The sequence below is a fragment of the Monodelphis domestica genome, chromosome 6 (assembly GCF_027887165.1).
Source record: "Monodelphis domestica isolate mMonDom1 chromosome 6, mMonDom1.pri, whole genome shotgun sequence".
NCBI classification, from domain to species: domain Eukaryota; kingdom Metazoa; phylum Chordata; class Mammalia; order Didelphimorphia; family Didelphidae; genus Monodelphis; species Monodelphis domestica.
The window spans coordinates 247,396,735-247,540,913 of record NC_077232.1 but is presented as its reverse complement, the minus strand read 5'-3'; the positions used below and the strand labels follow the sequence as shown (position 1 = coordinate 247,540,913).

Genomic DNA, 144,179 nt, shown 5'->3' with positions numbered 1-144,179 from the left:
TTGTGTGACCACCTACTTCCCTGTGTTTAGTTTCTTCATCTATAAAATGAAAAGAAACTTGATGACCTCTAAGGACCAAGACAGATAGGTGGCCTCAGTGAATAGAGCACTGGATCTAGAGTCAGGAAGACCCGAGTTCAAATCTAGTCTTAGATACTAATTAGCTTTGTGACCTTGGGCAAGTCAATTAACCCTGTGTACCTCACTTTCCTCTTCTATAAAATGAGCTGGAAAAGGCAATGGCAAACCACTCCAGTACCTTTGCCAAGAAAACCCCAAATGGTTCATACAAAGAACTGGATATGACTGAAAAACAACAAAGTCCCTTCTATCTCTAAAACCATGATCCTATGATCCTCTTACCCTCTATTTTAATAAGCTATTTCCACCAAATTAATCTTTCTAAAACACTATTGAGCACTCTCTCAAAAACCTCTAGTGCCTATAAGACAACAATTCAACTTCATTAGTCTGACATCAAGGGCTTCCATGGTCTGGCATCTGTTTGTGAATAGCATAATTTTTCATTCTACTATGTAGAATTATAATAATTTTTTCCTATAGCCAAAATAAGATATTCATTATCCCGAGCTAGTGGCTTGTGCTTTCCTGCCTCTAAACCTTTGCTCACATTATTCCCCTTGCCTGGAATGTCCTCTCTCTCCTTTTAATATCACTTCTAGCTATTGTTTTAAAATATTTTTGATGATAGTGAATTGGCTTTTGTGACCTTACAAGAATTATATGGGAAAGAATATCTACTTCATTATAGTGTTTGAAAAGAAAAGAAAGGTAGAAAAGAGAATAAAGAAGTCTACTCCACAGTGGTAGAGTCATCATTTACTTTGGAGAATACTCAGATCTATCCCCATGCTATGCCATAGCTCAATCTCCAGTCCCAGTGGGAAGAAGAATAGGGATCTTTCCTCTCCTCTTGTATTGCTCCACTTGGGCTCTATCACCACTGGAGACCTTGCACTTATGCCCTCTTGTCCCCTATATCTTCTCTGATTCATTCCCTATCCAGAGATGTTCCATGAATCTCTTCCTGTTGTTTTTTTTGGGGGGGGGTTTGGTTTTGTTTTGTTTTTTTACTACAATAAGGGACAGCATTTATTTACTAGAAGAGCTGACTATGTAAGTAAGAGAGGATGTTGTTCAATCGTATTAATCATGGTCAACTCTTCATGATCCTTTTTGAAGTTTCCTTGGCAAAGATACTGGACAGGTATGTTATTTCCTTCTCCAGTCCATCTTACAGATAAGGAAATTGAGGCAAGCAAGGTTAAGTGACTTTCCCAGGGTCACACAGCTAGTAAATGTCTGAGGCCAGATTTGAACTCATGAAGACTTGGTACTCTATCCACTGTACCACCTAGCTGCCCATGTAAGTAAGTTAAAGTGCTTACTATATGATAGGCATTATGCTAAGTCCTGGAGAAACAAACACCAACAAAAACAACATAGAAAATTCCTGTCCTCAAAGAGCTTACATTCTAATATTGGAAAATAACACAGAAAAAGAAACTAGAAGGGAGTAAGATGAAGAGAGAGGGGAAATGGTGGCAAAGTCCTTTTAAAGTAAGATTCTTAAAACTGTAATGTGGGACAAAGACTTTTGTTCACTTTACTTTCACTAGTTAAGAGTTCACTTGCATTGTTCCTCTAGGGGCTGGAGCATTTTTCTGTCCCCAGACTGGCTTTTCTGGCACCTGCTTTCACTCCACTTCCCTCTCCTGAGGACTCCCAGGGACTGGTTCCTGTCATTTTATGCTGCTGCCCAGAATTTCCAACCACAGTTTCTCCCTTCTCTCACCCACCTTGGACTAGAAAGCCCTACCTTAAAGGTCCTGAGGCAGCCTTGTCCATTATCTAAAGATTTTTACTAGCAGCAATAGTAGGAGAATAAATCAGAGAAGAGGAAAACAAAACCAAGGAGGAAATTGGAATGGCAAATTATTCCTTTCAAAGATTACTCAAAAAGTTTGCCCTCTGCAATTTGGAACTATGCCCAAAGGGCGATAAAAGACTGTCTGCCCTTTGATCCAGCCATAGCACTGCTGGGCTTGTACCCCAAAGAGATAATGGACAAAAAGACTTGTACAAAAATATTCATAGCTGCGCTCTTTGTGGTGGCCAAAAATTGGAAAATGAGGGGATGCCCCTCAATTGGGGAATGGCTAAACAAATTGTGGTATATGTTGGTGATGGAATATTATTGTGCTAAAAGGAATAATAAAGTGGAGGAATTCCATGTGAACTGGAACAACCTCCAGGAAGTGATGCAGAGCGAAAGGAGCAGAACCAGGAAAACATTATACACAGAGACTGATACATTGTGGTACAATCGAAGGTGATGGACTTCTCCATAAGTATCAATGCAATTTCCCTGAACAATCTGCAGGGATCTAAAAAAAAAATAATACTACCCACAAGCAGAGGATAAACTGTGGGAGTAAAAACACCGCTGAAAAGCAACTGCTCGACCACAGGGTTGGAGGAGATAAGACTGAGGAGAGACTCTAAATGAACACTATAATGCAAACTCCAACAACAGGGAAATGGGTTCGAGTCAAGAACACATGTGATAACCAGTGGAATCATGCGTCGGCTATGGGAGAGGGAAAGGCGGGGGGGGGGGGGGGGGGGGGGGGGGGGAGGGGAGGAAAAGAAAACGATCTTTGTTTCCAGTGAATAATGTATGAAAACGACCAAATAAAATAATATTAAAATTAAAAAAAAAAAAAAGAACACAAAAAAAAAAGTTTGCCCTCTGACCCCAAAAGAACTGCAAATTGAGCTATTTCCCTTCTTACCTAGAAAATGCCCCAGTTCTTTCTTCAAGTTTCCAGGCCTTAAACTCTCCATTCATTTACTTACGCAGTTCTTCCTTCTTTTTTTCCTCCCTATTTGAGAATGTAAAGCAAACCCATTTTCTTGTTTTCCTTCTAGGAAGGTAGCACTGCTCCCACTCTCCTAATGTGTTGGGGGGGAGGGAGGTGACCCAGAGATTTAAGATAATGTATATAAAGAGCTTTGAAAGTCTTAAAGGCCAATATTGATAAAGTGGAGTCATTCAGACAATTCCAAACAGGATTAGAATCCTTCACTTTCTAGCTCCATGACCCTGGGAAAAACACTAATGCCCTGAGCCTCAATATCCCCATTCTCTAACATGTAGCTAATAATATCCCCACAACTACCCAGGATTGTTATGACTTTAATCACGTGGATTGTATGAATCCACGAGGCGAGAAGAGAGTGCCTTCCTGGCATGAGAGATGGCCAGTGGAGAAGCAAGGAGATAGATGAAGGAGTGTAATGGAATGTAACTTGGAAATAAAGTTGGGACAAGTTGGGGAAGATGGGGGGAATTTAAATGTCAAACAGATTAATTTCTATTTTGTTGTAAAGCAAATAGGGAGCCACTGGAGGTAGTGAATAGGGGAGTGAAAGGTCAGATCTACAGTTAGAGAAAATCACTTTGAACAAGGTTTGGAAAGTGAATTGGAGTAAGGACATTCCAGCAGAGTCGGGAAAAGGTGAGGAGGTGATGGTTTTAGGTGGAGAGAAGAGGATATAAGATAAAAATTGTAAGACTTGGCTACTAACTAGATTACAGAGTGTCTGTGTACATGTTTATATATGCCTGTGGATTTGCATGTGTGTATATATGTATGTCTATACATATATACATTTTTTATATATGTATATACCCAATAAGGTTAAGTGACTTGCCCAGGGTCATACAGCTAGTAAGTATCTGAGGCTGGATTTGAATTCACGTCTTCCTGACTCCAAAATTATACCATATATATGTTTGTGTATATATGTTTATATGTGCACATATATTTATTGTATGTGTATATTGTTGCATCTACACATATACATATGTGTGACTATATATGTATACATATACTTCCATTTATATATAAATATATCTGATACATTTATATATTATATAAAATCTAAGGAATATGTATTATATATAATTAATTAGAGAGTCTCATTCACCCTCTACCTTGCCCTTCTGCTCCCTTGCCATTAAATGTAAGTTCTTTGAGTGCAGGCATTCTCATTGTTTGTATTTTTATATGCCCAGAGTTTGGGGCTGTTCTTGAATACAGAAGGCTCTTAATAAACACTTGATGATGGACAGACTTTCTTTTTATTTATCTGGTTGCACAATTTCTCTAATATGGCTACAAGAAATATGTTCTCTTTACTGATTCAAATAGTGTAAAAAAGATCTAATCGATGAATTGTGTTCTCTTACAAAGGGTATAAACTTGTAGACATCTTAGCGTAAAAAGACTTGTTATCACATGGGTATAAAAATGAGACTTCGGGAGTAGAAAGAAAACTGTAATAACATGATAAGTAAAGGAAAATTCCAGAATTGGCCATCTGCTGAATAGATCAAAGCCAGATAGTCACCAGGCAGCCCAGGATAAGGTTTTGTTTAGACTGAATACATTAGCTAGCATGTAGTTGAAGCATGGGGGTGGGGGGAGAGAGAAAAGGGGAAATGAGTTGTGGTTTGTTCCTTTTATATATATTACTATGAGCAGAGATGAAGATGTCTGGGAAATAAACTTCTCAGATATCTCAAATTAACAATTAAGAGGAAAGTCAATGGTTTCTCGGTTTTATACTCAACTGTAAGGAAATGGGAAGAAATACATGGTGGAAGAAAGTCACAGAATGCTTTCTCCTTTCATTTTCTCATCAACTCTAGAAGCCAGGCAGAAGTCAAGCTTTAGGGAATGAGGAACTGATTTTCCTAGACTTCTAATATAAAGGGAGCTTCCCAAATTTGGGCGATGTTGTGCCATCATGGGACTTCTAAAAGCAAAAGAGATTGTTACAGAAAACACATGGGAAAGGGGTGCATGAAAAAAACATAACTGAGTTGCAACACTGGCAGGGAGATTGGAGAATTGTGCTATTGACTTAGGACATCAGGCCACTGGAGAAATATAGGGTAATGCTGGAAATGATGGAGAAAATATCCAGTGGCTGTCGGGTTCCAGGTTTTACCTATCAATCTGCCAGAAAAAGAATATTTGCTTGATATGAGGCAAAGTGGGAGAACTATCATGAACTCAGAGTTGAAATAGTTCCTTTTCCCACTTAGAGGCTTTGGTATCAGGGTTGGACTGTATGTGTGTGAATACGTGTGCATAACATATGTATGTATGTATATGTAGGGAGGACTTGGTAATTGATAGCCCTTCTCAAAAAGTAGCCTTTAAGAATACCTAACTCTAGATCAATGACACATGTAAAACCTAGTGGAATTGCTCATTGGCTATGGGATGGGGGTGGGAAAGAATATGAATTATGTAATCATGGAAAATTATTATAAATTAATTAAATAAATACAATTTTTCAAATCACACACACACACACAAAACCCCTAACTATCTCTTCGGTGAAACAAACTCAGATTTTAGCATGAACAGCTCTACCTGTAGAAGCAAGGAAATAGACATTTCAGACCTTTAGACGAATTGTAGGTTGCCAACCACCTGGGAGTTTTAGTATTACATCGTTTATTTTTTCTATTCCATTTAGCAAATATAATCTATAAAAGGAGTGCATCTGCTTTGGGCCTTGTGAAATTAGGAAGGAGATACAAATCTTAATGGGAATAGAGGCTGTCATTTTGATAAATTGATGAATCGGTGATAATCTTCATATTGGCCAACCCAGACTAAAATGCAGAGAGAGGACTTGAGACAATTTCTAAGGCACTAATGAGAAGCTGGGAAGCATTTGTGTGATAAGAATGAACTAAAAGAGGTAGCTTCTCAAGCTCAGAGGTCTATCTGATATCTAGCAACAGATGTATCAAACTCAAATTGGACTGGCATCCACTAAGGATCCTTGGGAGCTATATACTGATTTAGTTTTAAATTTTAATATTATCTATGTTTGTTTTATCATATTTTTACTTATTTTGTTAAATATTTCCCAATTACATCTTAACATGATTGAGACTACACTGGGGCAGGTTGCATGTTTGACAATTATGCCTTAAACAAAACTTCCATTCTTTTTATCTATTCCAACATTGCTAATCTACTTGTTTTCTTACCTTTATTTCCTAAGTAGAATTCATGTTCCTGTAGAGAAGACAAAACCTGTATACCTTTCAAAAATAATTCTCTCTTCTTAAAATACACCAAGAGCCAAGAACATATTCTTTCTATTCAAATTCAACCCTATGTCACAAATTGAGCTAGACTGGATGAACTCTAAACTTCTTTCAAACTCTAAATCCTATAATCCGAAGTAAGCCTGGATATACCAAGCATTACCCCATTACCCCATTTCTCCATCTTTTCCTTCATGGCTTTAATCCCTTCCCAGAAGCCAAAAATCTATTGGATTTCATATCAAGACTTCTGAACAACCTTTTTGGTTCCTGTTGTTCTTTTCCCTTTTGGGGAGCATAGCTAGTTCCTAATGTCCACTAGGGCCAATCATTTCTTTTTTCCCTACATGCATAAGGAGGTAACCTGTAAAATGAATCCATGGATCCAGGTTCTAAACTCCTCATGCTAAGGCAAGCAAATATGAGAGATGGATGACAGAAATGAGTTTTGAGGTTTCTATGTAACATTGCCCTAAGCTACTCCCCCAGAGGATGGCCACTACTCCCTCAATTTCAAATGTACTCTCTAAGTGAGATCCTCTAACACTAATGTTAACAAGCCCTCCCTGATGAGCTTCTCCTTACATATGCCAATTGTACAGTCATTTTTCCATCATAGCTGACTTTTCATTACCCTATTTAGGGTTTTCTCCTTCTCCAATTTATTTTACAGATGATGAACTGAGGCAATATTGACTTGCCCAGGGTCATCTAGCTAGTGTCTGAGGCCAGAAATGAACTCATGAAGAAAAGTTTTCTTGACACCAGACATGATACTCTATCTACTCTGCCACTTTTCTGCCCCACATCAGCCAACAGACACAATTAATTCAAAGCAAGACCTTTATTGAGCAAAACCAGGAGAATATTACATATAGAGACTGATACACTGTGGCACAATCAAATGTAATGAACTTCTCTACTAGGAGCAATGCACTGATCCAGGACAATTCTGAGGAACCTATGAGAAAGAACACTATCCACATCCAGAGGAAGAATTGTAGGAGTGGAAACACAGAAGAAAGACAACTGCTTGATTACATGATTCGATGGGGATATGATTGGGGATGTAGACTCTAAATGATCACCCTAGTGCAAATATTAATAATAGAAATGGGCTTTGAACGATGAAACATGTATAACCCAGTGGAATTGCATGTTGGCTATGGGAGGGAGTTAGGAGGAGGGGAGAGAAACAACATGAACCATGGAACCATGGAAAAATATTCTTAATTAATTAATTAAAAATAAATAAGTAAGACCTTTATCAAAATAGTAGAGATAGTGATTATGAAACATTTCTCTTATAAACATGGGATCTACTCTCATAAAAATACACAACATTAATATAAAGAAGTAATGGTAGTCTCTCAGTGACTGAGAGACCCAAATTAAATACAGTTGTAATGAGGCATACACATAGCTTCTTGTCTCCTCATGCCAAGGAGAACTAACATGATAGTGAATTTTAAAAAGCATCAGTGCTATCTCTATATACCATGAACTCAGGATGGGTGGGCAGGGGTGGAAATGGTCTTCTCAGACATCAACCAGATATAATATTACAGAGATGAATATGAAGTCTTTCATTTAAGTACTAAAAATCAATTGAACAAATACTGAACAAGGAAGAAAAGCTTGATGGAGTTTGTGTGAAAAGGCCTTTGAATTATAGTTGCTAATACAGTTGCCTAATCCTAAAGTAATTTTAGCCAGAATTAATACATATCTATAACATCTAGATCACTAGAGGACTAGGGCTACTATCATTGGCACTAGCTAGACTTCCCCTTGGTGAAAATTCTTCATATCTAGCCCCACCTCCACCTACCATGAGACTCTCCAGTCTCCTTCATGTCACTTCCCACCTTCCACTTTCTCTCTCTAGCTCTGAAAATTGTTATCAAATCAATGCTACCATTCTTGGAAAGAATAAATCAATCATTGGCCCCAGGGCTCTACTAACCATCTATGGCAATTCCCAGCAAAAATATCCCTCTCTGGCCACCATTTTTCTTTATGTGTTTTCGCCCTCTATTAGAAGCTTTCTCCAGTGTGTGTGTGTGTGTGTGTGTGTGTGTGTGTGTGTGTGTGTGTGTGTGTATGGTAGGGTGTATTTATCATTTAGCATGGTGCCTTGCACATAATCGGTGATTAACGAATACTTCATTCATTCAAAGATGGAGTATTGTTCCCAATTTTGGAGACTACAATTTGAGAGTCATTGACATTTTAGAGAGCATCTAAAAGAAATTGATTAAATCTAAAGAGGAGTGGGAGAACCTTTCCATAGTTGATGAAAGTGAGATATTTTCCTAGAGATAATGACTTTCAAATACACAGTCTTCTGTTTGGCTTTTAAAGCATTTTATAACCTGGCCTCTTCAGGAAAAGGCTTCATGTGGAGTAGAAGTTGTGTGTTCAACTGGACCTTGAAGGAAAAAGCAGGATTTTCAAGAGGCAGAGGAGAGGAGAGTGTGAATTCCAGGCCTTGAAACACAGGCAAAGACCTAGAAGTAAGAGATAGAAAGTGGTATGTTCTAGACAATAATTCAGAAAATATGGCTAGACCATAGGGTTTAAGGTGGGGACTAATATGTAAGAAGACTAGAAAGATAGAATGAAAGAGAAATCAGAAGGAGAAAAGCTTTAAGGGCAAATAGACAAATTTCTATTTGATTCTAGAGGTAATTGGAAAGCCTCTAGAGTTTATGGCATAGGGATATGATGGTCAGACTAGATCTGATAGAATTAAGCTCCTTGGGGACAGGAATTGTTTCATTTTTGTCTTTGTATTCCAAGATCCTAGTACAATATCAGAAACTTAGTTGGTGCTTGTTAATTGATTAGTCAACTATATAAGATAAGGAGAGGGGCTAGCCTAATGCCTCATCAATAAAAAAAAAATCCATGATTCTACCTTAAAATAAAGCAATCAAAACATTTGCACTAATCAGTACCGGCTAGGTGGTAAAGCAGTTGGAGTACCAAGTCTAGAGTGAAGAAGACTCATGCTCCTGAGTTTAAATCTGGCCTCAGACACTTAGTAGCTATGTGGCCTTGGGCAAGTCACTTAATCCTCATTTACTTCATTTTTCTCATCTCTAAAATGAACTGGAAAAGCAATGGCAAAGCACTCCAGTATTTCTGACAAGAAAACCCCAAATAGGATCACAGAGAGTTGGACATGACTGGAATACCATGTAACAACACAAACCAGTTCCTATGGTAGTCTCCTCACTTAGACATTTTATTAGTCTTTTTAAAAAAAATCATTTCTACTATTTAGAGGAGACCATTCTCTGCAAAAGCCACCTGATTTAGCTGCCAATGATTTTCTCCAGCAACTCTGTGGAAGCAAACAACAGTGCAACCTAGGAAAGTTTCTCTTCTGATTAGCAAGAAATAAAGGGAATAGAAGAATAGAAGAATAGAAAATAGAAGAAGCCTTCAAAATGGTTCTCCTTTGATTACCTGTATATGTCAAAGGAAAGTGGATTGGGACCCTAAGTTATTCACATATGAAATGATTCCTGGAGTAGTCTCAATTTTCCTCTGCTACAAATCTGCTGTGAAGACAGAAAGACAGACAGAGCCATTAACCAAAAGGAATAGAAGGATATCTAGATATTGGAATCTAATAGTCAGTGTCCTCAAATTATCTATGTCTTCTTAAGAAAGTAAGTACATAAGTAATTAAAGGTATTTACTGTTATAAATTTTGAAAAATCAAAAGAAATGAATGGCAGAGGAGGTAAGATAAGTTGAATAAATCTATTTACTATTATTAGAAAATATAAAAGTCTACAAATCTGAATTTTCCAAAAACTTTTAGTATCAGTGACTAACCAGGTTTTCTAGGGATAAAAATTTTCTAGGTTTTTCTCATTTGATTTGGATTGAGTTTCATAGTATGCCTACCTAAGTTTGTTGTTGTTATTGTTGCTTTGTGTGTGTGTGTGTGTTTTCCTTTATAGTAATTTTCATTCATTTCTCTTCAAGTTAAACTGCACAAATTTCTGTGGAATTGAAAAATAACTTATCAGGAAGGATAAGGAAGGAAAAATAACAGATCAGGAAGACCCATCTTCATGAGTACAAATCTGGCCTTAGACATTTACTAGGTGGATGACCCTGGTAAGTCATTTAACCCCAATTGTCTCAATTCTTCATCTAAAAAATGAACTAGAGCATGAAATGGCAAACCACTCAGGTATTTTTTCCAAGTATACCCCAAATAGGTTCATAAAGAGTCAGATACAACGGGAAAATTACAAAACAACAACAAAATTAGACAGCAACTCACAGATTGTCAGGGCTGAGTTGTTCCTCAGTTCCCTTATTTTACAGATGAGCAGTTTGAGGTCCAAAAACATAAAGTGACCTGCTTAAAGTCCTTGGAGAAATTCTGATATTGGAATCCAAGATAATAAGCAGGAGACGAAGATTGGTGAATACTATCTTTCTTATCTTTATCTTGATAACTATATTCATATGGCTTCCTAGTATTATAGGTTAAAAAAAGGTGGTCAGGCAACTAAAAATCTTCTTTGAACATTAACTCCAAACCTAACCCTAATTCCTTGCCAGGAGAGAGGGAGACATTAATTCCTAATCCACTTGAAATATTTAGTTTCTATAGTATCCTAAAATCCTACCTGACAGCTTAGGATCTTGGTAGAGAAAACCCAAAGACTGAAATTCCATAAGTTCAACCTTTATACTTTAGAGAATTGACCAATTGAATTAGCAAAGTTCTGCTGCTATGTTGCTACTATAAACTTTAAAACATTACATATTTATATAATCTGTGATGTCATAGATTCAGGAATTCCCTCCAGGGAACAGGAAAGTCTACCTTCCCTTTCTGCCAATCCTGTGTGACTGATTCATTTGTCCTTTAGTTCTTTCTAGTCATGTCTGACTCTTCATAACCCCATTTGTGGTTTTCTTGGCAAAGATACTGGAGTGGTTTGCTATTTCCTTCCTCCTCTCATTTTATATATGAGGAAACTGAGGCAAATGGGATTAAATGACTTGCCCAGAGCAATACAGCTAATAAGTATCTGAAGCCAGATTTGATCTCAGAAAGATGTCTTTCCTGCCTCCATGCCTAGCTCTTTAACCACTGCTTCACTTAGCTGCTCTGAATCTCATTTATAGAACCCTAAAAGTCTACTCTGAAGGGTCCACCAACCTGCTAGAGGCCTTCCTCACTTTCTCTAAGCCTTATATAAATAAAGCACTCATCTATCTATCTGTCTGTCTGTCTCTGTCCATTCATCTAAATTTATAAATTTATATTTATATATAATTATTTGTTATAGAAATTTTATTTATAGAAAATATATACATTTATAAATTTATATATTAGACATATAAATATTCACATATTTATACATTTTAAAATATATTTATATAGATTCACCCATAGAAATTATTTGTCCAGCCTAGTTAAATTTTCCACATATATTAGAACCATAAAAAACAGGACATTGAGATTACTTCCTCAGTCTTCCATCAGGTACAAGATCTGGGTTACTGGTGTTTGTTTACTTTTTTTTTCATTAATTTTTTAAATCAAAAAGTATTTATTTTTTTATGTCCCCTTCCATTGGAAAACAAAAAGAAAACAGAATCCTTGTAATAAATATGCATAGTCAAGCAAAACAAATGCCCACATTGGCCCTCTTCCCAGATGAACTCCAGCTAACTGAAGGCATGACTTTGGCTAAATTGTTTAACCCTTCTGGTCCACAGTTTCTTGACTTAGATTTGGAAGACAGGCTGGGCTCTGGAGCTGAATAACCTGAGCTCAGATCCTCCCTCAGACATTGCCCGTACTACTTTGGATGAATTACTTAATTTCCTAGGTCTCAGTTTCTTCCTATATAAAATGGGATGACAAATGCCCTTTGAGATCCTTCCATCCAATTCTGCACTTATGACCTATTATCTCACATGAAATTCAGTTTCCGGAATGAAATTTACTTCATTTCTGGAAAGGACAACATATCCTACATTATCAAGCCTTCTAATTCTATGAATATTCAAGTATACCTTAAAAACACAGATGCCAAATTTTTGTGTCCAAAGTTAAAAGACAGGTCACCAAGAGAAGAATATTCTGTTTCTATTGATGCTTTCTGAGGCTATATTTCCCAGTTTTACTTTTTTTTAAGCTATAAAATTGTTCTATTTTTTTCCCTTCTCCCTTTAATGGGTGTCATTAAAAATCCCATGATCTCTTTTTTAATACAGCAGAGGATAATAGACCCTCATTATCCTGGTCAATGTGCTCTTTTGAAACAGCAGACTCTGATTTATTCATATATAGATTTCTATATCCATTTAGTGCCTTGCTCCTAAGGGCTTGCATGTTTATTACTCAGAGGGCAGGCAGTAAGTTTGGTATTATTAGCCTCTTTAAGATATCATCCCTCTGTTCTCCCTAAAAAGATATTTTTAAAAGTATAAAGTCCAGAGAAAAGGAAAAATAATAAAATTGGGAAGAGAAAAAAAGAAACATAGATCAATTCACCTGTTAAACTTACTTTATTTTATGAACCTTAGATATAGAAGTATTTAAAAATTTTTTAAACTATTACTAGAAACAAAGATGCCTCTTTTCTTTTAAGGATCTGAAAATAAAGTCTAAGTATCACAGTGGGCCTGGAATCAGGAAGACCTGAGTTTAAATTTGGCTTTAAATATTTACAAACTGTATAATCCTTGATGAGTCACTTAATCTCTCTGCCTCAGTTTGCCCATCAGTAAAATGACAATAACACCAACTCCCCAGAGCTGTGGTGAAAATCAAATGAGTAACTACTTGTAAAGTACTTTTAAAACCTTAAAACATTATGTAAATGTCATAAAATATAATGCTATGCTATATTTATTTTACTATATTCCATTATGTCATGTTACATTCCATTATATATCACCTTATATATGAATGCTAGCTATTATTATTGCTTAGAAGATATTGACTAGTAGCATAAATTATGCAGAAGTTCCTATGGATCAGAAAATACTGAAACCATGAGGGAACTTGAGATCATCTCATCCAGCTGTTCCCAACCTGGAATACCAAAATCATATCAAGAAGAGAGAGAATATTTGATAAATATTGATATTATCCTATAGCAACTGATCTCTTGATTTTATTTTAAATAGTAAACTCTTGAGAATACTCTCATTCCTTTTAAGTATGAATCAGGGAAATTTTTACTGAACCTGGAAGGGTATGGAACCACAAAAAGATTGAGAGACTCTTGAATTAGTCTAAGTTTTCCATTTTAAAAGGTGAAAGAATCAGAAATTCAGAGGAGTAAATTGATTTGCTCCAGGATGAAGAGATTGAGTTCTAATACACTGAAGGATTTGGGCAGTGACAGATTCAGGTGGAAGATCCAAATTAAAAGTAGGGTTATCCAAATAAAAACGGAATCTTCTTTTGTAATTAAAAATTGATTATGCTGGTTAAGTACTAGCTCAATTAACAACCCTAAAGGGGACCTAAATTTCTCAACTTCTATTTCAGGCAGCATTCATTTAGATTGTAAGCTCCTTGAGGGAAGTGGCTCTCTCCTTTTCTAATTTATATGCCCAGTTCGTAGCTCAGTGCCTGGCAATGTAGAAAGGACAACTGTGAATCAAGCTTTTGCGTTTCTGCCCACTGAGATGAGCAGAAAGCATTTGGAATGTGATAGGAGGGGGAGTGACAGTTGGAGTGAGAGAAGAGGATTGTGAGAGAAACTGCTAAACAGAAAGGGTCTTTGCCTTCTGAACTCATGAGTGTGAAGCAAAGCTCAGAAGCGCTAGATCCCAACCTGTGGAAAAACCTTACCTCCATTTCCCTTACCCAGAAGAAGATTCCCGTATGTTTGAGAACATCCATTAGAGGAAGAACCAAACAAATACAGCTGCTGAAAGGGGCTGATCCCTTAACTTCAGGGGGTCATCTTGGCTCAGCTGAAGAAGAAGCAAGGGTCTCCTATTCCCACATACCTATCCCCTTTCTAGATTTACTCTAATTATTAAACTACTTGAAAAATAGAAGATCACAGTCAGATTCAAATTGTAGGAAGAACAAAGAAAGAAAGGGTGGTGGGCTGGGCTAGTCATTAGCCTAGGCTAAACAACGAAAGTCAACAGTGACAGTCTGCCTGCCAGACAAGGGGAACTTCTGGGGTTTCAACTACCAGTCAAGCCTTGAAGAGTAAACCCCACTATTCCCCAGATGTCACTCAAAACACTGGTCCTGTCACCTTTAACCTAAATTTGCCCAGGGTATCCCTTTTGGGCTGAGTGTGATATAACTACAAAGATTTGCCTCTCAGCCCAGAGGGTACCTTCCTCCATTTACCTTACCAGCCCTCCATAGTCCCTTCACCTCCTCCATTCCCTGTTACCAACCCTACCCTATCCCCTGTACCTTCAATCCTTACAGCACATAGTAGTAGTAGGCTCTTAATAAATGCTAATTGAGATAAATCGAATTCTATTCTTCTACAAGACAAACCAGGTCTTTACAACAGAAAGTAAAACAAAAATTGAATTCCATGATCTAGTCCTATAACAAAGGTTATAGAGTTTCCTAAGATCCTCAGCTTAGCACATTTGAAACAAGTACCCCATTTGCCAAAGCTCAGAGGCACAGGAAAATACTTAAGACATATCTACTATCCCAAAGTATACAAATGAGAGAGGCAAGATATTACATCAAAAAGAAAAAGAAAAAGAAAAGCTAGCACTGAAAAAATATAACCAACTCTATCACAAAATTACATTTAAAGGGGAAAGACTATTTGGAGATTTACCTTATCCCCAGAACAACATATATTATTGCTTTGTCTTACCTGAATAAGGACAATTAAAACAGCTACCTTTCAACATTTTAGGCTGGGTTTAGTTTCATGGGCTTGTACTAAGTATTGGTTCCAAGGCAGAAAAGAGTTAAGGGTTCTGCAACTGGATTTAAGTGACTTGCCCAGGATCACACAGCTAGAAAGTGTCTGAGACCAGATTTAAACCAGAACACTGAGCAACCCAGCTGCCCTTAAAAGCCTTTGAATTTTAACTCTGTCATCAAATGTAATGAGCCCCAAACTTTTTTGATCATATTATACTAATCAATGAAAACAATCTGAATGTACATTCCCCCATACATAAATTTACTTATTTATGAATTATATGCATTTGCTAATATATTAATATGCATGTATAAACTCTAAAACTTATAGAAAAAAATTGAACTTTTAAAAGGATGATTTAATGATGTACCTCATTATGCACAGACTGTACACCATGTACTGACAAAATCAATATGAATTCAGAGGTTTGAGAAGGGTCCCTAATAAAAATAAAATAGCTTCCAGTGATTGATATTTCTTTAAGAAAGGATAAAAATTTTCATTCCTCAAAGGTATGGCTTAAAATAAGAAAAGAAATATTTATAATTTTAAGTCACATCAAGACATATACTAATTAAAGCATCCACGACTAAGAGCTATAGTTCTGGGTTTACATGGACTAGATTCAATCTTGAGGTTTCTCTTCTGAGTAGATTAAAATCAATCCTATATCATTTTCTTATTGATCCTATTTACAATTCCCTGATTTTGTCCTGTAACTGTGGAAATCACAATTCTCTGACTCTAAACTTAATTTGGAATTAAACTGACCTTTAATGGGTTAAGTTTGGAAATCTAGTTCTCTTGCTAATCACAATTCCAGTCTTGCCTCAGGGAATTCTGCTAACTTTGGAGAACAGGGCTTGCCTAATATCTTTATGCTGCCAAGCTATCCTTCAAGGATGTTTGATTTGCTATCAAAGAAGCCTGGGACACTCTCTTGTAGGTGGATTCCAAAAATAACACTTCTTAATCATAGGAGGGAAAAAGGGACTTGCATTGCTAGCTCCTATTCCCAACTTCCAACCAATCATGTTGTTCTTCATACCTCAGTTATGTTATTAATCATGTGACCCTCAATCCTTTGATGTCACCTACCCTGTTCTGTTCTTTGTTCTATACTCCCCCCAAATCTATAAAAGGGTAGCCCTCCTTTTGCTCAGGTCTTTGATTGGAAACTGAGGGAGCCACTCAGGTTTTGCACCATGTGGATGAAATGTTATCTTGCTTACAGAAAACATGCCTTGGTTTATCTTTTTGTTAAATTTCACTCAAGACTGTGAGAACATCAGAATTTATTTTTCGTGGTTCTAAGAACCTTCAACTCCCATAGAAATGCCAGGACAATAAAGGACCCAGTGGATCTCCACCTTCCCCAGAGACCTACACAGTCATTAGCCTAAAAGTACATCTCTGCAAAGAAAAAGAAAGATGTTGCTAAATTAACCTATCATCTAAATATTTAAATTATTCTTGAATGAGCCCATATGAAGGCTTAGGAGGCATATGCTATTTTTCCATCTTGCTTTTCCCTGTAATATTAAGCCTTTGTGGATTCTTTCCCCACTTCCTCCTCCCCCTTTTCATCCCTTATCAGGTAGCAGCTCCTTCTCTCCAGAAAGATAAGTTCTTTAAAGGGGCTAGTTCAGGACTGTGAGCTAGGTATGGACTTGAATCAGGACAAAAGCCTATTCCATAGAGCAACAGGAACTAAATCAAGAGAAATTTACACCTTGTCTAGGGAATTCACCTAGCTAGAGATGGCAATGTCCTTTACTTATATCCCTTACAGAATGGAGAATGGAAAATAGTTCCACAGAAAATGGAAGAAAAGGTAGCAAGGAATATAGAGTAAAAGAGCCAACGATAAATTTCACCCACTTTATAATTTTATTGAGGTCTAGTTCTAAAGCCAAGAATGGAAATTTAAGATATATGTCAGCAGTTCTCTGAGTACTAATGGTTCATATGTGACATGGACAGATAACTGATCTGGGATTTGTCCCATTCATCTGCAAAGGAGATGGTGATTTCTGTCTTTGTGAGAAGGGGCTAAGGAGAGAACCTGACTGGCCAATGGCTCCTTCCTTTGACTACCCAGTCCTATCCCAAGAGGGGTGTTGTGCTAGAATTATATCCATCTGCGATACTTCAAATATTTATAGTCTAGGGATTTGATACTTTGGGGCTTAGGATAAAGGCCACTTTTCTTTTGATCACCATGAAAGGGAGAGTTAAAACAACTATTTCTAATTTGGCTCCCTCCTATCAAAGGGACCCCATTATAAACAGTTGTAAGCCTCTTTATCAAGGTAAGCAATAAAACAGGTGGGGAGGTTATGTAAATTAGAATAGACCAAAGAATACAAAGGAGTAAATGAGCTCTTAGAGTAGGAGCAAGATAAGATCTCAGCTCTCCTGGACAGAGACTGATATCTTTGAGCTGAGGCAGTCCTTAGCAGTCTAGGAAGGCAAGCTCTGGAAACTAGGAACATGGTAGGATTTAGCTTTCCCTCATGCTTAAAGTTCAGGGGAAATCTTCAGTCAAGTCATTCAAAAGTGTGTGCTTCCTTTCATGACAACTTCCCTCAAAGTCTTCTAGTAATATAAAGTCTTCTGTCTGTCATATATATCAGATACATAGGTATTGAATGAAGCTATAGTCCTTGGAACTGTCCATTCTGCTTGAGCAAAGGTATTACAGGAAAATAACTCAAATGATTGGATGAGAGATCAAAGCTTGTTATACTGATTATAATATAAAATATGTACAAACTGTCACATTACCTGCCTTCTGGGAATGGGCAAGGAATAGGAGGGAGGGAAAGAAAATGAATTGCAAAATGTCAGAAAATGACATATAATCTAGAAAAAGTTTTTAAAAAATTAAATCTTGGTATAGTGGAAAGATCAACGGTTTATAAGCAGAGAGCCTGGTTTTGGATTTTGCTTGTCACTTTGTACCTGTGTGTGTGACATTAAAGAGATCACTTCAACTCTCTTAAATCACAATCTCCTCATACATAAAATAAGGATGTTAGACTAGATGACCCTTTGGGTCACTTCTATCTCTAAAGCTGTGATTTTTCCATTTTTCTGTTAAACTATGAAAAATGAGAAGAGGAAATCACTTGGAATGAAGATTGTGATTATATGGAAACCCAGAAAACGAATGCATAGCAGACCAGATACATTCACACAGTTGCCCAGTGAAGCAGCCATTAATGGCATCACTATAGCTTAAGATGTGCATAAATTTCCACCTGGTAATAAAATATAAATTCATACCATTTGAAGATCCTTTCTTCCCTTGCTGCTTCTCCAGGAAAGAAAAAAAAATAGAGAGAGTAAGAGAGGCAGGGCAAAGGCCCATCTGGTCAGTGAAATGAAATAAATGGGGTCTCCCGTTAGCAAGATCAGTCTCTCTCCTTGGTACTGAGATCTTATCTTCCCTGTAGCTAAAGAGCTCATTTTCTTGAGTGTGTTCTTTGGTCAATTCTAATTAGTATAACCTGCCTCCTTCTAATACCGTTTACTTTGAAAAATAGCATAGCAATGTAAAATTCTGGGAGAATTACACTGAGATAAAAATCATATTAAGAGGTGAGACATGGAAAGCCTAAAAGCAAATGAATTTTCCCACTTCTCTATTACTCTTTGTTTGGGTTTTCATAAATAGTGTTTGTGTGTTTGGGGGTATTCCTGAATGTATACATAAGGTCACAGGAAGATGGAATCTAGGGTGGTAAGAGATCTCAGAGTCGAGCTAGTCTAGCCTTATTTTATATACGAGATGAAACAATTCACAGGAACCCAAATAATTGCAACAATTATAATTAGCATTTGTGTAACACTGTAGTCCTTTGAAAAGATTTTTCCAAATATTACTTTATCCTCAAAACAACCCTGAGAAATGTGCTATTATCCTCTTTTTGTAAGTTAGGATATTGAGACACAGAGCAATCCAAGGGATTTATTTACCCAGGGTCACATGGCCTGAAGCCACATTTGAACTCAGGTCTTCCTGATTCCAAACCTAACACTCTATGCACTTTGCCACCTAGCTGCCTAATGTGTGCTGGACCACACATAATCCCTCTTTGACTTCTCTGTTTTCCCTCTCACACTTAGTGCTCCAATTCTCTGGAGTGTCCTGGCTCCGAATAACTGAGAAAGTTTCAGTTGAACAGTCATAGTAAATTCTTGCACACATTTTTTAAGTCCCCAAGTCCTCCACTAAGCATCTGGCCTGATGTCTTTGGACTTAGCTTAGAGTCAGGGCCTTCATGACTGACTAAATGCTTGGCATAGTTCTGCTAAGTGACCTCTTAATGTGTTTGGCTCTGGGAACAAGCTGTTTACTGGGTCAAAAGTTAAGGGTAAAATTAGAAAGGGGTTCAGTGATACTGCTAAACTTAGAGCAGAGATTTTTGTCACCCATTGTTTTTGGTTTTAAATCTTATTGGAATCAAATGGAATACATGAACAGAGCCTCCCACAGAAAGTAGTAGTAATATAAAGAAGCTTCATCTTTTTTAGTTGTATGAACCCTGTTCACTATGACACAAATTGAGAAGAGAAAAGAGAGTTAGGTGGAAAACTGCAAGGTTAAGTGATAGATAGCCAGTGTGTTTCAAGGCAGGTCTAGAACCCAATTCTTCCAGACTCTGATCCCAGCTCTTAATCTACTCCTATTCTGAATAGTCCATAGGCCTGACTCAGTTCTCTCTTTAATGGGTATAAATGCATTTTAAGAAGCTTGTGTGTGGAATCAATCAAAAAATCAACATTTACTGAGTGCCTACAAAGTGCCAAGCACTGGGAGTCAAAAGACAATCCATGTCCTCAAGAAGCTTCAGGCTAGTGGGGGAGACTACTTGCAAACAAATATATACAGAGTAAGCTATAAATTGGAAAAATGGGAAATAACTAACAGAGGAAAGAGAATAGAATTAAGAGGAGTTAGAGAAGGCTTCCTGTAGAAGGCAAGCTTTTAGTTTGAGCCTGTGGATACAAAAATTAAATGAAAATAGCCAGGACAAAGGCATGGAGATGGGGAATGAAGAATCTTGCATTCAAGAAATGAAATCAGTCAGTACAGCTAGAATTCTTAGAGTAAAGTCACATAGAAGACTAGATAAGTGAGAAAGAGCCAAATTATAAAGATCTCCAAGCACCTAACAGGGGAGTTTATATATGATTTCTTAAATATACTGCATTTCTAAAATTCTATAGTCCTATTTCCAAAATCAGGCTTTTCATCACAGATGCTTCTGTGTAAAAATGATAATGAAGTTGAGTTCCCTGCTATAAAGTGTCACCCTGGTACATTGCAGAGATTATCTAACTGGAAGTCAGGAGAGTATTGTCTCTGGCACTAACTGGAATGTAATTAAATCTCTCTGGTCCTTTGTTTTCTTATCTATAAAATAAGGTCACTATAATCAGTGACCTCTGTCTTTGCTGAAATGAAAATAAAAGAGAATTAATAAATCTATTGATTGCTCCTAGGAGGCAAAGTATTAAAGTAGATTAAGCTTTGGACGTACAGGCAAGAAAATCTGAGTTTAAATCTGACCTTGTATACTTACTAGATGTGTGTTACTACTGGACAAGTCACTTTAACCTCTGTCTGCCTCAGTTTCTTTATCTGCAAAATTAGGATCATCATAGCACTTGTCTCTCAGGATTATTTTGAGAAGCAAATGAGATAATTTGTAAAGGGCTTCTTAAATCTTAAAGTACTATATGGATATTAGCTATTATTTTTTCCTAATTTTATCATTAGCTAACCTTAGGTTTGTAAGGTTTACAAATGTGTTTTTACTATTTGAAAATATATAGGGGGCAGCAGGGTGGATCAGTGGAATGAGAGCCAGACTTAGAGACAGGAAGTCCTAGGTTCAAATCTGGCCTCAGACATTTCCTAGCTGGGTGACCTTGGGCAAGTCGCTTAACCTCCATTGCTTAGCCCTTGCTGCTCTTATGCCTTGAAACCAAAACACAGTATTGATTCTAAGACAGAAGGTAAGGGTTTAAAAATAGATAGATAGATAGGTAGGTAGGTAGATAGATAGATAGACAGACAGATAGATGAATACACATAAATATAAATAAATTAAAAATATATAGACATGTTTACATACATGTATAAATCTATGTATGCATTTCTATATATATATAATTTACATGTATTCCTAGTAGAGTACTGTACTCACTTTACAAGTGTTAGAGAATGGTAACAATATATCCATCTGATATATTTTCCTTCCCTTCATTACATCAGGCAGTTAGGATAATGACCTCTGTGGGACAATGAGCCCAGTCATTCTTTTTGGACAAAAGATTCTGGTATGTTTTCCAATTTCACTCCATTTGGAATACTAAACGTTTTTTCTGATAGCTAGCAAAAAATAATGTAAAATTCCTCTTATCCTATTCTTTGGAGCCTGATATAATGTGAATTTCAGAAAATATTTCTGTTTTCTGTCTTCCATCATAGTGAATTTTATATTTGAGGGCCTTTCAGAACGGAAGACGTATTGAGACTGTCTGGTGTAGCCCTCATTTTTCAGGAGATAAAAGTAGCATCACTGGAAGTTGCACAGTTTTCATATTCTAAAACATTGGGGAATATACCAAAAAATGGTCTTCAAAACTCCAAGGACATATCATTTCATAAGTGAGAATAATTTCACCAACGCTTATTGCAGCCCCTCTATAACTAGGAAGACAAATTTCAAGAGTTGTCTTCAATGAGAAATTGATTGCCATGAAACCTCCAAGGTTTGGTGTGGTCTTCAAGAACCTTCATCATTTTCCATGCCACAATGAGTAGGACTCTATGGAGAAAATGACATGTTCTAACTCAGTAAATCACAATTTCTCCTAAAATGACACCAGCATTTGTAGAAATCAGGAAACACTTTCGTTCTTTTCTTCGTTCTTGAAGGATTAAAAAAAAATAAACAAAAAACTTTAAATGCTGAATAAGCAATAAGATGTGAGTGAAATTACTCACAAAAAGAAATAATAATAATACACATTTTCCCAACTTTCTAAGTTGGACATTGAATAGGAAACCAGAACTACAGATGTGGCTTTTTTTTTTATTTAGAATATTTTCCATGGTTATATGATTCATGATTCTCCTCTTCTCCTCCCCAGTCCCCTCCCAGAGTTGACAAGCAATTCCACTGGGTTATACATGTATCATTGTTCAAAACCTATTTCCATGTCATTCATATTTGCAGTAGAGTGATCTTTTAAAACCAAAACCCCAATCATATCCCCATAGAACTACATGATCAATCATATGTTTTTCTTCTGCTTTTCTGCTCCCACAATTATTTCTCTGGATGTGGATAACATTCTTTCTCATAAGTCAGATATGGCTTTTTTTTTTTAATGCATCATCCTAGCTCTGTGACCCTGGGCAAGTCACTTAACCCCCATTGCCTAGCCCTTACCATTCTTCTGCCTTAGAACCAATACCCAGTATTGGTTCTAAGACAGAAGTTAAGGTTTGTTTTTTTTTTTTTAATGCATTTGGGGTCTTCAGGGAGAGTTAATTTTTAGTATGAGCTGAATAACTTTTGAAAGTATCAAAATTGGAAGGGACCTCTGAGGCCAATTAATCCAACCCCTCCCATTTTACAGATGAGGAAACTGAGGCCTGACTAACCATCATCATATAGCTATATTAAACACACACACTAAAGAAACAGGATTAGTCTTGGCTAACATTTACAAAGCATTTTACCTATGTTATTTCATTTGGTCCTCCTTAATAACCCTGTTAGGAAGATGCTATCATTACTCCCTTTTGGGAGAGGAAGAAATTAAGTCTGAAAGAGGTTAAGTGACTCCTCCATGGTCACACAGATAGTCAGTGTCTAAGAAGGACTTGAAAACAGGACTTTGGAGGAAGGATTTGAATTCACACCCTATGACTCTGAAGCCAGTATACTTCCCACCAAACCAGATACTTCTCAAAAGGGCAGTTTCCCTTTCTTGCCATGACTCAGATGACCTGTACCAACCATCTCAGTGGTGTACTTTAAGGATTTTTTCTTTTTAATCATTAACAACCAGCAAACTTAAGGCCTGCTGGGCATAGGAAAACAGAGGGAGGTTTCTTCAAAGCCACCCACACAATGGCTGTCTTCCTACTCCCTGCTCCGCTCGTGGAGTCCTGTTTCCTGATGAAGCATGAGGACCAGTCGGTGCATATGGAGAGACCATGGAGTCAGCCAGCTTCCCACCCACATCTACTCTGCTATCCACAAGCAGAGAACCCTCTCCAGTACCTCCCCTGGGACACTGAAAAACTGCTAATGTTATTAATAACAATAATAGTAACATTCATCTAGTGCTCTAAGATTTGCAAAGCACTTTAAAGGATGATCTGCTTTAATCTTCATAACAAACAGGGAAGAGAGGTGCCATTATTATCCTCACTTTTCAGATAAGAAATTGAGTTGGACGTTTCATGACTTAAACAAAGTCATGAAGGCAGTAACTATCAGAGGCTAGATTTGAATTCGGGTCTTCCTGGCTCCAGGTTTATGGTAGATTGAAATTTAAGTCATCTTCCCTACAGAAGTTACAGAGTTCCCATCTTTTAAATGGAGATTTTAAAGTTTTGCTGCAGAGAACCACTGCATAGAACATGTCATAGCAGAATCAAAGCACTAAGAAATTTAAAAGATGAAGTTGTATCACTAGAAACAACACAGAGGAATAAATAGAGAAAAGAGAAAAGGATGATAAGAAATTGACATACAAAGAAAAGGATCTTGAGAAAATCAATGAGTTTCAAAAGAAAAGTACTTAAAAAGGAAAGAAAATAAGCACTTTAAAGCTATTAAAGAATGAATAGAGAAAAAAACTTCATCATCACAACTCTGAGGGTACCAGGAAGCAGTATAGTACAGTGGGAAAGGACATTAACAATGAAGTCAGAACATCTGCATTCTAATCCTGCCTCTGATGTTTACCATCTGTGTGTCCTTGCACAGGTCACTTATGGGCCTGTTCTCTCATCTATAAAATGATGCAGTTGGCCTGGGTGTCCTGTAAGGTCCATATAACTCTAAATCCCAAGAACTGATCTGGACGATGAAATTTTCCAAGGCTTACCCTTTTTACCAGCCAAATAATTTTTTTTTTTACTTTAGCCATTTTGGATGGAAAGAAATCTTTCTAAAAGGTACTACACACTTCCCTGCCCTCCTAAACAAACCCATTAAATATAGTCTTTTATTGATGACCACAGGTTTTCCTCAGCCCCTATCCTGATACATTCGGGTCTACTGAAATAATCCATCATGAAAATGTTAGCAGCTCTCTTATGGGGAAAGTGAAGGGATCATCTCACACGTGGTACTCTCCTCCCAACTTAGCCCTATGTGTGTCCCTCTTACAAGATGATCCATGGACAAAACAACTCCATCAGAGAGCAAGAGTTGCTTGAATTTAAGATGCACTTAAGGAATACAGGGACCATCTTGAGAGATCCCTGCCCCACCAACACCAGCCAGACCGACCACAAGAATCAAGTACATCATTGTAACTGGCCAACAGCTGGATCCAGGGAAAATCTCTTGATCTTTGTTTTTCAGTAATAATAATAGCTAGTAATTACATAGTGTTTTAAGTGTTGCAAGGCATTTGAGAAATATTATCTCCTTTGTGGTTCAATTATTATCCTCATTTTGCAAAGTAAGAACCTGATCTTAAGTGACTTGCCCAATAAGTAGTCAACCCAATCAGTCATTCAATCAATAAACAAATATTTATTAAGTACCTACTAAGCACTAAGCACTGAACGAAGGGATACAGATGCAAAGGATGAAACAAGGAATTTAAATTCTAGCAGGAGTACACACTCTCCACTTTGTTCCTGGACATCAGAATCCATAGGCAGATGTAACCACATTCTAAGTTCAACCACTTAATGGATTAATCCCTTCTACTGAGTACCAACACTGACCTGAGATGTTAGAGGCTAATTAGATAGATATTAGATAGCTAAATGCCATTAATATATGAAGGATGATAATACCCAGACCTTCTTGTGCTGTCTCTGAGCAGACATGAATTCCACAGATAAAGGAGGGTTATTCTCCAAAGTGCTATTGTACCTCTTGCCAGGACATGTGGGGAAGCCCAATGGACAGTGCTCTACCTCTGCCAACCACAACTGCAATGTCATATGTCCAGTGATATAAAGTGTGCCTTTATTAGGCACCTGTAGTATACAGGGTATTCAAGAAAGACTAGTACCTCTAGTGTAAGAATTTGCTGAATTCTTTTCAAGGCTGCTTTAGTGGGGCAAGGGTGCTCTGCTGAATAAGCAATGGTTTCCACTCACAAAGTTTTCCTGAACTGCTCCAGTCCCCAAAGTCAGTATACAACTAGGGTTATGTTAGAGGCCCCCCACCCCATGACTGGCAACACACCAGAAGAAAGCTAAAACAGCTTACTGAGAATGCTTACCAGCAAGAGGCTCTTGAACAGAGGTAACCGTATTCAACTACCTGAAATCTTAATGTTATCAAATTCTCCTGGAAACAAATAGAAAGGCTACCTCTTCTCAATCACAATTCTGCTATCATGCCCACTAAAACTTCCCTCCTCTCAACATGTATGCACCAAATGGCATAGCATCCAAATTTCTAAAGGAGAAACTAGAGGAGCTCAAGGACAAAATAGAGAGAAAAACTATATTAATGGGAGACCTGAACCTTCCTCTATCCGAACTAGATAAATCAAACCAAAAAATAAATAAGAAAGAGGTAAGAGAAGTAAATGAAATCTTAGAAAAATTAGAGTTAGTAGACATGTGGAGAAAAATAAAAAGGGACAAAAAGGAATATACCTTCTTTTCTGCAGTACATGGTACATTCCCAAAAATTGACCATGTATTAGGGCATAAAAACATTGCAAACAAGTGCAAAAGAGCAGAAATAACAAATGCAACTTACTCAGATCACAATGCAATGAAAATAATAATTAATAAGGGAACATGGAGAGGTAAATCAAAAATTAATTGGAAATTAAACAATATGATTCTCCAAAACCAGTTAGTTAAAGAAGAAATCAAAGAAACAATAACTTCATTGAAGAAAATGACAATGATGAGACATCCTTTCAAAACCTATGGGATGCAGCCAAAGCAGTACTCAGGAGTGAAACAAGGATGCCCATTATCACCTCTATTATTTAACATTGTACTAGAAACACTAGCAGTAGCAATTAGAGAAGAAAAAGAAATTGAAGGTATTAAAATTGGCAATGAGGAGACCAAACTATCACTCTTTGCGGATGATATGATGGTTTACTTAAGGAATCCTAGTGAATCAGCCAAAAAGTTACTCAAAATAATCAACAACTTTAGCAAAGTTGCAGGATACAAAATAAACCCGAATAAGTCATCAGCATTTCTATATATCTCTAACCCATTTCAGCAGCAAGAATTAGAAAGAGAAATACCATTTAAAATCACCCTAGACAATATAAAATACTTAGGAATCTATCTGCTGAGACAAACACAGGAACTATATGAACACAACTACAAAACACTTTCCACACAGTTAAAACTAGATCTAAACAATTGGAAAAACATTGATTGCTCATGGGTGGGATGAGCTAACATAATAAAAATGACAATCCTACCCAAATTAATTTACTTATTTAGTGCCATACCCATTGAACTACCAAAAAACTTCTTTACTGAATTAGAAAAAACCATAACTAAGTTCATTTGGAAGAACAAAAGATCAAGGATATTCAGGGAAATCATGAAAAAAATGCAAAGGAAGGAGGACTTGCAGTCCCAGATCTCAAACTACACTATAAAGCAGTGGTTATCAAAACAATTTGATACTGGCTAAGAGACAGAAAGGAGGATCACTGGAATAGACTTGGCGTAAATGATCTCAGCAAGACAGTTTATGACAAACCCAAAGACCCCAGCTTTTGGGACAAAAATCCATTATTTGATAAAAACTGCTGGGAAAATTGGAAGACAGTGTGGGAGAGATTAGGTTTGGATCAACACCTCACACCCTACACCAAGATAAATTCAGAATGGGTGAATGACTTGAACATAAAGAAGGAAACTATAAGCAAATTAGGCGAACACAGAATAGTATACATGTCAGACCTTTGGGAGGGGAAAGATTTTAAAACCAAGCAAGACTTAGAAAGAGTCACAAAATGTAAAATAAATGATTTTGACTACATCAAATTAAAAAGGTTTTGTACAAACAAAACCAATGTAACTAAAATCAGAAGGGTAGCAACAAATTGGGAAACAATCTTCATAAAAACCTCTGACAAAGGTTTAATTACTAAAATTTACAAAGAGCTAAATCAATTGTACAAAAAATTAAGCCATTCTCCAATTGATAAATGGGCAAGGGACATGAACAGGAAGTTTCAGCCAAAGAAATCAAAACTATTAATAAGCACATGAAAAAGTGTTCTACATCTCTTATAGAGAGATGCAAATCAAAACAACTCACCTCCCACCTAGCAGATTAGCTAAAATGACAGCAGAGGAAAGTAATGAATGCTGGAGGGGATGTGGCAAAGTAGGGACATTAATTCATTGCTGGTGGAGCTGTGAATTGATCCAAGCATTCTGGAGGGCAATTTGGAACTATGCCCAAAGGGCGACAAAAGAATATCTACCCTTTGATCCAGCCATAGCACTGCTGGGTTTGTACCCCAAAGAGATAATAAAGAAAAAGACTTGTTCAAGAATATTCATAGCTGCGCTCTTTGTGGTGGCAAAAAATTGGAAAATGAGGGGATGCCCTTCAATTGGGGAATGGCTGAACAAATTGTGGTATATGTTGGTGATGGAATACTATTGTGCTCAAAGGAATAATAAAGTGAAGGAATTCCATGGTGTGGAACAACCTCCAGGAAGTGATGCAGAGAAAAAAGAGCAAAACCAGGAAAACATTGTACACAGAGACTGATACACTGTGGTACAATCAGACATAATGGACTTCTCCATTAGTGTCAATTCAATGTCCCTGAACAATCTGCAGGGATCTAGGAGAAAAAACACTATCCACAAGCAGAGGATAAACTATGGGAGTAAAAACACCAAGGAAAAGCAACTGCTTGACTACAGGGGTTGAGGGGATATGACTGAGGAGAGACTCTAAACGAACACTCTGATGCAAATACCAACAACATGGAAATAGGTTCAAATCAAGGACACATGTGATACCCAGTGGATTTGCGCGTCGGCTATGGGGGGGTTGGTGGAAGAAAATTATCTTTATTTCCAATGAATAATGTTTGGAAATGACCAAATAAAATGTTTTATTAAAAACTTTTTTTAAAAAAACTTCCCTCCTAACCCATCTAGTGTTGTACAGTATTTTGTATCCTCTGAACCCCCATCCTCCATCATTCATATAGAAGTATATGTTGTACAAGATATCCTTGACTCAGGGAGTCATCCATCAAGGCCACCATTTCTCCTACTTAGTAGACTAACAGAGCTATAGGCTTAGAGAGAAGACACTCTCTGTGATCCAAACAAACGGACTTTCTTTTTAAATACTCCATTGCTTAACTCTTTGACTTTATTCTGGCTGCCTCAAAAGCCCAGAATGATGTCCCACATGAAAGAGTACCTCTCTTCCTTTAAGATAGTTCAAGAACCAGCTCCTACATGAAGCCTCTCCTGGTTTTCCCTTATTTCCAACTGCTAGTGCCTTCTCTCTCAAACTATCTATGGACTAAAATAATGATAAATTGAAGAAAAAGGCAGAATCTTTTTTCTTTGGCTAGGACAAGCCTATAGTTTTGTCTTTCAGTTTATTTTGATAAACTTTCTCCAAAGTCCAAGTGAACAACATCAATAAAAAAATCCTAGTAGTTTTTGATCCTACTTTTTCTCAAGTCTACCTACAGATCAGATTAACTGAGGCAGTTAAACTCCAGCACCTCACCTCCGTCAGTCAACAAAAACCTGGAGTATACAAAGTGTTCAAGAAAGATTGGTACCTCTGGTGTGAAGACTTGCTGAATTCTTTTCAAGCTGCTTTCTTCCTTTGTATCTACCTGCCACTCAACTATCACCTGTGGCTACAAGAAGCTATAGCACCTGCAGCAACCACACTCTGGTAAAATGTTTTGGAGACTGAGTTCAACCAGGATGAGAGTAATTGGCAGGCCCTGAACCCATTAGTGAGTTGAGGGATATCTACCCCAGGCATATGAAGATCTCCTTCCTCTGATGTTAGGGGTGGATGAGAACAATTTGTTCTTAGTGTTACTGCCTTGAAGGCAGTGGAAGCAGGTGCTATGGAGAGCTTAGAACTTGGTTAGACCTTGAAGAAGTCAAGATCATCCACTACATCCTGAGTCATTGCCAGATGTCTTAATTTTTGTCTTGCCATGAGACTTGGATGACTCTGGAAGAGAGGGTCAGACTCATGACTTTGTACAACTGAGCTTCACTTAAATCTATTTCACCCTGAAGTCATCACCCTGTGACATCATTGATCCTCTTCAAAAAATGAAGGACAAGCAACAAACAATTAAGCACCCATTATGGGCTAAGCAAAGACTTATCTTTGTATAAACGAGTATCCTGGATGCAGGATAAAACAAGATAAAGCAGAAATAATTAATAGAAGGAAGTCATTACCATTGAGGGACAGAAAAAGACTCCTTATAAGAAGTGGCATTTTAAATGAGACAATCCTTTTTCTTTTCCATGCTATTCAATTTGCTCAAAATGTATTTAATAACTAGCTCTAGGCTGGTTCTAGCCTTTGGTGAGGTTTGAAGTCTTCTATTGTTCTGAGCTGGTCTCTGGGGTTTTTTTTCTAGTAGTCATTCAGTTATAATGGTGGGTGATGATGAAGCTCTCAATGTGGCTTCTTCCTCTTGACACAGAGAGAAGCAGATTCCCCTTCTTTTTCTCTTTCAAAGCCCATGTTCCCTTTTGGGCCGCCCACTAAGTTTCTGTTTCCTGTATGAAGAACACCTCCAGCTGTCTGCTCATTTGAAGATACCACTGACACACTCTGAACTTCAAGCATGCCAACACCCACTTCTCCAGGTCTCTTTGATGTCTCACCCTTCAGAGGCTCCTAGAGAAAGGCTGGAACTCTTCACAAAGTATCATAATTACCTTCTTATAGAAAGTACATGATGTTAAATATACATTCAAGTTGACAGGCATAATTTCCCCAAGGAAAGAGGAGGTAGGGGAATTTCCATCAAATAAAGATAGCTAAAACACATATGATAATACAATGTCTGTACAATCAACAGAGAAAGTCAAAATACTTTCCTTTCGGGGAAAAAGCCTTCTTCTAAAATTGGATCATGGACAATAAATGGTAAAAAAAAAAGTCCCCAATGTTTTTCTTTTATGTGATATGTTGTTTAGAATCATCCTTTTCTTATTTTTGTTGTTGCCCAGTGTGGAAAGGAAACTAAAACAAGTTATGGACTTTCTGCCATGGTGTTGGAACAAGCAAAATAGGAATATTAGAGAGAGAAGAAATAGCCTCTCGGCTCTTTTGCCTCACCGGCAGTCATATTCCCTCTCTCCCTTCAACTCCTCCATTCCCTGCTACAAACCTTCTGTATTCCCTGTTCTTCATATCCACACATTCTTTCCCTATAAATATTACACCAGTTATTTCAGTTCTACTCAACTCTTCATGACTCCATTTGGGATTTTCTTGACAAAGACAGAAGGGGAGAAAGGGTTAATTGACTTACCCAGGATCACACAACTAGTAAATCTGGATTTGAATCGCCAATTTGTCTATAAATAATTTAATATGTTAAAAACCACCCAAATGAAGTTAGACCCTCCATGAAAAATATAATATATTGGGACTCTTATGCATCCTGGTAAGACAATCCTAAAATGTATAGATGGAATAATCCATTGGGGAACCTAACATGCCTCCCAAAGAATCAGAGCGGGGATCGTGTGAACTTAATATAAATCTGTACCCATTTTTCCTTTTTAAAAAGAAAGTTTTAAAAATCCATTTGATCTCATCCCAACCCTTGGACTGGGTTAACAACAAGGCCTGAGGCTTGTCTGTATATAGAGGACTCCTTATTGCTCCCTGGCATACCAGAAAACACTTGTGTCTTGTCTCACATGATTCCTGGCATATGGAAGACTGGCCTCTGACCCAAACTGAGGTCAAGTCTGTCCAATCAGGAAGACCCAGAAAAAGTGGCATCACTGGAGTTATGTTAAGGATTGAGGAAACAGTTCAGTCTTTCCTGATGGGGCTGTGCTCAGTCCTTTTCCTAGAAAAATGGCATAATGAGGAAGTTAATGGTAAGCTCAGGTAGGCAACCAGTCAAGTGATTATGTGCCTTTTCTCTCTCCACATAGTTTCAATATCTAATAAGTAATTATAAATTAATATACAGTCTCTAGAGAATTTTAATTTTAACAATGATAATCCAACTATCTGTGTCTTCATCAGAGAAAAGTCAAAATATTTTCTTCTGAGGGAAAAAAGCCTTCTTGAAAATTGGATCATGGACAATAAATGTAAAAAAAGGTTCCCAGTTGTTTTTTTTCTTTCATGTGATATGTTGTTTAGAGTTATCTTTCTCCTATTTTTGTTGTTGTCCCGTCATTTCAGTTTCATCCAACTCTTCATGACTTCATTTGGGATTTTTCTTGACAAAGATAAAGAGAAACAGGGTTAACTGACTTGCCCAGAGTCACACAGCTAGGAAGTATCTGAGGCTGGATTTGAACTCAGGGAGATAAGTCTTTCCCACTCCAGACCCAGAATTCTATCCACTATATGACCTTGTTGTCCATCTTTCCTTAGAAGGGTTCTGTAGCATACCAGGTATATTAGTATCTTGAAAGTATGATTGGTGTATCGATATTGTATCTTATGTATTCATTTACCAGACTCATGGTCATGTTACTTATTATTGCATTTCCAAATCTTCAGTCCAAAGGACGAAAGAATTCCTGAGCAGGACATTATTTGCCACAGGGTCCTAGTTCCCACCTTGTTAGACCACATTCCTTTCCAAGTCACATGTTAGATTAACCTCCTCCTCTTTTGATTACATGATTGTCAATTGAGCCAATGTTAAAGCCTATGCCATGTCACTCCACATTCCTAAACTCTCCAACAAAAGTTTGAGGGCACATGTGGAGCTCTCTCTCAATTCCATCAGGGGAGCATGGCAACATGTAGCCCATCTTTTTTAACTCCTTGTCTCTGAGTCTTTATTCCTTTGTCTCTCTCTTTCTCTCCCCTATCCATTTTCCCTCAGTTTCCAATTTCCTTCTCAGGTGTCCACCCACGGGAAGTTTAAGATGTAACTACAGGAGGTTACATGTTCTTAATTTTTTTCTTTTGAATATTTTAAATAATAGTTTCCTCGTATAATATTTTGCATGTGATACAATGAATTACATTGTCCCAAGCTTATGGAGAGAGGAAGGATGAACTTTTGGGTAGAGGAACCATGGGGAAACTAAGAAAGGCAAATTAAAATACTCCTGAAAATCTCAGCAAAAAAATAAATAAATAGAAATCTTACATGTTAAACATTTTAATGTGGAGTATAAGACTGAAGTTAAGAGTCCTGGTCCCTACTCCAAACACTCAGTCACCAAGCATTTATTAAACACTAATTTTGTTCCATATTAGCTAAGTGGTATCATAGTATATAGAGCACCAACCCAAGAATCAAGAAAACTCATTTTTATGAGTTCAAATCTAGCATCAAACACATACTATCTCTGTGACCGTGGACAAGTCACTTGTTTGCCTTGGCCTCCTCATCTGTAAAAAAAGCTGAAGAAGGAAATGGCAAACCACTCCAGTGTCTTTTCCAAGAAAACACCAAATGGGGTCACAAAGGGTGAAATGCGACTAAAATGGCTGAATAGCAACAACAAAACTATACCAGATACTGTGGGAACTGCTGAGGCTACATAGACAAAACTGAAATAATCCCTGCCTTCTGTTTATATGCTTTGGGGATAGAAAACATGAACATATATATGACCACATATAAAATAGAGGTAAATGGGGGGTGGGGGGGGGGGAGAAAGGCATTAGCAACTGGAGAGAAGGCTTTATACAGAAGGATGGAATGATTTTTCATAGTATATTGAGGTCAAGGTTGATAGAAACGAGGGCCCAACTGGTTGAGGGAAGATGATCCAGCCCTCTAGTTTCTAAAAGATTAAGAATGAATAAATTTATTTGGTTTTAAGGTCACTCTCAAATGACTACAAACCAGTCGATTTAATTTCTCCTTTTGAATTTGATTTCCCCTTTCTCCTGAAAAAGTAACCAAGGATTGTCAATACATCATTAACATGAAATTTTCTTAAAGGTGTGAAAATAGAAAGACTCAGGGTCCTTGTCCTCACAGCAACTACACAAATGGAATGTTTAAAGCCTCTAGAAAAGTATTATTTCAGCTACTATTTAGACTATAGATGTGTTCTTGGCCACATTTCAATTCTTGGGTAATCCCAAAGCAAATGCCCTAATAAGAATCACTCCTGAACTTCATATAGTATGTCACCGTTACCAAGGTAACGAAAACAGTGCATTTCCCCATTCCATTAACCTACATGATGTATAGGTTGAAGTTTGGTTTTGCTGTATTTTTATGTTTTAAATATTCACATTGGACATGGAGATGAGACTCCCTTAACTCCACATGTCTATGTTATGTGTAGTATATAATCATGTTGGGGATACCTTCTCTAGAGATCATTATTAATGTTGGTAAGTAGCAAGAGGTAGTGTGCTGCCAGGAGGAGAGAGGAATACATATACAATGAGAATTAAGAGTCCTGAATTCTAATCCCGGATCTGACACTATCTAGTTCAAGATTTCTTCATGTGTTTTGTGTCATGGACCCCTCTGAGAGTCTGGTAAATTCTATGGATTTCTTTTCAGCATGTTTTTAAGCAACTGAAGGAAATACTAAATTTAGAGGTTAATGAAAATAAAGATATAGTTCCCCCCCCCAAGTTCATGGGCTCCTAAAATCAATCTATGTACACCTACCCAAGGATAAGAACCTTGTATGACCTTGAGAATCTTGTATGATAGGGGCAGCTAGGTAGTTCAGGGGATTCAAATGTGGTCTTAGACACTTCCTATCTGTGTGATCCTGGGCAAGTCACTTAACCTACCACTCTTCTGCTTCAATACGTGTGTCAATTCTCAGACAGAAAGTAAAGGTTTACAAAAAAAAATTATTTGTATACTTGGGGCAAATCAATTTACCTAGATTTCTCAGTCTTAGTTTCTTCCTTTACTATGGTTATTCCTAATGATCAACTAGAAATATTTCCCCAATTCTTCCAAAAAATTTGAAAAGAAAAAATTACTGGCTTTTTGGTCAAGAGAATAATAGCAGAGTATAAAGAGGAAGGTAGAAGAGACTTGGGAGGAGGAAAGAGGAGTATTCAAGTTCAGGAGAAGCTAGGGGACAGAACTAAGTCTTTGCTAGGCTAACTCAGAGAAAGTCTCTTGGCCTGGCCTCAGGTAAAAGTAGAAAGAATTCTGACTTCTTAGGGAGGCAAGAAGTAGAGCCATAACTAGGAATTCTTTCATGTGGAGCCGAGGGAAGGAAGGATTAGGGGATACCCATAGAGGATAGCTGGAATGCCATCAAGATCATTGGGGGATTGAAGGGTGCAATAATTGTAAAAGACAGTTCAATCATAGGTACAGGTATTTCAGGAGAGGGGCTGACCACTCCTTTTCCCCTGTCCCCCTTCTGCCAGCTAAGACTCACTGAGAATCCCATAAGGATCTCAGGGAAAGGAAGGCTGAGTAGCATGGCAACAGGATAAGGGATGAAGCTGGGCAAGGGAACAGTGTCCTGCTGGGTAGCACTGATCAGTAGGGGGCCTTATGATTTAAAGATTGCAGCTTCCCAAGTACTAACTCCCTGAAAATGTCAGCACTCTGGGAAAAAGGCCCCATTTGTCTTAACCTAGTTACTGCTCTGCTACAAAGAATAATTATGGTCTGGGAGTCATCTCAATTTGGTTAGACAAAAGCAATTCTAAGATAACAGATATAAAGCACTTTGCAAACCTTAAAGGACTATACAGATGCCATTTATTACTACTATTAGTCTACAGTCCCCAGACTTCCAGCCCAGAGATGACTTCAATTTACTGTTCTCCTGCTGAGGCAAAGCAGTGTTTATAGAACAATACTACAGAGAACAATAATGTGCTGGTAAATGTTTAGTAGCCAGGTTTTTAGTGGGGAAAATCAAGTACCCAAAAACATACACTTTTAAGTTTCATCTGCATTATTTACATTTTTTCTAAATCTAAACAAACCAATACTCCAAACACTGATTGGGAGTTATTGCTGATTTCTCACAGTGAAAATGTAATAAGTAGCTCTTGCATGCCGGTCAGAGCTGGTTCTAGCATACTCCTGGACAGAAGCAATTATATCTCTTTCAGAATTACATGGAACCTTATTTTACAAGTCTAACAAATTCTTATTACTTATATTAGAATGGTCTCCGTTATACTCAAAAAACATATTTTAAATCTTCTTTCCTCCTCCTAAGTCTCCTCTGCCTTCCACTTTCCATCTATTATTCTCTTGATCAGAGTCATCCATTTTTTCTTTTCAAATTTTTTGTGGAAGAATCAGAGAAATATTTCTAATTGGTCATTAGAAATTATCCTACTCATACCTAAATGTACGATTGTTTATTTGGGTTGTTGAGTAATTCTCATTAAGCCCAAGAACTCCAGGAAACAGCTTTGTGCCAGTCTGCTACTCCAGTTTTTTTTGCAGGAATCACCAAGTGGAACAAACCTTGTAAAGAAGAGGCCTGTCATGTCAGCCACCAATCACCAAACAAGATCCCTGAGAAGAGTAGGACCATCATGCCTAGAATACTCACTGGTCCTCCTTTCAGGCTGGCATCTGTCAGTCCAAGTAGTAACAGTCGGTCAGTCCAGAGTAGTAACCCTTATAGAGAGGTGAACTGGCAATGGTCCTCTACAAGTATAGCCCCTGCCTTCCAGCAAAGACTTGGAAAAGAAGGTTCTTGACATCAAAAACCAAGACAATGTCAAATGGTTCAGCACCAGAATTCAATATGGCTTTCTTTATTCATGGAAATTACATTGAAGAAGATGTGTCATTTGCTTTGTCCCTAAACCCCAAAGACTATAGAGCAGCGGTTCTCAACCTCTCAATTTGTAGCAATGAGAATACATAATGCATATCAGGTATTTACATTCCAGATCATAACTGTAGCAAAATGACAGTTTTGAAGTAGCCACCAAAATAACTTTTTGGTTTGGGGTCACTGCAACATGAGGAATGTATTGCAGGGTCACGGCATTAGAAAGGTTGAGAACCACTGCTATAGAACCTTTCTATCTGACTTGCAGCTGAAACTTCCCATATGTGTTATCTCCCTTTAATAGAACATGAAGTCCTGCTGAGCATAGATGGTCTTGCTTTTCTATTTGTATCCTGGAAGCTTAGTATAGTGTTTTGTTGTTGTTGTTGTTTTAACATAGTAAGCACTTAATAAATGCTTTATCATTCATTTCCCTTTCTATTGCACCTTCCCTGTCTTACACTGGCTCCTTCCAATCTGCCCAGACAAAAAATTTAGATCACATCAATCCTAAAAAAAAGTCTACCCATGTATGACCTTTTTATGCCCTCCAGTTACCCCATTTTGTTTTTCCTTTCCCATCACTGATAGACTTCTAGAAAAAAAAATTGTTTATACTCAATATTTTCTCACCACCTCCTCTTACCAATCTGGCTTCAGTTTCATCACTTCATTGGTCTTTTCTTCTCCCTCTACAACTTTCTCCCTTGACCGTCCTATTTATTCCAGTGTCCCAACTGCAATCTCTATACATATGATTCCCAAATCTAATTCAATCCTGATATCTTTTCCCATATCAGTACAGAAAATTTAACCTATGAAGAAAAGTTATCTTTCTACCTAAAAAGGTTTTCTTCTTCTTCTTTTGAACTAAGTCAATTAGTCAGTCAATAAGCACTTATGACAGACATTGGAAATACAAAAGCAAAATTACAAGTCTCTGCTCTCCAGAAACTCAGTCTGAGAGGTGAAATATGAGCAACTGCATAGAAAGGCCATATATGCAGGACAAATTGGAGGTAATGAACAGAGCTAGGGAATTAGGGAAAGGTTTCTTGCATGAGGTAGCATTTTCACTGGGACTTGTTGGAGACCAGGGATTATACCAGAGATGTTGAGGGAGAGAATTCTAGGTTTGGATGATAGCCAGTGAAAATGCCTTAAGATGGAAGATGTCTCGTATGACAGTGAAAGGAGAAATAGAAAGGTTAAGAATGGGTCTCTGGCTATCATCCATACCTAGAGGAGAATAGGGTAGAACTGGAGTTCAATGAATAAATGATGACATGTCAAGATCAATTTTACAACTGAATGGAAGTAAGGATAAACTCAAGTGGGGAGAGAGTGAGGCAGGAAGACCAATCAGAAGGTTATAGGTCCATGCATCAGGTGATGATCAGGGCTTCCACCAGGGTAGAGATAGTGCCAAAGGAGTGAAGGCAGCCTATGAAAATATGTAGCAAGCTAGAATCGACAAGACTTGGCAATGGATTGAAAATGGGAAGTGAGAGATAGCATTTGGGTTGTATGCCTGGGTGACTAGGAATATTGGTGGTGCCCTAGCAAGTGGGAAAACTGGGAAGAGTACAAAGATTTAGAGGTAAAGATAATGAATTCCGAATTCACTGTTTCTGCGGATTATAACACCCTTCATCCAATCTCTCATGTTGAAAATTTTGGTATCCCGGATTCTTCCTTCTTTCCCACCTCTCCTATCCAATCCATTCCTGAGGCCTCTTGGTTCCAGCTTTGCAGTAACTTTTACAACTGCTCCTTCCAACTTCATTCCCACTGCTAGCATCTCATTGCTATCAGCTCAGACCATTTTGCTAGCCTCTTTATGGGTCTTCCTAGTTCTATTCTACTGGCTCCCTCCAGCTTGCATGCCATATCCTTCATATTTACTTTCTTCAAGCAGAGATCTGGTTCTGCCTTTCCTCTGCTCAAAAAACCTTCCTGGCTTCTTATTGCCTACTGAGAAGAGTTCAAATCCTTTGCCTGGATCTCTTCCTCAAAAATCTGGTTTCCCTTTACCTTTCAAGCCTTATCTCCCATGATGGCCTTCCACAGATTCTATATTCTAGCTCAGTGACTTTCAAAGTATGGTAGAGATCCAAAGACCTTTTCTAGGAATCTCTGAAGTCACAACTATTTTCTAAAAATACTAAGAAAGGGAAAGTTGATGGCTCAGTGGATGGAGAGGCAAGCCTGGAGTCAGGAGGTCCTGGGTTCAAAAGTGACCTCAGTCTAATTGTGTGGCTGAGCAAGTCACTTAATTCCATTTGCCTAGCCCTTATTGCTCTTCTGCTTTAGAACAGCTATTTAGTGTTGGTCTAGGAAAGAAGATAAGGTTATAAAAATGAGCAAAAATATTAAGATGTCTTCATGTCTAATAACATTAATTTGTTGCTGTTGTTCAGCCATTTTAGTCATGTCTGACTTCATGACCCCATTTTGTTTTTTGTTTTTTTTGGCAAAGATCCTGGACTGATTTGTTATTTCCTTCTCCAGCTCATTTTACAGAGAAGGAAACTGAGGTCAACAGGGTAAAGTGACTTGCCCAGGATCACACAGCTAGTGTCTGAGGCCAAATTTGAACCCAGGTCCTCAGGCCTGGCTCTCTATCCACTAAGCCACCTAGCTGCCCCCAAATTCCTACATCTTTCTTAACCTAATTCAAACACTGATTTGACTCGATTCTCCAGGTTGCTACAATTTCTTCCTCAAATCTCATATAATAATACCCCTATGGAAGACCTTGAGAAGAGGATAGACAGGATAATGAAGGTCATCAAAACTGTATCACATAAGGAATTAGAGCTACCTAAAAGGGCAGCTAGGTGGCACAACAGACAGAGCACTGAATCAGGAACATTCATCTTTCTGAGTTCAAATCTGACCTCAGGTACTTACTTACTGGCTTTGTGATGCTGGGGAGGTCACTTAACCCTGAATGAACTGGAGAAAGAAATGGCAAACCACTCCAATATCTTTGCCAATGTCACGGAGTCAGACAGGCCTGAATAACAAGAGGTCAAGAGAAATTTGAATTTAACAGTCTAATCTAAGTAGCTCCATCTCCTAACCACTGGGTTCATTTACTTGGTCAACATAAACTAAGAAGTCAACCTATTAAAGAATTTTAGAGATGAATGAGATTTTTTTTAAACCCTTGTTTTCTGTCTTAGTAACAATCAAAGACAGAAGGTCAAGAGTTAAGCAAATGGGGTTATGTGACTTGTCCAGGGTCACATAGCCAGGAAATGTGTGAGGCTGGATTTGAACCCAGGTCCTCCTGACTACAGAGCTGGCACTTTATCCACTGTGCCACATAGTTGCCCCTAAAGATACTCTCAGCAATATAATGATCTGAAGGACTTGACCAAAAATGCCCTCTATCTCCAGAGAAAGAACTCCTGGAGTCAGAATGCAGTTCAAAGCATGCAATTTTTCACATTTGTTTTTTTTTGGGGGGGGAGGGTTGGTTTTATATGACTACTCTCTTATAACAATGACCAACATGGAAGTATGTTTTGCATGATAATATGTATATAACCCAGATCAAACTGCTTGCCATCTCTGAGAAGGGTGGTAAAGATGGAGATAATTTAGATCTTATAATTTCAGAAAAGACATATTGAAAAATTAAAAAAAAAGTTTTGAAATAAGAGTTATCTAGAACTTGACCCCTGGAGTCAGAAAATCAAGATTTTGATAGCAGTGTGCGCTTGAGCAAGCAATATCCAGGGTTTATGTCCCTAATATTCACTTTTCTCATCACAAAATGAAAGGGTTGAACCAGATGAACTTTGAAGTCCCTCCCACTTTAGAGCTATGATCTTATGACCATTCATTTTTATAGATGAAGATACAGAAGCTCAGAGAGGGTGGATTCACTTGTCTGAGGACACAGCTAGTTTAGTGACAGAGAATCACACCTGCATCCAGGTCTTCTAACTCCCATATCCATGTTTTTCCATGATTCCATGCCATGGTTAATATTCTGACCACATTCCCATCAAATGAACTATTAAGTAGGGAAACTATTCTGGGATGAGAGGAAGAGGGAAGGGGGCAATGGGAGCCAAGACAGAGAGGGGCTTTATAAAGGGAGGGAGAGAAAGAGAAGAAATAAGAAAAATGGGAAAAAAGAGGTAAATAGAGAGAGAAAGGAGGGAGAGACAGAAAGAAGAGAGGAAGAGAAAGGATGAAAAATCAGAGAAGGAAAAGGGGAGAGACAGAAACAAAATGAGAAATACAGAGAAGAGGAAAAACTGGTAGAGGGACAAAGATATGGAGAAAAACTAGGGAAAGGGGAGAGATAGAAAAAGACAGATGGAAGAAACAGAGAGATGGAGAGAAAAAGAAATGGGGGTAATGGAGAAAAGGGACAGAGAGTTAAGAGGAGAAAAGAAAAGAGATAGAAAAAGAAATTGGAAAAGTCATAGGAAAGGGAGAGACATAGATACAGACAGAGCTAAGAGGAGAAACAAGAAGAGATATGGGGAGAAAAAGAAATGAGGAAAACTGAGAAAAGGAAGAAAAAGAACAAGAAAGGGAGAGAAAGAAGAGGGAAAAAAGAAAAGGGGGAAGGTCAAGAACAAAGGAGAGGGGAGAAAGTTTAAGGAGAGTAAAAAGGAATTAATTAAATGAGAGGCAAGGAAAGGGAGGACATGAAAGAAATAAGACAGGAAAATAAGAAGCTGGAGAGTAAAAAGAAGTGAGACTTTTAAAAAAGGAAGTCTAGTGAAAATAGGGAAGAGAAAAAGCCAGACAATAGGAGAGTGAACATAAAGAGGAGCCGAAAAAATGTGGAGAGAGGGAAAACAAGGAAAGGGAGGGAAAAAAAGAGAGAGAGAAGGGATGCAAAAAGAGAAGTGGGGAGAGAGGAGGGAGAAGAGTGGAAGGGAAAGAAGAGGAGAAATAGGCTAAATGAAGTGAGGGAGGGGAAGAGAAAAAGAAAAGCAGAAGGAATGCGTAATAGGGATGCGAGTAGAAAAGTGAGTGCAGGAGGCCCACGGCCAGCCATAGAGGTGGCACATACCTGTGTGGGGCACCCATAGAGCCCGCCCCCAAGGCCCCACTTTTCCCAGCCCCTCGCGGCTCCGCCTCCAGGGGCGGGGCGCCCGAGCCGAGAGGCGGGGCTGGTGAGTGCCTAAAGGGAGCGGGACAGAGCTTCTCACTTCTGCCCCTGGGGGCTGGCCAGTCGGGGCGGGGCTGGGCGGAGCGTCTATTCCGTAAGGCGCTCCCGGGGCCCCCGAGCCGAGCCGGCGGCGCCCTCCCGCCCAACGGCTTGTCAACAGTCGCGGGGTCCGGGAGGGAAGCCTCGGAAGCCGGTGAGGCCGTGGTACGTCCCGGATCCCCTCCCTTCCAGGCGGCCGGACTTGGCCCCGGGAGGGGACGGGATGTGCTCCGCCGGGGAGCTGCTGCGCGGCGCGGACGGCGGGAGGGAGCCAGACGAGGACGGGGACGGAACCGACTCCCAGCAGGAGAAGCGGCAGCCGGGGCCAGGGCCGGCGCCGGCGAAGCCAGAGGAGCAGGAGGACGGCGGCCGGAGCTTGAGCCTTCTCGCGGGGCAGCAGCCGCAGCCGAGGCGGCGCGGGCGGCAGCAGCAGCAGCGTGGTCCTGGAGGAGGCGGCCAGGAGCAGCCAGAGCAGGTGAGCGAGCCAGCGAGCGAGCAGGGCGGGCTAGAGCGAGCCTTGGGGCTGTCTGCTTAACGGCCGGCCGGGGGTGCTAGTGCGGGTGCGTGCCCAGCGCTGGGGGCACGGACCGAAGCGCAGAGCAGCTCCACCCCCGGACGCCGGGGAAGTTTCACTCCTGTCGGGCTCCGCGCCCGCCACGGGGTTGGGGGGCACACCGCACCCTCAGCTCATTCTCCCGGTGCCGCCCGGGGACTGCGTCATGGGGGAGCTGGGGCGCATCTAGGTCAAGGTGTGTGCGTGGACCAGACCCGGGAGGGGGTGCGGCAGCGTGCCAGCTCTCCAGCGTGCGCAAAGAGAAGAAGCGTGTAGTCCCGGGGGCTCAAGGCATCCGTGGATTCCAAGGGTGCTCTCCCCAGTTCTTAGATTGCTCCCCACCTGCAGCAAGGTGCAGTAGAAAAAGGGGAGTCCTGGACTCGAGTTCGAAGGCCAGCTCTTCCACTTGTGTGCGCTTGGGCATGTCTCTTTAACCCTATCTGAGCCTCCATTTCCTCCTAAGGTGAACTTAAGCGATCTCAAAAGTCCCTGCCAGCTCTCAAATTTCGTGATTCTCTAAGTGCCAGTCTACATACCATACACTCCCCTTCAACTTGGACACCGCATGATTCTTTGCATACTTACCATATGTGGTTAGTATATATCCATTTATGCATATACAATGAATATGCATATACCAGCCCTGTATAGTTTGTGTGCAAAGAATCATGTTGCATATGCAAAGAATGTGTACACACATAAATACACTATATGTGGTATGCATACAAAGAATGATTTGTGCATACAAACTATAGGCATACATTTTACATATATAGTCCATATACAAAGAATTGTGTGCTTATACGCATATATACACCAGGCATTTATACAAGGAATATATACACACTATCTATCTATCTGTCTATCTATCTATCTATCTATCTATATACACATATATACTATACATGTAGGATATGTATAGAAAGAATCACATGTATACATACCTACACTATATCTACATTCACATATAAATGGTATAGCTATATATGTCTAGTATAGTATCACTAAACATTTATTAAACTATTAAAATATTCCAGACACTTTTCTAAGCTCTGGAGACACCAAGAAAGCCCCCCCCCCAAAAAAAAAAACTGGCCCCTGTTCCCCAGGAGCTCAGGTACTAAGAGGGAGACAAAGGTGCAAATAATTTAGCACCCGAGATGTATATCTGATAAACTGGAGTTATCTCAGCAGGAAGGCACCAACATTCAGGGAATCCAAAAAGACTTCTTCAAGAAGGTGGCATTTTAGTATAGATTCAAAAACTGTAAAAAGGGAAAGGGACTTGGTCTACAAGTCATCTAAGATCCCTTCTAGCCCAAAATCTATGTTTTTAAGAGAAAAATGACATTTTGAAGACCTCGGGAAATGTTTTCCTCTTAGATCATTTTTATACTTAGCCATTTAACTGTTTCACTCTCTCTCTCTCTCTCTCTCTCTCTCTCTCTCTCTCTCTCTCTCTCTCTCTCTCTCTCTCTCTCTCACTAGGCAGTTGGGGTTAAGTGACTTCCCTAGGGTCATACATACATCTAAGAAGTATCCACCCAGCTGCCCCCATTTGTAGCCATTTCTTTTCATCAGAGTCCCCAAACAACTGGTTACCATGTTATATTTATTTTACATATCTGTGGCTATGTCTTTTGCTCAGTACTGGGTGTGTAGTAGATGCTTCGTAAATGTTTACTGAATAACCTGTATTTATAAACTTAGTCTAGTGCTCTCTCTATTTATTGTGCAATCAGGAGAGTTGTTGAAAATACTGGATTTCCTCACTTGCTCTATAACCTTGCCTCATTCTCCCCGTAGAATAAAATGAAAGACTAGGTAATCTCAAAAACCCTTACCAATTCAGCCATTCTGTTACTCTGTATGTGATTCTGTACACACTGTGTAAATAAGTCTGTAGTACACAAATTCTGTTTTTTGTGTGAGTTCAGGAGCTCAAACCACAAACTGATGCTTTTTGATAGCAAACAAGTCATTTCTAATCTCTGAAAGCAAATAGAGTCACAAGCAGATAAAAGAAGAAAAAGAGGGGTTGGGTCTAAGTTGGTATCCAAGTGGAAAGCGAACCAAGATAAGGGAAAATGAGAAAGTGGGCAACTCCAGAATTCCTCCCAGGCTGCTCCAGTTCATAATCAAAGCAGTGGAAAGAGAATGAAGCAGGCAAGCAAAGGGAATGGGGCAAGTCTGAGGTGAATTTTGACCAGTAAGTAGAATCTTTATAGTATGAAAAGCGACCTAGGTAGATCACTTCCTAATCACATTAGTTGGCAGGAATATAGTTTATTGTATATAACATCTAAATGATTTTCCCCCATAGTGTGGTTGTTTGGTTGACCTTTCTTTCTATTCTCAGTATTTAATCGCAGTTGCTGGCACACAGTAATCACTAATTGCTTATTTATGGCCTGACTGACTGAAGGTGTAGCTTGGTGAACAGTCTCTATGATCGATCCTCTCCTCTACCCCAGACACAAACTCCATTTCTAAATGAGTAAATATATCCCAATCAAGATAAATTATTTTAGCATATGAAACAGGAATCAGGAGCTATCTTTCTCAAAAGCACTTACAAAGATGTACTTTAACCCCCAGTTCACTTTTGATTTATTTATTGCTGTTGACAATGGAAGGGATGATGACTAAAGCTAAGAACTGGTAACCAGGATGGTTCTAAGTCCCTTCCTGGCACCCTCTCTGAGCTGGTTGCACAGTGACTCAGTAACAAAAAGCTTGACTTCCTTATACCTTAATCCCCCAAATGGAAAAATAAAGCAAAGGCAACAGAAACCTAATTGAAATGGCTTTGGTGGGGGTTAGTGTCTGAGAGAGAAATTCTAGTTGTGGTTTCCTAAATAAGAGATCATATGAATATTAAATGTTTGATAAAAGCAACCATTTATACAGTTTTCAGGTTTGCAGTAAAGCACTTGGCTTATATTTTCTTGTGGGACCCTCACTGGATACTGTTATTATCCCCAATTTACAGATAAGGAAACTGAGGTGAAGAGAGGTCAAAAGGTTTGCCCAGGATCACTTGACTACTAAGTGCCCCAGGCCTCATTCAAACTAAAGTCTTCCTGACTATCTGGTATTCTAGTCCCTACTCCACCCAGCAATTCTGACCATGTCAACTTATGGCCCATTCAGATGGGTCCTCCTTTGTGTCCCTTATGTTACTAAAATTTAGTTATGCCCCCCCCAAAAGGGAACATGAATAGAAGAACAAAGGAATCTGTTCAGTAGTTTTAGAAATTTTGTATTTGTCACTTTAAATCCTGCATATTCCTTCATTTTATAAATGCAAAGTTCAGTTTCCTATAGGCTCTTGAAAATGCAGATAGATTATTTGATTCAGCAACTGGAAGAAAGTGTTTAGACAAGCTAGTTCAGTGGCTGAAAACCACACGGGAGTCATGACTGATTTACTCAATCAACCATACAACCTTCTATTCCTTTACCAATATCAAAGTTAGTCAAGGAACACAGAATATTCAGATTCATTGCAATTAGAAATTGCCTTCATTCTCAATAGACAGAAGCAAATTTTAGATCAAAAGCAACTCTTCTTAAGGTGCTTCAGTAGATAGAGCTCTGGGTCTGGAGTCAGGAAGACTCATCTCTCCCAGTCTATATATGACTTTAGACACTTACAAGCTATGTGACCCTGGGTAAGTCTCTTAACCCTGTTTGTCTCAGTTTCCTTATCTGTAAAATGAAATGGCAAACCACTCTAGTATCTTCCCCAAGAAATCCCAAACAAGATCACAAAAAGTCAGACACAACTGAGAATGACCGAATGAAAGACATTTCCTTGTTGTCCTATCATGAAAATGTAATCTCTCATCTCACCTGTTGCTTATAGAAGGGATGATGACTATAGCAAAGAGCTGCTAACTAGAACAGTTGTACACCACCACCACTCTCTCTCCTCCTTTACCTGGTGGCTTCCAGGACAAGTTCACAGCAGTAGGCAAATGACAAATGTTCACTATGTGCTAGGTGCGTTAGCCACTGGGAATACAGAATACAACCAAAAAGAAGGAAAGCCCCTGCCCTCTCTCTAATGGGAAAAGACAGCATGTAAAAGATTGCCAAAAAGTATAGACATGAGGAAATAACAGACTAGAAGGTAATCATGGCAGGGGCATTACAGCTAAGTCCACAGAGTCTGATATCCATCAGGAAAGATAATGAAAGATGGCAGACCTAGACCCCTCAACAAAAACTAGACTCCAGCAGGAACTCATCAATGGCCTACGGGGTTTGAGATGAGGTATAGTCCAGGGTAAGAAGGCCACCAAGGCATAGTAAAAAAATGAGGAAAGTCAATGCCCAAAGAGTTTGATTTTGTTATTCTTTAATCCACAGCAATTGGTTAATGAAGCAGTGATGGTTAGTATTCACTACAGAATGATCTCCGGATGGCACAGTAAAGTAGAAAGAGCACTGGACTAAGTCTACACATATAGGTTAGTCAATAAGCCTTTATTAAGCACCTACTACATGCCAAGTACTGGGCTAGGCACATGGAAGGTAGGGGATAAACACAAAAACATCCCAGCAAACTGTTAGTTTTTTCAATCCTAAGTGGCTTCCATCAGGTATTGAGAAGAACGAGCTGAATTGCCTTTGGGAAGTGATTTCATAGATCTCAAACCATTCCCTGACAGAAAAAACTCATCTTTTTTAAAACCACTGCTCTCCCTGTGATGCTTTTTTTAACTGCGACACATGGAATACCATCTTGAAATCTCCAAAGAATTATGGGTGACCATAATGGGCAATGGATGGTTGTAAGTAGGCAGCAACAGCAGCATATTACTAGTGAGAACATACATGTAAGAAATGGTATAAAATAGTTTAGGGGTATAAAATTGGTGCCTAAGAAAAGGGAGTAGGCCATTCAAAGAACGACATATAAGAATTAGTTGTGGTGCTACCCTGGAATAGAAAAATATCTGGAAAAAGATTGGCTGGCTGAGTAATTAAAATCCTCTCTTTTGTTGTTCTTGTTCAGTCGTGTGAGACTCTTTGGGACCCCATTTAGAGTTTTCTTGGCAAAGATACTAGAGTAGTTTGTCATTTCCTTCTCCAGCTCATTTTACATATGAGGAAACTGAGACAAACAGGATTAAATGACATGCTCAGGAGCACACAGCTAGGAAGTGTCTGAGGACAGATTTGAACTTGGGAAGAGGAGTCTTTCTGACTCCAGGCCAGGCACTCTATCCGCTGTGCCACCTAGCTGCCCAAATTCTCTGTAGGAGATCATTTTGGGATAAGATGGGGTGCAGTGGAAGAGCTTCTCCATGTAGGAGGTCACAGCTTCACCTGAATATTAATGTATTAAAAATATCAATAGGCTGTCTCTCAAAGACAATGTTATCAATGGTGGTTTGGTTTCTAAGCCAGCCCATAGATATATATTTAACCTATAATGTAGATGAACTAATAACTAACTGGAAGTATAGATCCTGCAAATAATGGGCTGTGATATAAAAGGAGCAATGATAAGACTCACCTCTGCTTTTCCAGGTGTGGGGCCAGCCCTAGGCAAAACTCCAAAAGAGGACAAGACTTTTTTTTAATGACACTAAACCCATTCCTTCATATGGACTGTCTCTCACACCCCCAAATCACCCAGTGTGCCCTAAGGCCATAGTAATTAGCTCTCCTAAGTCTCTGGGAAGAGACTTCCCAGCTATTGGCATGTATTGTAGTACAGTGGATTAAAACTAGACCTGGAGTCAGGAAGACCTGAGTTCAAATTTGGCCTCAGATACTTACTAGCTATGTTACTTTGGGAAAGTCACTTCACCCTGTTTACCTCAGTTTCCTCATCTGTAAAAGGAACTGGAGAAGGAAAAAAAAAATCACTCTTGTATCTTTGTCAAGAAAATCCCAAATAGAGTACCAAAGAGTTTGATACAATTAAACAACAACAAAATCTGCCTTGCCCCCAAAGCTATCCATGCTCTCAAGTTACATCCCTTCTGCCCTTTTTTCCTCTCCTAAAGCAGAATTCCTTGTAACTAATTCATACTCAGTGTGTATGAGGGCACCAATTCTGTTAGCAGGACTTATTTTTTAACAATAAAATATTTTTTCATTTAAAAATTAGATTTTAAAAAGGTGTTAAAAATGTCTTAATGCAGATCTCTAATTAATAACATTTGGACAAGTGGTTTTCCCAATCAGAGTGGTTTTCAAATTCCCAGTCCTGGAAGTCTGCCCTTACAGTCTACTCCCTAAGCAGTAGGCAGGCAGTGAGAAAAACTGATGTGAAGTTTGAGGATGAGGGTTCTATCCTGATTCTGCATACAATTTTTGTATGGTGAGTCAGTCCATAAGAAAAAGAAGTGAGTGGGCAATCCAAGAGATAACCTACAAGAATAGCCACCTGTCGGACATTGAGCAGGTTACAACCTTTTTAGAACTGTTTCCTCGTCTGTAAAATAATCTCTAAAGTCCCTTAAAGACCTAAATTCATGACCTTATTTCTGCTTTCGTGTCCATAGATTCTTTTAGAAAGTTAAGAGTTTTAGACACAGTAACTGCAACATTGTAGAATGATCAACTATGAAAGACTTTGCTAATAACTCCTAGACAGTGATGCAGGACAATTCTGAGAACTTATGACAAAGAATACTATTCACCTCCAGAGAAACAACTGTTGGAGTAGGAATGCAAATGAAAACATGATTTATCCCTTGTTTATTTGTGTATATGTTTGGGGGTTTTGATTTTTTAAGATTATTCACTCACAAATGTGGAATGGAAATGTGTTTTGTGTGTTAATACAAATTTAAAAAAAATTTTAATAAGCTAGAGTTTTTTGTTTGTTTGTTTGTTTTTTCCTTAAAAGATCTCAAGGCAGGATCTATAGTAGAGGTAGAGAGTATTCTTTAGTTATATAATGCCTGGAGTTATTAACTCAATTTCTTTGTTTACTAACTTCCTGTTTGAACATTAAATGTCTACTTCTAACTCATAGTTCTTCAACTGAGCCTCTGTAAATAAGACGAATTACAAAGTAGGGAAAGAAGGGTGGTAATTGCAATTTTATGTGACTTGAAAGTCATGGATGGGGCTGACACTTTAAAAGTTTGTCATTATTGAACATGAAATTTTAGATGAATTTACAAAAGACATTTTCACTTTTGGAGTTTAAGGGACCAAAAGGATGTTCTTAATTACATCAGTGCAGGAGGTAAGAGTGAGTCTTAGAACTAGTAGGTTTTTTTATCTAAAGGAACTAGGATATGGTATCACTGATACCAAAGCTTAATTGGGCCAGGATTTGTTATTAATTTGAATAGAACTATCTTATGTACAACTTGAATCTTAGTACAGTAGATAGGGTGGAGTCTACCAGGAATTTATTTTTTTTTTATTTAGAATATTTTTCCATGGTTATATGATTCATGATTCCCTCTTCCTCCTCCTGGAGCTGACAAGCAATTCCACTGGGTTTTTACCTGTATCATTGTTCAAAACCTATTTCCATGTTATTCATATTTGCAATAGAGTGATCTTTTAACGTCAAAACCCTAATCATATCCCCCTCAAACCACGTGATCGTTCATATGTTTTTCTTCTGCATTTCTGCTCCCACAGTTCTTTGTCTGGATGTGGATAGCATTTTTTTTCTCATAAATTCCTCTGGATTATCCTGGGTCATTGCATTGCTACTAGTAGAGAAGTCCATTACATTCGATTGTGCCACAGTGTATTGGTCTCTGTGTACAATGTTCTCCTAGTTCTGCTCCTTTCACTCTGCATCAGTTCCTGGAGGTCGTTCCAGTTCCCATGGAATTCCTCCAGTTCATTATTCCTTTCACCAACAGATACCACAATTTGTTCAGCCATTCCCCAATTAGAGGACATCCCCTCATTTTCCAATTTTTTCCATCACAAAGAGCATAGCTATGAATATTTTTGTGCAAGTCTTTTTCCTTATTATCTCTTTGGGGTACAAACCCATAAGTGGAATGACTGGGTCAAAGGGCAGGCAGTCTTTTAAAGCCCTTTGGGCATAATTCCAAATTTGCCCTTCAGAATGGTTGGATCAATTTACACCACCACCAGCAATGTATTAGTGTCCCAATTTTGCCACATCTCCTCCAATATTTATCACTTTCCAAATTGGTCAGTCTGCTAGGTGTAAGGTGGTACCTCAGAGTTGTTTTAATTTGCATTTCTCTAATCAGGAGGGATTCATAACACTTTTTTCTTGTGCTTATTGATAGTTTTGATTTCTTCATGTGAACACTGTCTATTAATTTCCTTTGAACATTTGTCAATTGGGGAATGGTTTAATTTTTTTGCAAATTTGACTTAGTTCCTTATATATTTGGGAAATTAAGCCTTTGTCAGAGTTTTGTTGTAAAAATGTCCTCACGATTTGTTGCTTTCCTTCTCATTTTGGTTGCATTGGTTTTGTTTATAAAAACCTTTTTAATTTGATATAGTCAAAATCATTCATTTTACATTTTGCAATATTCTCCATCTCTTGCTTGATCTTAAATTCCTTCCTTTCCCACAGATCTGACAAGTATACTATTCTAAGTTCACCCAATTTATTTATTATTTCACTCTTTATATTCAAGTCATTCACTCATTCTGAGTTTATCTTGGTGTAGGGTATGAGATGTTAATCTAAACCTAATCTCTCCCATACTGTATTCCAATTTTCCCAGAAGATTTTGTCAAATAGTGAGTTCTTGTCACCAAAGCTAATATCTCTGGGCTTATCAAATACTATCTTGCTGAGGACATTTACCCCAAGTCTATTCCACTGATCCTCCCTTCTGTCTTTTAGCCAGTGCCATATTGTTTTGATGACCATTGCTTTATAGTACAGTTTAAGATCTGGTACTGCTAGACCCCCATCCTTCACATTTTTTTTTCATTATTTCCCTTCATGTTCTTGATCTTTTGTTCTTCCAGACGAACTTTGTTATAATTTTTTCTAATTCTATAAAAAAGTTTTTTGGTACTTTGAAGGTATGGCACTATGAGCAATTAATGTTTTTCCAGTTATTTAGATCTTCTTGTTTTAATTGTGTGGAGAGTGTTTTGTAGTTGTGTTCATATAATTCCTGTGTTTTTCTTGGCAGATAGATTACTAAATATATTGTCTAGAGTGATTTTAAATGGACTTTCTCTTTCTAACTCCTGCTGCGGATTTTTGTTGGAAATATATAGAAATGCTGATGATTTATGTGGGTTTATTTTGTATTCTGCAACTTTGCTAAAGTTGTTGATTATTTCCACTAGCCTTTTAGTTGATTTCCTAGGATTCTTTAAGTAGATCATCATATCATCTGCAAAGAGCGATAGTTTAGTCTCCTTGATGCCTTATTTTAATTCCTTCAATTTCTTTTTTTTTCTCTAATGGCTACTGCTAGTGTTTTAGTACAATGTTAAATAATAGAGATGATAATGGACTTGCTTCACTCCTGATCTTATTGGGAAGGCTTCTAACTTGTCCCCATTGCAGATGATACTTGCTGATGGTTTTAGATAATCACTTTATTATTTTGAGGAAAGGCGCTTCTATGCCTATACTTTCTAGTGTTTTCAATAGGAATGAGTGTTATATTTTGTCAAAGGCTTTTTCTACGTCTATTGAGATAATCACAAGATTTTCATTGGTTTGATTATTGATATAGTCAATTATGTGGATGGTTTTCCTAATATTGGTATTCCTAATATTAAACTGTCCTTTCATTCCTAACAGGAATTTCAAATGCCCAATAAGTACCAGAACACATACCATAATGGTTATAAGAAAGATCACCAAGGGGATATAGCTTGAACAAGTAGTATAGCTTCAAGATAAATCATTCAGCCTCCAAATTTCAGAGTAGGTGACCCAACCTTGTTTCTAACAGATTCTGAGTAAAGAAAGAATTCCATTTCTGAGCATTTTCCTGTTTAGGCCAAGGTTGGTTTATCCTAGTGTTTTGGTGTTCAGATCATCAGATCAACCATGACTCGTTAACCTGAATGGTAAATGTAAAAAAGGAGGCCCATTTTCCCCTAGGGCACAGTCCTTAGAAAAGTGGCTTGGGATTTGGTGATCACTAAGAATCCTCATGGGTTCATAAAGAACAGGTTGTACCAGACTAATCACTTGGCTTCCCCCCCCCCCCCCAGTTTTATTAGATAAAACTCTCCTTATATCTTTTAATGGTTGTTGTTTGTCGCTAGATGTGAAAACTAGGAGCAATGATTTGAAGTTTCTGAAGAGGCATTTTTCACATTCACATGAGGAAAAATTTCTAACAGAGGTGCTTCAATACGTAGTGAATTCCCCTAGAGGGCAAGTAAAGTCTAGATGTTGTGGGAAAGATTACTCTCTGGATTTTTCACTGTTGAATATAAAGTTATGGAAGAGTTTAGAGAAGATACTTTCATTTTAGAAGCTTAAAGTGCCAATTTTCTCTTAGTACAGGCGGTAAGAGTGAGTCTTAGAAGCAGTATTTTGTATCTAGAGAAATTGGGACATAATGTTACCAACACCAAAGCCTGATTGAGCCAGAGTTTGTTATTAGAACTGTCTTGAGTACTACTCGGATCTGAGTATGGTGGATGGAATGGGCTTAACAGGAATCTCTAGGATCAGTTGAACTAGATAAGGATACTTTTTACCCCTGAGATTTCTACTTGAAATTCATCGACATAATTCTGGCTCAGATTTTTTGTAGAATTTGGATGATAATCCTTAATATCTGACACCATGGCCCAACGATCTCTTTAAAGTAAGCTAGGAAAAAGCCTAGGATATTGTGTTCAACACAACTGCTCACTTTTGGGGGCAGTGAGAGGCTGGCCCTGCTTCAGGCTGTTTGGAGATTAGAATGAAATGATCATCTAAAAGTTAAGGAGAGGTTTCCTTATCTACAACATGGGAAAAAGAACCCAGCAAGAACATTGCACTTGTTCAAGTAGAGTCAGGCCCCTCAACACCCCCATATTCCTTGCCTCCATGCAGAAACATTTCTGACCAGTAATGTATGTTGGGCATAGTGACAGGGCTAAATTGGAGGAGCCCAGAGACCTTCTGGACTAGCCTTTTATCCCCCAGAGGCTAATCAAGTCTCAAGGACAAGTCTTGAAATAATCATTCAGTGTGGAAGTTTAATATTAAAAAAATTAGAGCAAAAGGGAAAAATAAGATGGAAAGGGGGAAATAAAATGAAATGGAAAACACTTTTGTTATTTTCTCTTTTAAACAAAAAAAAAAATTCTTAGTGACTTGGCCCAAGGGATGTTAGGAGAAAAATAATTCTTCTCTTGGCCCAAACAGATGCATAGAATTTTTAGAACTCAGAATGACTTGAGAGATGACCTAGTCCAATTTGCCTAAAGTCACATAGCTATTGCAAAGCCAAAAATAGAAGTCAGATCCCCTCCCAAACTCCTTAACTCTATTACGTGCAACACACATATGTGGACATATATGTATATACACATACACACATGTAAAAACAAGTGATAGTTATTCATGATGGAGGAATACAAACTGGGACAGAGGAGATAGTAGATGGTTTTTTATTATATTTCACTGTAATTATATAAATTTTGTAACCAGTAATTTCAATACCAAGCCACATGGGATAGTAGATAGAGTTGATTTGGGGTCAAGAAGACTCTGATAAGAAACCTTTGAGATATACTGTCTCAGTCACTTTACCCTCTCTGTAGCCTAAGCTAAGGTTAGATTCAAATAGAAATGGATCCCTAAAGGCTACATATTATCTTAGAAAACCACAACTTACTGTCTATGTAGGAGATAGCTAAGTGGCTCAGCCTTGAGTCAGGAAAACCTGACTTCAAATCCAGCCTTAGACAATTGCTAGGTGACCCTGGGCAAGTCATTTAACCTCCATTTGCCTTAATTCATGGGAAAATAAAATAGTGTGCCAGTCTGGTGTCTTTGCCATGGACAGTATGATCCACTGAGTGATGAAAAGTCAAACACCATTGAACAACAATAACAATGTTATATTTTGGTTTATTTTGATAAATATCTCTCAGTTACATTTTATTTGGGTTCTGCCCAAACTTTTGTTCAGTCATTTGGGCTACTCTCTAAGACTCTTAAGTTATAGATGAGTTTCCAGTCTGCATTGGTGGAGGGAATTTCCATTCCATGAGTTCCCTATGCTGACACCCGCCCTCTTGCAGTTCCTTGCCCCACCACTCGCCGTCTCCTGATTCAGAACATTTTCTCTGACCATCGTCTCCTGTACCTTGAATTCTCTCCTTATAGCCACCTCTTCCTTCAAGTCCCAGCTAAAATCCCACTTTCACTTCTCCCCTTTAGTGCCTCCTCTCTGAGACTATCCCCAATTTCACCTGTGTCCACCATATTTCACTTGCACATTGTCTACTCCATTAGACAATTTTTATTGAGAAAAAGAACTGTTAACAGGGGGCTTTTTGGTATCCTCAGGGCTTAATATAGTGCTTGGCACATAGTAGGTGACTGACCAACACTGATGAAATAACAGGGCTGGACCAACAGTATCAGGCTAGAGATTTGATCTGTAAGTTCTAGGGAAAATGCCGAATTCCATTGGGAGAGGGCATTTCCTCATTAGGAATTCTCTACATCCTTACTGGCACAGAGCTAGACTGTGTGAATACATACATATAAACATATTAAGTACATGTACTATATGTAATTATATATACACATATTGATATATTCACACTGTGGAAAGGAAATTTAGACTGACAGTTTGTGGGAGAAGGGCCCAACTGGAGTGTCAGTTGGGTCTTGTGACTAGCACTTCCTTCCTGCCAGGAGTGGCGGTGGGGTCTGGTGACTAGCGCTTCCTTCCTGCCGTGTGGGACTGGCTTCCGGGTATTGGAGGAGAGAGGAGCTTGTTCAGCCCTGTTTTCCAATCTTCCTATTTCCTTTCCCAATAAATATTACAACACATATGCATATGTGTGTATATTCTTGTGAGTAACTAGGTGGCTCAGTGGATAGAATTCTGGGCTTGGAGTCATCTTCATGAATTCAAATTCAGCCTCAGACTCTTACCAGCCGTGTGACCCTGGGCAAGTCACTAAATTCTGTCTGCCTCGGTTTCCTCATCTGTAAAATGAGCTGGAGAAGGAAATGGCAAACCACTCTAGTTTCTCTGTTGAAGAAACCCCAAATGAGATCATGAAGAGTCAGACATGGCTGAAAAACAACTGAACAAAATATATGCATGAATTTGTATGTGTAAGTATACACACACATATACATACATATGTATACTACTTACAAATACTTTCCCCCCTATAAATCGTCCAGAGCAACTCTCTCCAATACTGGAGAAAATGTCAAAGTATGTATAAGAATCTGAGTAAATCCCCTCAGGGGACAAACCTGTTTTTTGGCATCATGGTATAATGTAAAGAGCATTTAATATGGTGTCAGGAACACCTGGGTTTGATTTCTTCCCCTCTGACATTTAACTTTTTTTAACTCTCCTTTTAGTCTTAAAATCAATACTAAGTATTGGCTCCAAGGTAGAAGAGAGATAGGACTAAGCAGTTGGGGTTAAGTGACTTGCTTAGGGTCACATAGCTAGAAAGTATCTGAGACCAGATTTGAGCTCAGGACCGCCCATCTCTGGGCCTGGCTTTCTATCCACTAAGCCACCTAGCTTCCCCAACACTTAACTCTTCATTTGACTCTGGGCAGTCACAGCTCTCAGTTTGATTCTTCTTCCTGTAAAATAGGAATAATAATGCCTCGTTTTTTATGAGATACTTTGTAAGACTAGAATTAATTAGTGAAAACAGCATTTATTAAGCATTTACAGTGTGGCAGGCAAAAAAAAAAAAGACATTTCAGCTAATGAGAACAACTTAGAGGCCACACAGATGGTGAATAAAGGAGTTTATGGAGTTGGTTTTCTTCTATGACCAAAGGCAGCAAGAAACATCATTTCTTGCATACTCTTTTTTTCCATTTCATTATATTTTGAACATAAATACAAAATAAAATAAATATTTCCATATCTATTTAGCATGTATACTTATGTAGAGTAGAAAAAGAGACGATTGTACATAAACCTGCAAATCTTGTTATAGAGAGCTTGCTTTTAATTTTTTAATATATAATATTCAAAATGTGACTTTCAAAGCTGCCCTGCTTGTCTGTGATTCTTTCCATCTATCCTACTGTTCTATTTCTCATCCAGAGGTCAGGAATCACTAGCTCCTCCCCCCCTTTCTCACCCCAATCCAATGGAAAAGGAAAGAGAAAAACAAACCCTTGGGGAAAAAAAGGCACAAGCAAGCAAATCAAATTCCTAGATTATGTCTTATGTCTTGAAAATGTATGCTTCATTCTACATCTTCAGTCCATCACTCTTTACCAGGAGGAATAGGTATCATTCTTCATTATTACTCCTTTTGGAGTCATGACTGTTTGTCTTTACCACATTTTTATTGTTTGTAGTTGCTTCTTCCAGTTTTGCTCATTTTATTCTGTAGCAGTTTATATAACTTTCCCCAGATTTCTCTGAAACAAACTGCAGGACACTGATACTTTGAAATTCATAATAAATATTTGCAAAAATTAAAGTATCTAGAGAGCAGAAATTGATTTTCGTTGTTTTTTGTCTTTATGTTCCCTTTGTTTACCACAGTGCCTGGCCCATAGAAGGTGTTTAATAAATGCTTACTAACTTAAAATTACCATTAAAAATAATTGGAACTTCAGCAATTATAGTCAATATCAATTACAGTGGATGATGAGGTAGAGAAATTCTCTGTGGAACTTAATAAGAGCTTCTAAATAGGGTCAAAGTATCTTTTCATTCCATTCAAATGTGACCATAAGAATATGGTTCAGGAGTAAAAAGCAAAGCAGGGCAAAGGTTTATGGACCTTAGAGAAACCTCATGCATGCATGTCATGAACTCTTTCTGAAAAAGTATCCTCTGTATCCAGGAGAAAACCTGAACATGTTGAGCATCAAATAATATCATCAAAAATAAAAGCAATCTTATCTTGATGGGAAACACTCAGCAACCAATGTGGGAGTCATTTCCAAATCATATTCTGTGTAGGACTTGTTAAAACAAAGATCAAAATCAATACCAAATTAGAAGAATAAAAATGGGAAGACATGGCTTGAAATTGAGGCATTTCCAGTCCATTTATTATTGAACAGTTGATGCTGAATAATGGGATATGGCTAAAAGAACAGACATTAATATTGATTATCACCATTTCCTAAGGAAGTGTAACTGATATAAATCAGACACCATAATGAGGAGACCCAAAGAGCCTAGAAATCCCTTCAGTGAACAAATGCTTGATTTTCTTGGCAATTGGAGTAATAGTGCTGCCAAAACCTACTCTGGTTGCAATGGAAATTCATTTAGAAGATCTTACCGAGGAGGATAGTGAGAGATTATGAACAGTATTGCTTCATAAAATAGCAGGAAGCATTACAGTCATTTTACAAAGAGTAAACAAGTTTAAAGAGAGCTTGGCAAGAGACTCAACTAAGCCAAGTTATCCCCAGAGTGTTTAAGGATGTAACTGGAAGAAGGACCAGGAACACACTAAAAATGGAAAAGAATTTGTAAACACATTATTTTTTACATCAAGGACAGTAGAGCCACTATATCTGTCCTTTAACAACACAGTCCTTTTTATGCTGTCTGAAGAACTAAAAATGGCACTACAGAAAACACAGATATGAAGAGTATTTGGACTAGACCTGGTATATACAGAAGAGATCCATGCCAGAGGAGAAATAATTAAAGGGAACTAAAGGATGAGTCCTCAAAATATCTGAAAAGAAGGAGGAGTATCTAATGCTTGCTTAAAAAAAAAAAGAAAAATCAATCATAATTATTCCCCCCCCAAAAAAAAAGAGAAAAGAGAAAATATAAGTAACTGACCCACATAACCCTCCCATCTCTACAAAATCTTTATGAAGATAATCTCATGAAGAATGCATCAAGTGCCTCCTTGATGAAAGCTTTAGAAGGGAACACAAAGGCCTTGACAAACAGTGGTTAGTTTGTTTTTGAAGGGAGTTTCTTTTGAAATGGACACAAAAAAGGTATATTTCATTAATTGTTTTCCAGAACCAAAACTGTTAAGTTACAGTTGCCCATAGTTAAACTTCTTTTCAGTTCTCATCTGCCTTGTTGTCATCATTGTACATTTTGTCCTTTTGGTTCTGTTTACTTTATTCCTCATAAGATCATATGAGTCTTCTCATGATTCTTTGAAATCCTTATATTTATCTTGTCTCAGTGAGCAGTAATGTTCCATTACATTCACATGATCCATTTTGTTCAGCTATTCCCTAATCTGTGGACACCTATTTTGGCTCCATTTTATTTGTCATAATAGTTAAATATGCTGCTACTAATTACACTTTTATATATCTGGGCTCATTGCTTCTAACTTTGGCTTCTTCATGATATATGTAAATGTTGGACTCATGGGTCAGAGGTTAGAAACAATTTAATCAATTTTCTCATCAGTTCTTTTTAGAACTTTTGGACCTACTGATAGAGCCATCAATAAATGGTATATGAATGGGTCAGTCTTCTCAGAGCCACTCCAATATTGACTATTTTCCCCTCATTTTTGCCAATTTTTAGGGGGTGGGGTGAAATCTTAAAAAGTTGTTTTAATTTGGATTCCTTTATTATTAGTGATTTGGAATATTTGTCATAATAACTATAATAGCTAGCATTTATATAGTGCTTTTAGATTTGCCAAGCAGCTTACAAATATTATTTTAGCCTCACAACAGGCCTGGTGTTTTCATTATCCCCATTTAATGGATGAGAGGGGCAAACTGGTGAAATAACTTACCCAGGATCACACAGCTAGCTAGTATGTATAATATGGTTGTTGATAGGTTATATTACTCAAATCTTTTGACAATTTGGGAACTTTCTCTGTCCCATCTACTGGTGTCAATTCCTTATGTATTATTTTAAATATTATGTAAGCAAGATAATTTATCTTATTTTTTTTGTGATCTTCCTTGCCCCTCATTTGGTTGGTAATTCTGCCCCTAGCCACAAGTTTTTCAAGGTATACTCTTACATGTTCTTTTAAAAGGGAAAAAAAAAAGACAACTTTTATATTTTGATTGATAGTGGTTTATGATATAAATTAAATCGCAGTAATGCCAAATGTTATTCAGTATTCCTAGTAATTCTTTTTATTTCTTTTTTCAAAATCTTTCCATTCTGTCTTAGAATTACTACTGTGTATTGCTTCCATGACAGAAGATCAGTAAGTGTGAGATAATTAGAATGAAGTGATTTGCCCAGGTTTACAGAGCTAGGAAGTGTCTGAGGCCAAATTTGGACCAACAATCTCCCATCTCAATCTAGCCTGGTTCTCAATCCACTAAGCCAAAGAACTGCCCCCTAGTAATTCTTTTTAAATAGGAATCATTTCTTGTAGTTCACGTTCTTGTATATATTAAAATTTGACTGTTAATTTTATTGTTTTTGGTTCTTGCTTATCTAGTCTGTTCTACTGATTTTTTTTTCTCTAACCACCACAAAATAATTGTAATTTTTACTGCTTTATAAAAGTTTCAGGAGTAAAGGATGCCACCTTCATTTCTGCTTTTTTCCCCCATTTCCTCTGAGAGTCTCAAATTTCAAATTTCCTTTGAGAGTCTTTCAAATTCTCAGAGAAACTTTTTGTTCCTTCAGATTAAATGTGTTATTATTTTGTCTAGTTCCACAAAGTATTCTATTTGTAATTGGGTATATCATGATGACATCACATTCAAACATATCCCTCCCTTTTGCATACTCGGAGAGCTATTCCTTTAAGAAACAGAGAGAAAGGAAGGAAAGTTGGTTGGTTGGTTGATTGCTTGAAAAAAGCAGTGTAGCAAAATTAATCAACCTCCCTGGCAAGTATAATAATGTATGCATTATGTCATAGCTTTGCCCACCCCACCTCTTCAAAGAAGTGATAGAGGCATATTTTCTCATTCCTTCTTTGAAGCCCTAGCTTGGTGATTAAAATAGCATTCAGCTTTGATTTTGTTGGTGTTTGTTCTTCCCATTTGCATTGTTATAGTCATTGGATATACAATATTTGCCTAGTTGTGCTAACTTGAGTTTTGCAGCACTTACTACATAACTTTTTAAAGTTTCAAACTGCAGTAGGACTTTTGGGACACCCTGTTGTCCCTCCATGTTTCTCTCAATACTTAAGAATAATTACTTGTTACAGCACAGAAAAGATGCATTATTTTTGTACAAAAGTTGTTTAGCATCTACTTTGCTTTTATTGTGCTCCATAAATATTTTGGTATAAATAGTAATACCTTTCTCTGACTTTTTGGGGGGTAGACAGGTCTCTGTGACCTTTGGATCCTAATATCAAGAAAGAAATAAAATAGGAAGACTCAGAAAAAAATGTTTATCATTGCCATGGTCTCAAATAGAAGTGTTCATTCAGTCATTAAGGTTCATAACCTCAGTCACTCTCTCACACACACACACCCTGTATCCAGTGAGTGGTGACATTGTCCATTCTACCTCCACACTATCTCTTGAAGCTGCCCCCTCTATTCACAGAATCACCACCATAGTTTAAGCCCTCATCACCTTTCACCTGAACTATTTCAGTAGCTTCCCAATTGACCTCCCAGCTTCAAGTATTAGTCATTAAGCATGGGACTTTCTGTGTCACTCCCTCACCAATAAACTCCACTCGCCCTCAAAAAATCAAATATAAACTCCTGTGTTTGGTAAGGCAAGTCCTTTACGATTTGGATCCAACATCCTTTTCCAGCTTTGTTCTTATATACTCCTTATCTTCTCATACTCTTCAATCCAGCCAAAGTTCTCTTTGTGTTTACGTTGTGTCCCACATGCCTAGAATGTACTCTGTCCACATCACCAGTTCCTGCATGAATTCCTTTTGCCCTTTTAAAAAAACGTTTACTCTGAGTACATATTTACACACACACACACACACACACACACACACACACACACACACACACACACACAACATAAGCTCTTCAGAAACAGACATGGTTATATTTTTGACTTTGTATGCCCATCACCGGTATACCACAGGGCCTAGCACACAGTAGAGGGTTCATTGTTGATTGATTGATGAAAGATGTTAAGCACAGAGTCCAAATCAAAGAAAGATTCTCTATAAATGTAGAGTTCCTCCAAGTACTTCTGTAACCAGATGAGTGTTGTTAATTACATTAAACTCTAAAACATTGTAGTCTCCTAAATGAGGTCCACAATTACCCGAGAGTTCAGTCTATCTATATACATAGGGAAAAAATCAGGGACAGATGATATACATATATATATGTGGCATTTAAACTGGTGTGCATCAGAGTTGGTAATCCATAGAACTAGAGAACCCATTGAATAGCCATAAAAACTTGACCTGAAATTTTACTGGCATAGGGAATTGCTGGATAATGAATTCTTCCCTACCAGTTCATGTTGGTAATTTATAAATACTTATAGAGTTGTCTGGTTCCCTGAGTGAGTAAGTGGCTTGACCAGTCATGTAGCCAAAACATGTCAAATGTAGGACTTGATCTCAGATCTTCTTGCCTTTGATACTGGCTCGCTGCTCCATCTATGTCTATGAGTGTGTGTGATAATCTACATGTGTGACGTCTGCAAATTAGTCATGCCTAGAATTGAAGAATAGGATGATACCGGGCTGAATAGCTTTTAGAATTATGATTGTTTTGGGGTTGGTTTGGTTTGATTTTTACTGACATCAAGATTCTCCTTAATACAAAGGCTCATCTTTTAAACATCAGTGTTCTTTTGGTGATGCCGAATAGTTGTGAGTCACATAATACCACAGCCTCTGAAGAATTAATGTCATGGGTCACACTAAGGTCTATGGGTAGAAGAATAATAGGAATAAAATGGTCGTGACATATTTCCAATGAAAAATTACCAAGAAGCAACATCATAAAAGATGCAGTCATAGAGAAATATGGCTGGATGGAAACTCAATTGATATCCCATGCCCATTGGTATTTGTGCAGTGCCAAGAGAACTAGGAAAAAACTCTCCCTGTTGAAAACATTCCTGGAATTCTGTATTTCTCTTCCTAGAGTCCTTTGCTCCTTGCTTCCTTTAAGGCTTAGCTCAAGTACCATTTTTTACAGGAGACCATCTTATGCGCCACCATTCCCCCAAGTTATTAGAGCTTCTTTCCCATGACACTTTGTGTGTGGTTTGTTTTTACTTATCAGCTCTACCCTGCTTCCACTAACCATGTGTGTTTCCTATGTGCATTCTTCTCTCCTTGTGACCTCTGTGAGGATCTACCCTCCCATTGATACAGGAGGGTATATTGAAGGAGGGAGTAGGTCCCAAGTTTATGGGGGGAGGCTGTCTTTTTCTTTCTGTGCTATTATTTTAGGAAATGGCTTTGTGTTGGCTTTTTAAAGATCAACACATCTGTGGGGCCTCTTGAACTATAGTTTTTAATGAATGTGGAACCACATTATATATTTAACTTGAGATAGACCTCTCAATAAATTGTGCTTGAGAAGTCAACATTTGTTGGGGAGGAGGTACTGGGAAAGGAGACTACAATCATATATTCTTTCTTCTTAATTAAGGTAAGTTCAGTTTTCTTCTGTCCCTTAAATGCTTTTGTTATGTGACCATTGCTTGACTGCTCACCCTTCCCTTCCTCCCCCAAGAGAAAAAAGAGAAAATTGGTTCCATTCCACCTTTTCATTAGAAGCTTTCCCTGATTCTTAAGGTTCAAGGACAAATAATGGCAAAAATTAAACTAACTGGAAAAGAGAAATCAATATCAAGTAAGGATTGTCCCAGGAGGAATAGTTTAAAAGTTCTACTTCCTAGTTTTTTGCCCTCTATCAGCAGAGGACCACACTGCCTAACTTTTATCTTTCCTGCTCAGAGCAGGTTATGCATACTTATCGCTACAATAACAGGAACTTTAGCTCCTCCTAGCTAATGGGCCTCCTGTTTGAATTTCTAATTACTTAATAATTAAGCAGAGCCATTTCTGTCTTCCAGGGTTTTTTTTTTCCTCCACCACCACCTCCAACATTTAATCTTATTGGCAGTTGGATCCTGGCATGGAAAAGGGAAGTGGGGGGGGGGGGGTGCATGCACGTGCATGTTTTCTTTGTGGAAGCAACTAGATCTCTGGATTTGCCAAGGAAAAAAGCATGGAGAAAAAAATTTTGAGCTTCACAGTATACTATAAACAAGTACCACTCAATGCAATGAGATGTTAATAAAATTGCTTTAATAAGTAATGAAAAGGATATACCATTTTTAAGTAGATTATGTAATATTTGGTTTTTGATATTATTACCACATATAACCTTCTTTAAGAGGCTTTTCCTCACAGAATTTGAGTTAGAAGGGACCTCAGAGACCACCCAGTCTGGATACTGGAGCAGAATTCCCTCTTACATAGCATGTCAACCTTTGCTTAAAGAAGTTCAGTATAAGGGAATTCACAGTCACCCACTGCTGCCCATTCCACTATAGAATAATTCTTGGGGGGGGGTCTTTTTTTAAGGTAATTCTTTCATTTTTGTTTTTAAAATTAATTTTATTAAAAATATTTTCCCATGTTTACATGATTCATTTTCTTCCCCTCCCTTTTCCCTCCCCCCTCCCAGAGCCACAAGTGATTGCACTGGGTTATACAAATGTCACTTGATACCTATTTCCATATTATTCATTTTTGCTATACAGAGATTTTTTTTAAGCCTAGGCCCCAAATACACCCATATATACATGTTATAAGCGATGTCGTATGTTTTTTGAATTTCTACTCTCATAGTTCTTTCTCTCAATGAAGATAGCATTCTTTCCCATAAGTCCTTCAGGAGTGTCCTGGCTTGTTGCGGTGCTACTAGTAGCAAAGTCTGTTACATTGGATTGTTCCGCAATGTTTCACTTTCTATGTACAATTTTCTCCTGGTTCTGCTCATTTCACACTGCATCAGTTCATTGAGGTTCTCCCAGTTCAGAATAATTCTTATCACCAGGAGATTTTCCTTTATATCAAGTGCAAATGTACTTCTTTCCATCTTCCAAGCAATACAAGATTCCACATAGCTCTTTGGATACTTGAACACAAACAGGTCATGTTTTTCCTCCCCTAAATTTTCTTTTCCCCATCCTCAGTTTCTCCACCTGGCCCTTACATGTTGTGCTCTCATCATCATTCTGATTGCCTTCCTCTGGACACTCTCTGGCTTATCAGTACTGTTCCCTAAAATATAATACCTCAAAGTGAGCCCAGCACTTCAGTGTGGGCCAACTAGGGAAGACTATGTCAGGAGTCTTATCTCCCCATCCCTATGACCTTTGCTGTTTCTATTTTTTAAACCCTTAGTATCAAATCTAAGAAGAGAGTTAAGGGCCAAACAAACAGGGTTAAGTGACTTGCCTAGAGTCACACAGCTAGGAAGTATCTTAGGCTAGATTTGAGCCCAGGTTCTCCCAATTCCAGCCCTATCCCTTTATCCACTGAGCCACTTAGCTACCCCCTATCCTTGCTGTTACTAATGCAGTCCAACATCACAGGAAATTTTCTCATTACCATGTCATATAGTTGATGTTTTGAGCTTTTACTCCTAGATCTTTTTCAGATGAATTGTTGCACAGCAAGCTCCTTTCCCTGCCCTCAATCCATCAACAAATAATTTAGGTTTGTGATTTATTCACATATGTAAAATCTGGGTGGAATACTTGGCAGGTTACCTGCAGGTAGGAGGTAGGTTCTTACATCACCTATTAAAATTTACGCTTTTGTAGTCTTAATTATAGAATATTTGGATAGGATCAGTGTTGATTCTTAAAGCAGGGAGTCATTAATGACAGAGAAAAAAGTGCTCTTGCTGGGGATTTGGAACTTGTCATTGGGAACAGTTTTTCTAAAGAAGGAGAGCTCAGCTTGGGGCCCTTACTTACTGTAGGAAAGGTCCCTCCGTCATCTTAGACTCTAGATTACAAGCCACAAAAAGGCTTTCAGTGTATTGAAAGCGAGAAAGCAAGACCAGGACTTAAAGCTTTTCTTTTGAAATCCCATTGTAAAATGTATAAAATACAGATGCAGTATTTTAGAGGATGAATTTTTTTTAACTGTTGATATTTTTCCTTTGTTGCTGCTGTTGTATGGGGGTGTTTTTGGCCTAGTTGTGTGATTTTATCTGTGTAGGACACTCCTTCTACTGACTCCCTCCCTGTCCTCCTCTCCCTCCTTTTTTCTCTATACTTCCCTCTCCAAAAGAAAGGAAGCTCTCTGTCATCTAGTTAAAAAAAAGAAGCATGATAAATGCATTCATTTGGAAAAGGTTTCTAATTCAATCCTTTAAAAATCAATTTTTAGCTTTCAAAAAAAAATCACCTACAGTACTCAGCTTTCTTAAGTGCATTTTGTATTTCCCATGAATGTCTAATCTGGTGTGCCAGCATTCTAGAGTATAGAGCTACTATCTTCACTATATCATTTAAAGATCATGATGGGGCAAGTAGGTGACTCAGTGGATAGAGAGCCAGGTCTGACGATTGAAGATCCTAGGTTCAAATCTCACCTCGCACTCTTGCTAGCTGTGTGACCCTGGGCAAGTCACATAATCCCCATTGCCTAGCCCTTACTGCTCTTTTGCCTTAGAACTAATACACAGTAATGATTTGAAGATGGAAGATTAGGGTTGTCAAATTAAAAATAATGATGACAAATTGTACAGGATGTCCACAGCTTACCGGTTTTGACTTAAAGGTTTCAAAACACTTCACCTAAATGATCTTATTCAAGTGTTACCATACCTCTCTAAGGCAAGCATGACTGGTAATATTATTCCCATTTTACAGATGAAAAACCTAGAGTTAGAAAGATAAACTGATTTGCCTATCTTAATACTGCCCATTAGTATGGAAATGAGAGTTGGGCTTCTCTTCCTGATTTTGGATTCAACAATGGCACATGTGCTTGCTTGCGTGTGTGTGTGTGTGTGTGTGTGTGTGTGTGTGTGTGTGTGTGTGTGTGTGTGTGTATAGTCAGCCAGATGAACTGAACGTCAGACCAGGGAAAGTCCATATCAATATGTTCAATATTTAATGATCACAGCTCTGATGATTGGTAGGAATAGATACTCTATTATTACAAGATGATTTTCTCTTTAGCCATTGCACACACTTTTGATACTGCATGACCCTCAGCAGAAAACTTAAACTCCATGTGCTCCTTGCACCTCCCTAAGTTTATCTACAGAGATATTGGGGCAGGGTGGGAGGAGGGGGGAGTTGCTGTCTATGTGGGTAGAGGGAACTTCCCCATATTTCCCTGTGCAGGGAGTTTCTAATATTGCTAAAATCACAGAGCCTTCCTGTGAGTGGGATTCCTGTAAACAGAAAAAGGATTTCTAAAGTTTAAGAATTTGGCTGAAATAACTTATCTTGAGAAATGTTAATTGTACAGGATGTAATCACCCACTCACCCTACAGCCTAAAAAAACCTCTTCTTGGCACCTAAAACATTAGGAAAATGTTCCTCTTGGCAAGAATCACTCCAGCCATTCAAGAACTGGCTGTTAACTCGTGTAAGAAAAACACACCATTCGCTGTGTGGCCCACATAGATGGGGCTTGTCATCCAAGAGAATTGCAGAGACTCCTCTTTACGTGTGAACATTTAGAATAAACTTACCTGAATATAAGCAGATAAAGGGAGAAGGCTGGAGGCACTTGTATCTGACTTTTCATGATCCCATGGGTCCTTCCTGGCAAGGATCCTGGAGTGGTTTGCCATTTCTTTCTCCAGCGAATCTAGCGGATCCTTCTGTGAAGCAATCAGAGGTTAAGTGACTTGCCCAGAATTACACACCTATGATGTATATGAGGCTGGATTTGAACTTGGGTCTTCCTGATTCCAGACCCAGCACTCTATATACTGAGCCACCTAGTTGTCTCTTTCCAAATCCTCTTTTCCTCCTTTCCTTGGTTCCTCCCTCTCAAAATGACTTGTTCTTTGTTCCTCAATTTAAAATACCTGGGAAATAATTGGCCCAAGGAGGTACCCTCACTATTCATGCATCTGTGCAGAGGCAACTTCCTTTATATGAACAGAGAGCCAGAGAGCCATGGGATCTCAGAGATGTGAGGGAACTTGGACATCCTGGAGCCCAAGGCCCTCATGTCATGGTGAACTGGCCAACCTTGTCTTCTGTTCAGAATCATGGACTTTCTGATTGCTTTTTTTCCCCATGTAAACAATAATTACAAAAAAAATTAAAAATAAACAATAGTTATGGTGGTATTCATGTTATACCATACTACAGATATATCATAGTAAATACACTTTAGATGACTAGTCTTGGGATCTAAGGAACAGAGTGGTTTAGGGAAGAAAGTAATGGATTTATCATGAAATGTATCTCAGTTCTGACACTGCCTCACATTAGACAAGTCATTTAACCTTTGCTTTATTTTCCTCATCTACAAAATAGGGAGGAAGGGCTTACCTTACGTAGTCCACAAGATTGACTGGGAGGATATTGTTTTATATAATTTTGAAGTCCTATTTATTGATGAGATTTTAAGAAATCATTTACTGACATGATTATTACCTTGTTTCTAAGGAAAATGCATCCTCCATTCCAAATGACTAACTCATAAACACATTTTTAGAATGCAACCACAGACCATTAGAACCTCCTGCCCTTCTAAAGTTCAGTAATAAATAAATAAATGTACATATAAAATAAATGGATGACTTAATAAATAAATATTTGAATGAATGAATAAATGGGTTGTTTATAGACAGCTAGTGTCACTAATGGATAGAGAACTGGGCCTAGAGTCAGGAAGATCTGACATTAAACATGGTAACAGACCCTTATCAGCTTTGTGATCCTGGACAAGTCACTTAACTCATTTGTTAGAGTTCGTTCAACTACAAAATGGGAATGTTCATTCCTACCTCCCAAAATTATTGTGAGAATCAAATGATTAGCAAATACCTGGCACAGAGTAAGTGATACATAAATGCTTACTTCCTTCCTTCTCTCCCTTCCTCATCCCACTAATCTTTCCATTATTTCTTCTTCTTTTAAAAAAGAAGATGGATAGATTTTGCTATCTTTTGAACCAGAGGGTTAAGTAAAGTAGATAAACTTTTGAAGAAGGGCTTAGTAGATACTACAACTTTCTTTCTTTGCAAAGTGTCATTTAAAGGGTGCCCTTGAGTTTTTTTCCTTCCCTCCTGTCCACATCAGGTATTTTGAGGACTGAAATTGGTGGTGGTCTTTCCTTGGGCCACTGTTTCATTCTCTCTCTCTAAAGGTCTTGGGTTTAAGAGACTTACCTTAGCATCTATTAGCTAATTGTCACATTGGAATACAAGATAGCTACCTGAGACCTGGGATTGAGAGAGACAGAGGGAAAGAGAGCGATGGAATCATAGACCCAAAAGAGGCATTAGTAAACTCCTCGAGGGAAATAACTGCTTTAAAATTTGTTTTTGTATCTCCGGTATCATTCTTTTGTTAAAATGTAGGCGTTGCTATGTGATGAGTAAGACAAGGAATCCTGCTCTCTCTGAAGGGCTAAAATGAGTATTACACCGACATGTATGGTGCATGTGAGCAGGCCAACATATAACTCACCGAGAACTCCAAGATAAATAGGAGTAATGGAGTAAAAGATATCATCAAGGAATGGTATGATAGAGGGTTTAGGTTGGTCATGTGGCAGGAAATCCCCTAGATCATGAATGGGCAACCAGTCTTAGGATGGTCTTTTCTTAATAGCTGGAGAATGTGAGGAAGGCCTTGAACACGTTGGGCAAATCCCCTATGGCACACTTTTGGGAGAATATGGACAACAGTCTCCTAGGATGGAGTTATGGATCAATTGAAATGGAGGGGAGACCTAAGTTTATAAGATCTTCATATCCCTGGCCAGTATAATACCTTGCAGGTTTAGGGGTACTCATTAAATGTTTGTTGGTCAGTGGAGTCCAGAAACCTATATTGAGGGTCTACCATGTACCAGGCACTGTGCTAAATACGCCCTGGAGATACAAAAAAAGGGCCCATGATTATTCCTATCCCCAAGGAAATTGCAATCTAATTGGGGAAGGGGTGTAGGGGGTGGGACCAGGACAATAAGTAAACAAATCTGTGCCAGCAAGCTATATACAAGATAAATTTAAAAAATTTTAAAGGTCTGGATTAAACTGAATCTAAAAATTACAGACTGGTGGTTTTCCTTGACCTTTCAATTTGTCAGTAATATCATCCTTAATGTCTAAATCATCTTTGCATTTGGAGTGTATTTTGCTATACAGTGTGAAAAGTTGGTCTGTCTCATTTCAGCGTGACCACTTTCCTGTTTTCTCAACAGTTTTTGTCAAAGTTCTTGCCTCAGTAGCTGAGATTTGGTTTAATTAAACCCAAGGCTTTTGTGTATTGTATACCTAGTTTTTTCCACTAATCATCCTCTCTCAATTTCTTAATTAGTAACAAGTTGTTTTTGATGAGTACCGCTTTGTAATATAATTAGAGAACTGGTACTTCCAGGCCTCTTTCCTTAAGATTCTTTTGTTATTTTTGATGAATTAAAAATTTTTTTCTAACTTTTGTTCCTCTTGAGGCTATAAAAAAAAACCAACCTTTTCCCCATCTCTATTTGGTAGTATGATTAGATGGCACTGAACAAGTAAATTAATTTAGGGAATACTTTCATATTTTTCCATTTTATTGGCTTGACCTATTCATGAACAATTAATCTTTCTCCAGTTATCATTTTTTAAAAACCCTTTCCTTGCTTAGAATCAATAATACTGTGTATTGATTCTAAGGCAGAAGAGTCCTAAGGGCTAGACAATGGGGGTTAAGTGATTTGCCCAGGATCACACAGCTGGGAAGTATCTGAGGTTCTCCAGTTATCTTAAACAGACATATAATAAGCTCCTGATGTCTGTCAAGGATTATGCTCAATGCTTTATAAATGTTTTCTCATCTTATGTTTTTATTTGTGTTGAGTGTTTTTGGTTGTATTCCTTTACATGCTTTGGCAGGTTACACTCCCAAATGTGTTTAAATTTTTATGGTTAATTAAATGGAATTATTATTTCTAGCTTCTTCCTTATTGGATTTCTTAAATGCTGGTTAGTTGTGTGAGATTTGTTTTCTTTTCTTTAATTTTTCTGAAGTTGTGATTTTTTAAATTAGTGTTTTAGCTGACTCTAAGGTTTTCTAAGTAAACCTTCATACCTTTTGCAAAACTTGATAATTTTATTTTCTTATTGTCTATGCTTCTCCCCTTAATTTCTTTTTCTTGTCTTTATTGCTATAGCTAGAATTTCTGGTGCCATATTGAATGATCATGGTGAAAATGAATATCCTTGCTTTACTCTTGATATTAGAGGGGCTTTTAGCTTACAATTTGTGTGGAACATAGACTTCAAGCAGAAAAATTTTAAGAAATAAGACAGAAAGGGAGGAAGGCTTTGTGGACTGCATTTATGAAGCAAAGGAGTTTGAACTTTCCTCAAAAAACAACATAGAGACATTTAAGATTTTTAGGGTAGTAATATGACAAAATACATGAATAACAAAGGTTATTCAGAACTTGATGAATTTATTACTCTTTGCCTTTCCCCTTGTGTATCATAGGACAGTGGGGGAAAGGAGATTCTTCTCTTTTCCCTACATCAGGAATGTGATTTTTGGCAACAGAGAAAAGAGTTATTTGAGGATTTAAGAGAAAATTAGCCTTAGAGAGCTGGAGTACAGTTATATGGAAATGATCAGGCTCAAGAACTCCTTATTTGGTTGTCCCCCCCAGCAGAGATACTATTTACTTGTAAATGCCACCTGCTTCTCTGGACTTCAAGATCAGTGTTCTTTTCGATGATGCCAAATTGCCCAATCAAGACATCAGGACTTTCTATAGAAGATGGCAAATGAGTCTTCCCTGGGTTGCTGTTGGATGAAATTCTAACCAGTCATGCCAGTTCTCCTTCCAATCAGTAGTCATCTCTGATCAAGGAAATTCACCTGCTGTCAACTGGCCCCCACTAAGAGACCAGAAACACCTCAAAAATTCCTCCAGCACAGTTATTAGGCAATCCAAAATTTCTAGGGAACTACTTGGTTTCTATTCTCTCTCTATTCAAATTTTCTATTTCTAAAAATTTCTGCTATAGCCTGATCCTTTTTCTATTGATGACAGTCAATCAGATATCAATAACCTATGGCAAATGTCAAAAGACTAAACAGCTTGATTGTTTCAGTGGTGATGTGCCCACACCAGGGACCTAATCATAACTGAAAAGTAGCAGTTTGTCTTTTATCCTCTCAGCTCTCATCTCATTTCTCCTCCAGGCACTCCATAGCTTCATGCTGTTCTAAAATATCTCTGCCTCCATCCCCCAACCCCCCCCCCCAAAAAAATCCATATAACCACTAGAGCTAATTTCAGTCAGCTGTCAGGTAAGCCAACTGGTAAAAAGGATTTATACTGTAGTCTCAATTTGTCACTTAATCCTCCCTGGGGATACTTGTATTTTAAAAACTGAAAGTAACCTAAAGGAATTTCTACTTGATGGGAGGCATGGGTAATTTGGCCCCTGGCTTAAGACAGAAGTTAACTCTAAACTATCTCCCTTGGCTACCTTCTCTCCTCATTCCCAAAAGAATAGGGATAAACAACTTGAAACTCTCTAAAAGGTTACTTACTTGTCCCAACATGTGTATGTGTGTATGTAATAGTTGTAGTAGTAGCAGCAGTACTAATCATAGCATTTACCTAGCATTTTGAAGCCTATAGAACACTTTTACAAATACCTCATGTATCCTCAAAACAACCTAAAGGATTTGCTGTTATAATCATCCCCATTTTTCAAATGGAAAAACTGAAACAAAGACTAAAAAATCTATCAAGAACCACACAGTTGCCTGAGGCTGGATTTGAACTCAGATCTTCTTGATTCTCTGTCTAGTACTTTATCGACTGTGCCACCTGTCTCTATGATTTCTATATATGTGATATATATGTATACTCATACATATATATGAATTTGTGCATATAATATACAGACATAGAGAGACACTCCTCTTTTATCAGAGCTGATTGAGATTTTTCTATTTCATAGTATTGTAGATTGAGAGCTGGAAAATACTTTTAGGGTCTTCCATTTAAACTCCCCATTTTACAAATGAAGAAAAAAAAGGTCCCATGCCCCAAATTCCAGAGCTAGAAAGTGGCTGTCAAGATTCAAACCCAGATGATTGACTGCAAATCCAGGACATTTCCCACTGCACCAAGGATTTTTTATGTCGCCTTTTTATTTATTTATTTTTTTTGCAACAAAGTTGTTTAAAAAAAAACAAAACAACATTCCCTCCTATCGAAATCAATTTGAAACGTGTTCCTAAAAAAGCAATGTTACAAACACTGAGCTGATTCCATCTTCAGAGACTCAGACTTACTTGAAGAAATCACAGAAATTGAAAGCAATTTTAAGAAGTGGAAACTTTTGATTTTTTTGTCATACTCTCAGGAAAGCTCCCGCTTTGGCTTGGCAGAATTGGCCCAAGTGAAACTCTTGTTTCACTTTGTACATTAAGCTAATGACCCCCGGGGAAAACATGCAGTAATTCAAACAGGATGTGTGCTGTTTGCTGTATTTTGCTAAAGAACTTCCACAATATAAGGAAGGTGAAAGGCTAACAAACATAGGAACTCCCTAATGTCACCTGTCACTAACGAACCTTTATAAGAAGAGTCCAAATGTAGAGTCTTATGGTGGGCCCTGCTGATAAAAGACCTTCGTTTAAGTTTTGGTTCTGGTGCTGACTGAATGAACCTGGGCAAGTCACTGAACCAGAGCCTTTGTTTCTTAGTCTGCAAAATGGGGGAAATAAAACCTTTTGCTACCTGCCTTTTACAGGGTAATTGACAAAAGAGTTTTGAAAAAGTATGCATAAATTTATATATAAATGCATTCATATTTATATGTAAATATATAAATGTGAACCATTCTTTCTTTTTAAATTTTTCTTTTAAAATTTTTATTTTTTAACTAATAAGCATTTTTTTATTTCCCCAACCCAAGCACTCTGCTCTCTCTCTTCCTCTATGATTCATTAGAAGAAAGAAAAACAAAACTCTTGTTAACTAATATGTATAAGTGGACTATTCTTTCTTGGGAGGAGATGCAGGGAGAGTGAGGAATATAAAAAGATGTTGTCCAGGTTTTAAATTTCAGATCAGCTATTAAATGCTGATACCTAAAAGAGAGAAGTGCATATTTATACCTTGATGGGGGGGGAACATTTGGAATTGGTTTCTCTGTCTTCACGGTTTCTATCAAAAGTTTACAAAGAGGGGGCAGCTAGTGGCTCAGTGGACTAAGAGCCAGACTTGGAGACAGAAGGGCCAGGGTTTAAAACTAACCTCAAATACTTTCTATCTGTGTGACCCTGGGCAAGTCACTTAACCCTCTTTTGCCTAGCCTTAACCACTCTTCTGCCTTGGAACCAATACACATGTAAGATTGTGTGTTCAAGATTGAAAGATGAGAGAGAAGCCATCTTTTCTCTCTGTGTGTCAGGGAAAGATCATCAACAGTCTGAAATTCAACTAACCTCATTCAACAACTCAATTACCATCTTAAAATCCCATATTATCTTACATACCATCAGTTCTAAGAGGGAAGGAGAAGGGTTTAAAAAAGAGAAAATTTACAAAGAAGTGGCCTTCCAGGAGCCAAGAATCTTAACTGTTATTAGGGACCTTAAAAGTCATCTAGTTCAACCTTATCTCCCACTAAAATCTCAATTTCCCTGGCAAGTGGTAATCTACTTTCAGCTTGAACCCTTCTGAGGGCAGGGAACTTGGTGTTATGCAAAACAAAAAGTTCTTACCATTAACCCTGTCCTGTTACTATTGTATCGCTTGGGTATTTTTTAAGCCCAGAAGATAGATGTAAGGCCACAATGTTCTCAGTCAGAACTGAATTTATGACCTTTATCTTGCTTCTCCCTTCTTCTGCCTTCTACCCCAGATTCCTCTTTTTTTGTTAATGTTATGCTTATTTTGCAGGCTCAAAAGTTCAGTGGTTTTTAGCTTCTCCAACTCTCTTACTGTCCATATTCAATCAATCAGTAATATCTGACCTTGCTATCTCTGCAATATCTCCTAAACGCCTGCCCATCAATAAATATTAATGAAAACCCTGCTATGTGCAAGGAACTGTGCTAAATTCTAAGAAGACAGAAAAAAAGACTGTCCCTGCCCCCAAGGAGCCTTGCCCCTGGAAACCACCCCAACCCAGACACTTGACTTCTGTCCCCTAAACTGTTAGACTATTGCATTAGTCTCCAGCTTCTAATACTGGTGATGCCAGATTAAATACTAATAGAGCAAAACTCCAGTTATGCCCCTCCTTTCAGTGGCACTTTGTCATTACCTTCTGAATAAAAGCTAAACTCATTGTCTCTTCATGATTATGTCCAATCCAAAAGATTGGTCTTTTCTCATTCCTCATCCCTCTTGTCCATCCTCTCCTATAACCTTTTAACATTGTGGACCACCTACTTTTGCCTGGGTACACTTGACCTTGAATTTCTGTGACATTGCCTTGTCTTGGTTTTCCTCCTAGTTGAGTGATATTTTTCAGTCTCTCCTTTCCTGGATTATCCTCCTTTTCCTGCCCATTAAATGTCAGCTTCCCTTGAGTCCCATCCTGTACCTTTTGCTTTTCTCAATATATAGTCTCTCTTTCCTTGAGATCATCAGCTCTTATGGGTTGTTATCTATATAAAAATGATTCCTAGCTGTATGTATCTATTCCCCATCTTGCTCCTGAACTCCAGTCCCATATTACAAACTGCTACCTGAATATCTACAACTGGATATATCCATCCTTTGGGCATCATGAACTCAATGTGTCTGCTCCCACATTTCCCTTCTCTATCTAGAATACTGTTACCCTTGATCCACTCTCCTTGCTTTCTCCCTTGGACCTGCTTCTGTTTAGAAGCCTTCCTTTCTACTATACTTATTCCAATTCTTCCTCTTATTATAGTTACTTGTGGACATTTTATTACCTTAATGATAATAATAGCTAAAATGTGTATAGCGTATTAAAGTTTATAAAATGTTTTACATGTTATTTCCTTTGGTACTTATAAAGTCCATGCTGTTGTTATCTTCTTTTCACAGATGAGCAAACTGAGGATCAGAGTTTCAAGTCAAGATATAACTTGCCTATAATCAGTATCTAAGGCAGCATTTAAACTCAGACCTTCCCAGCTCGATCCACTCTAAACTATAAACTCCTTCAGGGCGGGGATTCTCTCTCATTTATCATCTCTGGTCCTTCCTTGGTAGACTAAGGATTCAGTAAATACTTAATAAATGAATGAGTGAATGGCCATGGTGTCTGGCCATTCAGTCCAATCTTGGAGCATCTGACTCCCTTGCCTCTCTCAGTTGATGGTTAATTCTTGAACCACAGAACCAAGCGTTTCAGCCAAGTAAGAAGAAATACCCCAGGGAACAGAGCAGTGGTAGGAATAACTGAACAAAATTTTTCCAGCCACAGAAAATCTGTTTCTCTACAAGCCCCTTGAGTAATTCCTGCCTTGGGTGATCGCTGCTTCTAAAAGAACACAGGCTCCATAAGTGAGACCTCTCTCCTCCCTTGCAGCCAAGAATCACTATTCATCTATGGGAAATGAACTGGGTTGAATGCTAGCCTAGCAGAGATTTTGTTCTGTGCTACTAGAAACTCCATTTTGTCACCACTCTGCACAGTGTTTTATCATCAAGGTCAAATTGAGGGAGTGTTGTGATGGATGATGAAATAGAGCACCAGCCAGGAATCCAGGAAACCTGGACTATAATCCCAGCTATGCCAGTAACTAGCTGTGGGACCTTGAAAAAAATCACTTAACCTCAACTGGCCTCCATTTTTTTTAAACCCTTACCTTCCATCTTGGAGTCAATACTGTGTATTGGTTCCAAGGCAGAAGAGTGGTAAGGGCTAGGCAATGGGGGTTAAGTGACTTGCCCAGCATCACACAGCTGGGAAGTGGCTGAGGTCAGATTTGAACCTAGGACCTCCCGTCTCTAGGTCTGATTCTCAATCCACTGAGCTACCCAGCTGCCTCCTCTCCATTTCTTGATGTGTAAAATAGATTACATTAGATAATCTCTTAGATCCTTGTGAATGCTAATGTCCTCTAATTTGGAGAATGCTCAATTGATATTTTTGAATGTAGATGAGGTACATTGTTTTAGTTTATCTCTGGTCATGAGTTCTGTGGGTAAAATTAACTTGACACCATGACTTTTTTCCTACCCTAGAGAAAAATCATTTTAAGTAACAACTGCATCAGATGAATTTGAGATTAGACTTTATTTAGCATAGATAGCTTCATTCTCAACCTTTTCTCTCTACCCTCAATATTTTTAAATCATAGCCTGTCAAACCCAGAAGAGACCTTGGAGGTTGCCTGTGTGCCCAGGGGCACTCAAAAAAAGAAGCAAAAAAGTATATACACAGGGGAGCAGAGGGGCATGAGAATTTAACCCTGTAAGTTTAAGGAAGAGCAAAAAAAAGTTGACTTTTCTCATAGGCCCCTTAGGGTACTGAACCACTTGCTATGGTGGAGATAGAGATGTCTAATGTAAACATTTAGAAGTCCTATATAGCATCTTTCAAATGATAATAATAACATAATAACTTAAAAATAAAGTACTATGTAAGGACAGAACACTGTGCTAAGCCCTTTATATGTATTATCTCATCTGATCTTCACAACAGCCCTCCATAAAAGCCTGATCCTGTAGTAGGCTTCCTGTTACTTCCAAATCCTTCTATCTTTACTGTGATAGAATATATTCTACTTGCTCAGCAATGAATGCATTTTTCCTCTTATATCAGAAAGATTGTGTTTTATTGAGGCTTGGGTTGTTAATCCTCCTTCTTTTCAAAGTTTTCTTTTCAGAACCAATGGCATTATGAGGCGATATCTTCTTGACTTGCTCATGATTTGGATTCAAGTGTCAATCCAGTGGTAAGACAAAAGACAGGACCACTGATGATGGCCTAGGATGCAATGGATGACCTTGGAATCTTTGATGGCTTAGATATAAGGGTCAGCAAAGGCTTGAGATTATCTGTACTTGGTTCCTCATTTAAGATTTTAGTAACAAAAGTAACCAATGACCTCATCTTATTGTATTTTTACTCTTATTTTTTGAATTCTAATTGTCATAACCCACTAGGTTATAACCATATCTTTTATTGGTTTATTCCTTATCTTTCTAGTTAACCTTAGTAAATCGCTTTCACAAGTATATCATTTATTATACCAAATAATTTATCATGAATTGAATATAACTTTTAAAATAAAAATGTAACAACTTTTTTCAATTGATAAAAATCTATTTTTCCTACCCTCCCTTCCCCTCTGAAGTCCCTCCTCACAGCTATCATATTTGCAAAGATGACAAATGTTAAAGGGAATGTGGGAAAGCATTAATGCACAGAGCTGTGAAATTGTTGTTTCCATTCTGGAAAACAATTTGAAATTATGTCCCCAATAATAAACCACATGCCCTTTGATTCAAAGATGCTAATACTAAGTCAATACCACAGAGATCAAAAAAGAGTAAAAAAACAATAGCAACCCAGCATACACTCTTTTTGTGGTGATGAAGAACTAGAAATTAAAGGATGGTCCATCAGTTAGGAAATGGGTGAACAAATTATGGCGTATGAATGTAATGGAATATGATTGTGTCCAAAGAAATAACTGAAGGGGTGGTTTCAGAGTAACTTGTAAAGTGTTGTATAAACTGATACAGAATTAAGTGAGCAGAACCAGGAGAAAAATGTATATAGTAGCAACATTGTAAAGACAAACAACTTTGAAAAACTTAAAAATATTCAATTAGTAGCAGAACTAGGAGAACAATGTACACAGAGACTGATACACTGTGGTACAATCAAATGTAATGGACTTCTCTACTAGCAGCAATAAATGATCAAGGACAATTCGGAGAGGAAGAACTGTGGGAATAGAAACATAGAAGAAAAACAACTGCTTGATCATAAGGGTGGATGGGGATATGACTGGGGATGCAGACTCTAAATGATCACCCTAGTGCAAATATTAATAATCTGGAAATAAGTTTTGATTAATAACACATGTAAAACCCAGTGGAATTGCACATTGGCTATGGGAGGGGGTTTGAGGAAGGACAGGGAAAGAACATGAATCTTGTAACCATGGAAAAAATTATAAATTAAATTAACTTTTCAAAATAAAATCAATTAGTAAAATGAATAGCCATCATTATGTAAAACTAGTGGTGAATCCTGCTCCTCAACTTCTGACAGTGAGATGATGAACTCAAGATGCAGAGGGTTATGTCATATTTTTGGACATGGCTGACATGGGGATTTATTTTCCTTCAGAATGATTTTTTTATTGCAAGGATTCTCTCCATCTATCAATGGCAGGGTAAGAGAGGAATAAAAAAAAGATATTTCTTAATTTTTAAAAATAAGATAAGAGAGGTTTTAAAGAATTGTGAGAATTAGAATAAATATACAATAACAAAGTATTATATTTATAAAATGTATTAAAATAAAAACTAGAGTTAAAACAGAGCTAACTAATTCCAGCCACCATCTCAAAAGAGAAGAGAGAGATAGGACGGAGACACCAAACTATATACAAATGTTACCACCCAAGGTGGTGGAGAGAGGAGAGGACTTCTGGGAAATGCTGAAGGGCTTCTGGAGGATAAAGTCTAAGGGTTAAAAATTCTAAATAATATAGAATGTGTAGATAAAGTACAAGAGACAGGCTGTTCACCTATTATTTTTAGTTTGTGCTACATGACTTGCCCACATTCTTTTCTGGTCATACATCTCCTTGAATTTCTTCTAGACCAGTGATCCTTTTGGAGATGGAGTGCTGTGTTCACTTCCCCTCCCCTGCCCCCAGAAACAATTCTATGCCCCTTCCACACACAGTGCTGGACATGCCCCATCCCCCCATCCTTATCCCACATAGGGGAGGGAAAAGTGCTCTCTTTGGGCTATTGGGAGGAGGGGCCAGTGAAATAAGGAATGTCCTTAGCAAGTGTACAGAGGGGGAGGGAACTGGCCCCAGTGCTCTGCTCCCCTCCAGCTCTGCTACCTGTGAGCCACCCACTTTACCTCCTGTGCACTTCCATTGGACTGCTGGACAGAGGAGCGGGGGATATGAAAATATGTTCTCAAGGGGATATGAAAATATGGAGAGGGGGAGGGAGAGCGGCTCCACCCAAGTCCCTCTGTTTTTCTGGTAAGGAACTGGAGGCGGGGGGGGGGGGGGGGGGGGGGGAGAGCTCTCTGCCTGCCATCGGGCACCCTTGCCATAGGTTTGCCATCATTAATGTAGACCGTTTCTTGCTTATAGATCAATGGTAATATGCCACAATCAGCAACAAGCATTTATTTGGGTACTTACAGATTGTGCTAAGCTCTCCTTCAATAACCTTATGTTTTACTGAGGGTTACAAAATATACATAGATTATATTAAAAATCGGGAAAAGATGATTTTGGAGGCTGGGGAAAAGATTGGCAGCTGGGAGGGGAATTAGGAAAGGCCTATTGTAAAAAGCATCCTTTGGGCTAGTTTTGAAGGTGACAAAGCATTTCCAGAAGGGGAGGTGAGAAAAAAGGGCATTTCAGGCATGGCCAGGACTGTCCTGAGGTCAAGGACTCCAGAGTGGGAAAGGAAGACAGGAAGATTATATGTCCATAAGTTTAGAAATGTATACTAGAGCCAGGTTGTAAAGGATTTAAACAGAATAATTTATAATTGATTCTACAGGAACTGAGGGCCATTTGGATCTTATTGAGAAAAGTAGTGGCATGTTTAAATCATTTTTGCAAAGTGAAAGACTTGTCTCAGGGAGACTGGTTAGGCAAGAGGTGATAATGTCCTGAATCAGGCTAGTGTCTCTGTGGTCAGATCAAAGGGTACAAGATGCAAGAACTGTGGTGAGGAAAGAATAGGTAAATTTTGGCAACTGATTGGATAGATTGGGTGAGAGAGTGGCCAGTGGAGGAAAGCACTGAGCTTGAGGAACTGGATGTCTGCAAGAACTGTTGTGACTTCTATAGAAATAAGGAAATTCAGGAAGTGGGGTGGGGATGCAAAGACTTTTTTTGTCCTGTTTTAGATATGTTACCCCGGAGATACCTGTAGGACAAGCAGATGAAATGTCCATTAGGCAGCTGGTGATTCAAGACTAAAGCTCAGGAGTTTGACTAGGGGTCATAAGTCATTTCTTTAGAAATGGTTGTTCAGTCCATAGACACAATGAGGTCTCCAAGAGAGTATAATGAGAGTGAAGGGAAGGGATCTAGAATTCATAGTCAGAATTGTACATTAACTTAAACCAACCCTGAGCCTTTTTAGTGCTCTTTAGATCAACTGTAACTTTAATTTTTTAAAAATTCTTCTAAGGCCATAGTGTTCTGTGATTCACAGCATCACCGGAAGAATATTGTTCTTAAACTTGAAACAAACAAAAAAAAAAAAAGATTTTTACAGCAGGGAGCATCTTGGGTCTTTTTAAACATTATAGGCATTTTTGACAGGATATCAGTTGAAAGTGTCCTCAGAGTCAGTCCACTCTAATTTGTACCTGAAGAAGAATATATCCCAAACAAATGGTCAGCCAATTTCTACTTGAAAATCTCCAGTGAAGAAGGAGTACACAGCTTCCCAAGGCAGCCCTCCTGTGGTCTGACCTACTTTCCTCTTTCTCTTCAATTCTGGGGCCCACTCATTTTTCAACTGAAGTGATCTACTGATGGACTGAGTCAATAGGCTGCCCTAACACTGCATGCCATAATCTTCACAGTCTACATTGTTCATCTACTTGACATTTTTATATGTGAATTAATAGGTTTATTCTTTTGAGTGGCTATTTTATTCCAAGACTTGATGGATAGCCAGCCCAGTATCACACAAATGCAGTGTGCATCTATCTGGAGAATCTGACCATCCCCTTGGATTTTGTATAGGATAACCTTCCTGGCACTGGGGAACATCTTGGGTGAGCATGTACCTATTTGTCCCTCACTTGATAACGATACTCCAAAGTTTGTTGTGCTCAGTTTTCTGTGGTTGCTACAAGGAATCTCGTATAAGCTCAACATAAACTTAGGAGACACCTTGTTGAAGAAGAATATTTATGGGAGTTTTATCCACTTGAGTGAAGTGCTTTTTGTTATTGTTTGTAATCAGCAAACAAATAGTGGGATTTCACATTCTCTGTGCCATTTAATTAACTATGTGAACACACAGATGTGATATGTTTCATAGACATATGCATATGTCTGTTTCTATCAGATAGATAAGAGAGAGATTGATTAAAATTTCCACAGAAACCTGCCTATTCTTTTCTCGTGTATTAATCAGGGATACCCTCACTTTTGGCTCAAACCACATTCATATTGCTATATTTTATTAAATCCTGTCTCTCTCCTGCTCACTCCTGCCATTCTGGGGAGCAGGGCAGCTAATTTTTTTCACCATCCTGGAAAGGCAACATATTACAGTGGAAAAAGCATTGAATTTAGTGTCCAAATATTTGGGTTTGAATCATGGATATGCCACACTCTAGTGAGGTGGGCAGATCAATTAAGCTTTTTATTTATTCATCTATTAGCTGGGATCAGAGCCTCAGTGTTATGCTTTGTGTTATGAGGAGAACATGGGCACTATTATTTATGCATTGGAGTAATCACAGGAGAAATAATTCTTTCTTCTTTTTCTTATAATGTTGTTGTTGTTAAGTTGTCATTTAGCCATGTCAGACTTTTTGTGAACTCTATTTGGGGTTTTCATGGCAAAGAAAAAAAAAACTGCAGGAGTAGTTTGCCATTTCCTTCTCCAGCTCATTTTACAGATGAGAAAAGTGAAGCAGACAGAATTAAGAGACTTGCCCAGGGTCATCCAGCTATTATGTATCTGAGGCCAGATTTGAACTCAAAAAGATGAGTCTTACTGAGCTGCCCAAATCATAATATTATAAATAGGAATTTAGATCATATATTTTAACACTTTCCTATGTTTGATATTTTAAATTCTCCATAAACTGGCCCCTTCTTATCTTTCTTGTCTTCTTACACATTGTTCTCCTCTAAATCCTCTGCAGCCCATCTATACTCGCCCATTTGCAATTCATCAACTATTTCTGTCTGCTTTCTCCATGATTCTCTACCTGCCTGGAATGCACCTCCTCCTCCTCTCTGCTTCTGAGAGACCCTGGCTTCCTTCAAGCATAGCTCAAACTATATCCCCTATTCCCCCTTCAAAAAACCCCACTCCCTTGTGATTTCCTCTCTGAAATTATCTTGTTTCTACTTTGTAGTTATCTGTTACAGCATATACTGAAATACATACATACATACATACATACATACCTGCAGTCTCTTTCTTTAAACAGTAAACTCATTCTTTGCCTCCAAGTCCCCAGAACCTATCAGCTGTGCTGGCTCTTAATCTCTTAAATGCTAGCTGATTAACATTCATAGTTACTCTTTTCCTCATTCCTTTTTGAGTTATGTTCCTTGGTTTAAATAAATGTTTTTAAAAGGGACAGCAAAATGGCTTAGTAGATACAGTGCCAGGCCTGAAGTCTGATGGTCCTGGGTTCCTGCCTGTGTGACCCTGGTCAAGTCACTTAACCCTATTTGCCTAGCTCTTACCATTCTTCTGCCTTGGAACCAATACTTAGTATCAATTCTAAAACAGAGGTTAGGGTTGTTGTTTTTTTTAAGAATTTAAGATTATTTTAGTCTCTACATCTGCCTTTCTTCCTATTTCATCATTGATATGTAGTTACTCTTACACTATCACTTTTTAAAAGAAAGATTTGCAGTATAGTTTCAAATTAAACAATTCTCCATCTACTCTCATTTTAATTTGGGTAAACCTTTCTTCTCCCACAGTTGTCTTCTACTTTCTGCTTAGGAAGATGCTGTACTTGGTAAATGATTCCCATCTATTGCTTTCTCTTTTTTCCTTCATTAAAGAGAGGTAATCTATCCACCCTCTGTTTCCCCTGGGTTTTTTTTTTCCACATTAACTATTTTCCTTGTACTTTTAACTTTCTTCCTGCCAGGTCAGCTTGAGATAATTCATCCATCTTATCAATTATACTACCATTTGCTTTAAGAGCACAAAAAATTTGGTCCATAGAGACAGAGATGATAGATTAGGCCAGAAAATAAGATGGCAGAACAGTATATCTTAAGCACTAATGATGCTAACTTAATATTTTAATGTGTTGTTGGCATACTAGTTTCTAACCTTTGACTGCATGGAACTCTTTTTTAAAAGATTTTTATTAGTCCATTACCAAACACACACACACACAATCCTGATTGTAATAATCCATTAAAGAATATTAATTCAAAAACATCAGTTCAGCATTTTTAAAAAAATTTCAATGTGGAATGGGATATAGTTTTTGGCATCCAATTTGATGTGTCTTGGCAGGCTCTCCATCACGTCCCCAGTGCACAGAGCAGGAAGACAGCACACTTCCCAATTAGCCGAGTCAGCTCTACATACATATTTCTCAGCAGGGAGTCATCCTCTTAGCCAAGCGGCACTGTTCTTTTATACACATGGCTAACATCCTTTTTCACCCCGTCAGTAAAAAGACATATCTTCTTTAACAAATGAAAAAATCACAAGAAAATGATGCAGTGGGGATTCTGGCTTGATCACTGTCCCAGGAGAATTTTTCTTATCCTTGCCAGGTTGAATTCAGAACCTTTGGTGGATACTAGCTCCCAAAACATTGATGGTTTTAACAATATTTCTACACAGGAAGAATCTGTTACTAACTGTATGTTTATCTACATCCTATGTTACACAACTTATTGCCTAGGGGGGAAAATTCTGCTAGCCTTAAGCATTTCTGCATTGTAGTAAACAAACATTTTTCAGAATGATCAGGAACCTATTTTTCCTGTTGAAGAAATTGTTTTGAGAGGGAAGTAGTTTTTAAGCCAAAAAGTACTATTTAATGTGTACAGTTATCAACTCTCTACAATACAAAAGGGGGGAAATGTGATTGTTGTAGATGTGAGGAGATAAAAGAGGGAGGCAGTTGTAGAGAGAGAGAAACCCAAGAAAAGAGAGAAGGAAGGTAAATGGAAATGATTGGCAAAATCACCACCACTCAGAATGGAGTTAGAACTGAACAAAGCTCAGAGCCTATACTAAAATAACTAGAGTTGGCCACATAAAAAATTTTTTTTGCAACTCTGCAAAGAAAAGACATTAGAAGAGACAAAAATTGATTAGAAAAATATTTGTTCCAAATAATGGCAGAAGACATTATAAAATAAACAGAATTATTAAAAATTCAACAAAATAATTTCCAATCCATGGTGGATTAATACTGTGACTAGACCTAGTTTTCAAAAGAAAAAATAGACCAAAATCAGATTTTGTCTTAAAAACCACCACCACCACCACCACAACAACAAAAACAAAAACATCATCCTTACTAATAATGATAATGCTATGGCTTCATCAGAAAGCTATCTATATTGAAGGGGCAACTGGATAGCTCAGTGGATTGAGAGCCAGGCCTAGAGACGAAAGATCCTAGGTTCAAATCTGGCCTCAGACACTTTCCAGCTGTGTGACCCTGGCCAAATCACTTGACCCTATTACCTAACCCTTACCACTCTTCTGCCTTGGAGCCAATACACAGTATTGACTCCAAGATGGAAAGTAAGGGTTTAAAAAAATTTTTTTAAAGAAAGCAGTATTGATACCAAACTAATCTTATTTCCTTTTTTAAAAAAGTTAATCAATCAGGAGATAGTTTTTAGGAAAGTATTTTTCAGTCAGCAAGTGTTTATTAAGTACCTGCTATGTGCTAGATATTATACTTGGCCTTGGGGATATAAAGATAAAGATAAAATTGCCCCTGCCCTCAAGGAGTTTACAGTCTATCTGGGAAGAGAAACATTTGTACTCCTATTTATATTATATATCAAATATGTTCAAGGCAATTTGATTGAGGGAAAAGCACCAGCGCCTGGAGGTTTAGAAAAGGACTTATCAAAGTGGCTTCTAAGCTGAATTTGAAAGGAGGGAACTAGAGGTCCTTAAGAAGTTTAGGTGAGGAAAAGAAGGAAATTTAGGTGAATGATACTCTTGCCAAGACCTGGAGAGGAGATGAAACAGCAGGTGTAAGAAATACCTAGAAGGCAAGTTTTGTTCAACTCTAATATGTGTGAAAGGGAATAAGCTATAAAACTAAAAAGATAACTTTGAGCCAGGATATTAAGAACTTTAAACACAGAACAGAGGAGTTTATTGAGTAAGAAAGGGACCTGCCTGGGCTTTTATTTTAGAAATATCTCTTTAGCAGCTGAATGGAGGATGTATAGACTTGAGACAAAGGAACAAATTTAACAGGGTTAACTTTAGGAAACCAGATACAGTTTACAATGGGCCTAGTGAGTGGAGAGAAGGGATAGATATTGGCCATGGCAAGGTGAAGGAGCTCTTCTTTGCTTAAAGTAAAGGAGAAGAATTTGGAGGATGATGTCAAGAAGTTTTTAGAGGTGGAGATGGAACTCAAGTAAATGGCCTCAATTTTCTTAGCAAAGTGAGGTGAAGGCCCCTGCTGAAGGGATGAGAGTCTTGATTTTAAAAACTTGTAGTAGGCGTAATCCTGGTACAGCTGGTACACATACAAGAAATGTTCATTCCTTTTTCTCCTACCCCCTCCTCCTTCGCTGGTGAGATGGTCTCCAGCACCTTTCAGGAGCACAAGAAGAAAAGCAAAGGAAGTAACCAACCCTTGTGGAGACAGAATCTGGCAACCACTTCTTTGGGGATCACAGCATACCCTAACCACACCCTGTTCTCCACCTCCACCCTCCTCAGCAGCTCTAGCTACTGAACTGTCTTAGAAAAGCAAGTTCTCACCTCCTAGGGCCAGAAATGAATATGATTTTATCAAAGGAAATAACATTAAAGAAGATTCATTATCAACCACAAATCTTCTCCATCTTACTTGAAGTTTAAATCTCCCTCCATTAGTAGGTGAGCTCCTCTAGAGGAATCCCTGTATCCCTCAATACAGTATTTTGAAAACTAAGTCTAGTCACAGTATTAATCCACTGTGAATTGGGAATTATTTTGTTGAATTTTTAATAATTCCTTCTTTATTCTATATAATGCCTCTTGTCATTTCACATATTTTCCTAATTTATTTGATTCTCTTCTAAAGTTGTCTTTTGTTTGCACAGAATTGTAAAAAAAAAAAAAATCTTTTCGTGTGCTCCACCTTTGTTACTTTAATACCTGCCCCCAGTCATGCTCCATTCTGAGTGATGGTGATTTTGCCAGTCATTTCCATTTACCTTTCTTCTCTCTTCTCTTGGGCTTCTTTCTGTTGAACTGATTTTAAGCAGAGAAAAAATAAAAGCCAAAAAAGTAGGTGGAGGGGGTTAGGGAGAGTAAGCCCTGAGCCAGCCATGTAGATATTGGAGATCCCAGGGAGGATAGGTTCAGGAGGAACAAGGCACAGGGAGAAATAAATAATATAGAGAGAATTAATTTCCAAATGGGTCATCGTGAAAGTGGAATGCTTAATAGGTATAGTGAATTGAAAGGCATAAACATTCTTTATGTAAAGATGAGTGGGTATGGGGAGCTGAGTAAATTGAAAACTGGTATACCAAGGTGTTGGGAAGAACATCAACACATATGGTGAAATCTCCTAATATGTGAGTAGGGGCTGAGGTGGAAAAAAACCAGTAAGCCTAAGCCAGGTACTGAACTCCTGGAGAAAAGAAGTGAAATGCCCTCAGGCCTGGTAGATAACTACTATCAGGATATAGCTTGGGTAAACTGTGTAGAAGGCGTGGTCTTTAAAAGAGGAGAGCATCTGAGACAAATGATCTTAATGTTATTCTCATGATAATGTTGGCAAAGTTGAGGACTAGACTGTGATTCTCATAAATGGATTCATAGCTCTTTTGCTGGACTCAGAGTAGTTATTAATGATTCAGTATCAAGTTAGATGGTACAATGGATAGAGTGTTGCACCTGGAATCATAAAGACTACAAATAATATGCAGGTTTTCGTGTTCTGCATGCTTGAACTGAGTCGATTAGTGTGGTGTGGCAGCAAAGGTGCCGGTGCAATAGGTCTGTGTGAAGAGAGGCATAACTTTCAGGCATAAAAGGTTTGTCTGCATGGTCCTCTGGGAAGAGCATATCTAGCCAGTGTGTTCTGTGTTCTCTGCAAGCCACAGTTTAAGAACCTAAAAGGGGCTTTAGGTGGAAGGTGAATTAGATTTTTCTATGTGGCCCCCAAGAACTAGGAGCAACTGATGAAAGGTGCAAAGTGAGAAATAGATACCCTATTTATGACAAGGATGAATATAAAGAAATGTGTAAAGACTATTGGGAAATATTGCAAAGTGGGTCTGATTTGGAATTGGGGAGCCACATGAGACACTGATGAATCAAATAGAAGTGGAATATGGAATAATTCAAGCCTATAGACTCTAGGGCTTGAAAATCAATTATTCAATGAATAAACATCTTTTAAGTACTTACCACATAACAAACACCATGCTCATTGCTGGGAATCAAAGAAAAAACAATAACAATCTCTGCCCTCAAGAAGCTTACTTTGTATTGAGGGAAAACCACATCAAGTCAAATAGATTTTTGGAGGTGGTAGTGTTGTTACCCATTCATTATCACTTCTACTATTCTCTATACCTTTCATTCAATTATATGACTATGAACATAAGATCTCTTGTGGAAAATCACCTTCATACATTTTCTTGCCTCTTCCCATCTCATATTTTCATCAAGAATGTCCTCATATTCTCATTCAAATGTTCCGTAGTTGGCATATTGGTCAGTAGTTGTTGATAGCTTTTTTTCTGTAGTGATACATTGTGTGTCTTTTCCCCCATCCTTTATCTTTCCCCTTCTTTCATCTTGAAAAATCTATTTGTGTCTTCAAAACTGTGTTCACCAGATTTGTTCTCTTCATTTTGGCCCAGCCATTCTTCCTGTCTCTTAGGTGCTGTATTAACCAGGTCAGCTCACTCTCTGGAGTTTTCCATTGTCCTCTCAGCTGGAGGCCTATTCTCCTGACTTATATTGCCCACATCTGAGCCACCATTTCTCGAGAGAATGGATCGATATTTATTTTACTCCCACCTAACTCTGGAAACTTCTTTATCTTTCCATCACCCACTTTGTCCCCTTATTATCTTTCTCCCACACTCATGCTTTCCAGCTCCCTTTTATTAATTGTCTTCTCTCATTAGAATCTAAACTCCCAGAGATATTTCCTTCTATTGGTATCCCAGCGTTTGGTACTGTGGTTGGCACTTAATAAGCACATAATAAATACTTTACGTGATTTTCTATCTTCCCTATTGCAAACTAGGTGTTAAAAAGTATTAGAGACCACACATGGTAAGTCTTTATTTTGAATGGCATTTTTTTTGAGTGACACTTTTGAATTGTGCATGATCCTTATTCATTCCGTTAGGGAGCCTAACCAGGGATCCAGGAATAACTGACGATCTTCTTTTTTTTTTTAATCTTTCTCTTCTATTTGAAAGGGGGAAATTGAAATAAAAGCTTCTCTGGCTTTCTCATCAGTGCCCCACCCCACAGGGAGCACTATAGACCATTTCCTGATATTTCAGAGTTCTTCATTTCCTGTAGGTTTCTTGCTTTTTCCTTCTCTAAGGATTATGTTCACCTGAACTATATTTAAGCAGCCACAGTAAAATCTTCACAGAGTTGGCATTAGTAAAGAATTCAGAATAGGTTTATTTTGTTCTTCCGTAAAGATATCTAAATTACTGAAATACACAACAATTTTTTACAGCCTATAAATTTCCCACCAACTTGTTTTACACTTAACATCATGCATCAGTAAAAATAGAACAGAAGGCACTCATTTGCTGTTGGTTTATATGTTCATTGTTTTTTTTTTTTCATTTCTTGGAACTTTGACCCCATGTATATCTCCTTTCAAACAATCAACATGGCTAAGAATGGAAAGGCACCAGTAGGCTGTGAATTTTTAGCCAGAGCAACCCCACTTCATGATAATATATGTGTTTGAGTTTGATTTGGTTTTATTTTTGTTTTAATTAGAAACTGGAAAACTTTCTTTGCCTACCATTTATTTCCAGTGTTTTTTAAAAATTGTTTTCCCTATTTCCTTTCTTGCATGTGGTTGTTAAATAAATATTGAGTAATTTGAAATACAAATTAAGCAAACAGTCATATGAATATCCCCACTAGGAGTGTTTAAATTCATAGTAAGACACACAATATTTTGTAGGTTGGTTTTTGGTTTTTTTGTGGACTTTTCATTTCTCCCTGTCATCTAATCCTTCCTCATTCCATTGAGAGAAAAGGACATTCAACTTAGAATCAGTAGACTTCATTTGAATCCCAGCTTTACCACTTACTACAGCCCATCTAGGAAACACTAAGTCTATGACTATATAGTCCAAATATCCCAGCTTTCAGTTACTGGGCTAGCTATCTTCAGTCGCTTAAAAAAAGTATAACCATCTAACCACAGCTCTTAAAATAAGTTTTGTTGTAACTGCCTAAACCTTTCAAAAATTATTCCCTGAATCCCAGCATCTATATCTGCCTGCTATTAACCCTAAAGAGGTTCTAAGCATAAAGACTATAAACTTATTTTTGAATATTTTGATAATCATATATAAAATAATCTGTTGCCATTGTAACATAGGTGTTTTATTTTGTCTGTAATTAAAAACATGATTCTGAGAAAGGATCCCTAGGCTTCATGTACTGTCAGATAGGTCTATCTCTGTCTCTGACTCTACCTGTCTGTCTGTCTGTCTGTCTTTCTCTTTCTCTCTCTGTCTCTCTCAACACTGTATACATCCTCCTTTTTTTTTTTTTTAATAAAACCCTTACCTTCCGTCTTGGAGTCAATACTGTGTATTGGCTTCAAGGCAGAGGAGTGGTAAGGGTAGGCAATGGGGGTCAAGTGACTTGCCCAGGGTCACACAGCTGGGAAAGTGTCTGAGGCCAGATTTGAACCTAGAACCTCCCGTCTCTAGGACTGGCTCTCAATCCACTGAGCTACCCAGCTGCCCCCTACATCCTACTTTTTTTAAAAGAAAATCTGGATTGCATCCTAGAAGACAGATTATTACCTCTTCCCCCAGACCCCAAAATATTTTTGAAAACTCTCCTTTTCATTCTTACCCATAATTCTCATGGTTTTTTCAATATCCTACCAAATTCCCCAGAGCCTAGTCTTAACGTTTAAAATGTCAGTTTTGTCTACACCCATTCCTTTTCTGTTTAACAATCCCACCTATTTAGACTAACACTTAAATAAAACAAAGTCAATCTCTTGATCCTTGAATGTCATTAGCAGCTTCAGGCAATGCTAGGTAAATACTTTGGGGTACCACTAAAGGCAAAGAAGGAAAGAAACAAGGATTATGAGAAGGGAGATCTTTGAAAGAAATTAAAAAAGGTGTCTATGATGCAGAGTGGTTCAAGGGTCACTCAGAACAGTATTCCTGCTACAGGTTGGTGAATTGTCTCTTAAATTATCTTTGAAGAATGCTCTCCACCTCCAGAGAAAGAACTATTGGAGTCAGAATACAGATGAAAGCATACAATTTTCAATTGTATATTTGGGTTTCTGTTTGGGGGTTTTGGTTTTATGAAATTACTCATTTGCAGAAATGAACAATATGGAAAAATGTTTTGCATGATAATACATGTATAACCCAGATCAAAATCACTTGCCAGCACTGGGAAGGAGAAGGAAGGGAGGGAGACAATTTCAATCATATAACTTGGGAAAGCATGTGTGGAAATTTGTTATTACATGTAATTGGTAAAAAAAATTTTTTTTAATTTAAAAAAACCTAAATTATCTTTGAAATGATAGCTTGATTTTGAATGGAAAGATGCTTCGTGTTCTTATTCAGTCCCCTGATCAAATTTCTCTTTTTCTTTTTTGACTGGGGGAATGTCCCTTTCATCTCACTCCTCAATTCTAACCATTTTTGCCAACAGCCCTAGTTTCTCACAGTCTGTCTCTAGTCTGTTCCAGGATTCCTAACATGTTTCTGCTGCAAGCTCCTCTTCAGCTACTTAGCTGTATTTACATACATTTAGACTGCCAAATTTAATTTGAAATTTGCATTCCTGCTCATTTCCTCCTCTCTCCATACTTCACTAATCTGCCTTCCAGTTACTGCATCTCCAACACTACTTTGGGGACACATTCAAGAAAAGTGAATATTGAACTCTTCATTCTGTAGCTCAAGAACTGTGAGCCTTGAGCCAATAGGAATGATTATTAGAGTTCATAACTAATTTGTGTGCAGCTTGTGGGAAGCAGTAGAGTAGACATGACTTTGGACCCACTTAGATAGAAGAATGAGAAATGTAATTAACAAAAGGTTTTAGAGTCTAGTGTGTGGATGCTGGTATCAGCTAGGCTTTTCCAAAGGGCCTCTGCTATTGCCCACTCTTGGGGTTCCTGCTGTTAGTGCCACAAGAGTTGCTAGGGAAAAAATTTGGAGGTTTTTGAAGGATCTCTGAGTGCAAAAGCACAAATAAGTAATAGATGTCAAAAGCAAAAATGCCATAAATAAAGCAACTGACCCTGAGAACAAGCTCCCAGGCGGAGCTGACCTTCCTAAAGAGGCCCTTCATGCATGCTTGATTTTTTTAGTTTTCTTTGAATAACCCAAGATTCTACCAATTAGAGATTTATTTAAGGTTGTAAAAGAGTGTCTGTTGTTTAAAAGATGTAGGTGTACCATGAAATAAAACCCAACCTAGTTGCAATATCCATAATGACTTCAAAAATGTAAGCGAATGTTTAAAACCTTGATCAGGCCTTGGTAAATTTGATGGTCAATCAACCTAATGAGAAGCCAGAAAATGACTTTTTGATTGGAAGCAGCCAAGGGGCATTTTGCCTTGAATGAGGTCATGCCCCTTTGGAGTCTTGTTTAAATGACAGAGATTTCTCCTTTGGCTAGACCTAATTCCAAGGGGGTTAGCTGATTGGATTCAGATAACTAGTTGGCACATTGGAGAATGTTCTGGATTTGGAGTCAGGAAAACTAGAGTTCAAGTCCTGTCTTAGACACAGATTAGCTATGTGCTCCTGGGGAAAATCACTTAACCTCTCCACCTCAGTTTCCTCACCTATAAAGTGGAGTTCATGGCAACTATGAGTTTTTGTGAGAATTGATGTTAGCTCTAGTATTATGCTTGCAAGAGAAACCACTCTGCCCCAATGCCTATGAAAGCAGTCTCTTCTCTTTCATTATTTTGAGAAGCCATACCAGTGGCCAGCATTTAGCATAATGGACCTGTGTGCTTGTGTGTGGGGGGGGGGGGGGGGGAGGTCACCTCAGGACAGTTTCCTCTCCCGTAGAACAATAGGTGGGCATTTAGAGCAGAAACACATAACAGAGGTAGGCATGTGTTTGCATCATGGAAACATTCCTGAACCCTCAACCTCTCATGGAAGAGAAGGGATTTTGTTGCATCCAAAATCTAGTCTTAAAGCTAGGAAAGTTCATCCAGTAGCACCCCTGAGTTTATTTATTTTTGAGTATTTATTGTGTTTCTTTTTCTGTTCGTGAGCTCTTATGAGTATTATGCATCTTTTGCAGTTTCTCTGGGGCTAAATTAAGGCCATCCTCTACCTAAATCTGTATGTGGTAACTTGTATGCTTATATAGGAGAAGTCACCCTCAACCTCAACAAGCTAAAGCAGGATGGGGCTAACTGACAACCCCATCAGTGAGTTAGGGGGTTGTTTACCCCAGGCATTTGAAGACTTCCAAGACTTCCCCAGGTAGAATGGGTAGATGAAAACAGTTTCTTCCAACAGCCTTGAAAGTGACCAAAGCAGGCACTGTAGAGTGAGTAGAGCTTGGCCAGACATCAAAGACTCCTATCATCTACTGCCTCCTGGGCCATTGCTGGTCATCCTGACTTTTATCTTGCTACTGGACTTTGATGACTAGGAGAGTGACAACTTAGTGTACTCTGCCTTAGTAAAATCCAATTCATACACAAGTCAAGACATCATCCCTTGAGGCCATTAATCCTCTTCAAAAACAGAGTTTGAACACAACAGGAGAGCTGAATCTCTGTTTTACCTAAATTTGGGGAAATCTAGACACAAATTATATCTGAGGCTTATATTTCCTTAGAGAAATTCTAGGGGGTTAAGAAGAACTAAACCAAACCAAAAAAAAAATGACTTTAGAATCTGTATTTCAGGATCAGACCTAGTCTGTGGAAGTTCAAGACTTTGAAGGCAGTCTGAGCTACGAGTTACAAAAAAGTCACTAAAAGTAAACCAAAATCTGAGTAATTGAAAAACCAAAGATTCCAAAGGACAGTAATGAAGAAAGGAGGGAGATAATAAGGGCACAGTGTTGTATATATTGTCAGATAACAATCACTGTGTGAGGCATTTTTGCTAAATTGTTTTTCTTTGTTCCTAGTGAGTATTTGGTCTGTTTTTCTGGAGATGTGTATGATATAAATGCAAAATATTAAAATCTAACTACTAATGCAATAATTTATAAATTAAAATATAAAATGTATATATTAAAAATGTAAATACCACTGAGGAAGTTAAGGAAAAGATAAATAAATTATCTTTCTTAGCTTGCCTTCTTAATATTTAGCCATGTTGAGCAGTAACAAGAACATGGGATATTTGGCTGAGATGAGTTGACAAGAAATGCTTAAATCATTTAGAGCATGGAGCTCAAGACTTCAGTGTCTGAACTTTGCAGTGAGGACTTCAGTTAACATGAGGCAACTGGAAATCTGGAGTCAAGGAGAGCTACAAGGAGATGGGATAGATGCAAAAAAAGAGGGTGGAGAGTACCAAAGACAAACTACCAGTGGCGCCCCATCCAGTAGTCCTGAATAAGAGGCCTTTTCCTGCTGTTTCATCTCTTCCTTTATGCTAGTCATGTTCCCTTCTCATAAGTACTTGGAATTATACTCTTAATATAATACAACATATAATATAGTAATATACATTAATATACTATATAATACTCTTAAGTAATCAGAATTATATGAACACAATTCTTTACACTGTGGGTTAAATAAGCTTGTACCAAACTGACCTGGAGAACTGCCATTTATCACATTGTTTCTTTGGGGAAATGGAAGCTCTGAACAACTGATTTTTTAAAATAAATGTTATAGTGATGCTTTTTCTTTCAGTGTTCAGTAACCTTCCCCTGCTTCTCCTCCAACACAACCTTCCTGAACAACAAAAAGATATAGTTAAGTTAGGGGTTCTTAACCTGGAGTCTAGGATTGATTCATGGGGTCCACAAATTTAGAGGGGGGAGGCTGAAACACATCCTTATTTCCATATAGTTGGTTTCCTTTGTGATCCTATGAATTTCATTTTATAAATTTATAAACATTAGTCTGAGAAGGAAGCTGGCCATAGGCTCCACCAGGCTGCTAATGGGGTGAAAGACACAAAACAGGTTAAGAATCTCTGAGACCAATTTCTTGGTCATATCTCTTGGCCGTGTCTTATTCTGATCCTAGAATCTACCATCTGCTGGGAAGAGGAAGCAAACAAGTGATTTACAAACAAGCTATTGAAAGTCAACCAGCTTGTAGCTGGGGACTTGGCTATGCATAGTCCTGAATTGGGCCAAAATGCTGTTCATTAAATTCTGTGGCAACGTTATCAGTTGAAGTGTGCTCTGTCTTTCTTTCTCTCTGCCTCTGTATCTCTCTGTCTGTCTGCTTTCTCATGATTGTTTTTGAAGGTGATTCAATTATGGTCTCCATTGGTTGGTACACCTTGAAATGCATGAGATTAGTTTTGGCTTGTTTAGACCCTGATATTCCCAGTTGGAGATAGTGTGTCAGCATTTGTTGCTAGCATATCACTCCACATTGCAGGTTAGACATTTTTTTCAGAACCATCCCCTTTATTTTTTCCCCTCACTATTTTATTGAAGTATAGATTTTTGTGGTGTTCTATAAACGCCATCTACCTTGTTGAACTAGAAATCATTATTGATGAGAATTAGGATTGTAGCTTACAACCATTTGTCAGAAGAGTTTGGTTGGAAGTTTTATTACACAGTATCTTGTGCAGTCTGTCACATTTTGTGAGTCAGAGAGGCTGTGAATTATGGAACCCGGTCAAAGATGAATGCTCTTGAGGAGAATGTGTCAGATGCTTCAGAACTTTTAGTGTGGTTTCCTGAAAATACGCAGCAACTCAGCGAGTTCTGTGTAAGCTTGCCACAAATGGGGCAAAGTTTATCTTGCATCACTTACAGGTGCAAACATTTCTAAGCTCTCTGTGCTCTGAAATACAAATGCAGACTTGGTACCGTTAAAAGTAAAACCATAAGACATTTAACCGTCCTTAAATTCATCTTAAATAAAATGGCCTAATTTAGCCCATTTGAAATCAGGTATCAAAGACCTGCATAGTTGTTGTTTTTTTTTAATCTACTCAACTTGATTTTTGCACATTATTTAGTGAAAAATGATTGAATCTCTTCATCTCTAAAGTAGAATCAAACTCAAACAGAAACAGAGGTCTTACTAAACAGTAAACATGGTGACTTTGTTTCTAAATGTGATGTTATTTCTGTTTTATTGTATATTTATTCTGTTAAATATTTCCCAATTAACTGTTCTCTGGAAATCAGTTTCTTATCTGGAAAATGAATGAGTTGAAGTAGATTTGGAGTTCTTAACCTTGTGGGTGTCATGGACCCCCTAAGCCTATAGACCCCTCAAAATAATGTATTTAAATGCTAAAATAAAGTATGAATGAATATAAATAACACCAACTATTTGAAAGTTATAAAAATACTTCTTTAAAAGTAGAATCATAGCCGGCCTCCCCAACCAGATCAAATACCCCTACACTAGATAATTTCTAAAGCCCTTTTCACATTCTCCTATTAACTTTCCCAAAGGACTTGTTTTAAGAATGGGTGGGAATTTGGATGGTGTGTTGGGTGAAAACAACTAACTTGACAGTTTTACTAGACCTTGGTTTTTATTAGAAATGGAGAATTCAAAAATAGAGCATTTTGTTATATATATATATATATATATATATATATATACATATATATATATATAGTCAAACTACCCTTGAAACATTATTTTAGTAATAATATGTTAGCAACATATTATCCTAGCCCCATATCATACATATATATTCAGTATATTATTGCCTCCGTGTTCAAGTAGAAAATATTCTCTTTGCCATTCAAAACCCTTCATAACCTAGCCCCCTCTGACCATTCCAGGCTTTTTGTACCTTATTACCTGACTGCCTACCCTTTGGTCCAGTGACACTGGCTTCCTGTCACTTCTGGATATAAGATCCTGCATCTCTGAGCTCTGGGCATTTTCTTTGGCTGTTCTCTATACCTAGAATATTCTTACTCTTCCACTCCACCTACTAACTTGCCTGATTTCCTTGAAGTCTCAACTAAAATCCTCACTTTTACTGGAAGCCTTCCCATCCCCTCTTAATCCTTCCCTATGTTATTTATTCCCTTTTTATCATATATATATATGCATATATATAGCTTGTTTTATATGTGTGTGAGTGTGTGTATAGCATGTTATCTTCCCCAATAAGACAGGAAACTTCTTGAGGGCAGGGATTAGCTTTTGTTTCTTTTTTAGTTCTAGTCCGTACCCTAGCACCTGGCACAGAGAAGGCACTTAATAAATGCTTATTTGAAAGTGGAGGAATTCCATGGAGTCTGGAACAACCTCCAGGAAGTGATGCAGAGCGAAAGGAGCAGAACCAGGAGAACATTGTACACAGAGACTGATACACTGTGGTATAATCGAATGTAATGGACTTCTCCATTGGTGTCAATGCAATGTCCCTGAACAATCTGCAGGGATCTAGGAGAAAAAACACTATCCACAAGCAGAGGATAAACTATGGGAGTAAAAACACCAAGGAAAAGCAACTGCTTGACTACAGGGGTGGAGGGGATATGACTGAGGAGAGACTCTAAATGAACACTCTAGAGCAAATACCAACAACATGGAAATGGGTTCAAATCAAGGACACATGTGATACCCAGTGGAATCACACGTCAACTATGGGAGAGGTGTTGGGGGGGGGAAGAAAATGATCTTTGTCTCCAATGAATAATGTTTGGAAATGACCAAATAAAATAATGTTTTAAAAAATAAATGCTTATTTGATTGTTTTTAAAAATAGCATTTTACATCTTGTAAATAAGGAATTAACATGGGGACAATAAAAGTTATCCTTTAGATGTTTAGGTGTCAGACTTTTAGTGATCCTAAGAAAATTGGCTCATGGCTTTACCTACAGTTTCTAGATCCTGCCACCTGAGTGAGTCTAAAATTTTCACATGTATGTTAAAGAACTGTTTGCAAAGGGGATATATAGAATTTTCTCACCTAACTTAAACCTATATTTGTGTAGGTTTTTAATTGCTCTGTTATACAGACCTAATATTAAGTTACAGAACCACAGATTAATTTGGAAGAGTAATCCTCCATGTTATTTGTCTTAGTTTTAGAAAGGTTGATGATTTTTCTTTATTAGATCTGAGGCAATTCTCATCCGGGGCATCAGATTTTGATTGTTGCTTCTAATGTTGCAACCTTTCTACCATTTCTTCATATCTTCGAAGGAACAAAGAGCATATTCCAATTGTGACCAGAATTTTCAGCCTTTGCCACAGATATGAAGTCATATTACATATTATTGCAGGACTTACTGGTATGTCCACTCTTTGTCACTAGAGAAGGTCAGTGGGCCTAATGGTACAATAGTTTTATCCCCATTAGGAAAGAAGATATGAGGGCTTATTGTGGCACCAGAAACTCTTATCAGACCATTTGTAAAACTAATTTCTTTGTAGTCTGGGGGGAAAAAAGCAATTCTATAAATAAGATCTCCGTAAACTCAAAGCTCTCTTTTTCAGTTTAGCTATGAAACAGTTTGGACTCTTCTACCAGGTGCACATTCAGCAGAAGGAGGTAGAGAAGGAAGTGTATGGACTTTGAGCATAAGGTCGGGCTAAGACTACCCCATGGGGAACATTCTAATAAAAAGAAAGGTTGCATGCCAGAGCTAGAAATCCCAGAACTAGCATCAAAGGTCCTAAACTTGTTCAGAGTGCAGGAACAGGTGCCAATTGACAGTCATGTCACTCGCCTCCTAGTTCTGTGGATCATAGATCCAAAGTGACCTGAAGAAGGGATTCTGTGCCTAAGGGGGTATTCAAGAGAGGGATTGCCTTAAGTCTCTGTACCAAATAAAAACAAGTCTAGAAGCCAACAGCAACTGTGTGGCTCAGATCCCAGGAGGAAATTCTAACTTTTTATCTAGACTGGTCTACAGAGGAATAACTAGGACTGGAATCCTAGACCAAAGAGAAGCTTCTAATTCTGTCCCTCTTAACCAGCAGAACTTTCCACCTGACTGATAAACTAAATCGAGCAATAGTCTTCTAGAACCCTAAATAGGGCAAGCCCACAGCCCTGTTGTTCAGACCCAAACCCATATCAGGAATTTCAGAGCTCAAATAAGGAGATCAGTGATTATCAGATGTTGCCTAGATTTTCCCAAGTACACCAAGAGAATGCAGACATTTCCTCCAGATGTATGCAGTCTAGTCCTAACAAAGTCCCAAGTCAGGAAATAGACTGGATGAATGCACAAACAAAAAAAGGGGGTCCCTTAATAAAAAACAATTGTTTACAGAGATATTTATGATACGATCCCAGAAGAAAAGACTGACTCCAAAACATCTACAAACAGAACCTCAAAGAATTACACAGCTTGGGCACCAGTTCAACTAAAATTCTCGGAAGAAACAAAGTAAGAGTATTTTAGAAAGTTTTTTAAAACTTTTTTTTAATAAATTAAATTAGTGTGCTGGAGGGAAAGGTGGGAAAGAAATGAGGACTATAGAAGAAAGATTTGGGGAAAGGATTTAAGAGCTTAGCACAAAAGGTATAAAACTTTGCAAAGGAAAATAACCCCTTGAAAATTAAAATGGAACAAGCAGAAATTAATGACTCCATGAGAAAAAGAAGAAATGCTGAAACAAAGTCAAATGAGAATAAACAAAAGGAAATGTAAGTTATCTAGAAAACAGATCAAGGAGAGATAACTTAGGATTCATTGTACTACCTGAAAGTCATATCTTTTTAAATAAAAGAGCCTCTACATCATTTCAAGAAATCTGGTCAAATTTGTTTGAATCAGAGGGCAAAGTGAAAACTCAAATAAAAAATGCACAAGGGTGTTGTAGCCAAACCCCATAGTTTTTAAGTAAAAGAATAAATACTGCCATAAAGAATTCAAGTCCCAAGGAGCCACATAGACAGGATAACACATGATTTAGCAGCCACCATTATAAAAGAGTAGAGGGCTTGGAATATGATATTCCAGAAGGCATAGTCCTTTTATCTAGCATAATTTATCTGGATAAACTAATTATAATCCAACCAGGAGAAAAAAAAAGGATCTTTAATAAAATAGAGGACTTCCAAGTATTCTTAATAAAAAGACAAAAGCTACATAGAACTTTTAAAATACAAACACTGGAATGAGTGGAAACATAAAACAGTAAATATTAATGAATCATAAAAGACTAAACAAGAATAAACTGTTAAATTTTTATTTGAGGAGATGACATTTGTGTCTCTTCTGAACCCTATCATCATCATGATCATAGATGATATTCATTTAAGATAAAGGAACTGACATTGAGTTTTTTTATGTCTCTGTGATGTTTAAAGAAAAAAAATGGAAAAGGAAGGGAAGAAGAATACACTAAAGGAAGAATGATCACAGAGAATTAATCAGGACACTCAAAGTTAGAAACTTTGTATGTAGAAGCTATATATAGAAGTATATACATATATTTTTTATATAGAAGTATAGAAACTATACAGACAAGGAGAAAGGAATGGGGTAGTGGCTACCTTTTAAACCTTTATTCTCATCTAAACTGGTTCAAACAAAAGAACACATGCAATATTGGCTACAGAAATACAGGATTGATGTAAGGTTCAAATAATATAATATGTCATAGGAGGTCTAGAGCTGGGAAAAATCTCAGAGGTTATGTTGTCCAATCCTTCATTTCACAAATAAGAAAATAGAGACTCAAATGACTTGGCTAAAATCACAGAGGTAGGATTCAGATACATTGCTTCTGACGACAGAGGCAGTGCCTTTTCCACTGTTAGCAAAAGTGCTCTGTAAACTGTGAGACACTATTCTGGGCTTTATCTAAATCAGGCAGTAGTATAATAATGTAGGTTTGACAGTAGTATTGTAAGGATGATCAACTTAGTTACTCTGATCAAGACAGTGATCCGTAATAAATCAACGAGACCCATGATAAAAAATGCTTTCCTCTTCTAGAGAGAGAACTGATAGACTCTGAGTGTGAATTTTTTTTTCACTTGCTTCACTTTTCTTACTTTTTTTGCATCATGACTAATATGAAATATGATTTGTACAACTTCACATGTTGTTTCCCTTCTCAAAGGGTGGAGGAAGTGATAGAGAATTTGGAACTCAGAATTTTAAAGTGAATGTTAAAAGTTTGGGTTTGAGGTTTAAAATGACACTGTACATTATAAAATTGAAATAAAACCAACTTTGCTTATTCAACCAAAAGAATTAGCTTTTAAGTACATGAATAAATTAACATACTACTTCGCATACAACTAGATCAGGAAGACAACAAGAATTCTGGTTAAACTTCTGACACAAACTCTCCTAGACTGAGCCTTTTGTGCTTCAGGTTATCTTTACCCTTAAAAAACCAGTGCAACCCATGTGAAAGAGTTGTTGCTCCTACCACAGTTGCTATATAAATGTGAGCTACTATAATTATTTCCATAGTAATTTCCATTCATTAGAATAAGGAAATTAGGACTCACTAATTGGTTCTATCGATGAACATAGTATTTGAATTCATAGAACTGTAATTATGTAATAACATAGTACAGCAGCAACAAAGTCTTGTCAAAAAAAAAAAATCGTGCTCTAAGAGCCAGAGGTAGTAAGAAGCAGAAAACCTTCAACAAGTCACTTACTTCTCTTGGTCATAATTTCCTTATCAATAAGCTCTCTCCCATCAGAGAAGCGCTGTGGTTCTGTGACTTTAATTGGCATATTTTTCTAGGCATTTTGTATTTACTTTGAAATTTCATATTCCAACATTGAGTCCTACATAGAAAGCTTCCTGTCTTAACCAGATTGTTTGGTAGGAGGAATTACTCTTCAGGTCCAAAGAAACCAGTAGTTAAAATATTTTTATACAAATTACTTGTATTAATCAATAAACATATACGTTAAGCACATTGGAAGTATGATGCATGTGCTCCATGATCTTGAGTTTTTCTTTATCTTAAACATATTGTGGCCCTTCTAGGTATCCATCACTTATCCTTCTGATTTTACAAATCATTTTTAAAATACACATGGTAACTATTTCTAAATAGTTCCTTTTATAAATAATTGTAATTTTAAGTACTCAAAAAAGATAAACATGAACTTCTGAATAGAATTTTGGAATGGGGAGGAGGGTTTAATATTATTTTCAACATCTTTATTTTAGAGATGAGGAAACAGGCTTAAAGATGATAGATTATTTACCCAAGATCACACATCCAGATGGTCACTTTCAGTTTTCATCTTAGGCCTCCTCAGTCTCTAGGAGTACAACACATAGTAAATAGCAAAACTTAGATTTGAACTCAGGTCTTTTGACTTCAGATACAGCACTCTTTCCATTGCACTAAGGAATACCTGCTTCTCTTCTAGTACATGTTAAAATTATAAAGTCTTGATTTGCCCACTATAGAAATAGCCTAATGATTTTAAAAAGTGATATTTTAGGCATCTTTTTAGACACTTAGCCTAATATGAGTTTGTGTAATCATTTATTTGGGGGATCAAATCAGAATTATACTGCAAAGCAATATGAAATCATTCATACTTGTTGCTATGATTTCTAAGGATGTTATTGAAAGGGGGAAAAAAGACCTGTCTGTAGAAAAATATTCCTAGAATCACTATTCATAATAGGGGAAAAACTAGTGGAAATAATCTATGCATAGCTAAGCAAATTTTAGTATATGACTATAATAGATTTATTTTGTCATAAGAAATTACAAATATTAGTATACAGAGAGATGCCTAGTAGCTTAGGGGAACCACAAATCAACCTTAAATTTGATGAATTTTTCAACCCTTTGATGAAATTCTAGAGTATAGACCTGTGTCTAAAGGGCATCTCTGTCCAACACATTCCAGCTTTTCCTACTCTTTCCCTGCCTAAACAATGGAACTGTATCAGAATAGATCTTAGTTTGACCAGAAGGGAATGTGATGTTTTTCCCGTCCCAGAATAGTGGGTGATGGTTTGCACCAGAAGGATTCCACCATGCTTGTACTTGGCATGTGTGTGACATGGCCTGACCTCTTGATTTCTTCCCTCACCTAGAGGTAGGTGCTAGTTCCATGTCCTCATCATCTGTAAAATGAGGTTTGACTAAACCATAACCTTATGTCCAGTGCTCCATCCACTCTGCCTTTGATGCCTCTCTTTAAAGAATGAAGCCATATTTTAAATGGTACTGTTCATCTACTACTTGTATTAGGGCTACTAGCCATTGGGCTGTTTTGAGTACACCGATGAAAAACTAGCATTAGGCTTTTATTCGTCCAGCCAAGTAAAGTACATCTTGGTCTCTAGATAATAATAAGCTATACTTGCATTTAGGATTTTATAGTTCCAGTCAGAAGTACAGTAGGAAGAACATTGACTCCCAAAACTGAATTCAAATCCCGTCTCTGACAGTCTGACTTCTGGACAAGTCCCATAACTTCCCAGTAAAATGAGAAGGCAGAGCCTCTGTCTTCTGTCCTGTCCAATACTAGCTATAGTATTTTATAACATCTCATTTGATAGTAACAAAATGGGATTATGGAAATAAATATCCATTGAGCCTGTAGTTGTAATGTGCAGACATTTTAATTCCAACCAATAGTATATTCTTGTTTCCTTTTTAAAAGAAAAAGAGAACAAACTACTATTATACCAGATGTTATACTTCAAAATACGTTAGCTTTTCACTTAAAAACAAAACGAAAACCACTTTGTAATTGTCTTGATGCTTGCAAAGAAGAAGTGACCCAGGAAACAAATGGATTAAAGCATTCACAACTGTTTTACACCTGAAATTGCCATTGGGGTTCAATAAGTTTAATTTTGTCTCTATTTTAAAACATGTTGTTAGATTCCCAAAATCAGATGTTTAATTCTGTCATTGATCATTGTTTTCTAGCTATCTATAGACCCTCGGCAGCCTTCATTTCAGTTCCTAGATTTTGTAATCAAGAGATACAGGCAAGAAGAAGAAATGAGTCTCTGCAGGTGACTAGATATTAGAGCAAAGATGTTTTTGGTAACCACAGATCAGTGTATGGTACTTTGGTTATAAACAGATCCTCTTACATAACGAGATGAAAGCAAACTTAAACATACCACACACAACATTAAAAATCAACAGATTTTTTTTCTTCAGAAATAGCTTCCACTTAATGAGAGTTTGAATGTCTCTTGTCAACATATGGAGGTGAGGGTAAGGGGGGGATAGACTTCTGTTGGGGTCGTTTTTAGATGCTAGGCAAAGTCAACTCATTTTTGAGTATGTTCCTATAACATGAAAATATGAAAAAGAAAAAGAAAATTTAAAAATTTGTGGCAAATAGAACTTCAAAAAGATCTCAAAGTTTGTTTTTCCTCTTATGTTTTCTTCTTATTCATGGCAAGATGAGAAATAGGAAAGAAAGCCATGTATTTTTTTGCAGTATGTCTTGATCCATTTTTTAGAAACTATGAGATTTCTAAGAATCACTTGGTATGCTTTAAATAAATATGAACAAGCAATGTATGGATTTGGGCAGCTATGTAGCTTAGTGGATAGAGATCTAAGCTAGAAATGGGAAGATCCTGGGTTCAAATGTGGCCTCAGACACTTTCTAACCCTGGGCAAGTCACTTAGCCCCCATTGCCTAACCCTTACCACTCTTCTACCTTGGAACCAATATTTAAGTATTGATTCTAAGAAAGAAGGTAAGGGAAGAAGGAGGAGAGGAGTAGAAAGAGAAGAAGGAGGAGAAAGAGAAGGAAGAAGACAAAGAAGAGGAAGAGATAATAATATGTGGATCAAATTAAAATAATTGAATTTTTAGCATGAGAGTTGTCATTTTACAATTAACCTCAAAGCCAAATTGTTTTATAATTTGATCTTCAGTGGGTCAGTGGATTGAGAGTCACACCCAGAGATGGGTGGTCCTAGGTTCAACTGTAACCTCAGACACTTTCTGACTGTGTAACCCTGAGCAAGTCCCTTAACCCCCATTGTTGTTATCATGTACAATGTTCTCCTTGTTTTCATTTTTCATCACTTTGGGTGGGTTTTGCCAGATCTTTCTGAAAGCATCTTCTTTATAATTTCTTACAGCCTAGTAGTATTCCATCACTATCATATACCACAATTTGTCCAGTCATTCCCCAGTTGATGGACATCCCCTTAATTTCTCATTCTTTGCCACCAGAAAAAGAGCTGCTATAAATATTTTTGCACAAGTAACTCATTTTCCCTTTTTTAAAAATCTCTTTGGGATATAGATGTAGTAATGGTATCCCAAGATCAAGGGTATGCACTATTTTATAGCTCTTTGGTCATAGTTCTAAATTGCCCTCCAGAACAGTTGTATTCAGTTCACAAATCCAAGAACAATACATTAGTGTTCTAATTTTGCCATATCCTCTCCAATATTTATCACTTTCCTTTACTGTCATAATGGCCAATTAGTTAGGTGTGAGGTGGCACCACAGAGTTGTTTTCATTTGTATTTATCTAATCAAAGACTGCTTTGGAACATTTTTTTCATATGATCATTGATAGCTTTGATTTCTTCATATGGAAACTTTTTATTCCTATCCTTTGACCATTTATCAATTGGGGAATGGTTTGTAGTCTTATAAATTTGACTTAATTCTCTATAGACTTGAAAAATGAGGCCTTTGTCAGGAAAATTCATTATAAAGCCTTTTTCTCAGTCAGTTGTTTCTCTTCTAATCTTGGCTACACTGGTTTCGCTTGTACAAAGTCTTTTTAATGTAGTCAGAATTATTCATCTTACATCTTATAATGCTCTCTATCTTTTGTTTGGACATAAATTCTCCACTTCCCATAGACCTGACTATGTTCCCCTAATTTACTTATGATAATACCCTTTATGTCTACATCATATACCCATTTTGACCTGTTGGTAGAGGGTATGAGATATTGATCTATTTCTAGTTTCTGCCATACCAATTTCCAGTTTTCCCAGCAATTTTTGTCAAATAGTGAGTTCTTATTCCAAAAGCTAGGCTCTTTGCTCTTAGTTGATTTCTAAAATCCTTTTTGGGCTCCTCCATTAATTCTTTTTGGGGCTTGAGAACAGTTAATATTTTTCATGGACACAACAGTATTGACTTTGTTGTCTTCTTCTGGGTTTGAGTCTACTTTCACCAAAGTAAAATTCTATATTGAGTTTCTTTTTTTGCTGTTTGCTCATTTTCCAACCTTTTTCTTTTCTTTTAAATTTAAAAAAATTGTGAAAGTTGGGCTATGTAATTCTGGTGAAGGGAGTGCTGTTCCAAGCTAAAGTTCTTTGTGCAGCTGCCTTTCAGAGGTAGTTCTGGGAATCTATTTGCTTTCAGTTCTTCCAAGGGAGTATGATGCAAAGAGAGGTGTGTTTAATATTCTCCCCACCCATGCTCTAGTCTGTGAGTAACCACAAGTACTCTTTTCCCTCCTTGACTAGGGTCGATGCTCCCTGCTTCTCTGTGGCCACAAGTTTTAGTGTGTTCTTCCTTCCCATTAGACCATAACCCAGGACTGAGACCTGGATCTGCATATGGACAATGCAACAAGAGTCTTGCACCCAAAGGAGCCTTATAATCTCCTTCTGAAAAGTTGTCTGACCTCTTTTACCATCTGTGTCTAAGAGTTCCAGAAACCTTTGCTGCTGATTCAACTATCCCCCAAGACCTGTGGCCTGTTATGGGGTCTGCAACCATGGTGGGTCCTGATGCCAAGGTGGAGCCTCCAGTGGGGCCTGTCTTGGTGTGCTGCTTTGCACTCCACTTCTGTCCTGGTGCAATAGATCTTTTGTGCTCACCTTGTAAGTTATTTTGGGGTGAAAAATTATTTCATCTATTCTTTTTTGTGGATTATGCTGCTCCAGAATTTGTTTTGAGGCATCATATCAAAGTTTTGTGGTAGAGATCATATAGGTTTGTGTATCTTCACCATCTTGGCTCTGCTCCTTCCCTCACCCCCCACCCTGGAATATAGATTCATTGATAGAACTTCCAGGGTTCTAATTATAGAAACTTTTCCTCTGTTTGGCTTTCAAAGTCCTTCATAATCTAGCTCCTTCTTACTTTTCCAGTATTTTTGTACATTATAGCACTATTTCTCCTACAAATGCCACTCCATGCCCTTTGCAATCCAGCGACACTAGTCTCCCTACTGTTCCTCAAACAAGACCTTCATCTCTGACTCCAGGCATATTGTCTGGCTCTCCACCATGTCTTGAAAGCTCTCCCTTCTCTCTGCCTCCTGGCTTCCTTCATGTCTCAGCTATAATCTTATCTTCTATAGGAAACCGTTCCTAATTCCCCCCAATTCTAATGCCTTCCCACTGAGACTACCCTCAATTTATCTTGTCTATAATTTATTTGTACAGAGTTGTTTCCATGTTGTCACCCTCATTAGATTGTGAGCTCCCTGGAGAGCAAGGACCATCTTTTGCCTTTCTTTGTATCTATATCAGCTTAGCTTGGCACCTGGCACATACTAAATACTAAATAAATGCTAATTGACTGGCTGACGCCCCTATAAGCATTACTTAAGTTGAGGGTTATTGCCTTGATTAAGAAGAGTTGGGGTTTTTTAATATTAGAATTTAAACCTAATAATCCTGATCCTAGAAAATTAGCCCTAATTAACCTAATTAATTAGCCCTAATCCTGAGCCAAGTTCCTTCACTCAGTGTACACTAAACCTCAGCCATGATAGAATATAAAATGATGAATAAATTATCCACACCATCAGCATCCTAGTTAATTATTGCTCCTGTTTCCAGACATTACTGCAGATTCCTTCAAATTGCTCATCCTAGAATTTGGCTATGTGAGTAAAGATTCTCTCCACTACCTACTAGATGACACCATGTCCCTAACTTATGGCCATCATTGGAAACATCCATAGGATCATAGATTTTGAGATGAGAGAGATCTTAGAGACTATCTAGTCCAACTCCCTCATTCTTTAGTGAGGGGATTGAGATTCATGGAGATTAAGCTATTTGCCCCAGGTTACACAATGAGTAGATGCAAATTTGAGCCCAGATCCTTTGTCTCCTGGATCTCTTTTCACTGTCTTGGTACCAGTAACAACCCAAATTGGCCTCACATTCAAATATCTTTGACATCCAACCTGGTTTAGAACTTGTTCTTAAAAATGTCTCCTTTCAGTACTTTGCTTTGTTTTCCTTAGTTTTTTTTTTATTTCTTTAAAAAAAATCTCACATTCTGTCTTAGAATCAGTACTGTGTATTGGTTCCAAGGCAGAAGAATGATAAGGGTTAGTCTATAGAGGTTAAGTGACTTGCCCAGGGTCACACAGGTAGGAAATGTCTGAGACCAGATTTGAACCAGCACCTTTCACCTCTGAGGGTGACAATCCACTGAGCCATCTAGCTGCCCTCTCCCCCACACCTGTTCTGTTTTCCTTAATTTCTTAACAAAGCTACCCTTTTAAATCTTTCAGGAAACTTCTGGATTTGTCAGTGGGTTGAGAATGCCCCTCGTAAATAGGAGTGAATTGGTAGCAGAACTGTGCTAGAGCTGGAAAGTCCAAGAAAAGATCAAGTTTGGACCAATAGCCCTGGAGAAGATTATGATTGCTACTTGTTAGAGATCATGTAGGAGGGATTTTTGTTGAGGCATGTGCTGGGCAGGATGACCTCGTCCCAGGTGCTGTGATTCTGAGAGGAAGGAAAATTCCAAATGCCAGATGTCCATTGAAAACTTTTCCATTTTAGTAGCTTGTATCGTAGGGAAGAGTCAGAAGTGGAAGACCGAATTTATGAATGACCTTTTAAGAATAAGGATGAGTCTCATGAGCCAGACTATTTGGATTAGTCAGATGGCATAATCAATTGCATGAGAACATTTTCTAGATCCTGGATAGTTCCAAGAGTTTCTGATCTCTACTGAAGTCCTCTGATAATTCTAAGAGCTTATGAACAGACTGGATATTGATCAAGTCTAAAAGAAGCCATAGTGTATATATATACTAGCCAATGTAAGCCAAAATGGAAACCCGTTAGGCAATGTTTGTGCTTTTTGCTGCCACCTTTAAAAAGAAATTTTTCCCCTTAAAGACCACTAAGCCAAAGAGTAAGATAGACAAATGGAATTATTAGGGTAGAATTTTCGTCTAGCAAAATACTTCTAAAAGAGGCCAACATTATGACTTAGGAATGTGAATAGAGAAGAAAAAAGAGCATTATTCAGAATTTATTTTGCTTATTTATCCTGTTCAGACTATTGGACAAGAGCCTAATCCCAAGAACTGAAAAACATATTATTATTTGTAATAAATTTTCACCTTCCTGACTGATGTGTGAGGAGACATTAAGCTACTGTTTTCTGTACTGACAAGCAGCAGACCAAGTTATTAGCAAGATTGCCCATTGTAACCACCAAACAAAGGGAAGTCTTTATTCTCAAAAGTATTATGGACTGTATTGAGCTCTTAAGCTTTGTAGGACTCCCATGGAATTATCAGCTATATTTCTTATAAGGAATTATACAAATTATTAGTAGAGAAACTGAACCAAATATAGCAAGATTTATGGTTACCAAGGGATACTGTAGAATTTTATATAAGAGCAAGAAGAAAGATATTGAAGTTCTTTCTGTACAAATGAAATGTATAGTCATCTCCCCCTCTCTAGCAGACTGTGGTCTCCTCAAGAACAAGGACCAAGGCTTCTTGAGCTTTATTTCCTATAAAGTGCCTGATATTATGCTTTGAACTGAGTAGATATTGAGAAAATACTTATTAAATGAAGGAAAATGGTAAGGGCAGTATACTTAAGCTTAAGAAGAAGAAAGATTTCCTAAGAGTAGGATAGTCAAGAAAAAAAAATTAAGGGAGTAAGTGGGATTTGATCTATGCCTTACAAGTGGCAGGGATTAAAGAAAGAATAAGTACAGGAATATTGATGACAGTAAAGGCACAAAAGATATAATGAAAAGGAAAAAATTTAAGTTGGCTTATCTGATGTTCACTTGGTGGTAAGAAATGAGAAAGGAAGTGGCTGGAAGTTTGATTTCATCAGAAAATTTCACAAGACTCACTCCACCTCCATCAACCAACCAGTCCCAGCCAAAAGGAAAAAGTAGTTCAAGTCAACTAGGTGGTCCAGAATTTAGAGTGCTGGGCTTGGAATCAGAAAGACTCATCTTCATGAGTTCAAATCTAGTCTCTTAGATACTTAGGTAGCTGGGTGACTCTGAGCAAGCCATCTCAGTTTCTCATGTGTAAAATGAGCTAGAGAAGGAAATGGAAACTCACCCCAATATTTTTGCCAAGAAAACTCTAAATGGACGCACAAAAAGTTGGACATGACCAAACCACAGCAACAATAAAAAAAAAAATGAAAAATAAAAAAAGACAGTTCAGTTTTCCTGGTCTGCTAACAGCCAAAGTCATGGAAAACTGCTGAGGATCTCATCTTCTACAAATATAGAATATTCCCATGACATAAGGAAATTGTACTTTTTGTATTTTTTACTGTGCAAATAATTACATGCACACAACGTGCAGGTTATTGTTTCTCTTTAAAAAGGAAGAGTTGAAGATGCCTCTCTGTTCTCTGTGTATTATTGATTTATCAGGAGAATGAATCGTTCTTTGAAAAAATAGAAATACTTATACAGAAGAAATGAAGGGAGGAAATAACTCTGAAGAGGCATTGAGGGGAATCCAGGCTCACTCCAAGAAGGCTGGTCAGTAGAAAAAGAGAAAAAACAAAAGCCACTGAAGTATTGTAACTCTGAAGTAAGTTTAAGGTTCTCAAAACAGTGTCCTCTGCTAGGATGAAGATGAGGATCCATAGGTGACCCTCAAGAAAGGGGACACATCACAGAAAGAAGGGATGGGTCATGGGAGCTGACAATTTCTTTGCATTTTCAAAATAATATTGTATTTATAGCTTTTGGTTTTTACATCACCAGATTTTTTCCCAGCCTCCCTCTACCTTCCCCTACCAGATAGCCAATGCATATAAACAAATAAGTATAATAAAAATAGGAATAAGAGACAAAAAAACCCCAGCAAACTTGATCATGACATCAAAAAAAAAGTCTGAAAATATAGGCAGTGTTCTAACTTCATGGAATGAGATGGGAGTGTCTTCTCATATCTTTATTGGGTCTTGTTAAGGATAAAATTAGGATTGTTGACTAAATATATTATATTAGTGGTCGCCAGACTTATAAGGGTAAAATTAGGGTTGTTGACTGAATATATTATATTATATTATATTATATTATATTATATTATATTATATTATATTATATTATATTATATTATATTATATTAGTTGTTGCCAGGGATTTAAATTCAATCCCAATAAAATACTCAAGTCAGTTTGGGATTTTTATGGTGGTTTAATTACAATAGTAGGAAGAAATTAAGAAGAGATAGAGGAAGGGGCATAAGATTTCTCCAGCCTAGCCTAAGCTAAGGGAAGTTCAGAGACCTCAGTCATGAGGCCTCCTCCAAGATTTAATCTAGCTTGGCTTCCAGCCACAAGGTCTCCTCCGAGATGAGGGGCTTCCTCGGAGGATAGTGCTTTAGGAGGTCAAGGAAAGGAGGAATTGGCCTAACCAATCCAACCCTCAGGGAAGATGCCTCACTTAAATCATGCTACAGAACAAAACCCCACAAGAACACTGCCATGAGCTCCCAACACTGAACCACAAGAGTCCAACGTCCCCGAGCGAGCCCATTGTCTCTGAGAGAGCGCACACACAGGAAGTGATGCGAAATAGACAGTTCTTTACATCACTTTCTGCGTCTCATATGTACCAGTGGTAGCTTAAGCTTGGCTTAGGACAGCCCAGGGGGTCTGTCGGTCGTATCTGATTTGTCACTTGCTAGCACATGTTGGTCATAGGCCATCCTCCTCACAATTAATACTTAAGTGGGGGTGTAGACATTCCTGGTTGCTAGAATTCTAAAGACTAAGCAGGGTGGAGTAAAACTAAAATTCACGGTCTGTGCTCGACAGTTGCTTACTGAGGGGTATGAATTCAGCCTCCTGGGCCATGTATCTCAAACATGTGGAGAGCTTCCTGAGATATGCCACCTAGAGACAAATAATAATAATAATAGCTAATATTTATATCGTGCTTAATGTGTCCCAGGCAATGTAATAAGTGCTTTACAATTATTATCTTGTTTGATCTTCACAACAACCCTGGGAGGTAGATCTTTATTTTTTATTTATAGGGAATCTAATGCTAACAGAACTTAAGGGACTTGCCTAGGGTCACATAACTAATAATTGTCTAGGCTGAATTTGATCTCAAGTCTTCCTGACCTAAGGTCGAGAGCTCTATCCACTGTGCTACCTAATTATCTGCTTCTAGTGATGTTAATAGAACTAATTGGGGTATTATTGGTTCTAAAGTCTTGGAGCACAAGGGCTGTTTTTGTCACTAATGTTAGCTGACAGTTATTTGCCCTTCATTTTGAAGACCAGTAATGCCATAGACTGATGTCTTGACTTGTACATGAATTGTATTTCAGGAAGACAGACTTGCACAAAGTCATGAAATAAAGTGGTAAACTGAGGTGAATCTGGGGTGCCACTTAAAATAGAATATAGTAAATTGGGGGAAACTTTCTTGTTGAAATATAGAAAAGTAAACTGAGGGGAACTGTTTCTTGTTGCAATGACTGCTCTACTCTCTGGCTGTGACTAGAGAGAGCTACTAGAGGGCAACATAGTCATCAGCCTTTCTCTCCCTTCCAAAGTCACTCTCAAGACCAGTGGCATGACAGAAGTAAGGACAACTGGCAGTGATCTAGGATGCAGCGGATGACCTTGGTGTCTTTGATGTCTGACCAAGCTCTGAGCACTCCAAAGTATATATACTTCTACCACCTTTATGACCGGGCATTGAGACTAATTATTCTCGTCCACCCCTCTTGCCAGGGGCAATCTTGGAATAGATATCTCCTTAACTCACTGACAGATTTGTGGCCCCTCGGGTTACTCTCAACCTGGTTTAGCCCATCACTGGGGTGTTGTTACTGTGCATGTCATAGCTTCTTGGAGCCATAGGTGGCAGAAATTTGGACCTTCATCTCACTCCACTTTGCATCTGTTGCTCCACCTGGTTTCAACTCCACTGAACAAGATGCCTCCTCCCTTGTGTTCCTTCACCCAATTTTTCTATTTCTCTTCTATATTATCCTCCCTTTTTTAGTATAAGCTTCTCAACGGCAAGGACTGTCTTTTGTCTTTTAATTATATTCCCCAGAGCTTAGCACAGTGCCTGGCATTTAATTAGCATTTAATATTAGATTATTGGATTGGAAGGATGGGTACTTTCCACCTTTTTTTAAATTTTTATTTAATTAGTCAATTTAGAACATTTTCCCCTGGTTACAAGAATCATGTTCCTTTCCTCCCCTTACCCCACCCCCTCCCATAGCTGACATGCAATTCCACTGGGTTTTACATGTGTCATTGATCAAGACCTATTTCCATATTATTGATGTTTGCATTAGTATGATCATTTAGAGTCTACTTCCCCAATCATATCCTCCTCGACCCATGTAATCAAGCATTTGTTTTTCTTCTGTGTTTCTACTCCCACAGTTCTTCCTCTGAATGTGAAAAGCAAAGATAGTAGCAATTCTGTCAGAATATAAGACAGATATTCTTACATTTGTCACTTGTGTTTTCGAAATGTGCTTAGAGCAGTACAAAATTTTGTGCATATGGCATGATTATACTAAATTGTTTTAAACTTCCCTTTATTCATTTTCCCTTTTTCTTATTTACAGAATGTAGAAGAATCACAAAATCAATGTGTGGAACCTGTTGTAGACGACTGCAAAAAGATGGGAACCCTTTTTGGTGAACTAAACAAAAGCCTAATCAACATGGGCTTCACAAGGATGTATTTTGGAGAACGGATTGTAGAACCAGTAATAGTCATTTTCTTTTGGGTGATGCTGTGGTTTCTTGGCCTACAAGCCCTCGGACTAGTTGCTGTTCTTTGCATTGTCATTATTTATGTACAAGAGTAAAATGTAGCTGACTCATGTGTGGTTTTGACATATGGAAGCCATGTTATATGTTGATGGATATTTAAACAAGTGAGAGCTACAGAAATCTGCTTTGTTAAAAATTATGTCAGCCATTTTTAAATCAAATTTATAAATGGATGTTCTTTGAAAATAAAGTCAACTCTTCATCATAATTTTCAGATAAACCAGACCACCGTTTCTCAGTGAAGGCTTTTGCCTACTTATTGAGCACTAATCATAAACACTACTACTCCAAAATAGCACAGATGATATGATATTTAGATCTATCATTTCTATTCCTTGTCAATCTTTTAGAGGGAAAGAAGGTAAAGTAATATTTTACTTGAAGATTATTCCCACTTTTATTTGGAGAATATTGGATTTCAGTTATCTTTACCAACCCCAACCCCATGAGTAAATGAAAGTTGGCTTTATGACTATCTTTCTCTTGTGATGGAAATTAATCATTCTAGTTCATTTTCCAAAAGTTAAAAAGAAAAAAAAAAGATATACTCTTGTTAGAGAAACTACCCAAGTGGAGTGAAACTTCATTAGGCCTGGAACCACTTCAGTGTGTCGTCATTGAAGATTTTAGAAATTTTTGGTGCTGGTGAGTTCTTTGTTAAACCGGAAGTCACACTAGCCAAGAAGAAGCTCAGCTGGCTACATACCTACTCTGTGGCATGCCTAATTAGGCTGTGGTATTTTCTTCTATCCAACAAGCTTGAGTTTTTATTTGTTATTTTCCATGGGACACTTTCAGTATATTTTTTTCACAACTTTTACAATTTTTTATAGTTCTTTTTTTAACTGCTACTTTAAGATATAAATCAAAATCTGTTTCCTAACTGGACAATTGAGTGTGTTTTCCCTAGCTTGTTCCAGAATCTGCCTGCATCTTTTTCTTTTTCTTTCAAAAAGAAATAAATATTTCACATATATTTAGAAAAAAAGATGTACAATATTAAATTTGGAGTTTAATAATCATTCTTATACATGCAGCAAGACCAAATGTGCAAATCCTCTAAATGGAGAAATAAAGTAATTGAAAATCTCCTAAGAGCATAGAAAGCTAAATCTGAATCCGGGCCAGAAGGTGTTAAAAGTACAGTGTATTTGTCTAAATGTTGACTTTTTTAAACTTACGACTTTTTTATTTTTACAAAATGTCTTTGTACTCTTATTGTGTGCTTACATTGAGTTTGCAAATATTTTTATACTAACAAGCATACCCATTATCTACCTTACTAGAAGTGTAAACTGTCTGAATGTGTATTTTCATTTTATTCATCAGTACAGTTTAAAAAAAACAACAGAGATTATGGGAATTTGTAGCAGTATCAAATATTAATAACTACATTCTTTGGGAATGCTGCTGAGAGTTTGAATTTCAGAAATACAACATGCTTTTAATAACAGCTCTGGTCCCACCAGTGCCTAATGGTAAATCTATTTTTCAAAGTTATTTTTGTTATAAATTATTTAGTATCCTCTCAGCACTATACATTGCCCCGTTGTGCTGACAGGATGTGTGTGTGTGTGTGCGTGCGTATGCCTGTGTTTGTGTGCATCCAATTAGATAAAGTAAGCAGGCATTTTGCTATCTCCTTTCCCTCTTCTGTAACTACATACCGTGGTATACCATCAAGTACTATCAAGGAGAGGGAGGGAGAGAAAGAAGAAAAGCTAGTCAGTAGTGTATTTAATAGAGACAAAAAGATGTTGCCCCTGGGAAGTTTTGGAATGCAGATTATACTCATTTCCCTAGCTAAAAGAAAATCCTATAACCCTGTCTGGTCATGAAATAAAGTGGTTCAGGGAAAGGATACTGAGTCAACTCAATCTAGAAATGTAGCTGATTCAAGGAATTGGTGTCATATGCAAATAAGAAGTATAATAATTACCACAGAATTTACCCGTTTTTATTAGCCCTCAATTTTTAAGAGGAGATAGGGAAATAAAATACATATCTTATATCAAATGTAGTCAAACAAACAGACCATGGATGAATAAATTTGTTTTCTTTCCAATAAAATATCAGGCATAATGGGGAATTTTGTTTATATTTTGTCTTATTTCTTAATCAGTCAGAAATATGGTACTTTCTCTATTCTCTGCCTACCACTACAGGGGTTCTTAACCTCAAGTCCATGAAAACTGATATATTTTGATAACTGTATTTCAATAAATTGACTTCCTTTGTAATGCTATGTGTCTTATTCTGTGCATTTAAAAACATTATTCCAAGAAATTGGCTGGAGGTTTCACAAAACTTCCAGAGGAGTCCATGATACTAAAAAAGCTTAAGAACCTTTGTGTTATCAGTATAGCCATCCTTCACTTTCTTTTTTTTTTTTAATTCTTATCTTCTGTCTTAGGATCAAGTACTATGTATTGGTTCCAAGGCAGAAGAGCCATAAGGGATAGGCAATGAGAGTTAAGTGGTTTGCCCAAAGTCACAGAGGAAGGAAGTGTTTGAGACCAGATTTGAACCCAGGATCTCTGGGCCTGGCTCTGTCTCCACTGACCCATCTAGTTGCCTCTGCCATCTTTCATTTTCAGTGATATAGAATACATTTCCTGGTTTTTACTGATATCTTTTTAATATTGGGGAGCACGGGGGAATCATATAAAAGGATAAAGAGAAGCCCAGTGTACACTGAATGCCTACCCATACATACCCCTGCATCTATTCTATTGGAGAAACATCTCGTGGCCGCCATGCTGCTTTGGGCCCAAGCACTTGGGTTAGAGAATGCTGTCCCAGCTAGTACACCAGCTAATTTGTTTCTATCAGGTTACTCTCTTGAGAACTTGCGCATCACTAAGGGACCTCAACCTATGAGATAAACTGACTGTTAACAATATTGTTGGGAAGGTGATTTGCAACCCAAGCAATTACACAGGAAGAAGACTCATGAATAATCACTGCTATAATTGGGGACTAATTATCCAGTTTACAGATTATCTGCAGCTCTCAGTTCCCTTAGGCCTTTAGGAAGGAAGGGAGAGGAAAAAGGTAAAGCTTGAAATCAGGTTATTTCTGTCTTGTATTATATCTTTAATAAAAGATTTGCTCTGAGGGACAGAAGTTAATTCTTAAAAAAAAAAAAAGGCTAAGGGTCCATCTGTAGTCTTATAGTCATAGAATCCTAGAGCTAGAAAGACCCTTAGGGAGCCATCAAGTCCATCTTCCTGTCTCATGGATGAATCTTGTCTTTAATAGCCCTGACAAGTGGTCATCCACCCTCCATTTATTGATGCTTTCTCTGGAACCCATTAGCTCGAAGTTGTTTGTACTTTAAAATTTTATAGCTCAAAGATACTCGTACGATGCAGAAGGGGAATGTATTTAGCCATATGTTGTCATTTAGGAATCTTGTTGACTTTCTGTTGGAAATATATAACTGTCATCCATTGGAGCTGGGTCTTCACAATACTGCTACTATGTCAGAGCATATTTCAGGGGGAAATCCACTCTGCAGGTCGCGTTAAATGTTTCAGCACTGTTTGTAATGTGTATCTCAAGGGGAATCATTGTCACAGATATTATTTAAGGGATACTTTTTTAATGTTACTTGTTTTACAGTGTGTCCCAGGAAGCCTTCATCTGCCAAACATTTTTTTAATTAACACTGAATAGCCCAAATACTGCTATCAGGGCTGATGGTTCTTGTTACCAAACTGCCGTATTAATTCTTCACCAGAATGTCTTGGTGGTCCAAACCACTTGTGTTACAAAAACTTCTATACAAAATTCTTTGTTATCCTTTCTAATAAAAGATACTATGCTACAATTCTTTATTGTGTTCTCTCTTTTAATAGCTTAGGTGTTGTCCCACCTATCAGTTCATAGCTGTTACCCCATGCGTCCACTACAAAAATGGCCCAAATCCACAGCACCTTGGGCAGGGGTGTGGGGGGAGTGTTAAGTCATATTTGGAACTTTCTCAGTAAAGGTACTGGAGTGGTTTGCTGTTGCCTTCTGTGATTCATTTTACAGATGAGGAAACTGAGGCAAATAGGGTAAAGTGACTTGCCCAGGGTCACACAGCTAGAAAGTGTATGAGGCTGGACTTGAACTCACAAAAAATGAATCTTCCTGATTCCAAGACTGGCATTCTATCCACTGTGCCACCTAGCTGCCCTGCCTCTATCCAGGACCCAAATCATTTTCCTCATTTCCTGCTGCTATCACCAAAGGTCAAGAACAGTGATGGTGAGCACTAATTCCCTAGCAATCGTTCAATGAGAATAAACAGGTGTGTCTCTAACATCCCAGGTGAATCTTCCTCTAGAACTTCTGCCAGGTGTGTGACAGTAGAAACTAGAATTTTTATGAATGAATGACACCAAAGACCTCTGAGCTTTGGGGCAAGGGGCGCCAAGGGGAGAGAGCACAGTTGTGGTGCCTATTATGTTCTCTGCACTATGCAAAGCACTTTTCCAAATAAAATTGCACCTTCTGTCTTAGAATTGATACTGTGTATTGGTTCTAACGCAGAAGAGTGGTAAGGGCTAGGCAATTGGGATTAAGTGACTTGCTCAGGGTCACACAGCTTAGAAGTGTTGGAAGTCAGATTTGAACCCAGGACCTCCTATCTCCAGGCCTGACTGTATCCACTGAGCCACCTAATTTCACCCGAGCTAAGCACTTGTTAAAAGTATCCCATTTGATCCATACAAGCCAGTAACGTAGGTGCTGTTATCCTCCCCATTTTATAGTCGGAGAGACTTAGCCAAACTGGTTAAGTGACTTGCTCAAGGTCAGACAACTAGTGGCTGAGATTAAATCTGAACTCGGATCTCCATTTTCCAGTTCCAACTGCATCACAACTTCAGGGCATCTTCCCTAAGATGTTTGTTACCTTCCAGTAACATTTCAGAATGACATTGAGTTCTTCCAAATTTTCTCTGCTTCTCAGTAGATATTTTTATCAAGAAATGACTGCATCTTTGCGATTGTTGCGACAGCTGCATAGTTATAAAATATCAATTTATTTCTTATGAATATATAGGGTTTTCTTTAATTGCCAAGTATTTTAAGTGCTTCCTGTGTGCTTAATACTTGGGATACCACAGAAAACGAAAGACAAAATTCCTGCCCTCAAAAAATAATCATGCTAATGGGGGAGAAGACATAAAAATAGCTGGGCCCACAAGGAAGTTTAAATGAGAGGTAATGTTAGAGGGAAGACTCTTTTGGTGGGATATGCTACCTCTTAGAGAAGATAAGATTGGAAAAGAGTCCTGAAGGAGACCAGGAAGCAGGAAGTAGAAGAGGGATGGAGGGCATTCCAGGCATGAGAGAGAGTCCGTGTTCGAGGAGCAACAAGTATGCCAGTGTGGTTGGATTATAGAATACTCAGAAAGGAGTAAGGTATAAAGAGACCATGCAGGTAGGAAGAAGCCAGATTAAAATTTCCAACAGGGCATTTTATATTTCATTCTGGATCTAATAGAGAACTCATGGAGTTTATTGAGTTGAAGATAGCAAGCAGAAGGCTATGATTAGACCTGCCATTTCAGAGAATCAATTGGGCAAGAATGGAAGAATATGTTCGTGTATTGGATAATAATATTTATTGATCCTCTACAGTTGAATTAATAGATATGGCAGGAATTTGTCATGCAGAAAGGATGTTTTCTCTAGTGTTAAAAAAAAAAAAGCTTAACCCTGACCACCTTTAAGAATGTTTACAATTTTCTGAGTATCTTCAACTTACACACACACACTCCCCATATTTAAAATATTTATTGTTTTTAAGTTTTCAATCTTTAGTGGTGCTTTTAAAGTACTGAAAACATAGCTGAAAGTTTACAAATTAAAATACCAAGAAGAAATAGTGACATACTTGAAATGCCACTAAATCATTAGGTCTGGGAAACTTCAACTAAACAAAAATTGATCTTGCGTGAAATCCTGAAGTCTTTTTCCATCAGAGAAGGGTTTGTTTAAATTATGGGTTCATTTACCCAGAACTCTAATCATGTTAAATAGATCTTATAACCCATTATGGTGTTGACTTTCATTATAAGATTCATATATAGAAAAATAATAATTACTAGCATATACAATGCAGTAGGCTTTACAGAGCATGTTATATGGGTTGTCTCATGATTCTCACAATATCCCCCTTTGAGACAATTACTATTATCTCTATAGAATAACTGAAGTTGAGAAATCAGGTCACTAGTCTAGGGCCACACTTCTGGCAATTATCTAAGGCAGGATTTGAACTCAGGTCTTCCAGACTCCACATCAAACAGTCTATTCACTGGTACTACCTAAGTGCCCAAACTATGTCGAAGCCTGAATTCACTTTGTTATATATTCAATGTCTAATTGGGGTTTGGTTAGTTGGGTTTTGGTTTTAGTTTTGGTTTTTGTATGCTCTGGGGTCTTTTTGTCCTACTCCAGATGACTTGGTTTTGATATTAATGATTTGTCCCCTATGAAGTATAAAAGTCCTCACCACCCTTTGTTCTAACCCTGGCCTTGTTTACTGAACCACTTGTGAAATTTCCCTGACCAGTTATAAATAAAGTGCGATAAAGTATGAACTCTTTCTTTTGTCCTGGGTGTTGTTCCCATTGGTTCCATACTTAGGATGTTTAACGATTCATTGGCAGGGACTTTTAAAGGTCATCTAGCCCAATCTACGCCCTCATTTTATACATAAAGAAACTGAGACCCAAATAAAATTTATCAAACACTTACTGAACACCATTATACAAAGAAATGGCAAAAGCATGCCCCTGCCCTCAAGGAGTTTACAATCTAATAGAGGAACTTACAATTTAATGGACATAAGTTAGAACCCCAGACTATCCCTTAGATAGAGATACAGCTAAAATCAAAGCTAGACATAGACAAGGCTGGAACCCTTGTTTCTTCATACTTACAGCTCCATTTCCAAGCAGCCAAGACATTGTAGGCACAAAAGTTTTGGAGCCGAGTTAGAATGAGCTTCAAAGTGGCCAGATAAAAAATCTACTTTTAATGAGTCCCCACTTAGTGAAAATGATTTACAACCCTAAGACCTGACCCAAAGATATTTTTAGTACAAAGGGTCTGAACAGCCTGTATGAGCTAGCTCTGGAGACACTGAAAAGAGCTTTCTCCAGACTTGGGCCAGCCTGATCTTAGGCCCATAGGATTATTTTTAGCAGCTATTTTTAACCCAGGGAGTTGGAAGTCAGCAAGGGCAGGCAACAGATGGCCCCAAGCTAGTGACTTATTGAAAATGCAGCTTGGGCAATGGATGACTGCTACTTTGATTCTCCCCTTTGACTCAAAGGCAGTATAAGCAATGTGTATAACCTCATATTCTTCAAGTATAAATTGATGAAAGACCCTTTTATGGATCTTTTTGACCCTGACTGTTCTCCTCAGTCTATTTTCCCAATTTTGTGGGAGACATTGTCTCAAAGAATTCTGTTCGGTAATTATAGACATGCTAGGTGCCAGGCACTGAGCTAGGCACTTGAGAGACAGGCAAAAACTAAACCATTCATCCCTTCAAGGGGCTTACATTCCACTGAGAAAGATACAATATACATTGATTCAAATAAGTCAATTAGAAGCTTATATGAAGTAACTTCAAAACGGAAAGCATTTGATCACATGGATCAAAGGGGATATGATTGGGGATGTGGACTCTAAATGATCACTCTATTGCAAATATTAATAATATGGAAATGGGTCTTGATGAATGGTACATGTAAAACCCAGCAGAATTGCTTATTGGCTCTGGGAGTGGGGAGGGAATGAACATGAATCATGTAACCACAGAAAAATATTCTAAATAAATGAATTTAATAAATAAATTTTTAAAAAGAAATCACCAAAAAAGGGGATGGGGAGCATTCTACTTGCCAAAAACAGGCAGTGGTTGGGGAGCCACCAAGAAATGAGATTAAAGCCATTGTTCTTGTCCATTGGAGAATGTTTTGTCCAAGCTACATTCCCTTTTTTGAGATGGGTTACATCTTTTATAACTATGAAGGGAAGAGGAGAAAATCCCCTATCATTCCTATAGCAAGTTTTGGGAAATTGGGCTCACTGTTGCTATTGTTGCTAATGGGTTAAAATAAGAGCACTCCATAGCATCACCAACTTAGAGCTGGAAAGGGGCCATCTAGTACAGCATAGTTCCCAGCATGGAGCAGGTGCCATAGAATGCTTATTTATGAATACTTGTTAACTTGACCTGCCCTGACTAGTATGAGATCCTTATATTAAGGAAACAACTTCTAAGGCTTTAAGTGGCTTGCCCAATTGGTTCTAATTGATCTCACAAGTAGTTTCCCTGATGCCTCAATGAAGCATTCTATCCATTACGCCAGGTCTCCTGTCCTACTTTGAGTTCTCTACACTTATGAATAAATGTTCACACTGATTTTAGCAGCCACTTAGTTTGGAATTTCCAATGTCAAGACCAAGTCAACCAAGGCTTATATATTGAAGTTATGCATACAAAGTGTTCACAGAACCAGTCTAATAATATTCAATGTGTGTAACATGGGCTATGAAGTCATAGCTTTGATCATCTATCAGTCCTATTTTTTAATATAATTTCATTTACATGATTTTTTCAAGCATCCCATAGGCTGCTTATTACCTTCTCACCTATATCTGCTCAAGTAGGGAACGATGCTCCTTAGAACACAAAAAATACAACTCTGGCTCTTATAGATTGAGCAGTTTAATGAATCATTTGTAAAGTGACATCTCTGCCATAAATATTTTTCAGCACATATTGAAGAATTTACTCTATGAGCCAAGAATATAATGAGATATATTTTCTAGAATTTTGCTTACATTTCAAAGGAAGTTGCCAGACTAAGCCTTTGATCATTCCAAAACATTCATCCCCTTTATTTGGACAATATCCTGGATAATCTGACTAAATCCTAGGTAGTAGTATTTTGGATACATATATTTATGCCACAGGATACAACAACAAACATTTCCTAAGTGCCTACTTTAGAATAGAATAGTGGGTCAAACACAGAAAGAAACAGGGGCCACTAAACCACACACAAGGATCTTTGCAAGCTGCTTGTTGACTTAGAAAACTTCATATTAACATTATATATGTTCTATTGTATTTTTATTTACCTAGTTGAAATATTTCCCAATTATATTTTCACCTGGTTCCACATGTTACAAACCGTGTGTGACGTCTTTGATGTAGAACTTTGTGCTGGAGGAGAGCATCTTGCCCTGCCCTCAAGGAGCTACTTAGAATTTTATGTGTGTTAAATTTAATTGTGGATTGACTCTGAATATTTATATAGATGGTCACCAGGGACTTAAATTTCTAAATCCCAAATGAATTACTAAAGTAAAATGAATTTATGGTAGTTTATTTACAATAGAGGGAAGATACTAAGGAATGTGAGAGAGAGAGAGAGAAAACTCTGGCTTCCTCTAAGCCAGTTAGAAATTTCTAAGCCCCAGCCAGGGGAAGAGAGTCTCAAGACAACAGGCTTTTCTTGGAGGTATACCTACTTGGAAGTATGCCTCCAAGAAAAGGCAGGGTCACTAAGTCAGTATTTCACTCACCAAGGATGACTGTCTAAATTAAAAGAAGTCTGGGTGTCTGTCTTCCGGTTGCTCCTGAAATGTGTCTCCAGTCTCTCCTCCAAGTCCAACTCTGAGTCAGAGATCCTTCTCCAACTCAAAACTTGAATCGAATATCCTCTTCTGGCCTTTTGTCCTCTTTTTAAAGAATCTTTTTCTCTTGTGTCACCTCCCCTAAATTTCATGTCTACCAATCAGAGCAGACACTTTTCTCTAGGACTGCCCACTCTTTAGTTCTCACCTTTTTTGGTTAGGTTACTTATGTAGTTACTTAACACCTTTTTTGGTTAGTTCACCTTTTGTAGTTACTTACACCTTTTTTTGATGTACTTCAAATACTAAGTTATCACCTTTTTGTAGATTAAAATCTAAAAATAGATTGGGGATTACAATTCTAGCTTCACTATAAAGGAAGAGCTAAGTATCTTCATTCTTACAATCAGGAGATAGCTAAATCCAATCTTCACATGTGACTAGTATTGCTGTAAGCACAGATCTTTATAATAATGGCATTATGTGTTAAATACCTTAGGGATTTAGGAGCCAAAGTATAACATAAGGTTTGAGGGGGTAAGGTTGTTAACATCCTAAGGGTTAAGCAAAGGATTCATGGATATTATGGCACTTGGGTTGAGCTTAAAAATCAGAATCAGAATTCAACATACAAATTGGGATATAGGCCATTTAGGCATGGGAAGCAACCTGAGCAAAGCTATGAAGCTATGAAAATCCAGTTGTATATTCATTGGAGGCAGAACAAAACAAATTTAATTGATGTATTGAAAGATGTAAAGGTGTAACTACTCAAGTGGGACAGAGAGGTAGAACAGTGAATAGATTGTTGGATCTGGAATCAGAAAAGTCTGAGTTTAAATTCTGTTTCAGACACTAACTGTGTGACCTAGACACATCATTTCACCTCACTCAGTTTCCTCAGTTTCCTGTAAAATGGGGATAATAATTGTATATATATATATATATATGCATATATATATATATATATATCTGTATCAGTTCATAAATGTCCTCCAGTGTTTCTCTGGACTTCTTTACAAATTTATGGCAAAATTATTTTCAATTAAGTCCATATACTACATTTTTTGTCCTTCCTGATCAATTGTTACCTACTTTGTTTCCTGTGGGGAAAGGGGCAACTGTAGAATCTGTGTGAACTAATTTCTGATTTATCATCTCAGAGTACCCACCCAGTACTGGGACCCTTTCTCCATTTGGAATTTATTGAGGAAGGTGATACAGACTGGTAGTCTAATTTTTTTCTCTCTGCCAAATAGCTTTCCAATTTTTCCAATAGTTCTTATATGGTAAGTCCTTTCTTCAATAGTTTGTGCTGTTGAGTTTTTCATTACTAGACCTCTTCATGCAGATTTTTAAAAATTCCTTTTCAAGGATAAACTATGGGAGTAGAAACACCAAGGAAAAGCAACTGCCAGAATACAGTGGTTGAGGGGACATGACAGAGGAGAGACTCTAAATGAACACTCTAATGCAAATATTATCAACATAGCAATGGGTTCAAATCAAGAAAACATGTAATGCCCAGTGGATTTACACGTCGGCTATGGGGGGTGGGGGGGAAGAAAAGAAAATGATCTATGTCTTTAATGAATAATGCTTGGAAATGATCAAATAAAATAAAAAAAAATTCCTTTTCATTTTAAGGCCTTTTATTCCTACAAGTGAACTTTAAAAATTCTTTTATTTAGTTGGATTGTATAGTAGTAAATATCTAAATTAATTTATTCATTGTTGTAGTTTTGTCATTTTAGTATATTGAAAATGCCTAACTACAATGGATGTTTCTCTGATTATATCTTTTTAATAATCTTTTTTTGAAGAATATTTTGAAGAGTATGTGTAATTTTTTAAAATCTTAAATATATACTGGTAATGATGTCTAAATATTTTATGCATTTTATCATTGATATGAAGGGCTTCTTATCTCTACCTGTGGTTTTTGTAATTAATATATAAGAGCAGATTATTTGCATGTTCATTTTTTTCATTCTGCTATTGCCTTCCTTTTTTATCTGCATGTGTTCATTTATCAAACAAGCATGTTTTGAGTTATAGAACCCAAGATGTGCCAAATACTATGGAGGATACTAAAATGATTGAATAGAATCATATATAAATCGATTTTAATAAAGAAGGGGGAACTGACATGAAATGACTGGCCCAAGTAGTCAATCAAATGCAGAAATAGAATGCAGGTCTCCCTTAACTCTCTGTCCACCACTCTGACTTCTTTACTTAACATTCTCTCAAATTGCTTGTATACAAATACAATCTGAGACTGGAATATTTATAAACATTCTATAGTCTTTAAAATACATTTTTGTCCATCAATATGAACATGCTGGCAAGTGAATTATCATTTGAACAAATCTTATTTCTCTATACAGCTCCAGACTGAAAAGGGAAAGTCACAGTTTATTTCATTTTCCCAACTATATTTTCCCATTCCCTGGTCGAATTCAATTCAATAAGCATTTTTTGAGCCCAAGGAGTTTACATTCTCTAGAAATAGCATATGCACAGATTAGTATATGCAAAGTTAACATAAAGCACTTTTTTCCATTTTTTAAATTTAATTAATTAATTTAGAATATTTTTCCTTGGTTACATGATTCATGTTCTTTCCCCTCCCTTCCTCCCTCTCTGCTCCCATAACTAATATGCAATTCAACTGGGTTTTACATGTATCAATGATCAAGACCTATTTCCATATTATTGATATTTGCTCTAGAGTGATCATTTAGAGTCTACATCCTCAATCATGTCCCCATCGAGCCATGTGATCAAGCAGTTGTTTTTCTTCTGTGTTTCTACTCCCTCAGTTCTTTCTCTGAATGTGGATAGTGTTCTTTCTTATAAGTCCCTCAGAATTGTCCTGGGTCATTGCATTGCTGCTACTAGAGAAGTCCATTACATTCAATTGTGCCACAGTGTATCAGTCTCTGTGTACAATGTTCTCCTGGTTCTGCTCCTTTTGCTCTGCATCAATTCCTAGAGGTCTTTCCAATTTGAAGCAATTTTGAGAGGAAAGCAATTAATAAAAAGCATGATATGGGAGAGAAATTAGGATAGACTTCCTTGAGAAGGCACATAGTTATCCTTTGACGAAAATAACATTGTGAATATAGACATGAGAAGAGATTGCATTTAAGGCATAGAGGTTGACCTGGGGGAAGATAGAACACATGTGAAGAATAGCAAGGATTCCAGGGCATGAAGGAGAAGTGCTGAGCAATCAGTCTGAAAAGAGGAGTTAGATTATCAATGAGCTTTAAATGCCAAACAGCAATGTTTGCATTTTATCCTAGAGGAAATATTATTTCCTGGAGCTTTTTAAGTGATCTAGTGACATTGTGAACTTTAGATTACTCCACCCTACTTAGTCTAACAAAAACAGGAATGCTATACCCATAACTTAAGGATTAAGTATTTAGAAGGATGGCCTATGACAGACATGTGCTAGCAAATGACAAATCAGAAACAACTGACAGACCCCTGGGCTGTCCTAAGTCAAGCTTAAGCTACCATTGGTACGTGTGAGACGCAGGAAAGTGAAGTAAAAACGGTCTATATATTTCACGTCACTTCCTCTCTCCGGCCTCTTTGGCAGTGGAGAGGTGGCTGGTGGAGCGTGCTGAGCATTTCGGCATCTTGGGTGGTGGCTGCTATTGTCCAGATATAGCAGTGAGTTTTCCTTGAGACTATAATGGAGGAAGCTGAGTAGCCTAGTTCAGGTGAAGTATCTTTACTGAGCCCTCTCAGAGTTTAGGCTGATTCTTTCTCCTTTACCTTCCAAATACTATCCTCTTAGAAAGCCACTAATCTTCTTCAGAGACCTCATGGTGGAAGACTTTGAACCCCCTCTGGCACAGGCCAGGCAGGAGAAATTCTACACCTTTTCCCTCTCCCTTCTCCTTAATTCCTTCCCTCTATATTAATTCAACCACCATAAATTTGCAAACTGACTTGGGTATTTTATTTGTGATATTCCCTGGTGACCAAAATTAATTTAGATTAGGTCACAACCCTAAAATTATCCTCACAACATGGAATACCAATTTGCCAAATTTCTGTGGAATGGACTAGAGAGGATAGGATGATACCACACAAAAAGACCATAGTAATAGTCTAGAAAAAAGGTGGTGAAGGTCTAGATTGAGGGCAATGATTTTATGAGTGGAGAGAAAAGAAAGATATGAAATATGGTGGAAGTAGAATTGATGGGACTTGGCTACTGATTGGATCTGAGGGTGAGTGAGAGTGAAGAGTTCAGCATAACTCCGAGGCTGCCAATCTGGATGATTATGTAAAGGCCAAATTCTGAAATAACTGAGGAAACAAAGGTTCAGACTTCTAAGCTTATCAATTTGTTAAGCAGTGTATGACAGTTGCATAACAAATCAGGACCAGGATTCCTCAGCTTGGCTCTGGACCCCAAATGCAGGAGGTGATAGATTTTTATGAATTAAAAAACAAATAATTAATGGAATATAAACCAGGATACACGATTAGATATCTGATTTTTAATTAGAGGAGAGATTAGGGACTTTCCAAGTCAAGAGGGGTAGAGCAAGAAGATGCAATTCCCTGAAATTAGAAAAAGAGGTTTCTCCTCCCCGAAGTGTCTGTGTTATAAGGAACAAGGAAATAGTAATTAATTGAGCAGTACAGGGCCAGTTTTCAGATGAGTCATATGGGTTACTTGAGATGTATAATTGTGAGAAAACATCTTGCATTAGTCAAGATATAACTCAATTTTTGGTCAGCATAACCTAGATTCTTAGTTGTATCTCTAAACAATGGTAGAAGTGGTCCAGCTTCCCAACCATGCAAGACTAGGTTCAAACAATGCAATTAAGTTTCCTCACAATTCCCATATCTGAATAAAATTTCCTTACAGACAGAAACTGTACTAGCCCATAACTGAATAAAAAGGGAACTGAGCTAGATCCAGAATTGAGACACAAGATGGAGTCAGTTTTACTCATTTCCCACAATTCCTGAAATCATGGTCATACCCTCAACAAAAGCAAGATCATAGTGAGATGAGTGGGCTTTGGAGGAAGGTAATCCTCTATTTCAAACATTTTGAGTTTGAGATGTTTGTGCTGTGTCCAGGCAGAGATTTCTAGCAGACAGTAGATGATGTCAGAAGATGGACAAGGGCTGTACATATACATACATCTAGAAGTCATCTGAATAGAACTGATCATTGAACCAAAGCAGGTGAGATCTCTGAGAGAGAATGCAGAGAGAAGAACCAAGGTCTAGGGCAGAGACCTGGATTGCACCTGTGGTTATAGAATTTGGCATGGTTGATGATCCAGAAAAGGAGAATAAGGAAGAATTGTCAGATTAGGTAGGAGGGGAAGAAAGATCAGATTAGATAGGAGGGAATTATCATGTCAGGAAAAGCTGAAGAGAGCAGTGTCTAAGCAGGAGTGGTCAACAGAATCAAAAGCTGCAGAAAAGTTGGGAATATCTTTAATTTTGCATATCTCTACATGATGTACCTCTATTTTTCTCTTGACATTTCACCAAAACCCAAAGCCACTTCCATTTTTATTTGACTTTATAATCGCACTAATGGGGAAACTCCTCCTACTGGTACAATTCACAGTCTCTTTTCCACCTCATCTCATCTGATTCTTTTCCATATTTTCCCATAAGTCCTCTGTAGAAGATCTGCCAAGCAAACCAGCATATTTCATTTTGGACTTTTACTTTCTGGGGATAAAGCGCTACAGCTGTTTGTCTTCAGAGCAGAAATAAGTCTGATCATCTTTCTCTTAGAAACAACAGAGTGCAGTGAAAAGATCATTAGGTTTTCAAGTCAGAAAGCCTGAGAACAAATCCTGCTTTTGTTACTTACACCCTTTTGACCTTGAAGGAATCACCTATTAGTCAGTCTTGTCCTGACTTTCCTCAGCTGTCAAATGAGGGGACTTGATGACATAGAAGGTGTCTTCCAACTTTAAAGACAGGATCTTTTACTTTTTTCCTGGAAACAAATTTCATTCTATGAAAAGCAAGCAAAAAACAAGACAAGCAAAATTACCCTACACACACACTCTTGATTAGCAACTAGGTAAAAGGTAGGTAAATAGAATAAAGGCTAAAGGATATAAATGTATATTTCCATGATGATGTGGCATATCTTTAATGACATCTTGTTTTTCATTGCCGAACTGGTTCTTCCACATTCTCTTTAACTGTCATTTCTGTATTGCATATTTTATCAAATAATTATCATCCACTAGGAATTATGGCTGATTACTCCCTTTTAAAAATGGAAAAAATATTTTAATATTCTTCTGCCTCTCTTGCCACCTGATTTTAACCCTTCTCTTTTTTACAATGGAAATATACTGCATTTTTGCCTGTCCAAAAAGGCAAATGTCATTGAAGAAGTAAGAGTAGTGGATAGAAAGCTGGTCTTGGAATTAGGATCACTTAGGTTCAAGTACATACTTGCTATGGGACCCCAACTGGATCAATTAACCCTTTATTGCCTCAGGTGACTCTTTAGGATACTAACTTGTAGAAGTTACTGATCTGAAAGGATAAAAATTTTCTTACTGGAGAAAATCTTATACTGTAAAATCAACCAGTCAATAAGCACTAATTGCCTACTGTATACTTGGCACTGTCCTAGGTGCTGGACACACAAAAACAAAAACAACCACTATTCTTCCATTCTATTAAAACATAAATCAGGACTAATAATAATGGTGATAGGGATGAGGATGATAGCATGTACACTCCGCCATAATAGAAGCTATTACAAGAATTCTCTCTACCCTTCTCCTGCCCAATTAAATTGTTTGTAACATCATTTTATTTTATTTTCACGTTCTGAATTTTAATATTATGTAGGAGAAGCATCTACCAGGCCTCCCCACCATGAAGACTGCTCTAGTTCTTTTCCTTAAAAAGTACTGAGACCATTAACAAAATCATTCAGTAACTAGAGACAGATATGGAAATGATCTGTTTCTTTAGGGATAGAGTGCTAATAACTACAGCAAAATATCTGTTGGATTTACATAATTTCTGTGTTTAGAATTGATAGCAATCTTTCTCCACCTCTGGAATTTTTAGATTGTCTAAAATCTCCAAAAGGAATTTCTTAAATGTTTTAGTTAGCATTGGAGGCTATTAGAAACTTTCATGTGGACTTTATTGTTACTCTTTGATACAGGGCACTAAAAAACACTTAAGAGGCAGTTTTTTATCTTAAGGAGTCTTAAAATCTTCCCAGAGTTGAGGATATGAAGAAATGAGCCCCTGTTACAGGATATGAGGGAGCTGTATCAATTTCAAAAGTTTAGGAAAACAGTTTCCACTCTCTGTCAGGAACATTGATATTCAAATTTCTCTCTCCCTGGGACTTGAATAGAGGTTGGGGAAGAGTTGCCCTTTTCAGGGATCAGCCCTTGAGTTCCCTCTTTGATCTGGGCAGAGATGGCTACTGTAGTTTATACATGATGGAGAGAGCACATGAACTGGCTGTATCTTTTGCTTTATACCTTTTTGCTGAGAATAGGTAGGCAATTCTGAATTGAATGTTCCTAGAGTTCATGACAAGATGTCAGAAGATCCTGAGTCCTTCAGTTGGGAACTTACTGGCAGCAAGAAGAGTTTTCTGTGTTGAAGAGATGATTCTAACCCATAATGAGGTTTAGTGACTGTGCAGGAAATGTCATCTTTGGTGTAGCCCTGGTTTTCCTGTTGTTGCTATAGCTCACTATCACATATTTCTAGGAGAATACTGTGAACTGTGAAATTTTAGCATCATACGTCACTTGGGAGTCTACCATTTCGTTCCACAACTGGGTTATTAAGAAGAAAAGGAGGTAAAGCAAAGATTTGGGGTTCTTAGTTTATTTGATCATCTCTTCAGGGAATGGTCATATTGCTTGCTATCTTTTAATTTTTGTTATCTTCATGTTTTAATTTTTCCTTTCCTTCTCCAGTGATTCCTGTGCCAGGCTTCTTATATCCCCAAGGTCAGGGTTTTCCAGTAATCATTCTAAAGTCATTTATATGAGAGAAATCCTTTAGAAGAACCTTAGCACCTTTCTACCAAGGGGTAGCCTAGAGTAGGAGAAATATCTATTGGTTCTCTCCATTATGTAGGGTTGCCTAGTTCTTTTCATTAAAAAGTATTGGATCTACCCTTACAACTTGTTTGGCTCAGGGGACTGAAGCTTAGGCTTTTGTGGTGATTTCCTGATCACTAGAGTCCAAAAATCCATTAGGATCTTTGGCAAGCCACAGAGACTTTAGAAACAAAACCACCCTAGGCAACACAGGAGTAGACTTTAGACAGCAAGAGGCTTTAATCAACTGAATTATTACTATATTCTCAGGATTGTAGCTTTTCCCTGTTTCTTCCCCTGCCTTAGCTAAATAAACTCTATTTTCTTATTTGTTATATAAACTACAAGTTCACTGTTTCATTCCAATCTCAAACCTGAAGTACTAACCCAACCTAGTTAGTTCTGGCCTGCACCTGAAAAGGATCCGTTTAGTGTCCTTGGTGTATTTTATGTTTCTTTCCCTAGACATATATCATACTACTTGTCCCAGGTACCAAAACTGCCAGTTATTACTCTTTATAGAATTATTATGTCTTTATAATAGCTTATGTTAATAAAGAAACAGTTATCATGCCTGCTACAGATAAAAAAAAAGAGTGAGGCAAACGACTTTGAGGACCTCTGTCTCACTTAAACCCAGTTCACGAGAGAGTCAAAAGTTATTACCCATCATGCAGTAGTATGCCTATATCAAAGGAGCCGTGCTCTATGGATAAAGCAGAATAGCAATAGCTCAAGAAAATGTGAAATGCACAAATCTGGAGACATATCCATCCCAAATGTTTTTGTGACTCTTTGTGCCCAACCTGTGGTAGACCCTTCCAAATTCGTAATGGTCTGATCGGCCACAATCAGACATTTGACCCAACATAGTAATGTCATTTTGATACTCTTTCAGTATGAAGGGCAACAACCATCTCTACAAATAATTCTGTCAATGAGAGCCAGATAAATTCTGGTGAGTGCTTCATTTCCCTTTAGACACATAATTTTGTATTTTTAGAGCTTTTATTTGAATTCTTATTGAATCAGAGGCAGTATCTAAAGAATTGTAGTTGGTGTAAGGAAAACCTAGATTCTACTCTTACTTCTGACTCATGCTAGCAAGGAAAATCACCTCACTTTTCTTTAACCCTAAACAACTCCATAAGACAACTAGTTGCAAAGAAAGTGTTGACCTATGCTGATAAGAAGGAGCTTCCTACATTAATAATATCACAGGGGACTTCCAGGAGCAGAGCCAAGATGGTGGAGTAGAGAAAGCATTCAGCTGTGCTCTCCCAAAATTCCTCTCCAAACAACTTTAAAATAATACTTCAAATCAAACTCTGGAGTGGAAGATACAACAAAAAGTCTTCCAACCCAAGATAATAAAAGAGGTTGGAAAGAAAGATGTGACATGGGAGTGAAGACTGGCCTGGCACCAACATGTATGAAAGACCAGTGGTGGAACTAGATGATGATAACAGAAGCAACGGCAATTTCAGGAGCTCTCAAGAAAGCGATAATAAATCCAACAACTGGTCAGAAAGAGATTACAAGACACTTGTTGGCTAGTACTAGATGCAGTATCAGATGCTTTTTGGCAGCTACATTGCCTAGCACTTCTGGGTTATAGTTCAATAGAAAAGGGGAACACTCAGTCAAGAGAGAGTAAGATCCCTGAGGGGCAATATCACTTCTGGACCAAAGGATCAGGGACCCTGGGAAAAAGCATTATTTCTGGTCTCAAGAGAGCAAGTGAAATGGGGAGCAGTATTGATTTCAGTCCCCTTACCCCTTCTTGGGTAAGGACCAGAGTGCAGAACAAATAGGGCAATGGCTACACCTCTCCCCAAATTACACTACTTTATAAACAACAAAAATATACAGACTCCCAGAACTAGCTCTGAAAATAGTAGTAGGAGAAATCCTGAAGTTTGAGTTGGGACCCTTCAACCCCCACCCCTATGCTGAGAACAGAGCTAAAAAGGAATATAAAATTCCTAATCGAGAAATAAGGTGGGAAAATGAATGAAAAAACCCAAACCCTGATAATTAAAAGCTAATGCAGTGACAGGGAAGGTCAAGATATAATCTCAGAAGAAGACAATAAAGTTAAAGCAACTACATACAAAACCTCATACAAAGATGTAAATTGGACACAAGCCCAAAAAGAATTCTTGAAAGAGCTAAAGGATGATTTTCAAAATCAAAATGGTTGAGGAAAAATTAGGCAAAGAAATGAAAGTGAAGAAAGAAAAGTATGAAAAGACAGCTGACAGCTTGGTTAAAGAGGAACAAAAGTACTTGAGAAAATAACTCCATAAGCAGACTAGACCAGACAGGAGGTACAAAAACCTCATTGAAGAAAATTATTTCTTAAACACTAGAACTTGGTAAGTGGAAACTAATGACTCCACAAGACATAAAGAAACAATAAAACAAGATCAAAAGAATTTTTAAAAAGAATGTGAAATATTTCATTGGACTGGAAAATAAATTAAGAAGAAACAATTTAAGAATTGTTAGATTGAAAGCCATGATTAAATGAAGAGCCTAAACATATATTTCAATAAATTATCTTAATATCCCTGAAACAAATGATAAAATTGAAATTGAAAGAATCCACCAATTACCCCCTTTAAAAGGTCTCAAGGGGGCAGCTGGGTAGCTCAGTGGATTGAGAGCCAGGTCTAGAGACGGGAGGTCCTAGGTTCAAATCTGACCTCAGACACTTCCCAGCTGTGTGACCCTGGGCAAGTCACTTGACCCCCATTGCCTAGCCCTTACCACTCCTCTGCCTTGGAGTCAATACACAGTATTGACTCCAAGACGGAAGGTAAGGGTTAAAAAAAAAGTCTCAAAATGAAAACTCCCAAAGACTACCATGACCTCCAAAGTTGTTTATATAATACTGCCTTTAATAGCTACCTCTCGAATCACTTAGTAGCATTGCTGATCCCTTTACTCCTCCACTGTAGTCAGTGAAAAGGATTCTTGAAGATGCCTGGCATAAAAGCCTAGCTTTTTGCTATATTTACACATAGTTCTTTGAGGTCAACAGCTGATTTTGATTTGGATTTTTTTTCCCTTTCTTTCAGTCCATGGGGCTTTGCACAATGTGTGACACATTGTATGTACTTAATGCCATTTTTGTCCATTTTTAAGAGGACAAATGACATTATGGAGTGATGTCTTGACTTGCTCATGAATTGAATTTAAGTGAGGCAAAGATGCACAGTCATCAGCCTCACTCTCTTTTCTAGTCCAATGGCATGACAAAAGTCAGGATGACTGGCAATGGCATAGGGAGCAGTGGATGGCATCAGTGTAAATAGTATGTGGATCATTCAGCATAAACTAGTGCCTCTGGGGAGAGGACTTGCTGAGCCCTTTTCAGGGCAGCTCATCCCTTACCTGTGACTCCAAGAAGCTGCATCACCCACAGTGGCCACACCCTTATAAAACCATCTCAGCAGACCAGATAAACCAAGTTGAGAGTAACTGACAAACTTCAACTCTATCAGTGTATTAGGGGGATGTCTACCCCAACCATGTGAAGACTTCCCCTGGTGGAAGGGGCAGATGAGAACAATTTATTACAAGTCACGAAGGCATCTGAAACAGGCACTGTGGAGTGCCTGGAGCTTGGTCAGACATTGAAGGTACTTAATAAATGCTTGTTGACTGACTGACTGACTAACATAACTTTGGGATTTTCCAGTATATCAAGAAGCTACATGCTATATCTGAGTAGTCCTAGTTTATATTGTTCTTGCATTACCTCTTATCCAGACTGTTATAATACCTTCTTTACTGATCACTTTTCTTCTATCCCTGCCATGATCTTCATCCTCAATCCTTCAGATAGTTGCCAAAATAATCTTGCTAATGAACAATTTTGTCAACTCTGATAAAAAAAACTTCAGTTGTTCATTTTACCTTTAGATTAAAATACAACATCCTTAACTTGACTTTCAAAACTCTCCATGATCTAACTCCAAACTATATTCTACCATGGTGGCTATTCTTCCCTGTGCATACTCCATGTTCTAGTTAAGCCAGACATTTCACTGTGTGCTTTTATTTTCTTTGCAAGTGTTTATTGCTGCTGCAGTATTCTGCCTAGATATCACTGCTAGTTAAAATCCTTCTTTTCTTTTAAGCCTAGGTCATGTGTCACTGGCTCCATAAAATCTTTTCTAACCTTACCCAACTATAACCTTAAATCTCTCTTCCTACATGGTTTGGACTTCTCCTATGCCTTATGAAATGAATATATTTGTGTTATCCCCCTTCATCAGATTATAGGACAGAGGTGGTACCTTATTCCATCTCTGTATCCCTACGACGTAGTATAGTGCCTTGCCTATAGCCAGTGTTCAATAAATGTCTGTAAATTTGGTTACTGAGTCTGATGGTGATTCATCTAATTTCATTCTTTTGTCTCTAAAGTTGCCTAGAGGACCAAATGAGTAAGGGACTTGACCCAAGTCACCATATGATATATTTTTAAATAAAATGATAAAACAAATAAAAAGTATATTTATGCTAATGCCCCTTTCAAAATCTATGTTCTTTACAAAATTCTATTATCTTTGGGATCTTTATGTATTAACAATACATATATTACAAATATATATATATATTTTTTTTAAACCCTTACCTTCCGTCTTGGAATCAATACTGTATATTGGTTCCAAGGCAGAAGAGTGGTAAGGGTAGGCAATGGGGGTCAAGTGACTTGCCCAGGGTCACACAGCTGGGAAGTGTGTGAGGCCAGATTTGAACCTAGGACCTCCAGTCTCTTGACCTTGTTCTCAATCCACTGAGCTACCCAGCTGCCCCTACAATACTCAATATATATTTTAACAAGCAATTATTAAGCATTTACTCTTTGCCAAACATTGTGCTATTGAGTATGCCATACTGATTCTGTTGCTTTATGTCATTGTATATCTTTCCATATGTTTTCATAGTTATGATTTCACAATGTCATCATATTTTTATGTTAAGATACCCTAATTTATTCAGTCATTCATAACTTACTAGGCCTATGGATTATTTCTAGATATTTGTTATTATACATAAAGCAGCTATCGACATTTTCTTACAGGTAGGTTTTTTAATTGTTTTTGATAGGATCTTTCTAACATTTTCCCAAAAAGGAAATTGCTGGGTCAGAGAATATATTAGTTTTATATCTCATTCTAAATTGCTATATTGCTCTCCAAACTTCCAACCAGTCTGCCTTCCTATTAACAATGTAATAGAATATCTCTTACTTGCAATTTTTGTCCATTTAATGAGTACCTTAAGGAACATTTGATTTGCATACTCTCATTATTTTAAAATATAAACATCTTTTCATATGGTTTCTAACAATTTGTATTTATCTCCTTCAAATATTTTCTTTCTACATCTTTTAGCTATTTCTCCATGGAGTAATGTCTGCTGTTCTTATGCCTAAATTTAAAGAATCACACATGTTGTTCTTATCAATAATCATTTCTTCCTTTTTTAGTTGATAAAAATCTTTCTCTTCACAATTGAGACAAATATATTAATTTTTCTTTTAAATTTTTTAGTATTTAAAAATTTTAGATCATTGATCCAGATGAATTGTACTGTAGTATAAAATGTAGAACAGTTAGACAAAATTTCACCATGCAGCTTTCTAATTTTCCCTTCAATTTTTATTAAATTTATCCATTTTCTACTTTTTTTATTTTGACTTTTAAAATCTGATGGGGCAAGACTTCCTTTACCTATTCCATTTTTCTTTCTTCTTCTTGATATTCTTGCCCATCCACTTCTCCATTTAAATTTTTGTGATGATTTTAATTCTATGAGATATCCTATTGCTACTAATCCATAAACTAACTTGTGAAATATTGACCTTTTTCTGAATCTGTTCAGCCTTGTTATGAGCAAGGGAAATCCTACCATTTTGTCCAAGGTTTTCTTGATTTCTCACATCACTTTGAAGTTGTTTTTATTTAGATTTCTTGAATGTTTTACTAGCTTTTATGCAAATGTTTGGTAACTTTTTCAGGATTACAATTGACATTTCTCCTATTTTTTATGTTGCTATATCTTGGATGTTCTCTCCAGATTTCTTAGTGTAATCTAAAGAAAAAAGAACCAAAGGAAAAACACTGCCCTCAAGAAGCTTGCAATCTAATGGGGAGACAATATGCAAACAAATATATGCAAAGCAAACCAAATACAGGATTAATAGAAAATGGTCAACAGAGGGAAAAGTACTAGAATCAAGAAGAATTGGGAAAGACTTACTGTAAAATATAGGCTGTTAGCTGAAACTTAAAGGAAGCCAGGGAAGTTAGTGGACAGAGTTGAGGAGGGAGACCATTTCAAGCATGGGAAAAAAAGTTGAGGAAAATGACCGGACCCAAAAAATGGAGTGTCTTATTTGTGGAACAACCAGTAGCCCAGCCTCATCGGATTGAAGAGTATGCATTGGGGAGTAAAGTGTAAAAAGACTGGAAAGGTAGGAGAGGACTGGGATCTGAAGGACTCTGAATGAGAGTATTTTGTACTTGATCCTGGAGATTTTAGCAATCCACTGGAGTTTATTAAGTAGGGGGATGACAAGATTGGACTTGAGCTTTAGGAAAATCACTGTGGTGGTTGAATGAAGTATGAATTAGAGTGGGGAGAAACTTGAGGCAGACAAATTCACCAGCAAGCTTTTGCAATAATTCAGACATGAAGCAATTAAGGACCTGTATCACAGTGGTGGCAGTGTCAGAGGAAAGGAAGAGGCATTCTGAATGACATCAACAGACCTTGACAACAGATTGGAAGATTTGGAACAGAAGAGACAAAGAAGAATCAGAAACAATAAAATTCATTAACCAGTGTTTGATAAAATAAAAAGCGTTAAATTGTTTAGGAAATAATTCTCTATTTGGTATAACTTCTAGAAAAACTAGAAATCAATTTGGAAGAAATCAGGCTTAGACCAACACCTTACATTTCACTACCCATTGTTTTTTTTTTTTAACCAATTATGTAATTACAAATTTCCATATAAATTTTCCCAAGTTATATGATCCAAATTGTCTCCCTTCCTCCTTCTGGAACGGGCAAGTAATTCAATCTGGGTTATTCATGTATTATCATGCAAAACATATTTGCATAATATTCATTCTTGCAAGTGAATAATCATATAAAATTAAAACCCCAACCAAAATTCCAAATAAACAAGTGAAAAATCACACACTTTCATCTGCTTTCCAACAGTTCTTTTTGACAGGGAAGATTTTACAGAGAGGTGAAATGGAATGATGGAGAAGCAAGAATGAAAGATGGGGAATCGGAATGTTGCAGAGGGGAGATGCTGGGAAGAGTCAGCGGATGGGAGGTTTGGTTCTGAACCTTGAACCCTTTCCTATTTCAGGACTTGAAAGTCACCATTTTCCTGAGGATTTCCCAGTTGAACCCAATGCCCATATTGTCTGTGAATTGATCTTGATCTCTGCCAACTCAAGATCTATGTGGACTTACTGGACATTCGGCTGCCCTGGAGGGCTTACCCTCCAGGGCAGGCTGAGTGAGTCCTGAAGACAGAAACGTCTACCTCTGTGTCAGCTATCCTTAAAGGCATTTGCTGTTACTTTAACATCAGATTAGGATAGACAACATAGAGAAATAACAAAGACAGCTTCCAGGCTGGTCCTTTCAGCTAACCACCTGGGTCAGAAGGAGCCATCAATCTGTGTTTTAGCTTAGGGAACTCCTGGTTGACCCCTTCCCTAACCCCATCATAGTTATCCTATCCCAAATGAATAGTGTTTTTTTATTCAGTAGCAGTCAGATCTTTAAACATGAAGAAAGAAGTTTGGTGGGTGGAGGTGTAGTCCAGAAGGAAGATCTCTATCCAAATCAGATAAAGCAAAGTCCTGATTTGGCCGCCATTGATCTTCCTCCAGCAAGGGTTTTTTTACCAGAGGGTCTCCCAGGAAGCTTAGGTTTGGCAAAACTCCCTAATCACCTGTCATTCTCCATTCCTGAGGTGTGCCTAATTCTAGGAAGGCCCTCCTCTTACCTGTGTCTTCATCTTATTAGATCAAGGACAGAGGGAAGCCTTCAGCTCTCTATCCAGACAGGGATTTAGATCAACACATTCTGACCTATCTTTATAATCATCCCAACGGTTCACTCATCCTTTCCTTTTAACTTTTCTCTGCAGGTGGACAGCATTCTTTGTCATGCATCCCTCAGAATTGACCTGGATTATTTCCACAACTCATTAAAAATGGATATGTGGCCTTAAATTTAAATATTATGCTATTTTTAAAAGTCTTAGAGAAGAAGATCATATACAAATGATAGTAACATGTAGGAGATTTTTCTTAACCAAATGAAAGATAAAGACCACTACAAAAAACAAAATAGATTATTTTGATTACTAAAACAGAAAAGCAGCTGCACAGACAAAATCAATGTGCCTGGGAAAGGAGGGAAGTAATAGAAGAGGAAAAAAATCTTTGTATCAGATTTCTCAGATAGGGTTTAGTATCCAAGCTATTTAACAAATTAACAACTATGTACCTAGAATTGTGTTATAGATATGGGTAGAATGTATCTACAACGATCTTTCTATATTTGGCCAAAGACTTTCCCCAATAAGTCAGTGGCCAATTAATGTAAACAGCTTTCAAAAGAAAAATTATAACTCTGAATAACTACATAAAAGAATGCTCAAAGTTACTTATTTTGAGTAGACAAGAAGCTATGGCACTAAGTACCACATTAAGTGACTTGTGTAAGATCACACAGGTAGTTTAGTGTCAAAGGTAGGATTTGATCCTAGATTCTATAACTATAAAGACCTTTCCAATGTAATAGGGAGGTAGGAGGAAACTAATTCTCTTATAACCTCTCACTTCATGATTCTCACTAAATTTAAAGGATCACTCTTGACTCTTTATCCTCTTTCTCATGACCTATATCCAATCTGTTGCCAAGAACTCTTGATTTTAACTTCATAATACCCTCTGTACACATGTTCCCCTTCTCTCTTCTGAAACTACCACCATTTGGGTGCAGACCCTCATCACCTCAGTTCAGTAATTTTTCAATTATGTCCCACTCTTGGCATCCCAAGGTTTTCTTGGCAAAGATACAGAATTATTTGTAACTTGTTATTTCCTTTTCCAGCTGATTTTACAAATGAGGAAACTGAGACAGACAAGATGAGGTGACTTCTCCAGTATCACACAGCTAGTAAGTGTCTGAGGTCAGATTTGAACTTGGGAAGATGAGACTTCCTGACCCCAGGTCCAGCAGTCTATGCCTCTAAGTGTCCATCACCCCACTCAAGGGCTTTTTCAGTAATTTTCTGGTTAGTCTTTCTACTTCAGGCTTATAGTCCCTCCTCCACTCAGCTGCCAACATGAACTTCAAGGGTAGGTCTGACCATGTCAGTCCAACTCACAAAATGCTACATGATCAAATATTTTTTTAAAAACTCTTTTTGGTATTTAAAGCCCTTTATGGCAAGTCTCTAGGCACTTTTCCATCCTTCTTATACCTTATTCCTCACCTCCACCAGGTACTCTGAGATGCCTCCTCATCGTTCCTCCCATAAGACATTCTACCTCCACTGTCAGAATTTTCACAGGTTGTCTCCTCCAGTCTAGAATTCCCTCCTTCCTCATCTCTGCCTCCTAGCTTCCCCAAGAAGCCTCAGCTAAGATGCTACTTTCTACAAGAAGCCTTTCCCTTTCAATGTCTGCACCTTCCTTTTGCAGGCTTTTCCTTTATAGAACATTTTTGTACAGAGCTGTTTTTTGCTATCTCTGCTATTAGATTGTAAATACCTTTAGAGTCTTTTGCCTTTCTGTGTATTCCCAGGGCTTCATACAGTGTCTTGTACATGGTAGATGCCTAATAAATATTTACTGACTGACTGCTTAATAATTTTCCAAGGATAAGATTGGGGGAAAGAAGATGCTGTATATATATATATATATATATATATATATATATATATATATATATATATATATATATCCTGATAAGCTTGGATAATATTAGAACAGTTAACTCACCCAAGAGTTCTGGGGCTTTAATAGCATTCTCCACTCCCAGCTAGCTCTTATGATATAGATAGAAATGATATGTACATATGTATGTATATATGTTTGTATGTATGTATCTTGGGCAGCTTTATAGGATAGTAGGTAGAATGCCAGGCATGGAATCAGGAAGTCTCCTCTTCCTGAATTTAAATCTGGCCTCAGACATACAAACATGGGCAAGTCGCTTTGCCCTTTTGACTCAGTTTCCTCATTTGTAAAATGAGCTGGAGAGGAGAAAGACATGGCAAACCTCTCCAATATCTTTGCCAAGAAACCCAAAAATGGGGTCACAAAGAGTCAAACATGAGTAAGAAGCACCTGAACACCAAACACATGCTTCTTACTATATTATGCCCTCAATCCCATGGAAAATACCCAATAATTCTCTGAGTTTCAAAGCTACACTTGGTATTCTGATGGAGTAGATTATTTATGTCAATTCCTTTTGAGTTCTAATTTGTGGAGAGTTAGAAGAGGAGCAGGGATGGACAGGAGAAAGAAATTTTCTTCTAAGTTTTCCAATAGTTCGTAGAATTTATCAGCCCACCAGGAAAGAGTCCAGGATGAATGGAACCTTAGTAGACTTTCTGGGGTTTTTGTACAGGTCTAGTTCAGTTATGAAGCTGTGGCCTTGGAAACACCTGGAAGTGGATTGTCTGGACCATGACCTCTGCAGCCTGGCAACATCAATTTGCACTCGTGCCTTGTTATAGAACGTTCTCAATAGATGTTCTGTACAACTCTAATACCAAACACTACAGGGAAAAACAGCAGGTGCTTTTATGTTCCCAGGAGTATGGGGTTCCACTAAGTTTGATAATTGTGCTTGACAGGGGCAGCTGTTTTCTTTTCTTGTACAGATCACTGTGTCAAGAGGAAAATGCAAAGAATAATCTGGTTAGAACTGAGCATCTGAAATATGCTTTTGTTTATTTGTCATTATTAATTTTCATTATTCTAAGACATTTGCAAAATATTTTCCAGCATCCCAGTGATAGAATTCCAGGATTTCAGCACTGGGTAGATAGATAGTTGCTAGTAAACCAAAGACTAGAATTGGCTTCTGTTCCAGGCCCTTGATCTCTAGGACTGTCTTGGTTTCAGTTTTCCTTTTGGACTTTGGAATTAGAGGTTTGAAAAAACCATCTGAGATATGGTTTGTAATATTATTGTATAATCATTAAATAGCATTTGAGCTATTGGGGGGAAAAAAGAAAACAGGCCTGCTAACTAGATTCATGAAGCGCAATAAATTCTGCACCTGCTGGCTGTTTTCCCCTTGGCTTAAAGTCCTGGTTGTTTGAAAAGGAACAAAATACATTCTGAAAGAACTCCACATTAGGACAGGAACTTAAAAGAGAAAAAACCACTAAGCTTGAGTTAACAAATAAAAGGAGTTTCAAAGCTTTCCATCAGGTGCTGTCCTTTCTGCAGGTAGGAAATTTCCAAAAGGTTTCCACTTGGTATTGCTTTCCTGAAAGTGTCCATGCAGTAGGACATGATCAGACAAGGAAGGAAGAATCTGGTGACTGGGTAACAGAGGACAGAGGAAGTCCAAACATGGAATGATTGTTTTCTTTAGGCTATTCCTGGCCTTTAAGAATGGGTCCTGCTGCACTGGCAATGTCACAGTTGGCTGTTATGGAAAAGATGAGAATGTTTGGGTGATGTTGCAAATTAGAGTGGAAATTGTGCTAGTGATTTGTATAAAGCCCTGGGTATGCCTATTTGTTAGCATTTGGTAAATGATTTGCATGTGGCTGCACAGTGATGGAAACTTGAATTCACCCCTTGCCCCTTCCCTCCATTTGGATGGTTTTCGCTCATGGCCACCAAAGCAGCAAGTTCCAAATCAGAGGGAGGAAAAAGACAGAGACAGAGGGATAGAGAAACAGAGACAAAGAGAGAAGGGAGGAGAGAGACAGAGACAAAGAGAGACAGAGAGGGAGACAAAGAGAGTAGAGGGAGAGAGAGACAAGAGACAGAGAGACAGAGAAAGGCTGAGTCAGAATAAAAGAATTTTTAATCCTTACCCTCTATCTTAGAATATATACTAACTATTAATTTCAAGGCAGAATAGTAATAGGCTAGGCAACTGGAATAAAGTGACTTATCCTGGGTCACAGAGATAGGAAATATCTTTTTTTCAGATTTGAATCCAGGACCTCTGGACTCCCAGGCTTGGTTATCTATCCCCTGAGCCATCTAGCTGCCCCATGAAAATAAAAGGGAAACTACTAGTTGTTGGGATTCTTTAAAATTTTATCGAATCCTTCCATATCCTTCCACAAAAATTCCAAATCATTTTTTTAACTTCTTTTTTTTTTATTATTTTTTTTTAACTTCTAAAAGAAAAACAAAAACAAAAATTCTACCTCAGTCTTATTTTAGGAGAGTCTAGATCTGTGATCTTGTCAGTGTAGACAATTCTCAGTGCGGTAACTCCCTCTTTCCACATGATCTCCAACGAGCTGCTTCGTTGGCTGAGAGGTTCAGGGACTTGTGTGGGGTCACACAGCCAATATATGTTGGTTAAAAACCAGATTTTCCTGACTCAAAGGCTTTCTCTCTCTCCACTTCAGCGCAGTGACTCCCTTCAGTTCCAATACCTTTAATTCCATTGAGTCTGACCAAAATAAAATAATCAGAGGAACCAAGGAAATGCAATTGCCTGAACTCATGTAGCATCTGTTTCT

At 37.8% G+C, this 144,179-nt stretch overlaps 1 protein-coding gene across 1 annotated transcript; it reads left to right on the top strand.

Moving 5' to 3' along the window:
* The first annotated feature begins 41,378 nt into the window (after positions 1–41,378).
* Positions 41,379–117,462, top strand: FAM241A (family with sequence similarity 241 member A). Its single transcript, XM_056803073.1, has 2 exons — positions 41,379–41,916; positions 113,420–117,462. Exons 1-2 carry the CDS (start codon positions 41,665–41,667, stop codon positions 113,663–113,665), a joined length of 498 nt encoding a protein of 165 aa, XP_056659051.1. The 5' UTR covers positions 41,379–41,664; the 3' UTR covers positions 113,666–117,462.
* Positions 117,463–144,179: the final 26,717 nt, after the last annotated feature.

Coding starts and splice junctions, on each gene's coding strand:
- FAM241A (XM_056803073.1), top strand. CDS start 41,665: ATGTGCTCCGCCGGGGAGCTGCTGCGCGGCGCGGACGGCGGGAGGGAG. Junction 41,917..113,419: donor GCCAGGAGCAGCCAGAGCAG/GTGAGCGAGCCA, acceptor TCTTATTTACAG/AATGTAGAAGAATCACAAAA.